At 38.4% G+C, this 144,179-nt stretch overlaps 1 protein-coding gene, 1 long non-coding RNA gene and 1 pseudogene across 2 annotated transcripts; 1 reads left to right on the top strand and 2 right to left on the bottom strand.

Annotated features, from left to right (window-relative positions):
- Nucleotides 1–29,631: 29,631 nt before the first annotated feature.
- LOC103093968 (uncharacterized) lies at nt 29,632–38,080 on the bottom strand. The gene is made up of 3 exons (XR_458686.3): nt 37,922–38,080; nt 37,185–37,560; nt 29,632–34,494 (listed from the first exon to the last, which is right to left on the bottom strand). It is a non-coding gene; the product is annotated as an uncharacterized LOC103093968 (long non-coding RNA).
- A 42-nt stretch (nt 38,081–38,122) lies between these two features.
- On the top strand, nt 38,123–109,868 carry XDH (xanthine dehydrogenase). Its single transcript, XM_056813231.1, has 36 exons — nt 38,123–38,472; nt 47,518–47,575; nt 49,337–49,433; nt 50,315–50,423; nt 55,491–55,617; nt 56,511–56,572; nt 61,518–61,586; nt 62,115–62,201; nt 64,634–64,775; nt 66,453–66,545; nt 68,121–68,272; nt 69,455–69,548; nt 70,511–70,620; nt 73,696–73,880; nt 73,990–74,161; nt 76,544–76,627; nt 77,842–78,011; nt 79,153–79,276; nt 81,944–82,063; nt 82,387–82,483; nt 85,985–86,109; nt 88,726–88,859; nt 88,996–89,083; nt 90,680–90,766; nt 91,942–92,133; nt 92,282–92,427; nt 92,749–92,830; nt 94,204–94,299; nt 95,679–95,807; nt 96,776–96,850; nt 98,222–98,274; nt 101,288–101,402; nt 102,722–102,787; nt 105,551–105,739; nt 107,202–107,378; nt 109,199–109,868. The coding sequence occupies exons 1-36, from the start codon at nt 38,431–38,433 to the stop codon at nt 109,247–109,249; spliced, it is 3,999 nt and encodes a 1,332-aa protein (XP_056669209.1). The 5' UTR covers nt 38,123–38,430; the 3' UTR covers nt 109,250–109,868.
- Nucleotides 109,869–137,545: 27,677 nt separating this feature from the next.
- Nucleotides 137,546–138,180, bottom strand: LOC130457273 (HCLS1-associated protein X-1-like; annotated as a pseudogene).
- Between the last annotated feature and the right edge of the window lie 5,999 nt (nt 138,181–144,179).

Here is a 144,179-nt window from a genome sequence, read left to right as displayed (position 1 = left end):
TCAAGCAAGAAAAACAGGAAGAAGGGACTGACCCTGGAAAATTTTTTACAGAGGAAAAACCCAGGCTACAGAAGAAATAGAAGAGGAAATTCAAATAAATGCACCAAAACCTTCCAAAAATGGAAATTGTCCACAAGCTCTTGAAGAATTTATATAGGAGCTTATCAAAAAGATGGAAGCCTTCTGGCAAGAAAAGTGGGAAATAGTTCAAAGAGAAAGTAACAGTTTAAAGGACAAGAACTCTCAATTGGAGAAACAGCTGTAAGCCATGAAAAGCAGGATAGACCAAACCAAAAAGGAAATTCAAAAGATGATAGCAGAAAATCAAAAGATTAAAGCAGAAAACCAAAAGATTATAACAGAAAACCAGGCCTTAAGGACCAGAATTGGGCAACTGGAAACCAATGATCTTGCAAAACAGCAAGAATTAATAAAGCAAAGTCAAAAGACTGAAAAAATAGAAGAAAACATAAAATATCTTACTGAAAAGATGACGGATCAAGAAAACAGCATGAAGAGACAATTTGAGAATCATTGATCTACCTGAAAACCCAGAAATAAACAGAAATCTTGACATCAGACTACAAGAAATTATCCAAGAAAACTGCCCTGATGTTCCCTAACAAGGGGGCAAAATAGACATTGAAAGAGTTCATAGAACACCCTCTACATTAAATACTGAAAAGAGAACTCCCAGGAAGGTAATTGCCAAATTCAGTAGCTTCCAAGCTAAGGAGAAAATTTTACAAGAAGCCAAAGAGACAATTAAGATATCAAGGAGCACCAATCAGGAATACACAAGATCTGGCAGCTTCCACACTAAAGGACCACAAGGCTTGGAATATTATATCCAGAAAGGCAAGAGAATTGGGTCTTCAACCAAGAATTACCTATCCATCAAAACTGACTATGTATTTCCAGGGGAAAGTATAGGCATTCAAGAAAATAGAAGATTTCCAAGCATTTGTAAAGAAATGACCAGAACTAAGTGGAAAGTTTGATATCCAAACACAAAGATCAAGAGAAACATGAAAAGGTAAATAAGAAAGAGAGGGAAAAGGGAAATTTTTTTTAATTCAAACTTCCTTCCTTAAGAGCGACAATAAGATCAAATTATTTATATTAATATATGAGGAAAATGTTATTTGTAACTCTCAAAAATTATATTCACTATTAGAGTAATTAGAAGAATCATTCATAGGAATAGATTGGGGTATTACGTGCTATAAGATGATATACAAAAAAAAAACAAACAAAGGGGAGGAGGGAATTGAAGATGGCACCAAGATATACTTGAAGAAATTAAATAAATAGGATAATCTTTATCACACAAAGATACATATGGGAAGAGGAGGGGAAGAACACTTATAAGAAGGAGAGGAAGGGAGTGCTAATAGGTAATACTTAAGCCTACTCTCAGTGAAATCAATTCTGAGAAGGAAGAGCATCTCAATCCTTTGGGAGTATTGAATTCTATTTGACCCTACAGGGAAAGTGAGAAGGGAAAACTAAGGGGGGTAGGGGGAGGAAACACAAAAAGGGAGGGAAAGAGAAGGGGGAGGGATCTTAACAGTCCCTAAAAAAATAAGAAGAGAACAAAAAGGGAGGGGCCATAAAGGGAAGCATATTAAGGGAGAGGATTAGTGGGATTGGTTTAAAAAATAATACTGGTTTAAAAGGATATAGCAAAAGAAGAAAGGACAGAACTAGGAGAAGATATCAAAATGCTGGGGAATACACAAGTGACAATCATAACTTTGAATGTGAATGGGATGAACTCACCCATAAAATGAAAACAAATAGGAGAGTGGATTAGAATAAAAAATCCTAACATATGTTGTTTACAAGAAACACACATGAGGCAGGTAGATACTCACAAGGTCAGAATTAAATGTTGGAGCAAAACCTATTGGGCCTCAACTGATAGAAAAGAGGCAGGAGTTGCAATCATGATATCTGACAAAGTCAAAGTAAAAATAGACCTGATTAAAAGGGATAGGGAAGGTAAATACATCCTGATAAAACGGAGTATAGACAATGAGGAAATACAATAATCAATATGTATGCACTAAATGGTATAACATCCAAATTTCTAGGATTTTCTCCTTTACTTGGAAGCTCTTGAATTTGGCAATTACATTCCTAGGGGTTGTCTTTTGGGGATTTAGTATAGAAGGTGTTCTATGAATCCTTTCTATTTCTATTTTTCCCCCTTGCTCCAGAACGTGAGGGAAATTTTCTTTTATAATCTCCTGTAGAATAATATCGAGTTTATTGTTTATCTCTGGTTTTTCTGGGAGACCAATAATTCGGAGATTTTCTCTTCTCCCTCTGTTTTCCAGATCTGTGACCTTCTCAGTGAGATATTTTATGTTTTCTTCTAATTCATTAATTTTTTGGGTTTGCTTTATTGATTCTTGCTGTTTTATCATCTCACTTTCTTCGAGGTGCTTAATTCTGGTCGTTAGGGACTGGTTTTGCTTTTCAGCCTTGTCTGCCCTTCTATTGGATGCTTCAAGTTCTTTTTCCAATTGAGCATTCTTATCTTCAGACAGCTGATCTCTTTCTCCCATTTTTCTTTCCAGGTTTCCATCTTTTGGATAAGTTCCAGTTTGAGATCTTCCAGAGCTTGTTGATAGTTTCCAGGCGTGTTCTGAATTTTTTTGGATTTCCTCCTCATTCTCCTCTTTTCCTTGGGTACTTCCACCATAAAAGTTTTCAATAGTCACTTTTTTCCCTTTCTTCCTGGAGGCTTGATTTTGGGCCATGTGAGCCATCCCTTTGGTGGTTTTATTCCCCTTTCCTTTTTGGTCTGGGATCTGGGTTATATGGGCAGTTTTTCTGTGAATTTAGGTTGCTTCAGACTAGTTCTTCCCAGCCTCCGAGGTTTATTAGAGTGCTGGGTCCCTGATCACAGCCACACTGCCCAGGTGTTCAGCTCCGCCCAGATAATCAACGCTTGGTCTGCCCCTGGTGTTTAGCTCCGCGGAGATGTTCAGCACAGCCACCCCAAGTACAGCTCCACTGAAGTGCTGGATTCTCCAGTGAAACCGCCCTGAGACATTTTTTCCTGGCAGTCCCAAGATCCCAAGGACCCTGGAGTGCCCCCCCCTACAGAGACGTTCCCCACTCACTCACTGTCCCTGTGAGCACTCAGGTAGCTCACTCTGGTTTAGTGGGGGAGGTGGGGTGGGGGAAGGGCAGCTCAGTTCACTTTTCTGTGCAAGCTTTTCCTCCTTATTATAGTGTGGAAATGTTCAAACCCCACGTACCTTCGCCTCAGTGGAGTACTGGGAGTACTGGGGTGTCCTTCTGTTCCTCCAAAGGTGATTTTTATGCTCCTTTGATGTAGACTATTTTGTTCGGTGCCGGGGAGAGGAAGCGTGTGGTATCTAGATTTCAGCCATGATTACCTGGAAGTCAACATCCAAATTTCTAAAGGAGAAACTAGGAGAATTGAAGGAGGAAATAGACAGTAAAGCTATATTAGTGGGAGACCTGAACCAACCACAATCAAATTTAGATAAATCAAATCAAAAATAAATGAGAAGGAGGTAAAAGATGTGAATGAAATCTTAGAAAAATTAGAGTTAATAGATATATGGAAAAAAATAAATAGGGACAAAAAGGAATACACCTTCTTTTCAGCAGCACATGGTACATTCACAAAGATTGACCATGTACTAGGTCATAAAACATGTCAAACAAAAGCAGAAAAGCAGAAATAATAAATGCAACCTTTTCATATCATAATGCAATAAAATAATGATCAGTAAGTGTACATGGAGAGCCAAATAAAAAATTAATTGGAAATTATATAATATGATTCTCCAAAATCAGGTAGAGAACAAATCATAGAAAAAATTAATAATTTAATTGAAGGAAATGACAATGATGAGACATCCTTTCAAAATCTATGGGATGCAGACAAAGCAGTACTCAAGGTAAAATTTATATTCTTGAGTTTATATATTAACAAATTAGGGAGAGCAGAGGTCAATGAATTGGACATGAAAATCAAAAAAAAACTTGAAAGTGAACAAATTAAAAATCCCCAGAAGAAAAATCCTAAAAATTAATGGAGAAATTAATAAAATTAAAAATGAAAGAACTATTGAAGTAATAAATAAAACTAGAAGCTGGTATTTTTTTAAAAACAAACAAAATAGACAAAGTAATGGTCAATATAATTAAAAAAAGGAAAAAAGAAAACCAAATTAGCAGTATCAAAGATGAAAAGGGAGAACTCACCTCCAATGAAGAAGAAATAAAGGTAATCATTAAAAACTATTTTGCCCAATTATATGGCATTAAATATGCCAATCTAGGTGATATATATATTGCCTAGATTAACAGAAGAAGAAATAGATTTCTAAAATAATCCCATATCAGAAAAAGAAATTGAACAATCCATCAAAGAACTCCCTAAGAAAAAAACCCCAGGGCCTGATGGATTCAAAAGTGAATTCTACCAAACATTCAAATAACAGCTAATCTCAATACTATACAAACTATTTAAGCAAAGAGGGAGTTCTAACAATTTCCTTTTATGACACAAATATGGTACTGATTTCAAAGTTAGGCAGGTCAAAAACAGAGAAAGAAAACTATAGACCAATCTCCTTAATGAATAAAGATGTAAAAATTTAAAATAGGATTCTAGCAAAAAGACTCCAGCAATTGATCGTGAGGGTTATTCCCTATGAGCAGGTAGGATATAAATCCAGAAATGCAAGGATGGTTCAATATTAGGAAAACCATCCACATAATTGATCACATTAACAAGCAAACCAACAAAAATCACAAGATTATCTCAATAGATGCAGAAAAAGCCTTTGACAAAATACAACATTTGTTCCTGTTGAAAATACTACAGAGCATAGGGCCTTTCCTAAAAATAATAAACAGTATATATCTAAAACAATCAGCAAACATCATTTACAATGGGGATGAGTTAGAAGCATTCCAAATAATATCAGTAGTGATTTTTGTAACCAAGGAATAATGTTTGAAATTGACCAAGTTAAAATAAAGTAAAATATTAAAAAAAGAAAAGAACTTAGAGCCTAAAATGAAAAAAAAGAGATAGTATGTCATCAGAAATAAAATTCTGACAATACAAACATTTTATGTCAATACATAAATGTGTCATGTTTGGGCAATGTCCAAGATTAACTAGAGATACTAATGCCAAGAGAAAAAAAAATTACTGTATAGATATCACTGAGATGTGGTAGAGTGAGGTATGGGTTTTGGGTAGGAATAAGAGAATAAGATTGAATATAAAGACAGTGAGCTGGTATGGTCTATAGAGTGCTATATCTGGAGTCATATCTGGGGTTCACATACTTACTAGCTATGTGATTTTGGACGTCACTTAACCTTTGTCTCCCTCCGTATCTTCATCTGTAAGTGAGGGATAATCATGGTAACTATATCCCAGGGTTGTTGTGAAGTTCTAAAGATTTAATGTTTGTAAAGCACTTAGCTAGGTATCTGGCACATAGTAGGTTCTATTATGCCTAGGTCCTATGTTAACTTATTATTAGTATATTCATGTAAAGAAATCCAGGAATCAGAAGAAGGAAGCATGATGGGGACATCTGAATGGAAGTCAATTGTGGTAGATACAGAAGTGATTTTGTAGCTTTTTTTGAAGCTATTTTTATAGAAAAGAAATAAATGAATTCAGGGAATGGATTGTAAGCCTCACCCTCCAAAATTTACTAATTGTAACACATATTTTAGGTGGGGTATAAGGAACTTCAATTATTTATACTTCTCTCTTGGCCAAAAGTAGAGTAGCTAATAATACTTTAACAGTAATTTCATCCTTTGATAGATAAAGAATAAAAGGGAAATTTTGCTTTGTGTCTGATTCTCACTGATTTAGGGAGAAACTAGTTACAGAAATAATGGGAAGCCTGGGTAGAAATGATCATTTCCTTATCTAGTTTTTGATAGAGAAGAGGAAAGTGAGACTTAGTCTGAAAAGCATCCTAGATTTTTAGAAGTGCCGAATTCAAAGGTTCACAGGAAGGTTAGGTCATATTCCATGGGCTAAATTCTACAAGGAAAATCAACCTAGGAATGATGGAAAACTCTGAAGAGTTAAAATCTGTAGAATCAGAGGGAAACAACCCCTATAAATGGAAAAATGGGAATTTTCTGAAGAGTTTGGTATGGATACACAAAGAATCCACCAGAGCTTGTAGATGTCTAAAAGATAATCCCAGAAGATGGAAGCAAGTCAGAGAACAAGATGAATACAAAAGGCCTTTAGGCCTGCTAAAGCTCAGAATGAACTTAGATGAGAAAACCAAAGAATTGTACAAGATATTTATTTAAAATTTTTTTTTAAACCCTTACCTTCCATCTTGGAGTCAATAATGTGTAATGACTGTAAGGCAGAAGGGCAGTAAGGGGTAGGCAATTGGGGTTATGTGACTTGCCCAGGGTCACATAGCTAGGAAGTTTCTGAGGTCAGATTTGAACCCAGGACCTCCCATCTCTAGACCTGGCTATCAATACACTGAGTCACCCAACTGACCCCACAAGATCTTTATTAAAGCTTTATTGGGGAAAATAAAATGAAAGAAGAGCTAGAAAGAAAAGAAAGAGTTGTATAAAAGGGCAGTCTGACTTTCAGTGTCCTTATCAGCTCCTTCAGATTTTTAAAAGACAGCCACATTAAGATAGGAACAAGAAAAAGTAACTGAAGAGGAATAGAAAGGAGTGACAGAATCTTGTAAAAATGTCAGGAACACCAAAGCCCAGAATGAGCTAAGGTTTAGATTGAATATTAGCATTCCACAGGAAAAAAAGAGAAGGGATAAGATCACTTCTTTGGTTACATGGAGCACTGATAATGGGTGAAAAAAGGCAGAATGACTCAACGTTTATTCTGCATGTTTTCACTATTAAGCAAAATCATCCTCAGATCATAAAATATAGAATAAAAATGGTCAACAGGAATCGATACTAAAGATAAGTGAGGAGACAGTAAGAGAATACAGCTTTTTTTTCAATGAGTTTAAATCACTGATTAAACAATATTGTAGGGTGCTGAATGGAGTTGTTGACTGGTTGCAGCTGTTGGAAATCTTTGGAAAGTCATGGAAAATGGAAAGGTGCCATCTGGCTGCAAATGGGCAGCTTCAGACTCAACTTTCAAAAACAGGAAGAAAATGGATTCATATTACATTCTAGAAAGTTTAAGTTTTGTTTCAGGCAGAATTCTTACCTCATTCTCAAAACTATGATTTGTGAGCAATTAGAAAGGGATACAGAGATTTCTGGGAGCACTCTAGTCATCCAGACTAGTCATGTCAAATGAAGTGAATTTCTTTTGTGATGGGATTACTAGTTTGGCAGAAAAAGGAAATATTGGAGATGCAGTTTGTCTGGATCTCAGTCAAGTATTTGACATCCTCATGAATGATAGAGATATACAGACTAGATGATAATAGTTAAGGACCAATTGAATGAGCAGATTCAGTGTTGATTAATAATTAATATCGACCTGGATGCCAGGAGGAAGGCCATAAATTCTCTCCTGGTTTATAATAATAATACTAATATTTAATATGGTTTATCTTTTTTACAGATAAATAAACCAATACAAAAAGAAGTTAAATGACTAATTCAGGGTCACACATCTAATAAGTGTTTGAGGTTTGAGGCTAGATTATGAACTCAGGTTTTCCTGACTCTAGACTCAGTGTTCTATACACTATTCCATCTGTTCAGCATAGGAATTAGAGAGGAATGGTAGCTTTGAAATCACTTCTGCCACTTAGTTGGATAAGTCACTTAACCCTGTTTGCCTCAGTTACCTCACCTGTAAAATGAGCTGGTGAAGGAAATGGCCAACTACTCCAGTATCTTTGCCAAGAAAATCCCAACTGGGTCCATGATTAAACAACAATAATAACAAAATGAAGATGAGGATGGAGAAATAACTTTTCTCAATACAGCCACTCATATCAGAGGCAGAATTAAAATGTAGATAATTTAAATTGAGTGATCACTTCCTTATGATATACTGCCTTAGTAAAGATCTTTATCAATAATTTGACTGATGGTGTAAATGTCATGTGGATCAAATTCTGAGGATAATGTACAGTGTGGATCTTTAGTAAAATATGTAAGATGATCGAATTAAAAATCAAAAAGACCTTGAAAGACTGGAACATCGAGATGAATTTGATCAGATGAAATTTGGCAGTAATAATTGCAAAAGCCTACATTTGGATTAAAAAATAATTCTTTCAAGTACAAAATAGATGATGGCATGGGAATTGACAACGGTTGGAGTGAAACGTATACCTGGTATAGTTAGAGGAGCAGCTAGGTGGCGCAGTTGATACATTGCCAGATCTGCAGTCAAGAAGACTCATCTTAGTTCAAATCTGGCCTCAGATACTTACCACCTGGGTGACCTGAGCAAATTACTTAACTCCATTTGCCTCAGTTTGCTTGTCTGTAAAATGAACTCAAGAAAGAAATGGTAAGCCACTTTATCATTGCCAAAATCACTTCATCATTGCCTAAATGGCATCATGAAGAGTCAGACTTGATTAGAAGGTCTAAATAAATTTTTTGGTTCACAGTCTCACACTAGCTACTGCATCACCTTACCTACTTGTCTCGTGAAAGAGCCTGGGTTCTGCTAATATAACCTTTGAGACCTCAGAGACACTCTAACCCTTCAGGATGCATCATCATAAAACTTCTGAAGACTTTCACCTATAAAATGAGGATGATCAGGCTTATAATCCCTACCTCGAAGGGGTCTTGTGTAGATCAGAAAGGATATCTGTGCTTGAAAAAAACAACCACAATAAAAACCAAGTGAATTAATAATAGCCAACACTTACAGAATGCTTAAAGGTTTGTGAAGCACGTTTACAAATGCTGCCTTATTTGGTCTTTTCAACGATTCTGTGAGGGAGAAGCTATTTATTGTATTTTACAGATAAACAAATTGAGGCTAAGGGACTCACACAGAGTCATACTGAGACAGATAGAGATTAAGTGACCACAGCTAGGAAGTATCTGAAGCAGTCTTCAAATTCAGGTCTTCTTCATTCTAAGTCCAAACTTCCATCTACTACTGTACCTTAAATTTTACACACACACACACACACACACACACACACACATGTACATACATGTACACATATATGCACATACATATTTATATAGGCATGTATATATGTATGAATATATATTCCTAGATCTATGATGAACCCTGGTGATGCATATTCCTGATAATGGATGTTTCCAGTTGGGTTTCCAATTGGTTGAGAGATTAGTTTCCCTGAAGCTGGTGGCTGGTATAGTTACCTGTCCAGGTCTTTGTAAATAACTGTTGGAATAAGCAAATAAAGGTCTCTGGATGGTCAGGGGATGTTTAGTCAAAAGAATACGTGAGGTATGTGTGGTGTAGTGCAGTGGTCAGTATACTGGGTCTGGAATCAGGAGATAGCTAGATTTAAAATCCAGCTTCACACACTTCCCAGCTGCTGTCACTTAATCTCTATTTGTAATTATTGTAAAATATATATAACTGTAGCACCTACCTCAATATGACAGTTGTGAGGCTCAGCTGATGTACTGTTTTTAAAGGGTTTAGCACAGTGTATGGCACATAGTAGGTGCTTAGTAAACGTTGATTCTTTCCCCTTCCTCTTCAAATATTTGAAGGGCTGTCAAATGGAAGAGAGGTTCAACTTGTGTTCAGCTCTACAGACAGAATAAAAGAGAATTTATTGAGTGAGATTTTGGCACTATTACAAAAGAACTTCCTGACAATTAGAGCCACTCCCTTCCTTTAGCTTTTCCAGATTATAAGGATAGCCTTTAGAGGCTAAAGTCAGAAAAATCTGAAGAGGCAGAAGCATTTGTTTCTTCTCTGGCTATAGAATCCTCTCTCTAGTTGTGATAAATAGTGCTGTCTCCAGGGAAGGGAAGAGTCAGAGTTCTTTAAACCTTTGCAATGCCATAAAAAAGTGATGAAAAATTGTTTCTGAGCATTGCCAATAGGATTGCTTTAAAAGAGGTTTCTTTATAGGAAGTATTGGCCAACACAATTGCACGGACCAAGCAAACCATGTGCAACTGTAAGAATCTCCTTCTCAGGCACATTTTGAATAATGTAAATAAGAAGCTATCTGGAATATGTTTAGCTTTTTAAATTATCTCACTTATTTTATTTTATTTTTAAATGTATACTCTGTTTTGACAACAATTATTTTTCTATTTGTCACACCTACCCTTATTCCAGAGGCCTTCCTTATAACAAGAACAAAACATAGTTTTATGTAAAATTTGGTATTGATGCATTAAATTTACCATAAGGATAGACAGTAGATTTATGACTTCTTTGGTATAGAGAGCTCCCAGATGAGGAAATCCCTTCTATTGATAGATTGGCATCTCCTCTGGAACTCAGAGGCTTGCAGACTTGCTCAGAGCACTGATATAAAGGCCCAGGTCCCATAACAAGTATGTGTCAGAAGTGGGACTTCTCTGGCTCGGGGACCATCTCTCTATCCACTATGCTAAATTGCCTCTGTATGTGTACTAAATTTACTATAAACTTAAAAACAAACAAGCAACTATACTTAAAAGAAGTTCATAATTTCATATACAATTAATTTTTTTAATTATGCATATTGAAATGTTCATGTTTATTGGAACCTGAGTTTATGATAAAAAGTAATATTTAAAAAACAAACAAAACAACTGGTATATAAGCCATGCTTTCCAGTATATATTACATTCTGTTCCCATAGTCCTTCTCTCCATCTTCATCTCCATGTTTCATTATCTGCTCTCTGAGAATGACTGGTAATTCAGTTCATTTGCCTTTTTTAAACACTTATCTTTTGTCTTAGAGTCACTGCTAAGTATTGGTTTTAAGGCAGAGGAGTAGTAAAGGCAAGGCAATTGGGGTTACTTGCCTAGGTTATACAACTAGGAAGTATCTGATGCCAGATTTGAAGCCAGGACCTTTAGTCTCCAGGCCTGACTCTTAATCCACGGAGCCCCTTAGCTACTCATTTAATTGCCTTCTGAGTATCATTTTTGCTTATTTTAGTAATTGTATATTTTGGTTTCTTGCTATGAATCCATTCACATTCAAATTCTGTTTCTTTGAAATCTTTTTATGTATTATTATTATTTTTAATCCTTAACTTCTGTCTTAGAATCAACTATGTATCAGTTCCAAGACAGAAGAGCAGTAAGGGCTAGGCAATTGGGGTTAAGTGACTTGCTCAGGGTCACACAGCTAGAAAATGTCTGGAGCTAGATTTGAATCTTTCATCTCCACATCTAGCTCTCCAGCCACTGAGCTATCTGCCTGCCCCAATATATGTTATTTTAAAGGGACTGCAATATCCCACTGCATTCATATACTGCATCTCATACATTTCTTTGATGATATCTTTTACTCTGGTTCTCCAAGTCGCAGTCTACCCTGTTGCTCCATTATCTTCTCCATTGTCTTCAGCATGATAATAAATGTTATGTTTTCATTGACTACCCTGTTTCTTGATTTATAGCCATACAACTAGACTGGTTAAATATTGGCAATGTAAAAGTGAGTCTTCAATTTTAGGGAAAATGTTTTTCTTGTTTATTTGTTTCAGACTCCCATGATCCCATTTGGTATTTTCTTGGCAAAGATACTAGAGTGGTTTGCCATTTCCTTCTCCAGCTTATTTTACAGATGAAGAAACTGAGGCAAACAGAGTTAAGTGGCTTGTGTAAGATCTCACTGATAGCACTTGAGGACAGATTCAAACTTAGGAAGTTGAGTATTCCTGACTCCAGGCCTGACACTCTATCCACTGTGCCCCTTAGCTGCTCAGGGAGAAGGATCACTTAAAAAGCCTTTGTCATTTTCCAGTTAGTCTGTCAACATGCCTTTATTGAGCAGTTATTATGTGCCAGGAACTGTACCAAGAGCTGGGGATATAAAAGGCAAAAATATGATTCTTGCTCTCAGGGACCTCACATTCCAAAGAAGCAGACAACATACAAACAATCAGGTACATAGAAAATATATACAGGGTAAAAGGAAGGTAATCTCTGAAAGAAGGCACTAGGCGTGGACAGGGAGGCTGAAAGGAGAGAAAAAACACCATTAGAACCCTCTTTCAGTAGAGTTGGAAAGAAGCCAGGGAAGTCAGGAGGAGGAGGTGAGGAGAGAGCACATCACAGACAAATGGAATAGACAATGAATTGTAACTGAGTTGGGAGTTGGAGGTATTGAGCAAGAAACAGAAAAAGGAGAGGGTCACTGGATGACAGAGTACATGGAGGGGAGTAAGGTATAAGACTGGAAAGGTAGGAGGGGGTCAGCATGTAAAGGGCTTTAAAAGCCAAATGGAATTTTATATTTGATCTTGGAAGGAAGAAGGAGTCTCTCGAGTAGGGCCATGCCGTAGACCTGTGCTTTAGAAAGATCATTTTGAAAGTTGAGAAGGGGATGGACTTGAAAAGACACTTGGAGCAGAGAGACCAACCAGGATGCCATTGCCCAGTTCAGGCAGGAGGTGAAGAGAGCCCGGATTAGAGAGCTGACTGTGTGAGTGAAGAAAATGGACCATCTAGCAGAGATGTTGCAAAGACAGAAATGACAAGATGTGGCAAAAGACTGGCTATGTAGGGTGAATGTGAATGTCTAGGATGACCTCAAGGACTTGAGCTGGGACTGGTGGAAGGATGGTGGTGACCCCCAATAATGACAGAAAAATTAGAAGAGAGTAGAGTTTGGGGAAAATGTTTTGAATTGTTTTAGACATGTTGAATTGGAGATTTAAGTGGAATCTTGAAGGAAGTCAAAAGAAGTCTGAAAGTGAACGTGAGGAGGGAGTGTTCTGGGCATGGAAAACAGCCAGTGAGAAAGCATGAAATATCTTGTGGGAGGAACAGCTGGTAGACTTGTCTCAATAGAATAAAAATATGTGAAGGGGTATAAAGTATAAGGGACATCTAGGAAGCTCAGTGGATAGAGTACTGAACCTGGGGGTGGGGGTCAGGAAGATTTGAGTTCAAATCCAGCCTCATATACTTACTAGCTATGAGACCCTGGGCAAGTCACTTAACTGTTTGCTTCAGTTTCCTCAACTGTAAATGAGCTGGAGAAGGACATGGGAAATCATTTTAGTAACTTTGCCAAGAAAACCCCAAATGGGGTCACAGAGAGTTGTATATGACTAAAAACAACTGAACAACATAAAGCATAAAAAACATGGAAAGGTGGTAAAGAATTTTATAACCCAACAGGGGATTTTACATTATATTCTGTAAGTAATAGGGAACCACGAAAGTTTATTGAACAGGGAGATGACATGGACAAACCTGTTCCCTTTGGTAGTGAGATAATCATCAGTCTATTGCAATAGTCTAGGTAGAAGTGATGAGGGCCTGTTCTTCCTCAGTAAAATGCTTGTATTCACTACCTACCTCTTAGAGATGTTGTGAAGATGAAATAAACCCTCCTGTAAACCCTAAGATGCTGTAGAATTATTGTAAGCTATTATTATAATGATGTTAAAACAATTAATAGCATTATAGGTTGCATACAACAATAAAATAATGATATAATTAAATAATAATGATGGCATTTAAAATGAGAGGCAGCATTGTATGGTGGAGGAAGAGCTGGCTTCAGACTTCCACTCCTGCCTCTGACATAGATGGGCTGTGTGTCCCTTGTTGAACCGACTGAGCTCTCAGTGCCCCAGGCCACTTTGTAAGATAATACATTTTCATTCAATAATAATAATAGCAATACCAATATTGCTCTGCATAGTGAAGTTCTACTCTGAGCTCTCTTTGGAGCCCCAAGTGCTTGAAGTCAATGCCAGGGGAGCACAAGCCCCAGCAGTCTCTGGCTTGCCCAAACTGGAAAGATTTATTTTGCTGGGATTCAGGCTGCCAAAGAGAGATCCCTGGGGTTGGAGTCATGAAGCAATCAAGTTTGGTCCCTGACTATAAGATATCAGTGAGGTCTCTTTTGTTTTCTTTGGCTAGAATACTGGAACTGAAAGGAAGATCTGAGTTCCAATCCAGCCTCAGAGATGTGTCAGCTGTGTGACTCTGGAGAAGTCACTTCATTGCTATTGACCTCAAGTTTCCTCATCTGTAGAATGGGGATAATAAATAGCCCCTACCTCCATGGGTTGTTGTAAGGATAAAATGAGAAAATATTTGTAAAGACCTTTGCAAACCTTTAAGCACCATAAAAATGCTAGGTATTAGTATCACCAGTATATTATTATGATTAATTTAATTTAACAAGCATTTAGTAAGCACCTACTATTGGTCAGACCCTGTGCTGAATTCAAAGTCAAACAGAAACTGTTTTTACCCTTAAAGAGCTAACAATTTTTTTTAGGGGCAGTAACATGTACACATACAAATAAATATAGTGGGACAGATAGGTAACAGTGGATGGAGAATCAGGTTTGGAGATGGGAAGTCCTGGGTTCCAATTTGGCCTCAGATACTTCCTAGCTGTGTGACCCTGGGTAAGTCACTTAATCCCAATTACCTAGCCCTTACTACTTTTAGTAAGATACTTAGTATTGATTCTATGACAGAAGGTAAGGTCTGAAAAATAAATAAGTATAACATATAATAGTCATTTTAGAGTAGAATCTATAGTCAAATGTGACTATTATTTCATTTAAAACAGGTCTAATCAGAATTATATTTCAAGAATAATGCCTCAAGAGTACTTCTGAATTTATACATTAGTATTTGGATCTGACCAATATATGCACCATCATCACCAATCAATCAATAAACATTTGGTCATTACTTATGTTAGGATGGAGCAAGGAGGATTTTGGAATTCTATGGTTGACTGGCAGGACTGGAATGACAGTTGGAAGAGCAAGGGCTTCTGGGAGAAAAATGGGGGGGGCAGAATAATGGGGTAGGGGCTGGCCCACAGCCCCTCCCACGAAAGGAAAGATAGAAGGTTGGCCTTGAGGGAAGGATTGAAGCCAAGGAGATGGATAAGAAAGCAGGCACACATGCAATACTTATATATCAAGCTCCACAGAATAAGCTCAGCTACTTAGCTTTCACTAGGACCTGAACCAGTTAAGTAGCTATAAACTAACATATGGGAGTAAGCAATGAACATAGAGACTAGCTGAAAGAAAAGCCAAGATCCCTTACAGCCTGGGCTGCAGGTACCAATCAGTCTGGCTTGAGGAGAGGAGATCAAGAAAGAAATCACATGTTCCTTAGAGCTGGTACTCTAAGCAGGAACCACTTGAGGATAAGAGATTGAGGAGAAAAGGTCTTTCAGGAAGAGAGAGAGATAGAGAGGAAGTTAAAGTTAAGCTTGGCCAGAGGCCAAGCCCCAGGAAAGATAGAGACAGGTGAGAGATGATAAGGTAAAGAGAGCTGGCTCTCTGTGGAGCTCCACTTTATTATTATTGAGATGCAAATGTACACAATACATAGGGATGAGTACACAGTGGATTGCCATTGGGTAATTGTAAATTACAAGTTATAGGTGTGGTTTGTCTCAGCCAGGTGAGCACAAAGAAACCTAATTTCCACCTAAAGCTGGGGGATGCTGGGATCAAGGGTCAAAGGCTTTACTTGCCATGCACAGGACTGAGCATGCGTTCTCCTAAGACAATCTTTGCATTTTAACTATTTCCCTTGTCCATAGATAGGTGTGGACTGCTACAGGTGGGAAGGGCTGAGGGGATTCTGAAGAACCCTTTGGGTCTTCTCCTCAGGACTGAGAGCTGAAAGGTCTGGTTTCTGGGTGGCTGAAGATCTTCTGAAGCTATCAGTGAAGGCTTTTGTTTCTTGCCTTGAATCAGTAGCTGCTTTCTCTCCAGAAATCCTACTACTGCTTCCTCCACCTGCTTCAAACATCTCAGACCCCCGAGGGGGTCCTGGTTTGAACTCTCAAGCCAGAGCCCAGCCCTCTTGGATCCTCCTTGCTTCCCCAAAAAAACAGTTTCTAGATTGTTCCTTGAGGATATAATAGTATTAGACTATAGAAAGGGCATTTAGTTGGGAAAGGGGCAGAGACGTTCATGGCCCTTGAACCAATGAGTGCATAGATGATCCTTCAGGGCTACCTTCTATCCTCTTCCTCTCAACCCATTTACCTTATCTCCTTAATCAATCCCTTATTTTAGCAGTCAGATTCAGTTTGGTCTAACTCATAAAATGAAGGGGGTTTAAGTAACTGGAAACAGACCTCTAGCCAGAGATTTGTCCCTCTGTGGCCAGGTCAGACAAACCCTGCCACATATCTCCTTAGGGGAAAGGTAATATAGAAACCTTCCTCTAAAGCTGCTGACTGGGGAGACTAACATCTCATCCCCTCAGCCATCATATCAAAAGGGGTTCAAATGACATAGAAGTGCTAGTTATCACTTGATAAGGAGAGAGGAATTGCCTTCCCCTCTCTCATAGATTTTTCTTCAATTCCTGATCTTGCTCACTTCAGAGTGAGAGAGGGATGCTGCCATTTCCTCTTTCATAGCTTTCACCTTAGCCCCTGTTCCTGATCACTTGATCCTCCCAACACCTCACTGGTGTAACATCTCAACCAGTGAGGGTAACCATCCAGTATTATTATAAGAAGAATCCCCTTTTTTTACACTTACTGCCTATGAAACACTAAGTACTATAGCCACAGATATGAACACTGACATAATCCAACTCTCAAAATAACTTAAATTCTGATGGTGGAGGTTCATGCCTAAGGATACATAAAATAAAGAGATACAAATAAAAACAAAACAGTTTTTTAAAATGGTGGTTCTGGAGGAAGGCTTAGAATGGAAGTCAACATGAGCTTGAAGGAAGAATGGATTATATAAAATAGAGAAAAAGCATGGGGAACAACCAGTACAAGGCATGGAACTCATGAAGTCCTTGACTGGAATGGACAACGGCCTTGCAGGTTAGGGGCCTCTCTGGTATAAACTTAATTTTAACCAAAGGCTTTGGCTATTCTCTGTTCTTCAGAAGTTCCCATCATCTGGAGCTGAAACAGTAAGGATTTACGATGTCTTGATTATACTATCTCTCAGGGTTCTGGTGTGCTAGGAAGTAGATCCCTGGGGACCTAGTCTAGTCTGAGAATGAGAAGACAACTGATAGGACCTGTTCCCAGGAGTGTACAGGAAAAGCAGGGGATGAAACTCTGATTATAAAGACTTGCACTTTCAAAAAATAAAATAGCTACTCCTGGGGGGAATGGGAATCATTGGTCACAGGTGGTTTTTCTGGACTAGGACATATCTTGTCCTTGATCTTTGTTTTATGGATGAGGACACTGAGGCAGACAGAGTTTAAATGACTTGCCCAGAGTCACACAGATAGTAAGTATCTGTGGTCATATTTGAATTCAGGTTTTCCTAATTGCAGGCCCACCAATCTATTGATTGTGGTACTTACCTACCCCATCTCTTTTACTGAGAATTTCTATCTGGCTACCAAGGAATAGGGCTGTGGGCAAACTACCTGATTGCATGAAACTGGAAAGATTTTTTTTCCTTCCTAAATTTTTCCTAGGTGGTATAGTAGATTGAACACTGAGTCTGCAATCAGGAAGACTTGAGCTCAAATCTGGCCTCAGATACTTATTAGCTGTGTGATCCTGAATTAGTCACTCGACCCTGCTTGCCTCCATTTTCTTATCTGTAAAAATTATCTGGAAAAGGAAATGGCAAACTACTCCAGTATCATTGCCAAGAGAACTCCAAATAGGGTCATGATGCGCCATATACAGTTGAAAAATGACTAAATAAAATTTTCCTCCTAGATGTATTCTTACAAGATTCCCTTTTAGCCACAGGGCAGGATGTCCTAAGGAGACATTTAGAAAGCTGCCTCTTTGGATCCCCATATGTGACTATTGATCTCTCTGACTCACCTAACCAAGGTTGTGCCCAGATCCTTGTCAGTCCTGTACTCTGCTTCCATGTGGTTTTCTCAGAATGATAGCAATGATAATCGAGAGAAGATGAATAAGGGCAGATGACCATGGGCTCTAGGAAAGATAGTGATCAAACCTAGAAAAATTATAGACTCCGTGTTGTCAATGATGACTATTATTCCAGTCTGACCCAGGAGGTGGAAAATAATAACTTCTGTTTCTATAGCATTCTGACATGTTTGGAAAGTTCTCTTCTCCATAGCTCTGCTGTGTACAGAGAACTGTGGTGGAATCTAGAAAATGTTTCATTTAGGTAAGATAGAATCCTTACTATCATGTACATGATCAGATATAACACAAATAACTTTAATATACAGCACTGCATGATAATAACTTTCATTATCCTTGCATCATTTATAGTATGCTTTGGGTCTGTAAAGAAATTTTTATTTTATCTCATTTGATTCTCCTAACTCTGGAATGTGGGTATTATTATCCCTATTTTACAAATGGGTAAAGGTGGAAGGTTTAAATAACTTGTTCTCAATCACACACCTAGTAATTGTCAGAAGTAGGATTTAAACTCAGGTCTCCAAGTCCAGTACTTTATGTTTGTTCTCATTCAGGTGGTGACAAAGTCTAGGTGAGACGGGAAGGGCAAAGTTATCACTGTTTGGGGGGAAATCAAAGAACATAGCAAAGGAAGAGGTAGCATTTGGGTTGGGTTTTTTAAAGGATGCTTAGGAATTCATCAAGTAAAGAAAAGGGGGGAGAACAATGCAAGACCAGGGAACAGGGTGAGCAAAGGAATAGAAACAAAAGCAAAGGGTGAGTGTGTATGTATAGCCTGAGTTCATGTACATGATCCTCTGAACTTCATTATCCCTCCTACCCTCAGCCCTCCCAATCTCAACTTCCTGCAAGACCATATCAATCCTGGAAACCCTCAGGGGTTTTGTTGTTGTTTAATAACTTTTTTGTTAGTGCTTAGTCATTATAGTCATGTTCAACTCGTGACCCCATTTGAGGTTTTCCTAGTAAACATACTGGAGAAGTTTGCCATTTCCTTCTCTTACAGAAGAGGAATTGAGGTAAATAGGACTAAATCACTTGCCTTGGGTCACACAGTTAGTAAGTATCTCAGATCAGATTTGAACACTTGAAGATGAGTCTTCCTAACTCCAGGCACTGCACTCTATCTACTGGGCCACCTAGCTGTCCTGTTTAATCCTGGGTGGCCTGGGAAGAGTCTCTGCCCCTGCCCCTGGGACTCTTCCCTTATAATTAATGACAGCAAAGAGGGGATGGAGAGTGGAGACATCTTCTTAGACCCTTCTTTTAAGGAAGGTGGGCCATAGGAAGGCTTCTCTTTATTTCCCATTCCACTGTGCTCCTCTGGACTTTTTTAGCCCATCTCCTAGCCCCTTGCTCCTTCATTTTTTTCAGCTTCTTTTTATATATTGTCCTCTCCTATTAGATTGTGAGCTCCTTGAGGAGAGGGCCTGTCTTTTGCCTTTTTCTGTGCCTTCAATTATTAGGATAGCTCTTAGCACATAATAGTCACTGTGTAAATGCTATCTACTATTATTCTCTTGTCCCCTGGTTTCTCAGAAAACCCTGTATTCAGATGTGTATTCTGTGGTTATTTCTTGAAATTCTTTTCTATTTCTTGCCTGTGGCTCAGCTGTTCCTACTTCCCTTCTCTCTTTTTCTCTCATACTTTGAAAACATTCTGATACCTAGATAAGCTATTGTCCCATGCATTCGCCAAAGAGGGAAGTCAGTTGGTATAGTGGACAGGATTCCCATTCAGGAGTCAAGAAGCCTCATATGAGGGGGCAGCTGGGTAGCTCAGTGGATTGAGAGCCAGGCCTGGAGACGGGAGGTCCTAGGTTCAAATTTGGCCTCAGACACTTCCCAGCTGTGTGACCCTGGGCAAGTCACTCGACCCCCATTGCCTAGCCCTTTCCACTCTTCTGCCTTGGAATCAATTCACAATATTGACTCCAAGACAGAAGGTAAGGGTTTATAAAAAAAGAAGCCTCATATGCCTCAGTTCAAATCTGACCTTAGATACTTAGCTAGCTGTGTGACCCTGGACAAGTCACTTCATTCTGTTTACCTCAGTTTCCTCACCTGTAAAACAAACTGAAGAAGCAAATGGCAAATCACTCCAGCATCTTTGCCAAGAAAACCCCACAAGGGGTCAAGGAGAGATAGACATGATTGAAATGCCTGAATAATAGTAACTTTGCATAGATGTCCTACATTTGGAACATTGCATTTAGTTCTGGGCACCACATTTTAAGACAGGTATTGATAAGTTGTGGTACATCCAGAGGAAAAAGACCAGGATGGTGAATGGTCCAGAGATTATGTTGTATGAACAGTGTTTGGAGAAAAGAAGGCTTGGGGAAGAAGAGAAACATATGATAATTCTCTGAGTATTTGAAGAGCTATTATCTGTTCCTAAAAAAATACATGTTTTATAGATGCTCTTTTAAATTTGCATTACTGTCCTTTCCTAATAGCTTCTTCCTACTCTCATGACAACAAATAGTATGCTTAAGCAGTCAGTCAGTCAGCATTTAATAGGCATTTCCTATGTGTTAAGCCCAGTGGCAGGTGTTAAAGATAAAAAGAACTAAGCAAAGACAGTTCAAGCTCTCAAGATCTCTCTCTAATAGGTGAGACAACGTGTAAATAACTATGTGCATACATGCCATATACCACAGAAAGGAATATACAAAATTGAAGGGGAGGCACTAGGAGCTGGGAAATCAGGAATAGTATGTTAACGAGTTGGGTTATGAGCTGAGCTGTGAAATAAGCCATGGGGCAGAGATGAGGAGGGATTCTAAGATGGAAGGTAAAAGATTAAATAAAATGAATCTATTTGTGCTCAATAGTTTGTTAATTCCTTAATAACTATATATTGAATTGAATAGAATGAACATCTGAGCAAAATAATCTATAATACAAATTATAATAGTTAAAACAATGCTATGATTTTTAAAAACCAATTTCCTAAATCTGTGTTTAGTCCAGTTTTTAAAAAATTTCCTTTCTAGTCCTAAGGACGATATTTAGGCAACAGTAATAAAATCTGCTATTATTCTTTAGCACTGACTGAAGACATTTTATATTTTTAAAAATTAAATATGCTTTAAAAGGAAAATATAATGTTTTCATTCATTCATTCTTTCTTTCCTTCTTTCTTTCTCTCTTTGTTTGTTTCTTCCTTTCCTTTCTATTTGCCTCTCTGTCTCTGGCTCTGTCTCTGGCTCTTTCTCTAGTTATAGCCTCCTGGTCAGTCCCAAATCAATGTATGAAAATATATGCCTCATTCATCACTAATAAAGACCCCATCTTTTTTTTTTTTTGCTAAGGTCAGATATCACTATCAACCAGTCCCCTGAAGTTATAATTGGATACTGCATTGACAGGAATTCAAATGAATGACCATTGTGGTCATCTCCAGCTGCATTTCACTACTGCGTAGATGGATCTGCAATGCAACACATGGGGGAGATGTTTGGGGAAGAAACCTAAGGTAATTAGTATAACACTACCTGGCTTCTCAGGGAGAAGAGGACTGGGATAATTGGGAAGAGTGGGTGCTCCTCCATCTCAAAGCAGGAAATATCAATGCAGGCGAAAGACATTTCACATGAACCCTGGGTAAGAAAGGACAAAAACTAATGAACAATGCTGAGCCAACGGGAAATTGGCTAGAGAATCATGCTTATATGGGCAAAAAAGAACATTTCCTTTTGCCCTTGGGAAACATCTTTTGTAGGATGCCTAGGGCACTGGCAATCAACTTTATGAAGGCACCGAAAACAGGAGAGGATTTTCCTTTTTCAAACTGTAAATACATTTGTCTAGGCAAAGATTTCTAGTATCTTCTGCTTGAGGCTAAGGAGAATTATATTGGGAGAAGTTACAAGGAGGAGATTGCAGTGGAGAACAGTCTGACTGTTATTTGCTAGAGGCTGAGGAAAACTGCAGTGAGAGAGAGCTGGAAAGGAGAAAAGGGGTTTAGTAACTGCTGAGAAAGCTCAGAGTTTTGCTGAATCTAATAAAAGGAAATTTATTATGGGGAAATATGAAGCCATATACTAGGGTTCAAAAGATCAATTTAATAAGTAAAAGATTAATTAGATATGGTTAGAATATAGTTTCTCTGAAAATGGTGATTTTGGTGGATGTCAGGATGAATATGAATCAAAAATGGAAACAATATTGATTTTGGAGTCAGAAGACTGAGGTTAAATTTCCATTTTGTGTGTTTACTACCTGTGTGACCTTGAGTGAGTCATATAAACACCCTGGCCTCAGTTTCTCATCTGTAAAATATGTTGGACTAGATGGTCACAGACTTCTTTTCCAGTTATAGATCTTGAACTGAAGAATAGTAAAAAAAACGAATATGATCTTGGGCTATATTAAGATAGGCTATAGCTTCCAGGAATAAAGAGGTGATAGACCTATAGTACTCTGGCTTTGTTAGACTCCTCTATGTGTCAGAAGACATTATGTCTAGTTATGGGCACAACTCTTTAAAAGGGACATTGATAAGTTGAACCATCCAGAGGAAGGCAAACAGGATTGTGAAGGGCCTCTAGTCCAGGCCATATGAACATGGGATAAGAAAGAAGTAGAGGTTCAGTTTATCTTTGGATAGGAAAGAGCAATATAGCATAGTGGATAGAACATTGGGCCTTGAATCAGAAAGACCTGAGTTCAAATCCAGCCTTAGATACTTTCTAGCTATAGGATCCTGGGCAAGTCATTTAACCTCTGCCTCCTTCAGTTATCTCAACTACAAAATGGAGATAATAACAATACCATCTCCTAGAGTTGTTGTGAATATGAAGTGATGAGATAATATATGTAAAGCACTCAGCATGGTCATTGACACATAATAGGCATATGCTAAATTCCTGTTTACTTCTTTCATTCCTGATGGAGAATATTCAAAGGAAAGAGGACTTTATTCCTCTGCTCTGGCAGGAAGAGGCCTGAATCCTTTCAGACTATGCCTTTCTCTGTGTACTGCACCTGTCTCATTGTGGAGCCTTCTAGCGGGTCACTTCCTGCTCCTTTGATTCCTCTTTTCCCTTTAGGAAAGGGTAGAGAACTTTTTCTTCAGTGATCCACACATCACACTCTCTTCATTTTCCTCTCTTTGTTTAGAGTTGGAGTTGGAGGTTTTCACTGAAGCCATAACTGGATTCAATTATCAATGGACTTTTTTATGTTTATAGGCAATGGTTTGGATCTATATGGAATACTTCAGGGTTTTTTGAAAAACTTATAGAGTTATTAATAAAAAAGAAAAATAAATAGCTGTCTGCTCACTAAGAACACAGTCAAAAATTATTTAACAATTTACCAGAAACTCTGATATATTCTCTGTACAAGGAAGTGTTATGTTCAGTGGCATTAAGCAACCATAACCACAACTCTTGTTGTAGTTCCAGACTGCAGTTAAGGCTTACACAGGGAATGCTCATTTCTGCATCAACCACAGATGCTTTTACATGAAGAGAAAGAGAATCAGTTAGGACAAATCATAGCAGATGCCTGTAAACCAATAAATAGAAAAGGAAGTTCGAGAAGCTTCCTCCAAGTTTTCAAACAGGGCTGGTTATGCCTCTTCACAAGCACAGTCATCATTCCTTATCATCAGGCTGGATCTGGGGCCCATTGCTGTCACCTTCTACTTTCAGTCCACAGTCCCAACTGCCCTCTTTTGCCCTCATGCCCAGCTGCCAGAAGGCATAGTGAAGCTGTTGCCACTACTCAGATGTGTGTATGGGGTGCTCAGGGAGGAGTAATATCTCTGGTATGGAGGGCTTGTCGTGCCCTCCTAGGGCAGCTCTCCAGCCTCTGACCCCCACCTGACACCCAGCTCTCACTTGTGGCTCCCAGTAGCTGCTAGCATGTGGCAGCGGCCACACCCCAGGAAATGGCTTCGACATGCTGGCTAAACCTTGTGAGGGTAGCCATCGGGTCATAGACCCCTGGTGAACCAGGGCTTTGCTCACCCAGCATGTGAAGACTGCTTTGGCTGAACAGATGGAAGAAACCAATAAGAAGGTTCAATGGCTGAGAGGGCGATGCAGCAGAGCACTGTGGAGTGCTTAGGGAGTGTTGGAGCACAAAAGACAACACGGCCATCCAATGCAGCTGAGGAAGTCTCCAGGTGTAACGACTTTTCATGCCAATGGACCCAGGCTTCCAATGCCGAGAGAGTGGGGCTGTCTCTGTGCACCGACTTTTCCCACTTAAATCTCTTTCATGCACAAGTGTCTTTGTGCAGACATGCGCAAAGACAATGGTCATTCTCGGCTTCCGAGAGACTACTACCATACCACTCAGATGTGATAAAATTGGTAAAAGCTCTTTGCAAACCTTAAATCGTTTTATAAAAATACAAATATACACATACACACATACAACTATGCAAAAGATAAATATGTATGTACGCACTCACACATATTGCTTGTCCTTTGTCTCAAAGAAAACCAAGATATCATAGGGTGACATCTTGATTTGCATGTGAATTGGATTTAATTGAGGCAGTATTGCACAGTTGTGTGTCTCACTCTCTCTTCTAGAGTCCTCAAAGTTCAGTGGCAAGACAAAATTCAGAAAAACTGTCCATAGCCTGGGTTGTTGTGAATGACCTTGATATCTTTAAAGTCTGACCATGCTCTAAACACTCCATCACACCTGCTGCAGTCACCATTTGGCACAAATAGTTCTCATCTGTTATTCCTCCAGTGGAAGTCTTCACATTCTTGGGGGAAACATCCCTCTAACTCACTGATGGGTTTGAGATCTGTTAGTTATCTTCAATCTGGTAAACCAGATTGCTGAGATGGGTTATTGGGGTGTGGCAGCTGTGCATGCTACAGGTTGTTGGGGCCAAAGGTGAGAGTTGGGTGGCAGGTGGACACCCAAGGAAGAAGGTAGCCCTGAAAAGGGCTCAGCAGCCCTCACCCCAAAAGTTCTAGTTCTCTGTGAATACTCCACACACTCCCCCCATATCAGTGATGGCAAACCTTTTAGAGACTGCTTGCCATACCCCACCCCAGGGTGTGCTGTGCCTCCTCCTTACCCCACACAGGGAAAGGAGAAAGCACTTCTATTGGGCTGCTGGGTGGAGGAGCCAGTGAAGTGAGGAATGCCCTCAGCAAGTGTAGAGAGGGGTAGGGGAGTGTCTGAGCACTTTGCTCCCCTCCAGCTTGACTTCCTGTGAGTCGTTCACCTTACCCCTTGTGTGTTCCCATTGACTGCTGGGTGGAGGGGTGAGATGTGAAAAAATGTCATCTGATTGGTGGAGAGGAGGGGAGCATCTTCCCCTTGAGTCCCTCTGCCTTTCCAGTAACCAACTCTGGTGGCTTGGGGGGAGGAGAGTGACTTCGTGTCCACAGAGAGCACTCTGTGGGCCATCTTTGGCACCCATGTCATAGGTTTACTATCACTGCCCTATATAGACAGACACACACACACACACACACACACACACACACACACACACACACCCCTCGATTCCTTCTCAATGGAGACCTTCTAACAAAGGCTGAATGATCACTTATTCAGGCATGCTGTAAAGGCAATCCATTCTTTACATTTCTAAGATTTTGTGAAAACAAAAGAAAAGAACAATGTTGCACAGACTGAATATGGAGACACACACACACACACACACACACACATACAAATCCTCAGAGTACAAGGCCACAGTGAAAGTGAAAATTTATCATATTTATTTTCCCTATGTACAGTGTCTCAAACGTTTTAATGTAATTAAAAGCTTAAAACTCTACTAAGATTTTTGGGATACTATTTTGTACATGTTTATTTATGTGCATGTTAGCTGTGAGGTCAAGGATTGTTTCATTTTTGAGCTCCTAGAACTGGGCACAGTACCTGGCCCCCAACAGTGCTTCATAATTGTTTGGTTGATTGGTTTGCTGTAAGAACTGTTTACTCATAGGTAGCCTTATTTTCTGTGAGCTTTCATAGGAATCATTTAAAAAACCTTTCTTTCAGCTTGTAAAAAATGTTTTGTGTTTATGAGCCTTGAGAGCCTGAGGTGGAAAGTGGAGAGTTGGATATTTGAGTTTCTAGATAATCTCCTTGGGGACAAACAGCAAGAGGAGTGAAAGTTCTCCAAAGTGACTGTTGAACCATCCTGTCATGAAGGAGTCTCTGACACAAGGGTTACATAAAAGGCCTGGCCCTGGATTGTAGACCAGGCAGATTGCATCAGCTTCTTTGCCTTGCAGTTCTTCTTGGAAATGATCTAAGTAAACTTGACCTCAGTCCAAGGTTTTCAATTTTCACTACTTCCTAAATATTTTGGATCTCTAAGGAGCTTGCTTACTTAATTAACATACTTTCCTTAAGGAGGGGAGATGCTGTTGGTTGAAAGAAGCTGATGGTAGGGCCAATGTGGCAAGTGAAAGAAGGTGAAGTATTGGGACTTGAGGTGTCAGAGTTGAATTATGGCTGGGGACTTTTCTAAAATGATTTTGAGAGAGAGAGCGAGAGTTTAGAGAGAGAAACAAGAGAAAGGTTTCAGGGTAGAGGTTTTTCCAAGGTAGTATTGAGGGAGGAGAAAAGTAGAAAGAGTCTAGAAAGAGAATCCAAGTTCAAGTGAGGGAAAGACTGGCTGGGCTCCTTCTTACAATGTGTGTATGTATGTATGCACTCTTGTATATGCATATACACATGTATATATTACACACAAGGAAACATTTCTGCACAATACAAATATTGTGCATGTGTATTTATAAGCACATATGTAAAGATATACACACGAGCATATACAAGATATGGTTATATACATAAATATGCACATATAGACAGATTTATAGTATATATATATATATATATATATATATATACTTATAAATGTGGTATTAATTGTTATTTGTTTATATTCCTATACAAATCAGGTAGACCCTGGGAAATTTTGGAAAAGAAATTTTTCAGATTGGGATGTAATTGAGGGATACAAATGAGATCATTCTGCCTTTTTCTTAACTGTTGCTCCTCTTATTTGATGCTTTATTAATGCTTATTTAATGTTTATAGTTGAGGTGCTAATGTGGGTCAGGCATCAACAAAATGCAAATGGGAATATTTTAGTTACCCTGGCAGGTGACTGTCTCCCTTTAAGGCTTCTTTCCTTGTCACTGGGATATAAGGAAATGACACCTTTCCACCCAAGGGTTGGCAGACAGGATTGATCTTGGCAAGATGTAGTTTCCTGCTGGGTGTGGGACCTGATTTTCTAGCTGTTGCTTTTGTCAGTATCTTTCAGTTTGAGAATGTTAAGCCTGGGATGCTGTAGCAGAGTTATATTGTGTCAAGAAGGCTGACTAGGCCATTTTGTTATTAGTTAGTAAATTGCTTCTCTTTTGTCTTCCTGTGAGTCATTTAGGTGAGGACTTCAGACCCTGGATCAAGAGCAGGCTTTATCTTCCATGAGGTAGGGAAGGAGGATCTGCTAAAGACCAAGGAGGCTGGATATGCTTTCCTGATTTCTAAAAAAATAATCATTATTTCATTCAACAAACATGTTTTAAGCACCTACTATCTGCTAGGCACTGCTCTATAATTAGGACTAAAAGAAAAAAATAGAATACCACTTGTCATCGAGGAGTTTACACACTATTGTGGGAAAATAACATGTGTACAAAAAAAAGCAAATATATAAAATATATTCAAAATAGATAAGAAGTAGGGGGCAGCTGGGTGGCTCAGTGGATACAGTGCCAGACCTGGTGTGGGGAGGACCTGGGTTCAAAAATGGCCACAGACATGACCTAGCTGTGTGACCATGATAATTCATTTAACCCTCCTTGCCTGGCCTTTACCACTCTTTTGCTTTGAAACTAATACACAATTTTGGTTCTAAGATGGAAGATAAGGACTAAAAAATAGATACAAAGTATTTTCCATGGAAAGACAATAACAAGTAGGGAGATCACAACACACTTCCTGTAGGAGGCAGAACTTGAGCTGATCTTTGCAGAAAGTTAGGGATTCCAAGAGCCAGAAGGGATGAGAGAGTTCATTCTAGACTTGGAGGAAGATGGTCTGTGCAAAGACCTGGAGATTAGACTTAGAGGTTGTAAAGAGCATCAAGAAGGCTAGTGTGGGAGGATGTGCAGTTAGCCTGAAAAGGTAGGTCAGAGTCAGACTTTGAAGGGCTTTAAAAGCTAAAAGAAGAATTTTTCTTTTATCTCAGAGATAAAAGGATGCTGTTGCAGAAATCTTGATCAGAAGAGTGACAAAGCCAGACCTGTACTGTTAGTTGTGATCAAGCTTAGTCCATGATCTCTTGAATACCTTCTACTAACAAGTTACAAAAATTATCAGGCACCAACTCCTACTTTTTGGTCTGTTTTGTTTTTGAGTCTTTGGTCTTCTAAGGAAATGACAGCTGATCAGCCCTTGTGAACATAACTCAGATGTAGAGAAACATTGGATTTCTGATTGTATTGGATTCTGAACCAGAGAATTGTCCCACCAACCTAGGAAAGTGCTTGATCTTAGAGGGTGTGGTGCTTTAAGTGTTTTTGCTGCTAGCAAAATTATCATGAAATCCAGAAACTTTTAGTACCAGATTGTTGCCACAAATACTTTCAATCTCAAGAGACCTGCCCTGTTGTGTAAGACTTTAATGATCTTCCCATTCCAAATTATTCTGGCTTCTCTTTATCTCCAGCTAGGATGTTGTGTTGTGGAGTTGAGGTGGGAAATGGAGGAAGAGTCAGAACCTGCCCTTTTACTTAACCTTTCTGTTCTCAGTCTTTAGATGTTATTAAAACGTGTTCTGAGCTGGCACTTTCTCTGTAGGATCTTCCTAAACCTTTTACTTAGGAACCTAGTGTGAGTCCAAATGTCTTCTGTGCTTGAAGATGTTCCTTCTTTTCACTTATTTACATTCTTTATACTTTTCATAGCTGGGATAATCTTTTTGGCCTGGTTACCTCTATGTCTGAAAAGTAAATCCTGAACAACTTCTTAAACTGGTCTACATCTTTTCCCCTTCTCCTACCTACCTTTATGATAATTTGGGAGATCTGGGAACTTTCCCCATAGAACTGCAGATTTTTCCTAAAGTTCCTGTAATTCTTGTATTCTATCAGCATCCTACAAGACTTGCAGAGCCAATGTTTTTTGTTTTTTGTTTTCCTGGAGTTTTGTTCCCCTCTGCCCATTTGGTAAATTCTGTATTTGAGAACTATAATTATAATTCTTGATTCTTCACATGAATACTATAAGGTATTTCTTAACTCATACATCTCATTACTCAGATCTTTATATGTTCCCCATACCATCTGAAATTGTTTTCCTAAAGTCCTCTCCTCCAAGTTTCCTTGTCTTGGACATATTGAGCAGTTAAGAGGAGAGAGATAGTATATTGGAAAAGAATGTTGGATTAGGAGTCAGAAGATCTGGGTTCTGTATTTAAGCATATCACTAACTAGTAGTGTGATCTTAGGTAATTTATTTAACTTTCCTGAGCCAGTTCCCTTATGGATAAACTAAGAAGATATGACTAAATGACCCCTGAGTTCCATAACAACTTAATAAAATTCCATGATTTAAAAATTAAATGTCACATTTAGAAAAAAAAATCTCATTCAGTTCAACCTGTGTCTTTGTTTCTTTTCTTTCTTTTAATGTTTTAATACGCTGATATAATTTTTAAAACCATTTTTATTCTAAATGTTTCAAATCCAAACAAGTATTTCCATATATAACAAAAGAAGATACTATACAAATGAAATCACAGATCTCCTATATGTTTATCTTATTTTTCTTTACATCCACATAACAGATCCCATTTAGTGTCCCAATCTCTCTCCACCTTCCCTAACATCACAAAGCATATCATCATGGAGGCCAACATATTCCTATAAATCAAGTCTTTTGTGTTTTATCTTTCTGTTCATGTTCTATGAGTATCTAATACAAGTTTTGTATTATGTATAAAATATGTATGTATAAAATAATTTTCTGACATTTTGCAATTCATGTTATTTCTCTTTTCCTACTCCTCCCCACTGAGATGACAGGAAATATGATATTGATCAGTGATGGCAAACCTATGGCATGAATGCCAAAGATCACATATAGAGTGCTCTCTGTGGGCACTCAGTCACCCCATCCAAATTTGTTACTAGAAAGGCAGAGGGATGCAGGCAGAGTTGCTCCCTTCCCCCTCTCCACTAGGCCTAATGATATTTTTTCATAGCCTCTTCCCCTCTGCTCAGTAGCCCAGTGGGAGCGCATAGGAAATAAGGCTTTCGGTTTACAGAAGGCAGAACTGGAGGGGAGCTGAATGTTTGGGCTACTCCCTTCCCCCTCTCAACACTTGCTGAGGACATTTTCACTTCATCCAACTCTCTGTTGTAAACCTCAAAATTTCTTAGACTTATAAATGTTGGAAATTTCACCATTGGGAAATTTCATACTTGAAAAATTTCCTATTGATAGTGGGTCTTGACTATTGGAATGTGAACCCCATTGGCATGGGAGGTTCCTTCTCTTCCCTTCTTAAGATTACTTTAGGACAGAAACCTTTTGCTGAACAATGGAAAGGACTTTGACCTATGCTTAAGCATAGAACAGGAATTTCTTTGAGTCATGATTGATTTTAGAATTGATACAATGGAGATACTTGGAATCAATCTCCACCCTATTCAGTCCTAACAGGATTGAGTAAAGGCTGCAGCCTAGATCAAAATTTAATTATTCCAATCTCTACCCTACTCAGGTTAACAGGATTTAGAAAGGGCTGTAACAAAGGATCAAAGATTTAATTATTTGAAAATATGACCTTCAACAGACATGTGCAAAGCCAGAGACCTCTGGGCGGTCCTGGGTTAAGCTAGAGCCTCCATTAGCACAGGGAAATTGATGGACAGGTGATTGGTAGATGTGAGGACTGAGGGGAGGCAACTTGGATGGTTTCCTTAAGGATAGGGGGGTCTGAAGACTGGAGGGGGTGGAGGAGTTTGGTCGGAGTGGTTGCGGTGTGCTCTGAGAAGCTTGCGCTGAAGGAAGCTGAAGGTGGGGGCCCCAGAGACTCTTTCTCCATTTTTGGTCACGTGAGTAATAGGGACTGATCTCCTTTCATTTCCCCAGCTATCTAAGGGCTTGGGCCTTTTGGCCCAGCCTACACAGAAGGGGTATTTAAGCCCTATTCCCTTCTCTCCCCTTTCTCTCTCCCTCTATCTCTCTATCTCTAATTCCTTTCTTCCTCCTGTTTGTAATTAAAACTCCATAAAAGGTTGACGGCTGACTTGAGTTTTCATTAAGGAATTACATAGCTGAATTCCTTGGCGACCTTAAATTAATATATATCAGTCTTTTAAAAGTGATTTCCTTGTCACACTGTCTAGCAACCCATTGGTAGTACTTTCTCCCTCTCCTGTGTGGGGTAAGGAGGGGGCAGGGAATACCCAGCATGTGGGGGGAGGGGGAGGAGCATGGTACTAGGTCTGGGGTGTGTGGTAGGGACAGGGCCAGACACTCTGTCTCTAAAAGGTTTGCCATCACTGATATAGGTTGTATGTATCTTATCCTACAATTTTTCCATGTTCATCATATTGTAAAAGAAGTTACATGTCATTTGGAGGAAATAAAGTGAAGAATGGTAAAATTCATTCTGTTCTCAAACTCCATTAGTTCTTTCTTGCCCAGGGTCACATAGCTAGTAAGTATCTGAGGCTGGATTTGAATTCAGATCTTCCTGACTCCAGGACTAGGCAATCTATCCATTGTATTACCTTATAAATGTTAGCTATTATTATTATATTTAGTATAAAAGGGGCTTATTTGTTCAATTCTACTGGGATAACAGCAGCAGGGGTGTCTTGAAAGAGCCAGTTTGAGGGGAAGCTAGGTGGTTCAATGGATTGAGAGCCAGGACTAGAGACAAGAGGTTCTGGGTTCAAAGCTGGGCTTACACACTTCCTAGATGTATGATCCTGGGCAAGTCACTTGACCTCCATTGCATACTGCTCTTCTGCCTTTTTTTGGAAACAATACATAGGATTGATTCTAAGATGGAAGGTAAGGGGTTAAGGTATTAAAAAAATAGTTAAAAAGAAAGAGCCAGTTTCCTCACCTGTATGATCCAAGACAATTTTGAGGGACTTAAGAGAAAGAATGCTATCCACATTCAGAGAAAGAACTGTGGGAGTAGAAACACAGAAGAAAAACAATTGCTTGATCACATGAGTTGATGGGGATATGATTGAGGATATAGACTCTAAATGATTACTCTATTGCAAATATCAATAATATGGAAATAGGTCTAATCAATGACACATGTGAAACTCAGTGGAATTGTGTGTCGGCTATGGGAGGGGATTGGAGAGGAGAGGGAAAGAACATGGATCTTGTAACCATGGAAAAACATTCTAAATTAATTACTTAAATACAAATTTTCAAAAGTAAAAGAATAAAAAATAAAAACAAAAACAAAAAACAAACAAAAAATAGTTTCCTCACCTGTAAAATAAAGATAATTAGATTAGTAATATACCTCTTTCAGGGTTGTAATGAGACTAAAATGAGATATTGCATGCAAACCACTTTGTAATCCCTGAAGATCTATATAAATGTCAGTAACTATAACTGGAATTATTAGTATTATAGGTGAAAGATTCCATGGTCAAACCATGTATATCCTCAAGGTCATTTACTACAGATTTAGCATAATATGACTGTGCTTAAATATTTTTTTTTGTCTGTGGAAAAGTACCACGGACCATTCCTAGGACTAGTTGCATGAAGCAGACTTGTAGCTAGGTGTGGAAGAGAGACAGAGACATTGGGATATCAGTGGGAAATGGGATGGGAGAGCTGAAATGCCCATAGAGGAGTAGCATAGGAACAAGGGAAGTGCATCCTAGACAACCATTTGATAGCTTCCTATTTTAGTGAATTATTCTCACTAACTAGGTACTAAAATCTTTTGTATCTAATGATGCTAAAGGAATACCAATACTATTAGCACACTTTTTTGATTCAGCATCCTTGAGAAAAGTTCTATATACTCCAAGTTATTATTATCAATTTTCATGATTAATTTACTTTAAAAAATGAATAAGCATTACTTTTTTCATCCTCTCACTTTTCCCAATTCCACATTGAGGAAAAAAAAAGAACAAAACACCTTGTAATAAATATGCACAGTCAAACAAAATACATTTGCTCATTGGTTTTGTCCAAATAATGCATCTTGCATTCTGTCAGGATGTGGGTATCATACTTTATCTTTAGTCATCTGGAATCATAGTTGGTCATTGCATTGATCAGAGATCTTAAGCCTTTCAAAGTTGTTTGTCTTTAAATTTCTGTGGTTATTGTCTGACAATTTACTTTACTAAAAGGTACTTATGGGTTGCTTGGAAAATAACCAAGTGGAGAAACCTTGAAGTCTAGGGACTCCAAGTTTATCTACCCATTGTTCTTTCTGGCTTCCAGTGCCTTTCAAGGACAGGGCATCATTGTACTTGAAGTAGCCCCTTCTTGTCTTGCAAATTTCAACAGTCAGGTCAGTGAAAAAATACACACAGAAAGGAAACAGGCCCTTATCGCTCAACCCTTGTTCCCTAGAACTGCTGTCATTGAGTGGAATTGGACTCATGGAGAGATTAGCAACTCAGATAACATAGGCAATGGAGAGAATACCAAATACCCCCCCACACACACACAGACACACCTGCCTGAGGTGAAGGGTCAACAAAGTGGCTAAAGAATTAAATGACAGATACAATTTTTAAAAAGCCTGTGCTTCATCCTCTCTACCTGTCATGCTCCTTAGACCAAATCCATCCCTTGCCCAAACACTGTGAAACATAATTTTAGTTAAGCATATACAATGTTAGAAGTGAGGAGAGGGCAAAATTCTAAGCAATGTGCCAAATGTTGGAAGTCAAAGGAGGGGTGAAATTTCTTCCATTCAATTCATCAGTCAATTCATCAATGAGCAGTATGTACCTACTATTAATTAATACTAATTAAACACTGGCTATACAAACACAAAAGGAAACTAGTCCTTTCCCTGTCTAGAAGCATACATTCTAATAAGAGAGATAATAGGCAGGGATATATATATATATATATGTAATTTGTTCATTCAATAAACATTTAAGTGCTTACTATAGGCCAGACATTGCAGTAAGCACCAAGGAATAGATGTTTCTTGCCCTCAAGCTTACCATCTAATAGAGAAGACAATACACAAACAAATAGAAACAAATTTAGCTATACACAGGAATGAAGGCTTTAGGAAAGGCTTCCCGAAGTAAATGAAATTGTATTTGGGACTTAAAGGAAGCCAGGAAAGTAAATTGTCAGAGTGTGCAGATGAGAGAGTTCTAGGCATGGGGGATAGCCAGGCTGAGATGGAGAGGCTTGTTAGTGAGACGGCCAGGATTCAGTCCAGTGTCAGTCCAGTGCCAATGGATTGAAGAGTACTGGTCCAGAAGTACAATGTCAGAAGCCTGGAAAAGGAAAAAGCCTGGGAGTTATGAAGATCTTTGAATGCCAAACAGAGCATTTTGTATTTGTACCTGGGGGCCATAGGAAGCCACTCAAGTTCACTGAGTTGGCACATGTGTGTGTGGTGGGGGGTAGGGAATTCCATGACATGATCAGACAGACCTACATTTTAGGATAATTACTTAAGTGTATGATTGGAGAATGGTTTAGAGTGGGCAGAGACTTTGTATATCTGGAACATATACAAAGAATATACATGATTATTTTTGGAATAAGGACAGTATTACAAAGGCAATATGAAAAAAATTTCCAGTTCTCCTGGAGCCTACATTCTTATAGGAGAGCTAAGGAAGGTGAGAAAACATTTACCTAGGTTTGACAGTACTCCTACTGGGTAGTGCTAGGACTTGGATTTGAAGGAAGGTGAGAATTCTAAGAGGTAGAGGTGAGATGGGGAATAGCTGATGCACATTCTGGGACATGGGACATGGGAGTTGGGCTGTCAACTTTGGGGAACATCAAATCAAGTAGGACAGTTTGCTAGAATAGAAATTTTGTAAACGGGACTAATGTGAAACCAATATGGACTAGTTAGGCTGGCCAGATCATGAAAAACTTTAACTACCAAAATGAGAGAAAAAGAAACAAAAATGATAAATGCCTCCTATTCTACAAATCCACTTTCTATTTCCTGCTATGGACTTTCTTCATTTGAATGCACATATAGATTCATAGTGTGGCAACATGCCTTTATTATTTGCAAAGAAGATACATGTGAATAAGAACACTTTGGGCCATCAGTGTGTCCAAGGGTGAACCAATCAGAGATGAAAAAACGTCTGTAGTGTAGAACATTCCCTTTATCTTTTCTTTCACTCTCTGCTTGGTATTGCTAACATCCAAGCAGCTCCAGGTAGTAGAGCCATCAGGCTTCTAGGCTGTGTGCAGCTATAGTCCAAGCATTTTGAAAGATGGACAAATTTCATTTCAGCACACATTTATTTAATTCAATTCAAGTATTTATCATGAGAATCTACTATGTGTAAGGCACTAATGATGCAAACACAAAACCAAAACACTCCCAGTTCTCAAGGAATTTGACTTGCAGGTAAATTGGATTTAAGTGAGGCAGAGTTGCACAAAGTCTTCAGCCTCACTCTCTCTTCCACTGCTACTGGAGTCCTGTGGTTAGCCAAAAGTCAAGAAGCCTAGGAATGGCTAGGGGGTGCAGTGGATGATTTTGGAGTTTTTGATGTCTGAACCAAACTCTAAGCCCTCTGCAGTGTGTGCTTTGGCACTTCAGAACAAATTGTTCATGTCTGTTTCTTCTAATGAGGAAATCTTCACATACTTGAAGTAGAGACCCCAATAAATCACTGAGGGATCTGAGGCCCTTTGATGATCCTCAAGGAGTTTACATTCTACAGGTCACATCATTACACTGTTTTGTTCAATAAAAAAAAAATGTAGTCTTTGTCAATTCCCAGGTATTAATATGCCAATTATTGATCATCTGTGAGTAAATATGAGTGAACCCTAATTGAAAGTTTAATCAACATTCAATTACCCCCAATTATATAGGGTTCTATAGTTTTGTGGTCCTTTACCTAGTGTCAAGTCAAGTGTTAGTGAAAACCTTAAAAAGTTGGAACGAGAGAGTGACAACATCCCAGAGAAATGTGGAAGTTAAAGTCTCTTAACCTTTCATTTCCCCATCTATGAAAGGGGGATAATAATGTTGATTCCTCTCCCTACCCCAAAAGATTATTGAGTAGATCACATGAAATAACACAGTGAATGAATTTAGGAAACTACAAAGTTCTATAGAAAGGAAAGGTCCTGGCTTGTTGTGATGATGATAATGATGATAAGGCACTATATCATGTTTCATTCTCACTTGAATCTGAGCTTAAATTCCTAAAAGCTAAGCCAGTGGAAAACAAGTTTGGGTAGGTTGTAAAAAATTGGAAAGGCTTCAAATATAGGTTAGTTCATGGATGATCACTTGGCTAGCATATGAGGATAGGCCCAGCTAAATTCAGAAAGACTCATTAGTAGAATGTTAGTCAGCAATGAGTTATTAGCCACAGAAATTTAGTGAGACCTTACGAGGGCTCCTTTGTGACTAATCTTTCTCTACTGTCCTCCTTAGATGGTTCATGAGCATATGCATATAATAATTATATTACATAAGTATATAATATTAATAACAAAAATAATAACAATACCAGCTAGTGTCAGTGCACATATAGAGTCTATTGCCAGAGGTATGGTCATAATAATTCTTTCCTCTTTTCCTCAACTTGATATTGAAAGCTTTTCACAATCTGGCGCCAGCCTACCTTGTCCATATTGATTTCCCATTAGTCCCCTTCATAGACTTTATGTTCCAGTCAAACTTGTCTATTTGATGCTTCCCAGCAGTGGATAGAGAACTTGCTTCAGAACAGGAGCCAATCTGCACTGGTAGAGGGAGTTAAGCTCCCTTCACAAATGAAATCTTAGGTTTATATCCAATTATAATAACAATAACAACAGCAACAATTCTGATCATGATAAATTACAAAATGGAGTTTTATGTGCATAGGGAGATCTCCGTAAGGAAACTCATCACTGCCAATAAAGATTGCTAGTCCAGTTCTCTATTCCCTGTTCCATGTTCCTTCTATCTATGTACATATGTCTATATTACCTGGCTGCTGCCCAAGCAGGACAGGGGAAGAGGAGTCCTGTGCTGCATCTGGTGGGAGATGGAAGACTCAATTGGGTGAATTTCTCTTCAAACATGGTCTGGAAGCATGGCACAATAGATACTGAGCTAACCTTAGAGTCAAGAAGAATTAGGTTCATTTCCTGCCTTTGACACACACTTGTAAGCAAGATGCTCCAATTCTCAATGCCACATGATAAATTACAGACTGTAGCCAATGTGTATTGGTAGAAGGAGCTTCCACATGAAGGAGTTCCTGACATGGACAGAATTGTGGTTCCAGATGACAGGAGACAAGAGACAAAATAACATGTCAGCATTCATAGTTGAGATTTTTTTCTTTTAATTACTGTGTCACCTTGGGGAAAAAAATCAAAATAATATTTTACATGTAGGCTAAAAACAATCCATATATCTCAATTGATCTCATTTTCTGAGGTTTTTACTAGAAACATTTTTATGATCATTCCTGTTTAACAGATGAGGCAATGACTCAAGAGATATTAAATTATTTACCCAAGATTATGACAATTGGTAAATGACAGAACCGAGCTTTGAACCCAAATCTAGATTAGATTTAGAGTTAGAGGACTTTAGGACCTCTCTGTTTTCTCCTCCTCTCATGATACCCTTTAAGGGAACAACCAATTTAAAAAGGGTTAGATTCCCCTGTAACTCATTAATTTAGCAATCTCAGCATGCATTTAAAAATTACCTACCCCATGACTGAAAATAACAAGAAGAAGAAGCTCTATGGTTGATGTGAGAAGGGAGTTTGTGTTTCTTGGGGCTAGAGGAAGCCTGCAAGTGTGGGCAGTCCCATACTTGAATCTGCTTTATTTGTCAGGGGAGAGGCCTCTGTGGCCCCACCTTCAGTCCCGCCCTCCAAAAGTAGGAGGTGAAAAAGGCTAAAGCAGGCTCTGTGTGGCAGGAGTTGAGAAATTCAGCTGTCCTGGGGTTGCTGGGAACCTCTACATGTGATCTGGTCGGAGATCTGGTGTCTCAGAAGTGGGAGGGTCATTGACTATGTAGGGTTGGTGGACATTATGTAAGCAGTAGAAACTCTTGCCAAGGACTTTTTGTGCCTGTTTGCTACCGGATGATGTGGTTTCGTTTTTGAATTGAGTTATATCTGGAGACGAGATATTTCTCCTGGTGCACAGCAGAGACAGCTGGCAGGGGTGGTGGCTGAGGGCGAGGTGCAAGCAGCACAGGGTCTTCAACCAACATGGCATCTGATGAGTTGGTTTTCTTTGTCAATGGCAAAAAGGTAAGCGAGGGTCTGACCTTTGGCTCTGTTTTTCATCAGGAAATCATGTGTGAGTGTGTGTGTGTGTGTGTGTGTGTGTGTGTGTGTATCTGTGTGTGAATCTACTTGACTGCACTTTCTTTTCTCTCCTTGTGTGCTCACAGAACTCACGCCAAGTTTTTATAAGAAGTCTAGCTTTTTCTGGTCTAGAATATAGAATATAGGGAAAATATTCTGGGGGCAAAAGATACCTGGGGAAGGAAAAGCAAGACAAAGGCAAGAAATTGGTCTGGGTGGATGGATTACAAAGTCACCAAATCTGCTATAGAGACCTAAGTAGCGGAAAAGGACATTGAATCGAGACTCAGGATCCTAGTTCAAATCTTGGCTCAACCACTTATTGATGGTTTATCTTTGGGAAAATCTTATCTCCTGCTGAGGCCTTTGTATCTTCATCTGTAAAAGGAGAGATTTCAACAAGATAATCCTTAAGGCTCTTTCTCATTCTAAATCTGAAATTCCTGAGAAGTCCTGAACCTCTATACTACTGAGATTCTCTATATGTACACCTCTCTCTCCCTCTCTCTGTCTCTTTCACTCTCTCTCTCTCTCCACACATAAATATATATATATATATACACACCTTTATCCCTATATATACATATAATATGTGTATATATTTATATAAAGATTTTTATGCGTGTAATATGAATATATGTACATATATTTATATGTATAAATATACATGAAGGCATAAAATGAAGGAGAGCAGAGAAGGATCCCAAGATGAATTTGAGGACATTGTCCTTGCTTTCAAATAATAAAAGCAAAGGGCCTGGGCAGTGTCACATTCTATGGACCATTTAGGATGGATTCCAAGCCAACTCTTAATATTTCTTAGCTTATTGCTGGCCCATTTGGCTAGGAAACTTTCCTTTTTTGGAGTATCACCATCAGCTTCAAGCTTGTTGCTGCCCATTTAATTCAACCAATCAGAGAATGGTATATAATATGTAAATCCCACCTGTTCTCTCCCTTATTCTCTTCTTATTATGGAGAGAAAGGAAGGGATAAGAGAGCATCATTTTCTCTCTTGGTCTCCTCTCATCTCAATCCCCGTTGCTCCTAATGGGGTGCTTATTTGCCTACTTCATCCCAATATCGAATTGGCCTTAGCCACCAAATCTAAAGATTCAAGATCAGAATTAGACACTGACACAGGAAAACTAAAGGATTAGAGCTAGACTAGAATTCATAAAGTTGAAATGTCATTGACTATTTAATGCCTGAAACCTAATCTTCTCTTTTGGAGGGGAGAGAGATAGAAAGAAAAGGCTCATAGAATTTAAGAGAGCTACTAGCTCCCTTAGAAATCATCTGGGGGGTAAGTTGGGGGAGTTCATTGGATTGAGAGCTAGGCCTAGAGAGGGGAGGTCTTGGGTTCAAATCTGACCTCAGCCATTTCCTAGCTGTGCGACCCTGGGCAAGTCCCCCATTGCTTAGCCCTTACCACTCTTCTGCCTTGTAACCAATACATGATATTGATTCTAAGATGGAAGGTAAGGGTTTAAAAAAAAGTCATCTAGTTCCCCACCTTCATTTTATAGAAGTATCTTGCCCATGATCACCCAGGGGTAAAAGTGGAAACTGAAGTCAGTTCCCCTGACTCCAAATCCTGTGTTCATTCCATGACTTAACACCACCTTTCATAGAGTAGATATTTCTATTTTATTTTACTGAACAGATGGGAGCACCTGTCAGAAAATGTCTATTTTGTTGAAATAACTCTATATTTACATCTAGCTTTTTCAGGAGCATTACACACATAAAACCTTTGGGTACAGACTAAGTGTAGAGTTTATTTGAAAATTTTAAATTATGAAAGTGATTGGATAGAACTATGTGACTCTGGGCAAGTCACTTAACTTCTTTCTGCCTCAGTTTCCTCACTTGTAAATCAGGGATAATAACACCTGCTTCACAGAGTGACAAACATTTTTACAGCAAATATTTATTATAGTACCTACTATGTGCTACAAAGAAAAAGAATGGGAGAATCCTTGTCCTTAAGGGCCTTGTATCCCTATTAGAAAAGATACCACATACATACAAAGAATAAAAAGAATAATTACAAATTAAGTGTCAAGTTTTAGGAGTGAGAACAAGAGCATCTTTTGAGGTTGAAGGTGGTGCTTGTGCTGGATTGAGAAAGGAATGTAGGGTTCAGAGAGAGAGAAAGGGAAATGGAGTGGGGACAGTTTAAGCATGGGTGATTTCTATACTTGGCTGCCTTTGCTATTTCCAAGAAAAAAATGCCCTGTTTTGAATACATGCATTTATTTACTTATTTTATTATTATTTTAAAATAGTAAAACATCCATAGACGCCTTGGTTCTAATCAGATGCAAAAGTGAACAATGACTTCTAGCTCCTAGATGTGGGGAAGTGCTGCCCTCCTATGGCAAATGAAAATACAGGAGGGCAATGATGTTCCTGTTCTGCTATTCATCCTGAATCAGTAAGGATTGCAAGTGACAAAAGTGAAAGAGGGCTTTCAGTTGATTTAGTGACTCATCCTGGATCAGAAATCAGCCGAGAGATGAATCTCACAGGATAGAGAAGTTGCCAAAGAATTAGAATCTTTGGATTTTGTGGCAGTAACTACTCCGAGAGTAATTAGTAAGGGAGGTAAAAACACCCTTTGGATCAAGGGGAAGTGAGATGGAGAGTAGACTTAGAAAGAGAAAACTATGCTCTCTTGTCCTTTCCTCTCTAGCCAGGATCTACAACACTATAGACAAGTGATCTTTGTTTGAAAAGGCCTTCAGTAATTGGGGAATTTGCTGCAGCCCTCTCTTATTTGGGACATTGCTTGACATTTTTAGCTCATTTTTATCTCATATTGATCCCCAGATCCGTATCTCTGGTACTTCTATCCATCAGGCCCTCCCAGCTCTGTTTTTTAGATCCAAGTCAAAGAAGTTTAATCCACTTTCATAATAACTCTTGGGTTAATAAATTTAAAGCAGGAAATACCACTGAGATCCTCTGATTCAATACTCTTCTTTTTATAGATAGGAAAATGGAGGCATGGGAATCATTAAATAATTTACTCAAGGTTATCTTGTAAACTACAGAATTGAGATTTTGTTTTTCTGTCTTAGAGACCTCTCACTCTCAATCCAATATTTTTTCCACTGAGCTATGATGCTGGTCAGATAACTAGGTGTGCAAAGGATACAGTTTGCTGAACCTAGAGTCAGTATGACCTGAGTACAAATCTAACTTTAGACACTTATTACCAGTGTGACACTGGCCATGTCAATTTAACCTATGCCATCTGAGTTTCCTGAACTATCAAATGGAAATAATAATAGCACCTACCTCCCAGGGTGGTGATGAAAATAAATGGGATATTTGTAACGTGCTTAGCACAGTGTCTGGTACATAGTAGGCACTTAATAAGTGCTTGGTCTTTGCCCTTGCTGTACTGTCTTTTCCAGGACAGATTTTTCAAATACCTGTAGACAGCTATCATGTCTTCCCTTAAGTCTTTTCTTTTCTGGGTTAGAAACATTCAAAGATTTAATTAATTCTTGAAAGGACCAATTTCCTTTCCTCTGGTTATTCTCCTCTAAACATCTTCTAAGGTTGTCATTTAAAATATGGCCCCCAGAAAGGGACATAATATTCCAGGTATGGTTTGATATAATTTAAAAAATATTTTCTCCTCAGTTACATGTGAAAAACAATATAACATCTCAACATAGTCAACTCACATGTGAGTTCTTTGTCTATGTATACTCCTTCTAATTGCCCTAATATTGATTAACTTCTTAGAATTTACAAGTAGCATCTTCTCATACAGGAAAGCAAACAGTTTAATCTTATTTAATCCCTTATGATTTCTTTTTTCCTGTTTACCTTTTTAGGTTTCTCTTGAATCTTGTATTTAAAAGTCAAACATTATATTCAGCTCTGATCTTTTCATCAAGAATTTGTGAGGAACAACTAGGTAGCACAGTGGATAGAGTGCCAGGCCTGGAGTTAGGAGGATGTGGGTTCAAATTTGATATATTTCCTAGCTGTGTGACCCTGGGCAAGTCTCTTACTCTCAGTTGTCTAACACATACCATTCTTCTACCCTAGAACCAATACTTAGTCTCACTTCTTTTTTTTTTTAAACCCTTACCTTCTGTCTTGGAGCCAATATACTCTGTATTGGCTCCAAGGCAGAAGAGTGGTAAGGGATAGGCGATGGGGGTCAACTTAGTCTCACTTCTAAGACAGAAAGTAAGAGTTTAAAAATATGAATGTTTGGAAGTCCTCTATTTCATTAAATAACCATTTCCTCCCTGAAGAAGTATACTTAGATTTCTTTAGATAGATGATTCTTGATTGTATTCCTAACTTCCTTGCCTGCAGGAATATCATATTCTAAGCTCTTTAATACTTTAATGTAGAAGCTGCTAAATCTTGGGTTATCTTGACTCATATCTATGATATTGAATTGTTTCTTCTTGGCTTCTTAAAATATTTTTCTCTTTGACATAGGAGAAATTTGGATCTAATATTCCTGGGAATTTTCATTTTGGTATCTCTTTTAGGAAGCAATGTTTCTTTCAGGAAGCAAAGTGAATTATTTGAATTTCTGCTTTACCCTCTAGTTCTTAAGATATAAGAACAATTTTCTTTGATAACCTCTTACATTATGATGTTTAAATTTTTTTTAAATCATGACTTTCAGGTAGTCTAATAATTCTTAAATTACTTCTCTGGGATATATTTTCCAAGTCAGTTGTTTTTCCAGTATTTCACATTTTGCTTTCTTTATTTTTTTAAATGTTGTTTAATTGCTTCTTGATGTCTCATGGAGTTTTTAAGTTGCCACTTGCCTAATTTTTATTTTAGGGATTATTTTCTTCAATGAGCTTCTGTATTTCCTTTTTCATTTGGCCATTTCTACTTTTAAGTAGTTCTCTTCAGTGGATTTCTGTTTCTTTTTTTTTTGTCATTTGGCCTATTGTTTCTTTTAAGATGTTATTTTCTTCAATTATTTCTGTGTCTTCTTTATTAAGCTATGGACTCTTTTTTATTATTTTCTTGCATCAATGTAATTTCTTTCCCCAATTTTTCCTCACCTTCTCTTACTTGATTTTAAAATTCTTTTTTGAGCCCTTCCAGGAATTCTTTCTGGGCATGAGAACAAGTAACATTTTTTGAGGCTTTTCATTTAGCTTTTTTTGACATTGTTGTCTTCTTCTGAGTTTGGTTTTTGCTTATTTTTCACTATAGTAATTTCATATGGTCAGGTTCTTTTTTTTTTTTTTTGCTCCTTTCCTCAGCCTATTAATTGACTTTTATCTTTGTGTTAAAGTTGGGCTCTGTTCTTGGGATGGAAAGGGCATTGTTCCAAGCTTCAGGTTTTTCATGCTTATCTTTTCAGAGTGGATTCTTGGGGTGGGTAAATTTTCAGTTTATCCAAGGTGGTGTGCCCTAGGGATATATGTTGTCACCTCTCTCTTACACTGTGATTTTATTTATAAGTGACTATTTTCTACCCTGTAACTGTGTCCAAGGTACCTAGTTCTCCACCTATGGACAATGCAACAGGGTCCTGCACCCAGTGCCAGCAAAGGTTCCCTATATTCTCCTTCTGACCAGCTGTCTGACTCCATTATTGTCTGATTACCTCTGTATACTACTACAACTGATTCAGTCACCACTAAGGTCTGTTGCCAGCTTGCTGGGGCAAGGCCTGTGCTTGTATGGCTTGTGTTAGACCATGGTCCATTTTCACCCTAGTGAAACAGAACTTTCCTGCTATCCTTCTAAGTTGTATTAGGTATATATACTTCTAGTATTTCTCCTTACTGGAGATAGAGATCCCTGGAAGGATTCAAAGAGCTAGAAACTTTTTTTTATCATATCAGTTATAGTGTAGAGGAGTCAGATTGGCTGAGGGTCCCAAAGAGAGAAAATTCAGTGACTTGCCTAGGGTCATACAGCTAGTATCTGAGGCAGGATTTGAACTCTGGTTTATTCTTCATGAATTCACTAGCTAAGTATTCTGTGTGTAATACTGTGCTGGGTTTTGTGGAACCTAGAGAGATATAAAAGATATAAAGTTTCTAGTCTAATTGACAAAAATGAAGAGGGGCAGATCAATGCAATAAAAGCAGTGTGTGATGAATGTTACCAAGTGTACAGAAAATGGAGATTCTTTCAGAGGAGAAAGAGAGATTTTCTAGCTATATAAATTATTCAGGAAAGTTAAAAAAAGAAGAGAGTTTGAGTTGGATTTTGAACAAAGGGTAGGAATTCACTAGGTGGAGAAAGTGTCTCAAGAAGGGAAACTACATGAATAAAGGCATGGAGATAGGAAAGTATGAATTGCATTTGGGGAAGAATGGGCCAGTTAGTTTGGAATATAGCTTTTATATATAGGCAAGTAATGGAAAATGAGGTTGAAAGAGGTAGGTTGGAAATGGATTGTAGGGAGCTTTGAATATCAGGCTAGGGAATTTGACATTAACAGGCTAAATGGAGATCAATGAAAGGTTTTTGAGCAGGGAATGGTGAGCCAAATGATGCTTTAGGAAATTAATCCAAAAGTGGTGTAGAAGCTAGATAAGAGTAGGTATGGATGGGATGGGATGGGATGATTCAAGAGGGCATTGATACTGCCTAGGAGTCAGCTAAAACAGGATTATACATTAGACTTCCTGAGTTGCAGTCCAAGAAAATCCAGTTATTCCCTCAGAATCAACTAATTAAGCATACCTTCCACAAGGTCCTAGACTTGAAATTCCTTCCCTAAAATCTAATAAATTTTGATGCCTGACTAACATCTAAACATCAATAAAGTTGTACTTCTTCTGTAGGCCAGAAACCTATCTTATTTACTATACATATATATATATATTATATCACATAATATGGAGCATAACTAATAAAATACATACCATTTGTTATAATTATATGACATATGTTTATACAAGAGAAACAAATTTTCACATTACTAATATCCAAAAATCTGTTTTATTCTTTTTTTCTTTCCTCCCTCCCAATTCTCCCTCATCCTCAAGAAGGCAGGCAATATGATATGTGTCATACATATATTATCATATAATACATATTTTCCTGTTCATCATGTTGTGAAACAATACACATACTGCTTACACTAGAAAAAAATTCCTAAAGGAAATAAAGTGAAGAATGGGATATTTTAGTCTGCATTTAGACTCCATCTGCTTCTTCTATGGTGGCAGATATCATTTCTTATCCCGTGCCCCTTCCATGTTGTCCTGGATCCTTGCTTGGTTAATAATAGTTGTCATTCACAGTTGATCATTGGACATTATTGTTGTTACTATGTACAATGTTCTCCTGGTTCTTCTATGGATTCAGAAGTTATTAAACTGAAATTATGAGGGGTTGTCCTAGGTGATTCTTAAGGTCCTTTTTAGTTTTAAATCCATGATCTTATAATTGAGCCAGACTGGCATCTTCCCCAATGTCACCGCCTGACATCTTTGCAATTTATCAGTGTGGTTTAGTAGAGACTTTGATTTTAAGTAAAGTATCAGGTCTGGGTTGGTATGTGATCATTTTAAATGCTGCAGAAGGTTCAGCACCATGAGCCAATTTGACATTTAGAATTTAAGGCTGAGAATGCTTGCTTATATTTATTTAATATATTAATTCTTCTATGACCTTCAAGGATATTCACTTAGGCTTAACTTGACTTCTTGTGTCCCAGTGATCCTTGCAAACTCTTGTGAGAAATATCATGACTCTTTCCTCTCTCTCACTCTCACCTGCTCCACAGCCATTCAAATGCCAAGGCATCTCTCACATCAGCTCCTATAGTCTCCTTTTCTCTTCTCACGGGTGTACCACTAGAGTTAGCCCTCATCACCTCATACCTAGAGGTTGTTGCTATTATATTGGTTTCCCTGCATCCAGCCTCTCTCCTCTTTAGTCTCCTCTCCCTCCCCACAGTTATCCCATGCTGTTAAATGTTTAACAATGGACTCTCTGATACACTTTAAAAAACCCCAATATTACCTTCCATCTTAGAATCAACACTGTATATTGGTTCCAAATTAAAAGAGTGGCAAAGGAGGAAATGGGGGATTAGTCACTTGCTTAGGGTCACATAGTTTAGCATGTGTCTGAGGTCAGATTTGAACTCAGGATTTTTTGTCTCTTGGCTTGACTTTCAATCTATTGAACTACCTAACTGCCCACTCTCTGAAATACTTTTAAGTTTAATCTGGATTACTAATATCTTGTACATCACTTTCTTAAGCCTAGGCAAAAAAGAAAACAATAAATCAAGTCCTGATTTCTAGCATACATTCTCACACTAAAAATTTAACACTCAGTATAATCCCTCTGAGCTAGCTACTGCACACCCCTGACTGCTATCCCTATAATCTTCCTAAAGACACAGATCTAGGTCATTCTCTTCACTAAAAATTTCAGGGGACCTCCATTTGCTGTAGGCTTAAAATATACACTCAATCTGACATTTAAGATCCATCACATTCTATTTCCCACCTATATTTCCAGCCTTAATTCACATTAATCCATTTTTTTTGAACTTTGAATTATAATCAAACTGTATGACTAGCTGTTCCTCCAAATCAAAATCTTAAGCCTCTATGCTTCAGAAAAAGGTACATCCCCATGCCTGCAATGCTCTCCTCATCTTGCCCCTCAAAAATATTTGCTTTTTTTTCTTTTTTAAGGTTAAGTTCACTTTCTACCTCCCCCTTGAAGCCTTCCTTGATTCTCTCCCACCTCCCACTCTCACTGTGCTGCTAATATATTTACCCATTCAAATGTTCCTCTTAGAATAAATGTATTTTATGTCCTGCCAATAGAACATAAACTTTTTGGAGGTAAGAGTTATTTTATTTCTGCCATTCTGTTCCTAGTGACTGGTAACATTCCTTATACACAGTAGATTAAAAAATGGTGAATCGCTGATGAATTCAAAGAAAACATTACAAGTTGTCTGAGTGCTTGATATAATATTTTTCTTTCCCTCTTTTGTAGGTGGTGGAGAAGAATGCAGAACCAGAGATGACTCTGTTGTCATATCTGAGAAGAAAATGTATCCCTGAAGCTTGAGGAAGCAAAGACTTAGCCTTTAGAGAGTAACCAGTCACACTCCTGGGGGGAAGGTAGTATGGGGTATGGAGCGAGACCTGAACCCTAGTCCTTGCTCTACTATTGACTAGCTATGTGACCTTGAGCAAACCATAATCTCTTTGTTTCTGTCTTTTGGAAAAGGGTATGTCAAGGCGGTGAGAAGGCCAGGTTTGAGGAGAGTTAGTTAGGACTGGATGACCTCTAAAGTTCTTTTTAGTTCACATGTCCTATGATTCATGGGTGTAAAAATTTAAATTTGGGACCTTCAACCTAATAGATCAGAAAGTCTATCCCCCTTTAGCCGTTGTTCACTCTCTCCAGAAAAACCTTTTTTGTGAACATTGGTCTGGCAATAAGCACATCTCCCATCCTAATTCAGAATCATAGAAACATCACTGACTGAAATGGGGGCAGAGGGGCAACATTGAGCCTGTCAGATGTCTAGATGAGCAGATACTGGGAGGTCATAGAATTATTTTGCAGGTTTGGGCTACTCCACGAAACAACCCAAGTGGGGATGTGGGATAATCTATGATTTGGACTCTTAGAAATGAGGACAGTGAAGGAAGGAACAGGAGCAGTTTCAGTTCCCAGTCATGTAGTCATCTACCAATCTGGGGATTTGTTCTGATTTTATAGGCCTCCTCTAATGATTCCTGCCCCCCACCCCATAGCATGCCCAGGAGAATTCAAGGATCAAATAAAATAATAATTATAAAAAACCCTGAGCACAGTACCTGGCACATTTTTGGTTCTTTCACTTCCGTAGTGTCTGACCTGTCATGACCTCATTTGAAGTTTTCTTGGCAAAGATACTTTTCCGTTTCCTTTTCCAGCTCAATTTTCAGATGAGGAACTGAAGCAAACAGGGTAAAGTAATTTGCCCAGGGTTACACAGCTATTAAGTGCCTGAGGCCAGATTTGAACTCAGAAAAATGAGTCTTCCCGAATTCAGACCCAGCGTGGTAACCATTTTGTAATTCAGGCACATAGTAAGCACAATACAAAAATTAGTTATTATTATTATTATTATTATGTAAATTATGTACATATATACATATATATTTAGTAAGACCTAGAATTATATCAATATGAAGATCTCCATTTACACTTTCAGACCAGTCTCCTCTTAGAAGGACATTGGAAACTGGGCAGAGAGAGGATCAGCCTATACCGTTTTGTAAGCTAGGATTCAAGGACCATAACTGTAGGTCAGCCAGCCTCCTTATCTGTGTGTGCCTATGGGTATATTACCTTGGCTTTTGACTTGAGGTGGGCACATCTCAAAGATTTCCATGCTACTAAAGTCTCTTTTAGCTCCAAATCTATGAACCTATGATGATTATTTTGGGGATCATCCAAACTTCATGTGTAGGGATGCTAGAGAACTGGTAATGAGTCTGGAGAGAATGTGTCAGTGTCCCACAACACTGGTTGGGGAAATTTTCTCTTTCCATTTCCTTCTTTAGGAAAATAGGGATGGACCTTTCTCTGCACACTCCAGAAATAGTGAATCATCCCCAATTAACAATGAGAATAGGATCTTTGACTCTCTCCCTTGCATGTAAGAGGAAAGAGAGGGCACTTATGAAATAGCATCACAACCTTGTTACATGGGTGGAGGACTCTTCATGTGGCTATTCTGTTCAAGCATGTCCAGGGTTGAGTAACAAAAATCATTCCTTTGCATTGGATCCCTTTTCCTTAACTCTTGCACTTTCAGTGGGGTTAAGTGGGACCAAGCTTGGCTGTGGAGAAGGTGGCTGTGGGGCCTGCACAGTGATGCTATCCAAGTTTGATCGACTCCAGAAAAAAATTGTGTATCCTTTGTTGGTTCATATGAGTGCCAGGATCCAAGATATATGATCTCATGTATGATCTTGCTCATGATAGAAAAGGGAAACCAGAAGGATAAAGGGTCTCAAGATTGTGATATTACCCCTAAATGAGGCTTGATTCAAACTTGGGATGTTTAACTTTGAGAAGAGAATATGACGTGTGTGAAGGGGGAAGGTGGAGGAATATTTGAGAGTTATATTCAAACTTTTGAAAGATAGTCATAAGAAAGAGGACTTAGGCTTATTTTATTTTATTCTGAGGAAAGAAGGAGCAGTGGGTAGAAGTTACAAATAAACACACTTAGCTTTGATTTAAGGAAAAGCTTCCCAATTAAAAAAAAAATAGAGTGCTCCCAAAATGGAAGGAGTTGCCTCATGAGATACTAGGTTCTCTCTTTCTAGATGGTTGCTGAGCTCCTTCAAATTCTGAGATTCTGTGATTGTGATAGGCTATTTTTGGTTAAATCTGATCTTAATGAAAAAGCAAAAAAGAGGGATGGGGAAGAAAAAGGAAGGAGGAAGGGGAAATAAATGAAAATATGGAGGGGAGAGAGAAAGATGGAGAGAGCTATAGAGATATTGAGGAGAGATGGAGAAGGGAAAGAGAGAGAAAGACACACAGAGAGAGAATATATGATATGATGCCATGAAAAGAGCTTGGACTCTGAAATATGAGGATCTGTATGAGGATCTGTATTCTGTGTTCAGATCCTACCTCAGACTCATATTAATTTGTGTGATCTTGGGTAAGTTATATTGTCACTGGTCTCAGTTTCTTCATTTGTACAATGAAGTAAATGGACTAAACAGCCTTTGAGGTCCTTTCCAGGTCTAGATCTATTATCCTTTACTTGAGTTTCCAGCCACTTTTCTGTCAATGCCTGTCTGGCACCCATCTGCTCCCTACATCATGTTGCTGTGACAACTGTGGAAGGAATAGGAAGCACCAAGACCAGGTTGCATCCTGTGCAGGTGAGTGGAGCTGGTTCTGAGGCTGGTGAAGCAGAGGAGAGGAGTAGGGCTCTTTGCCCCCCGCATTTCTGTAGAGAGTCACACACTGGTCTCATGACTTCACATGACTTTTTAGAAGACAGTTGAGAGGTCCTCTACATGTCCTCCACACCATGTCTCTTCAAAAGGAAGTGTTCTTTATTAAGATCAAGGGTCTCTTCAAAAGGAAGTGTTCTTTATTAAGATCAAGGCTAACTGCTTTCCAAACATTGTAGTTTTGTATCTAATTCTGATTTCTGATGTTTATGCTACTGGAATGTTTACAAAATAGAGAAAAGTACTCTCTATTTCCTGTGGGGACTATGAGGCTGAAGGGAGTCATGCCTGAGTCCAGTTTTCCCTATGGAACAGATTATTGAAAAACCATGTAGGCCTAACATTTTGGTAGGAGGAAAAAACTAGAAATACTGAAAAGGGAAGACAATATTTATTGTTTACTATGTGCCAGGTACTGTGCTAAGCGCTGGAAACAATGTCTTTTTTCTCTTCTGTTCATGATAGCTATGGGCAGTGAGGCTTCCTGTTATGACTATTTTCTGAACTCCAAATCAGGATACATAGAAATCATAAGAATCAATATAAGGGAACTGTCAAGGTCTCACTGAAGAATTTTAGTACAGATTATCAAACATGGGAGAAAGTGGCACGGGACCATCCAGCATGGCATGCCCCTCATCAAAGAAAGTACTGGGCTCTATGAACAAAGCAGAATTGCAGTAGCTCAAAAGAAATGCAAGATGCACAAATTTAGAGACATCTCCATCCTAAATGTTCATGCTGACCTATAGTAGAGCCTTCTGAATTTGTATTGGTCTGAGCAGCCACAGACCAATATGCTATACATTGACCCAGACATAGTGATATAACTTTGGTCCTCTTTAGTATGAAGGACTACAACCAACCAACATGGAGGAGAAGAAAGTTTAAGAAGTCTGGAAAGGGTCTAGGATTTGAAGAGCTTTAAGATTTTGTATTTGAGATTTTGAGCTCAATGATTACATTTATACTTTAGAAGTATGACCTTGGCAGCATAAATTGGAGCATGAGGAAGGAGGAAAGCAAAGTACTTCTGATGAGTACCAAAAGAAGAAGGTTGCTAGCAGTCAGGATGATTGAGAAAGACTTTCTGGTTGAGGTGGCATTTGAAGTGGATTTTTAATAATAATGACTAGAATTTAGATAGTGCTTTAAGGTTTACAAAACACTATCTTGTTTGATCCTTATGACAACCTTAGGAGATAGGTGCTATTATTTTCTGCATTTTATAGAAGATGGAAGCAGACAAAAATTAAATGACTTTCTCCAGGGCTATGTAACTAGTATCCGAGGCCAGATCCTCCATCCATCTCTCCATCTCTCCATCTCTATCTATCTATCTATCTATCTATCTATCTATCTATCTATCTATCTATCTATCCGCCTGTCTGTCCATCTGTATGTCTGTCTACCTACCTATCTATCCTTCTAGTGTGCATCAAGTTGGAATGTATATGGTATTCAGGGAGGACTAGTATCTCTGGTATGAAGGCTTACTGAACCTTTATTAGAGCTCCTTATCCACTTTGGGTGTCAGGTACTTGTCACACAGCTCTTACCTGCATGTGCAGTGATATCATCCCAGTAAAACTATCTTGGCAGATGGGATAAATGAACCTGATTGAGGGGAACAAATGCACCACAAACCAGTTTGTGAGTTAGGGTCTATTCCAAGCATGTAAAGGTTTCCCCCAGCAGAATGAGTAGGTGAAAATGATTTATTCCAAAGGCCCTGAAGGCGGCTCCAGCATGCTGTGGAGTGCTTAGAGCTTGGTCAGACACTGAAGACACCAAGGTTATCCACTGCATCCCAGGCCATCACTAGTCATTTTGATTTTTTTCTTGCCACTGGACTTTGATAACTATGGAAGATAGAATGAGGCTGATGACTTCGTGCAATTCTGTCTCATTTAAAGAGACTACTACTACTACTAAATCAAATTCATGTGCAAGTCAAGACACCATCTGTGATATCACTGATTGTCTTTAAAAAATGAAGGATGAAAAACAGAGCATCTAGTTATTTACATGTTATTTACTTGATTAGAACTGTAGCTTTTTGAACTCAGGGACCTATTTTGTCTTTTTTTGCATTTCTAATAGTTATACAGATCCTGACACACAGTTAATGCTTAATAAATGCTTTTTAACTGCTTGACTACAGGCGGCTAATTAAGGCTTTTCCTCCAAGTGAAGTAGAAACTAACACTACCAATGGGGGGAAGGGTGCAAGGTGCATGATGGGGTATCTTGGATAGATATCTTTAACCAAAAGCAAAGAATAAATAGGATAGTAGAAATAAATTCCTCTTTGAAGTAAGGAGGTGCCAAACATTGTTCTATTTATCAGATAGGGAAATTGAAGGATTGAGTAATTAAATGATTTTTAAAAATATTAACATAAAGATGTCATACCTACATTGAGGATCTAGATATTCTGAGTCCCTCCACTACCCTTTACCCTCAGACTTTCATAACTCTTTTGTGATACAGGACCTGGATGCACCTTATTTAACCTATAATCCTCCATTTTCAGTTCTGTGGCCAATATCCTTCCAGAAGGCTTTATTCTTTGGGCCTGTCATGGACTCCCAGAATGGCCCTAAGGATATTGCTTCACTTCCTGAAATCTTGGTTTCTTTAGCAATGAAAACTGCACATCATTTACTTGCTTGACTTGTCAGAATGATGTAAGGATTAATGAATGTTTCTTCTTGCTTTGAAACCAAAGATGAAAGGTGGAATTAAAAGCCTTATCCTGATAATCTGCATAATAATCATTCTCAGAAAGCAAAACAGATCCTTATTCCTAGATGCCTGACAATTTCCGGTACTGAAATGAGCCCAAATACCACGTTTGGCTAAATTCCTCCTTTACTGATCCTTACCAATAATGTTGCTTCTCTTTGTAATAGGGGGCTAACTGAAATTTCCTAGAAATGAATTTTCAAAAAAAGTTGTAACTCTCTCATTCATGTACTATCAGGGTAAATATCCCCCTTTACAGCTTCCTCCATTTATTTACTTTAAGAGACAGGTTTCTACTGTGTTCAGAGAGGACTAGCACCTCTGGTATGAGGGTTTGTTGAGTACTTTTTAGAGCTCCTTATTCACCTTTAGTGTCTACTTGTCACCCAGTTCTCACCTGTGGCTCTAAGAAGCTGGGGCATATGTAGTGGCTACATCTTGATAAAAATATGTCTTGGCAGGTGGGATAAATAAATCAGGTTGAGGGTAACTGATGGGCCTCAAACTGGTCAGTGACTTAGAGGGATATCTACCCCAAGCATGTGAAGACTTCCTATGGCAGAATGGGTAGATGAGAATCAATTTGTTCCAATAGCCATGAAGATGATAAAAACAGGCATTATGGAGCATCTAGAGCTTAATCAGATGTCTCAAAGATACCAAGTTTATTCACTGCATTGTGGTTCATCACCAATCATCTTGACTTTTGTCTTGCCACTGGACTTTGATGACACTGGAAAAGAGAGTGAGACTGATGACTTTGTGCAATTCTGCCTCACTTCAATTCATGTATAAGTCAAGACTTCACCCAGTGATGTCACTGGTCCTCTTTGAAACAAATGAAGAACAATAATAGCTCTATAAGGGACCAGTAAAAGCATCCATTTCTTAGATATTACTACTATAAGATCATAGAAGGACAGTTAGGTGGCTCAGTGAATAGAGCACAAGACCAGGAAATTGGAGTTGGGTTCAAATGTGGCCTCAAACTCTTTCTAGCCATGTGACCCTGGGAAAGTCACTTTATCCCAATTGTCTAGCACTTACTGCTCTTCTGTCTTGGAATCAATAATTGTATCAATTCTAAGACAGAAGGTAAGGGTTAAAAGAAAGTTCATAGAATCATAGTTTTAGAACTAGAAGGGAACTATCAAATCCAACTTCTGTATTTCACAAATAAGGAACCTAAGACCAGATATGTCAAGCAATTTGTCTAAGGTCACTCATGAATTAAGGAAAAATGGGGACTCAAACTTGAATCCAACTCTAGGTTCTCTGAGTTCAAATCTAGTGGTTCTTTTACCTTGGATTAGAGATGTATATTGGAAAGATTCTCCCAAGTTAGGAAATATTTTCCTAATTTGACTGAAAAGGTAGGGTAGTTCATGTCACATAACAACTCCAGTTGACAAATATTCCCATTTCTCAACTCCCTTCTAGGTTTCTTGGGATCATTGCCCTTGTAAGGGTACCGTGGAAATAGAATTTGGGTAAACAATCAAATGCTATAGATCCTTAATATTTGGGTATGGTGACCATATTGTTTTGGGGGAAATTAATTTGGAAATGTGTTCTAATAATGGGAATTTCTTTTACAAAATCATGTCTTTTCTTACCAAGTATGTTTTCTTTCTTTCTTTCTTTCTTTCTTTCTTTCTTTCTTTCTTTCTTTCTTTCTTTCTTTCTTTCTTTCTTTCTTTCTTTCTTTCTTTCTTTCTTTCTTTCTTTCTTTCTTTCTTTCTTTCTTTCTTTCTTTCTTTCTTTCCTTCCATTGATTTCTGCCCTCCAAAACCCTTACCCTCTGTCTTTACCAACTCTAAGACAGAAGAGGAAGGGCTAGGCAAACAGGTTTAACTGACTTGCCCAGGCTCACACAGCTGGTAAGCCTCTGAGGTCAGATTTGAACCTAGGTCCTCCCAATTCTGGGCCTGGCTTTCTATCCACTGAACCACCTAGCTTCTCCTCTGTGATCTTGTATTAAGAAACTGGTGTTTTTACTAGTCCCTTAAAGCTATTATTATTCCAGTAGATGTGTGGATCTGGGTCTTATTCCCCTAATGGATTTCATATAATCTCCATGAAGTCAGGTATTCCATCTTATCTAAACATTGTACCTCCTCCAGTGCTCTGCCTATGGTACATACATAATAAATTCTGATGGATGAATGAATGGCTTTGCTTGAGTCCCTTGTGAAAGCCTTGGGATGGGGCAGCTGATTCAACAATTTGTGCCTTCTGTTTTAGGAAAGAATATCCAAAAGTCATGGCTCCCAGTGTGGCTTCTGCACTCCTGGCATTGTCATGAGCATGTACACTCTGCTCCGGAACAACCCTGAGCCCACGATGGAGGAGATTGAGAATGCTTTCCAAGGTTTGCCTTCCAACCCCATGCCTTCAGCAGTCCAGGGAAGTACCAGGGAGTTAGAGATTCTGCACACACACATACACACAAAATCCAGGGGTTGGGGGTAAGACCTAGGCTGATCTTTTAAAATGAGTACATGCTGGGAGAAGAAAAATAGGAAATGAGGCCATTTGGAAGAAGGAGAAAATTTAGGCAAAATGTAGAGCTTTCTTCAGTGGAGATTAGCCTCATTCTGCTTGGCCTCATAGGAATAGTGTGTGGAAGCTGTAAGAAAGGAACATTTAAGCTTGATATAGTGAAGTCATGGGGAACTTGGTAAGAATTGTTGTTGTTGACTCTTTGAGATTTCACTTGGGGGTTTCTTGGCAAAGATATTTGAGTGGTTTGCATTTCTTTCTCCAGCTCATTGTAAAGATGAGGAAACTAAGGCAAACTGGGTTAAATGACTTGCCCAGGGTCACACAGCTACTAAATGTCTGATGCCAGATTTGAATTCAGGAAGATGAGTCTTCCTGACTGCAGGCCCAGCACTATCCAGTATATACCAGCTAATTGCCCCTGATACAGTTAGCCAGAAGTGGAATGAACAGCCTCAGGAAGTGGGAGGTTCCCTCTGATTTGGAGATCCTCAGACAAAGGCTGATTGGTTTGTTTTTACTTATTTATTCCTCTTAATGACCTCTATGGTCTTTTGACTCTGAGTCCTATGATAGAGACTCTGAGGTTTATCATTTGTCAGATTTAGTATTTCTTCTATTTCTAAATTTGGGATCAGATGATATCAACCAGAGCAATGAAAAAAAAAAACAAATCCTCAAATCCACTCTCTTTATGATTCTTCACATTGCTTGGTATTATCACTGACACACATCTCTGCTTTTTTCCCTTTAACCCCACAGGGAACCTGTGCCGTTGTACAGGCTACAGACCCATTCTGCAGGGCTTCAGGACATTTGCCAAGGTGAGTGATGTTGGCCAGTTGCTACTCCAGTTCTTGGCATAGGAGGGGGACGACTGACACATATTCAAAGTAGCAACAGGTTTATCAGGTTCAATTAACTGACTGTCTCCCAAGCCTAGTTGGAATAATCTGAATTTCACACCCTCAGTTCCCTTCTAGTCTCAGTTCAAGTGCCACCTTTGACAAGAAGTCTTTTCTTTGATTCTCTGTTATGGGTGCTCTTCATCCCCTCAAATTCCTTTTTATTTATTTTTTACATACATACACACATGTTTTATTTACTTGCTTGTTTTCATATTGTTCCTCCCAAAATAGAAAGTAAGTTCTTTGAGGGCAGGGACTATACAAATTGTACTTTTTTCCCTTTTTATTCCTCGTGCTTACCATAGTGCCAAGTACCTAGTTTTGGTAGTTGCTATTTTGTCATTTGTCTGTGTTCAATTCTTTGTGACTCCATGGACCATCACTATCCATATAGATTTTTCTTAGGAAGGATACTAGGCTGGGTTTTGCCATTTCTTTCTTCTTCTGTGGGCCCATGTTTCAGACAATCAGAGATATTAAATGACTTGCCCAGGGTCACAGAGTTAGGAAGTATCTGAGGCTGCATTTGAACTCAGGTCTTCTTGACTGGGTCCAGTACTTTAACCACTGAGTCTGATGTCTGGTAGGCACTTAAAAATGCCTGTAGAATTGAATGGAATAGTTGACCATGGCCAAGTTACTTAATTTCCCTAAGTCTCAGTTTTCTCATCTGTAAAACTGAGATGAATAATACTTATACTCTATATGTCCCAGAGCTGTTGTGAGGGAAATATTTTAAAAATGTAACCCAATAGCAATGAGGTGTTAATTGTTGATTATGATAAACCTGACACCTGCTGAATTCAGTGCTATAACTAAGGTCTCTAGTGCTGGGGCAAATTCATCAATTGAATGAGGAGGAATGGGTGGATAGATAGAGGGGGTTTAATAAGCATTCCTGTATATGACTCAGATAGACTAGATGAGTAAATTTCTTCATCTTTGGTCGCCGGTAATATCGGTTTATCATTGCCTTGGACAGAGTTCTAAATCTTTTCAAGTTGTTTTTCTCTATAATGTTCTCATCTATAAATTATTCTCCCAGTTTGGCTCACTCATAAAGTATTTTTCCAATTCTACTGGAGTTTTTAGTTAGTCCAGGATCTTAGAATGAGGGTTGGGGAGCACCTTAGAGATCATCTAATTGACCCTTCCTGGTTTTCAGATGAGGAAACTAAGATTTTCAGTATTGGTTACAAAGGTGCCAAGTAACAGGTGACACTCAGGTTCTTGGGACTCCCAAAGCCCCGGGCTGTTTTCAGCCCATCACACTGAGCTGCTCTGTCACCAGTCCAATACAGGGAAGTGTTCCTGTTTGAGAACAGTGGAGTTTTTCCACCCACATGGGCCAATTAAGGTGTGTTCTGAGATGGTTCCTGGAAGAGGCAAAATGTCTAAGAAATGAATGCATGCTCTTCTTTTCCTTAGAACTCAACAAGACCAGCCAGGCTTCCAGGTGCTGTAAATAGCCCTGATTAATGATTCAACTAAACTCAGCATGTGTATGTGATTGGCCCTGTGTGAGATACATAAGACTATTCCCCCTTTCTCTAAATCAGTGACTCTTGTATCACTGTGGCAATATATACTGCTATTTAGAAACACAGATTATATGGATTATTTTCATAGAACCCCACCCCTCTCCAAAAAACAAACAACCCCCAAACTCTAGCATAAAGCAAAGATGGAGCTGAGCTGTAACTAGTCATTCTAGAAGCCAGGACAAATTGGTGATGAGGTGGGGAGATTCTGCACTCTGACATTAACTTGCCCTGATGGGGTGCAGGCAGTAGCACTGGGAAAGGGAGTTTTTTCCTCAGAAAATCCAGCCAGAAGAGGTGACTGGCAGTAACAGGCCACTGATATGTGTCTTTGAGTGGATATGGTAGAGGAAGGTGGGTCCTGGGCACATGGCATGACCATAAGAGTGACCTAAAATAGTGGATGGGGACAATGAACTTGGATATTCTCTCTACACAAGTTAATATCCGGGGGAGAAGCCCCCAATTGCTTAACCCTTTGATTGCTGTTCTTCTAAGGTCATACCAAACTTACCCTTGTACTAGAGATAAAGGCAATGTAATGGACATGGAATCAAATCCTGCTTCTGACATGTACTGACTTTGTGACGAGCATCAAGTTACTTGACTTCTCTGCTCTATAAAATTAGGGATGAGAACACTTCTCAACATTTACAGCATAAGATTATTGTACCACTCAAATGAGATTGTATGTCTATCAAGTGCTTCGTAAATAAATCATTATGTAAATGTCCAGTTAAGGCAGTAAGTTTGTATGCTATATACAGTGCTAAATCCAGAGTAAGGAAGTTTGAATCTAAGTTCAAATCTTGCCTCAGAAGTTACTAGCTGTATGATCCTGGGCATATCATTGAACTTTTTAGGAGCTAATAATAGCACCCACCTCCCATGGTTATTGTGAGGAACAACTGAGATAATGTTTGTAACATGCTTTGTAAACCTTTAATGTATTATATGCTACCTATTATATTATTATAAGCTGTCCGACTTAGTATTCAAAGTTTCTGGGTTCCATTCTTAGAGTCAATCATAGTGATCTGGATAGGAAAGACTAATAAATGGCAGGCAATAGGCATTTGTTAAACATTTTCTGTGTGCCCACCATTGTACTAAGAGATTGGCATAAAAATTAAATAAAAAGAGTTTCTACCTTCCAGGAGCTTACATTCTAATGGGTGAAGATAATACGTGTTGCTATAAAATGCAAATAAAAATATAATGCTTTGACTACATGCACAGTGCTTCCCACTACCCAGAAGCAGGATAGTAAAAGGAAAAATATATCTCCCCTAGAATCACAGATCTAGAGCTGCAAGGCCATCTACTGCACCCCTGCCCCATTTTACAAATGTGGAAATTGAGACAGTTAACTTGCCTAAGATCACCCAGGTATAAGTGTGAGAGATGGAATTTCAAACTACAACCTATGATTCCTGAGGCAGGACTCTTTCTAGCATTCTAAGGTACTTTGGTTCTGTTTCTTACTGGCCATATAATAATGGGCAATTCACTTCAGCTTTCTAAATCTAGTTTCCTCATCTGCAAAATGTCTACAGTCTGCCTCATGAGGCTGTTGCGAGAAAAACTCTAATCATCTCACTATACTTAAAATCCTTCAGTGATTCCTATTGCCTGAGAAAGGATAAACTCCTGATTCCTGACTTCAAGGTCCAGTCTTATTCTAATTTCCCTACCTAAATTTATCTCATGGTTTGATCTTCCCTTCATCCCAGAGTACTATAGTCAAATTGGACTCCTGTCTGTCCTTCCTTTCTCCTTTTCTCTCCCTGCCATTTTTCCTCTCTATGATTTTGTTCTGAACTATCCCCAGTGCTTGGACTAGAACAGTATCTCCTCTCCTCCTCCTCAGTCTCGGAGTGCTAGAGTCCCACCTTCTAACAAGTCCAATGCAAGTGACACCTCCTTCTTGAAGCCTTTCTTACCCCACTTCATTATCTAACAATGATTTCTCCCTCCCTCCCTTCTTAAATTCCTCATGACACTCTACTCTTCCCTTTACACTTATCTCCCTTTGTCCTGTATCAGAGCTGTTTGTTGAAGTATTTGTCCTCCATCAGATTGATGTTCTCTGAGAGCAGACCTGTGACATCCATTTTGTATCCTTCTACCTAGCCACATGTCTTTTCTGTAACAAGTAGTCATTAAGTGTTTGAGAATGTATTGAGTCCTTCAAACTCGACTATTAAAATGGCATCATTATTGTCATTGTCAAACTCTAATATCAATCAGTAGGTTAATTGATAAGCATCTGCTATGGGCTAAGTATTGGGAAGATAAAATCAGAAATAAAACACTCTGCCCTCAAAGAAGTAATATTTTGAGGGAAACAACATGTACACATATAAGTATATACAAAATATACATCCCCAAAAGCCAATTTGTTTTTTGTGGGGCTGGATCTGTGCTAGAAGCAGGAGAGATGTCATGTAGAAGGTGCATTTGAACTGAGCTTTGATGGGAACAAAGGATTCTAAGACATGTTGGTGAGAAGGAAACAAGATATTGTTTCTGAGGAGCAGCAAGGTCAGGTTGGCTATTTCATAGCTCAGATATGAGGGGGAGCAGTGCATGATGAGTCTGGAAAGGGAGGTTGGAACCAGGTTGTGAAATGCAAAAAAGAAGAGTCTTTATTTGAGGCTAGAGTTAATAGAGAGCCATAGGCAATTTCTTGAGTAAGGGAGTGGCGTGGTCCAATCTGGGCTTTAAGAGAATCACTTGTTGTCGGGCAGCTAGTTGACTCAGTGGATAAAGAGCCAGACCTAGAGATGGGAGGTCCCGGGTTCAAACATGGCCTCAGACACTTCCTAGCTTTGTGACTGTGGGCAAGTCACTTAATCCCCATGGCCTAGCCATTACTGCTCTTCTGCCTTACAACCAATACATGATATTGATTCCAAGATGGAAGCTTAAAAAAGGAAAGAAAATCACTTGGGCAGCTGTGTGGAGAAGAGGTTGGAGTAGGGAGAGTCTCAAGTTAAAGGGATGGATCTTCTAGGCAAGAGGCAAACCTTGTATGGGCTCTGCCTAGCTGTGTATTGTGCAAGGGGTCAAAACAAAGTTGTGTAGGCATGTCTTGTGATTATATTAGACCAAGCAATAGAAAAATTACCAGCTCTAGCTCTTGTTGAGGGTTGGGGGAAGATGAGATGGGAAACCTTTAAACTCATGGAATCCAGGAGAGGAAATTTGAACCTACAGTTTTCTGAAGAGAAACTTAGTTTAGGTTTGTTTGTTTGTTTGTTTGTTTTTTAGCCCTGAAAAGATTTCTGAGTAAAAGTGAATATTTCTTTTTCTCTTAGGATGGGGGATGCTGTGGAGGAACTGGGGAGAATCCAAACTGCTGTATGTATCAAAAAGAAAATAGCAAGGTAAGCCCTGCCTTCAACTCTTCCCTTTCCCCATCCTGACCAGAGTATTATTTATTGAAAGCTGATAAGAGAGTACCAGCTGGGCAAGGGAAGGAAAAAGCAGTGAAAGGTTGTGAGGTCATATCCTTGTTGTCTCTCATGGGCCACTGTCCTATATATACCTGGGTTTACTTCAAAGCTTACTGCAAAGTAATTTCTAATCTCTGCTCCATCTCAGTATATGAATGAAATGAATTCTGCAAGGCTTTCTCTTGTTAGATATTTTTAAAAGAGGCAGAGAATACAAGGTCCAATTCTTCTCCTCTTACTCCTTTTTCTTCTTTCTTCTCCTCTCCCTTCTCTTTCTTTCATATATTTCTCTCTTCTTTCTTATCCTCTCCTTCCTTCTCCTAATCCTTCTCCTCCCTTCCTCTCCTTCCTTCTCTACCCTTTCTTCTTCCTTCCTCCTTCCCCTCCTCCTTTTTTTCCTCTTCTTCCTCCTCTGGCTACTCCTTCCCATCTTATCATCCTCTCCTTTATTTTTTGCAGTTAAATCTCTCATCATCTTTATTCAATTCAGAGGAATTCCTGCCATTAGATCCTACCCAGGAGCCTATCTTCCCACCAGAGTTAATGGTAAGTGATACCCCAAAGAGGGGTCTGAACCTTTGCAACTTGAATGTTGACACTCACTGCTTTGGCTTCATTTTCCTTTGGATGTTTAGCCGAGATAACTATAATCATATAACCCATATAATTGTTTCTTCCAAGTACACAGAGTCACCTTGGAAGTGAGACTCTCGTAGTAAAAGAAAAAAAGTTATCTGATTATTCAGCCCAGTTTTATGATATCACATAAATCTATCCTTCCAGCTTGATCATCAAAGCAATTTCATTCTGTCAATTGTGACAGCAAGTACTGATTAAGATCAGAATGAAGTCACAGTCAGAGGAAGGAGCCAAATAGAGATTTTTCTACTACCTGTACCAGACTGGCTATAAGACAACTGGCCAGGATTCCTGGCCCAGGAGTCCTGGTTTTGAGTATCATTCTTGATATTTACTAAGTGTACAACAACAATACCTGGTATGCTGAACTCGGGCTGTTCAGGGGGTAATGTATGCAAAGCACTTTATAAATGTTAGCTCTTATCAATTGAGAAATAGCATAATATAGTACATCTGAAATCAGGAAGCCATGGGCCTAAATCTTGCCTCTCACACTTAACAAGCTGTGTAACTAAACCTGTCCCTTTGACTAAGACAGTCCCTTTGATGCTTGGTCTCATTTTTTTTTCTGTCAAATGGAGAGAATGATGCCTGTAGAAATTAAGTTAGGTGGTGGCATGAGAGTAATAGAGGGTATTATGAAGACTTGGCACTTGTATTTTGACTTGAAGGAAGCTGGGGATACTTTGGTAAAATCATAAGCCTTAACCAATAAGCATGCCGATTCTTCTTTTTGTACTTTCTAGACTTTGGATTTCCATCTCTCTCTGAAATTTTTTGTAATGCAGATGAGTTTCTGGAAAAATGTCCTTCCCCTCCCCTGTTTCTCCCTTCATTCTCTACTTTTAGGAAAATGTTAACCTTTCCCATTGACCATGAATTTCTTCATCAATTCCAGGGGCCCTCCATTTTTCTCTTCCCCTCCCACCCCAGAGTATGAGTGGAGAGAATGTGGAGTTGGGAGCTCAGTGGGGAAGCAGATGATGAATCTCATCTTTCCTTGTGATGTTCTCATTCATATGACTAATTCCCAAGACTATGTAAATCCATTTATATATTACCTTCTATCTGATTTGTACCAAGACTTTTTTAGCCTGAAGGTCTCAGCTCCAGATGTAGTCATATTTCTACCAGATTTCCACCAGATTTCTTCAAAATGATTGCAAAATTATTTGTGTTAATATGAAAAGTAGGAGGCCCATTCCCTTTGTTTTACAAAAGAAGTTTTTGCTTCATTAAAAAATCAGTTGGTTTCTGTTAAAACTTAATTCCCTTGGTTCAATAAAAGTAACTTGACTTTCAAAATTTGGTAGACTTCCAACTTTTCAGGAATATGTTTACAAAATAAAGAAACATTTATTCATATGTGATTTGAAGATTGCCCTTTGATCTTTAATTTTTTTGTCCCCTTACATAAAACATAATATGATATTCTATTGCTTCCCAATATCCCAAACATCTCTAGTCTATTTTTCTATCCAACCTGAAATTGAAATCATTTATTAATGGATTGTTTATCTCATTTTAATTCATAGTTATAGAATGCCAGACTTGGAAGGAAGTTTAGAACATAGAGTATAAAATACCAGGGCTAGAAGGAGCCACAGAACCATAGAATCCCAGAGCTGAGAGGAGTACTAGAATATAGAACAATATAACATTAAAGTTGGAAAGGAACTTAAAACAATTTGACTATAGACTTTCAGAGCTGAAAAGGATCTCAGATGTAACATCATAGCTAGGAGGGACCTTAGAATGCAGAATGAATTATGGAATATGAGATATGAGAGGGGCATACCAATGTAGAACCATAAATTTCAGAGATGAAAGGGAGTTTATAAACAAGAACCATAGGATACCAGAGCTAGGAGGGATTTGAGAATATAGAACCATTTAATATCATAGTTGGAAGATAACAATTTATATAGACTTATACAATAACAGATTTGAAAGGAGTCTTAGAACATTAAACTACAGTTTCATAAATAGAAGGAAAGTAGCAGCTTAAATGGGTAGAGATCTTTCCTCAAACCCCTCTAAGTCCTGGGTCCAGCTACCACTTCTGACACATAATGGTTATGAGATCCTGGGCAAGTTATTTAAATCTGGGTACTCTCGGTAGACCTTGTATTGGTAGAGGAGGTTGTCTCACCTGGAAATTCTCTACACAAGGGAAATGATGGGTCTAGTCTCTATCCCTAAGAAAACCTAGAACAATCAGCTAGCCACCTCAGTTGATTCAAGAATGACTTTTGCCAGGAAATAGGAAAAGGGAAGAGATGATGGGACAGTATGCTTACCCCAATCCAGGGAGAAACAATTGAACCATATATTCTTAGAGGCTGAAAGATGAGCCCCAGAAGCAGCTGTGTTTCCAAGGGGAGCGTGTGAAATGGATCCAGACTGCAACCCTGAAGGAACTGTTGGAGCTGAAGGCTGAACACCCAGATGCCAAGCTGGTGGTGGGAAACACTGAAATCGGTAAAAGGGCAATGCCATGGAAGGGCAGCCACAAGGTCAAAGTCCAAAACTGGTGTTTATTACTTCTGGTCTTGCCACAAGGCTCCCACAAGACATCTGTTGGATGCCTTAGAGTTGCCTTTGGTCTTCAATCTCTCAAGCTATTTCTTGGCTGAATCAAGAAGAACCATAGGTTGAGAGTGGTGGTGCCTTCTAGTATCTAAGATCTTGGGAGGTACTTTGATAAGAAGGAAGGGAGATGCCCAAGTGAGTCTCTAGCTTGCCTCGTTTGGTGCCTGAAATTTTGTGACCTTAGAAATAGGCTGCTCAAGGACTTGGGAAGCAGTACCTAGATTTGGGGTCAAAGGAACTGGCTTCAATCCCCACCCCACCCCTATTCCTATGAAAGTTATAGCCCATGTGAACTATGAAGCGCCCATAGAGTCCCACTTACCTCATCTGTAAAATGAAAGGTTTTGATTAGATGAAATCTAAGGACCCCCTTCTCACTTGTATCCCATGATCCCTCAGGTCCCTGGGATCTCGGATTTTTCAAGTGACCCTGATAGTGTCTGTTCAGATGCTTATGAGAGTCGTGGAGATGTCATGCACAGCCAGTACTCTTGCAGACCTTTTCAGTTTTTAAAAATCTAGAATTTGGATTGGAGAAATAAATGGCAAATGGTTTCAGAGAGCAGCCATCTGGGGAGGGAAATTATATATGATGTTCCCTTTCACCAGAACCATTTCACATACTGATGAAATGGCATATTGGCGAGCAACTACAAAGAATCACCACCCTGGCAAAAACTGTTTTTCAGATCTGGGCACTCTAGTCCTGACTGATCAGTGGTGATCAATAACTTTTCCTCATGTACAGATGCTGGAGAGGATCCCTGTTTGTGACAACCTCCTTCATTGCCACCCAGTCTTCTAAGAGAAATGGTTTTAAACTGAATGCTTAGGGCAAAACCTGCATTCAGCTTGCCAAGAGGAGTAATGTTTTACCTTCCCAAGGGAAACATAAACTTTCTGAGGACAGGAATAGCATCATTTTTGTAGTTGTGTCCCTAGCCCTTTTTCAGGGCTTGGTGCATAGTAGATGCCAATTTTTGTAGTATTGAAGCAAATTATTATTGCAAAACAGAATTTTATGGTGGCCAGAGGGTTGTCCTCACGACCAGAGCCTGGCATCAAGTCCTACCTCTGCAACCTGTGGGCAAGTCTCAACTTCTCAGTGCTCCAGGCAGCATTCTAATATTATAAATTGTAGCCACATTGATAGAGGGAATTCCTCACCTGGGAGTTCCCTAGACCAGTGAAAGCACAGGCCAAGCATCTATCTTTATCACTATGATACGTGCTTAATAAATGTCTATTGTGTCCATCTGAATTCTGTTGTCTCAGATCATGTCAGTGCCAAGTGAAGCATTTAATAAATATCTACTGTATATCAGGCACTTTCCTAGGCGTGGGGAAAACAAAAATGAGTTCATATTCCTTGGATGGAATGTAAAGATCCAAAACCTATCAAGGAGTGGTGGCCAGGAAGGCAATTTGGGGCTAATTAGCCATAGGTGTTGTGAGAAAAAGAGCAGGGCAGTTGTTTTTCCTGCTTTTTCTAGTAGTGATTATGATGATGATGATGATGATAAGAACAAAGATGATTGGATCTCTAACTCTTAATTTTTTTTTAAGGTATTGAGATGAAATTTAAGAATAAGCTCTTCCCTCTGATAGTCTGCCCAGCTTGGATCCCTGAGCTGAATTCTGTGAAGCGTGGCCCAGAGGGTAAGAGAGAGATGCTTAATGGAGTGTGGAGGAGTCAACATATCCCACATTTATGAAGCATTTATTATGTGACAATCACTATACTAAACACTTAAATACAAAGAAATTTGAATAAGGGAGACAACATGCAAAAAAAGGTGAATGGAAGGTAATCATAGAGGGAAGGACACAGCAGCAGGAGAGATGGGGAAAGCTTACATACCAAAGGTCTGATTTTATTTGAATGTTGAAGGAAGGGAAACTAGGAAGTGGTTAGAGGTGAGGAGGAAGATATTGTGGGCATGGTGGATAGCTAGTATGAGGAAAGAGAGTCAAGAAATGAAGTGTTGTGTATAAGAAATAAAATAAGTAGACTGGTATTGTTGGACTATAGAATGCATGGAGCAAAGTAAAGTTTAAAAAGACTGGACAGGTAGGAAGAGGTCACCTTGTTTAGTCTTTAAAAACTAAATGAGGACTTTCTAGGGAATAGAGGACTACTGGAGTTTATTGAATGGAGACAGGGATGGGAGACATGGTCAGAACTATGTTCTAAGCAAATCACTTCAGTAGCTGAGTAGAGGATGGATTGGAGTGGGAAGAGATTTGAGGCAGAGAGATCAATTAGGAGGCTATTGCAATAATATAAGAAAGAAGTGACGAGGACTTCCACTAGGGCAATAGAGAGAAAGGGTCATATGTGAGATAGATATATGTATCCCTTAACTGCTAACACTATCCCAAAATGGAAGGAGCTGCTTTAAGAAGTAATAAGTTTCTCGCCTCTCAGGTCTTCAAGCAAATTATGGGTGACCCTTGTCAGTTATGCATGTCATTAGGGATTTCCTGTCCAGGTACCATGCTTGGTTCTGACAAGAGAGCCTATAAGGTCTTGTCCCATTATTTAAAATAACCAAAAAAACTGGGCAGAATATAAGCATAATTAAAAATATACAAGATTAAGCTTTAGACATAGAAGTCAGAAAGCACATTTTGATTGAAAGAAACAGAAAAGAATTTGTAAAGAAATAGCATTTTACCTGGGCTTTGAAGGATTGGCAAGATTTTGACAAAGAACGGAGAGGATATTCTAAGGTGGAAGAAAGAGTAGAGCAGAGGTATAGACTGAAGAAGGTAGACTTTCTATAGACTATAAAAATAGTCTAAGTTGACTTTAGGAAAGTGGTAGAAGATAAGATTGGAAGAGTAGGCACAAGACAAATCATGGAAGGTCTTGAAGAGCACAGGAATTCAACAGCTAGTTAGGAACTGCCTATTGAATTTTGAGCAAGAACATGACTGGATCAATGTTGTACTTTCTGGTAGTAGTTTGGAAGAAGAAGAGCCTAGAGGTGGGCAGACCATTTAGGAGTTTGACTGAGGACCAGAACTAGAATTGTAGCAGTGGGAATGAAAAGAAGGGACATTATATATAGTCAGTACCTAATATTCTGAATAAGTAAATTAAATGGGGCACACTGCATAGGACTTGACCATTGTCTACAGCAAATAAATGAATGTGTTCAGTGTGAGTTGTTGAGGGGTGGGTGATATTGTCAAAGTTGATAGGAAGAATGACAGTGGCTTCCTTCTTAGGCATCTCCTTTGGGGCAGCCTGCCCTCTGAGTGAAATGGAGAAAGCCTTAGTGGCTGCCATAGCTGAGTTACCATCCTACCAGACTGAAGTCTTTAAAGGAGTCTTGGAGCAGCTGCGATGGTTTGCTGGAAAGCAGGTCAAATCTGTAGCGGTGAGTCTCTGTGTCAAGGATTCAGTCAAAAAGCAAAAATGATTGATTCGGTAGGAGAGGTCACTGTATGAGATGTTACAATAACTTTATTTTAGTCTTTGCAGCTGATTTGTTATGTGTCCTCCAGCCAAGTGCATCTCTTTCCCTCTGTGCCTCAGTTTTCTTAAGGCTTTGGAGTACAGCTGGAAAAAAAATAGATCTTGCAGTAAATCCCAGCTCTATCTCTTGCTACTTACATAATTTTGAGTTATTTATCCTTTTTGGGCCTTGGTTTATTTATCTGTAAAAGGAATTTTTTATTGACTTATAAGGTCCTTTCCAGTTCTAAATCTATGATCCTTTGGTCTCAAATAAGAAAAATAATTCTTTCCTACTCCTTCCCTTCATGAATGTAGAAAGGATTAACAAGAAAGCTAAGTATTCCACTAGAAGACCCATAGAGAATCATGATGGGATTGAATACTGGGATGAGTCTAGTAAGAATTAATATAACAGAGATAAATGTAAAGTCTTACACTTAGATTACCAACATAAAGACTTTGAGTCCATGCCATATGAAGATGGTTGAAGGAACTGAGGATACGTAGATAGGAGAAGAGACGATTTATGGAGGATAATGTATGTGTGATCAAGTATCTGAAGAGTTATCATGTGGAAGAGAAATTATACTAGTTCTGTTTAGACTTAGAGAGCAGAATTAGGAACAATGGATGGAAGTCACAAAGAAATAAATATAGGTTTGATATCAAGAAAATATTCCTAAAATTTTTTAACTATGCCATAAATGAAAAGGCCTATTTCTGCATCCAATTCCAAAACCTCTTGGAAGTCTATCAAACAGGGACTATATAAACATTTGTCAGATATTTTACGGCAGGCATCCTTTTGGTTTATGAGTTGGACCAGATGACCAGATGACCACTGGTCCAGCTCTCATATTCAGTCATTCAGAGTGGCTAGCACTCATGATTTAAATAAAGCTGATTGTCCTTTCTACCTTGCCCATTTTCAAATTTAGTGAGATACTCAATGATAGGACAGCCCAACAAATGGGGTAAGGTGCATCTATTGTAGACAGAAATTTTGTGAGACATAAGACCAGCTCTATTTTCAGAGATCAAGAATTAGTGAACAAATGTTTCCTGGGGGCAGGTCAGATCTAACCATATGTCTCTGTTTCAGTCGGTTGGGGGAAACATCATCAATGCCAGCCCAATTTCTGATCTCAACCCTGTGTTCATGGCCAGTGGAAGCAAACTTACTCTGGTATCTAAAGGTAAGTTGGTGTAGTTGTAGACAAAGCAGATAGAGGGTCTGGCGTGAGTCAGAAAGACTCAGTTTCAAATATTGCCTCTGATAATAACCAGCTGTCTGACATGAGTAAATCATGTTGCTTCCTAGACCTCAGTTTCTTTATTGGTTAGAAGGATATTATTTATATTTGCAGTGCCTCTCTCATTGGGTTATTGAATGGCAAGGACTCAAATATACCTCTTAAAGTACTATACAGATGTAAGCTGTCTCTACTATTATTATTAGAAAGAAGGCACTTGACAGGGATGCTTTGCCAGAAAGTCTATTTCCTAGGAAAATAGAATAGGAGATTGTTTGTTTGGTTTTTTTGGCCAGGGGTGGGAGTGGGGTGGGGAGCTCAATTGCCCTGATATCCAGTCTTGCTGGTCAGAGGAACTACTATGGTAAGGGATAATATTGGAAAGATGGTCAAGGGAATGGCACTCTTCTTATTCTGAAAAAGACATAATAAATAAACAAACAAGTAAATGGATGAATGAATGTATATATTTTTAAAAGACAGCATTGTATAGTAGAAAGAAAGCTGAATCTAGACTTACAGGACCTGGGTTCAAATCCCATTTGTATCACTTACCAGCTGTATGACTTGGGATGAATCATTTAACCTCTGATACTCATCTGAAAAATGGGGTTAGACTGCATGGTTTCTAGGACTCTTCTGGAACTAAGTCCATGATCCTAACTATGATTTCTTCCCAAATGAATGAGATATTTTGAGACAGAGTTTATAGGGCCAAATTCTCTCTGAGTCTTTCTCCATTCTCTATGGGACAGTTCTTTCCTGTGAATATAAGGTCTCATGATATTTCTGAACTGATGAAGAGAAAATCCAGTGCCCAGATGTTTCTGTGCTGGGTAGATGATGGTCTCTGACATAACTCCCTGAGTTTATTGCTCCAAAGTGTCTTTCTTCTCTGCAAACAGGGACAAAGAGGACTGTTCGGATGGACCATATGTTTTTTCCTAGCTATAGAAAGACACTCCTAAGTCCGGAGGAGGTACTGCTTTCCATTGAGATTCCATACAGCAGGAAGGTGAGATGTTGTCTGGGGCTGCCCTTGGAGCCTGGCCGAGATTCAAACTACTACCTACCCAGCCAAAACAAAAACAAAAACAAATCTGGATTTAGAATGCTGGATTTGGAATCATGAAGATCTGGGTTTGAACTCAGAGGTTTACTAGCAATATGACCCTGGACCAATCACTGAATTCTCTAAGCCTCAGTTTCTTCATCTTTTAAATGAAGACTTGATAACTTATAGGTTCCCTTCTAGTTCTAAATCTATGATTCTATGAAGCCGTAAAGAATTCCTGTCTTTAGAAATATTAATACTTTAAAAAGTGTGTAGAAACCCTTATTCCTTCCTCTACGTTTACTTTTAACCTAATCATCGAACCTCTCTCTATATACATGTATTCACACATATGCATACATGCATATATGTATACATATATATGTACACATGTGTATATATACACACACGTACATATACAAATATTTTCTCCTAATCGTTACCTTTAGATCCAATAAAAGAATTAAAGGAGACAATTAGACCTATTGTTTCCATGTAGTTTTAACTCACACTGATCTAAATGTGTTACATCAGCAGCAGAGATCTAGCAATCTTTCCAAGAATAGACTGAAGTCATCAGAGTTAGAAGGAGTCATTAATAGAAGCCCTCATTGTGTTGCTTTTCTGTGTCTGCCAGTAGCCTGGCTTCCTTACTCCTCCTGTGGTTTTGTTGTTTTTACTCAGAATCCGGTCTTTGGGAGGTGCCTGCACCAGTTCAGATCCACAATAGCCCTGTAGCATAGCATGGGCTTGAAGTCAGAAAGCTGATACCTGGAAAGCATCCTATCTTGTGTTATGGCCCCTGGGCTTGGCTGCCTAAAAGAAAGCCATTTTCAATGCACAAAAGTAGCTACTGTTTCAAAAGGGGGTCAACTTCCTTTATGAAAGTTGGCATTAAAGTGAGACTAGTGGATATATTTTTACTTTGACTGGGAATTCATCTCCCTTGTCCAGGTAGGCTTCTTTCCTCAAGTGATCTGCTGTCCAGCTTTTCTTTTTTAGGTTTTTTTTTTTTTGGTATTAGTTAATTTTTACATTTTTCTTCCTGAATATATCCTTCCCCCCCTCCCTAGGGCATCATCCCATGTTACAAAGATTTAAGAGGAAAAAGGAGAAAAGAGCAGATCATAAAACTCTCCCACATAGTAACTGGATCTGATAGTATATGCAAGACTCTACATCCAGAGTCTGGCCTCCAAAAAGAAGGGAAGGAGAGGCTTTTTGATGTATTGTTTTAGGTGGAAGGATCTCTAATCTCATGACTGAATTAGTGCTGACTGCCTGTACTGTATTTCCTTTCTCTCCTTTGACTCTCACCATTTAACTTGTTTCAAGGTCCAAGTTAGGTGGCTCCTCTTACAGGAAGCCTTCCCTGATGGCGCAAGTTTGTATTCTCTTCCATTTCTGATCATATTACGTTTATGGTGTGTGTGTGTGTGTGTGTGTGTGGTATTCCCTCCTCCCCTCTACAATATAAGACATGTTCTTCATTTTTGTTTTTCTACATAGTACCTAGTGCTGTATCTCTGCACTATAGTGGGAACTGAAAAAATGTTTGTTGAATTGAAAATCCTCATTAAAATGGTCCTGAGGGTTGGGAGAGTGAGGACAGGAGTATTAATTACTCAGTGGAGACCATCAATTGAGGGTTTTTTCAGTCTCTAGTTTGGCATGCCACTCTACATGATAGGAAGATATTTAAATTTGCATATTCACTGAGACATAGTAAATTTTAACCATTTAACTAAGATTAGAGTAGGGAAGAAAATGACCTTGTAAACTTATTTTTTAAAATTTAAGAACATTTTCTTCTTCAACTGGTTTATTGATTTGTTCTATGGGGACACTATAAGCTTGATCAGATTCTGTATTCCACTTCTCCTGTTTATAAAATAATAAATAACTTGACTCTTCTAACTCTCAATCAGTCAATCAATAAATTGTTTAATTACCTCATATGTACCAGGCATTATGAAGACCAAAATGAACCACTTATTGCCTTTAATGAAGTTACATTCTAGGGAACAAGGGGAGATCTTCATTGTAACACTGATGCCCATATCCTCACTCCTCCACCCCTCAGGATCATTTTAATGCAACTCTCAGACTAATTTAATTCAATTCAACAAGTATTTCCTATTTCCTACTGTGTACTAAAAGTACAAAGTTAAGCACTGGGAATATAATGACAAAAATGAAACATTTTCTGTCCTCAGTGAAGTGGGAGTGGGAGGGAAAAGTGTGTGTGTGTGTGTGTGTGTGTGTGTGTGTGTGTGTGTGTGTGTGTGTATTCCAACTCTTCATTACCTTATTTGGAGTTTTTTTTTGGCAAAAATACTGGAGTGATTTGTCATTTCCTTCTTCAACTCATTTTAGAGATAAGGAAACTGAGGTAAACAGAGTTAGTTAAGTGACTTGCTTAGGGTCACATAGCTAGTAAGTTTCTGAGGCCAGTTTTGAACTCTAGAAAATGAGTATTCCTGACTCCACGCCTGGTGCTCTATCCACTATACTGTTTGCCCATATATGTTATAATAAATTAAATATTTAATTATATTATTTTATAACTATATTAAATATTAAATTAAATTAAATATATTAAAAAATACAACACTATTTTGGTGGGGAGTCACTAACAGCTAAGAGTGGGAGTAGTTAGAATAGACCTTGTGTTCAAGAAAGTGGTGCTTGAGCTGAACTTTGAAGGAAATTAGGGATTTCTAAAAGGTGTTCCAGTCATAAGAGATTGTCCGTACAAAGCCATAGAGGCAGAAGTTGTAATGTCTTGAAGACTAGCAGAGGATGTCATTCAGACTTCACAAAAAGGAAATAGAAATTCTGTGCTAGTCTACTGAGTTCTTATATCACTGCTTCCCTGCATATTCCCTTCTGAGCTAATCACCTTGCTTCCCCTTTTTGTGACTCAGTTGCTCTGTCTATAAAATAGAGCTAATAATCCTAATCTAGCTCACTCCCAGAACTAGGGTCTTTGCAAAGTTCAGTGATCATTATACGTCTACCCTGTGCATTTTTCAGGGAGAATATTTCTCAGCCTTCAAACAAGCTTCTCGAAGGGAAGATGACATCGCCAAGGTGACCTGTGGAATGAGGGTCTTATTCAAACCAGAAAGTGACCAAGTCCAAGAGTTGGATATCAGTTTTGGAGGCATGGCTGACAAAACTATCCCAGCCCTGAAAACCACCAGGAAGCAGCAGGGGAGGTGAGAGAATACAGATAGAATGACCTCAATGGACTGGGCAGGGATGGGATGGGGCAGAGAGGGCAGCTCTCGTCCCAGGTTCTCAGGTTTGTTCTTCCTTTCTGGCCAGAGCCTGGAATGAGGAACTGCTTCAGGAAGTTTGTGCCAGCCTAGCAGAGGAGTTGAGCTTGGAGCCAGACGCCCCTGGTGGGATGGTAGAGTTCCGACGTACGCTCACCCTCAGCTTCTTCTTTAAGTTTTACCTGACCGTGCTTCAGAAACTGGGCAAAGACAGTACAGATGTGAGTGAGGGCAGAGCTGGGTTGGTGGTGGTGGTGGTGGTGGGGTAGGACACAGAGGTAGGCTGCATGACCTACCTCCATTTGATGTGACCAAAGAAGAGTGGTCTGGGGCAGTGGCATCAAACTCGAATAGAATCAGGGGCTATAAAACCATACATAAGGATCCCTGCCAGCTACATATTGTCTTAGAAAACCACATATTGGCATGATCTGAGTTTGATTGTATTTTAATTTATTTTGCTAAATATTTCCCACCTATGTGGTAATCTCATTCTGAACCTGGGAGTATTGTGAGCTGCTTGGCAGCAAAAGGACTCTGTTTCTGGGATTCTATGTCACATGTCTCTGTCAATCAAAATGCAGTCTTTTCTCTTCCTTAATACAACATGTATGGTCTGGGGGCAGATCTGTCTTCAATGCTCTGTTCCATGCATTCTAAGGGGTGTGAATATTGCAAAGACCAATGAGGAAGAGTACATTAGCACAGCATTGTGAAACTATGTGAGAAGCTGCATCAGATAACAGACAGCTGGCCACAGTCAGAAGGACCTAGGTTCAAATTCTACCCATGATATGTGTGTGACCCTAGGCAAGTCACAATTCCCAATGCTTCAGTCAACTGTCCAAGATCCTAAAATGCTGAACAATTACAAATTTGCATAGGTAGGGGTTAATCACAAGATTAGGTGGGTGGGTAGGGAGAATGAACTCTATAGATATGTGTAGTTTTAGATTATGTACCACAATCTAAAATTACACAAGCACGTATAGACAGACCTGAATAGTTTTAGATTGTCTTGTCCTGCCAAATGGGTCATTGTAGCCAACATGACATAGTGACTAGAGTGCTGAGTTTCAAGTCAGGGAGGGCTGGACCCAAATCCTGCCCAGTTATATAGCCTTGGGCAAAGCACACTATCTTTCTAAGTCTCATTATTTAATCAATGTCCATTTGTTATGTTAGGCAAGTGCTAGGCACTGTCTTGTCTTTTCATCTGGAAAATGGGGATCATGATAGAAACTCCTATGAAGATTCAATGAGATAACATGCCAAGAACTTGGCAGACCATTAGAATGCTGTATAAATATCAATTATTGGAAGGGACAAGAGTTGGTAGAGACCATAGGAGATCATTTAGTGTTTTGAAACAGAGAATAACTAGATAAAGAATTTGTTATTCAATCATTTTTCCGTTGTATCTGATTCTTTATGACCCCATTTGGAGTTTTCTTGGCAAAGATACTGGAGTAGTCACCATTTCCTTCTCCAGTTTATTTTACAGACGAAAAAACTAAGACAAACAGGGTTAAGTGACTTGCCCAGAATCACTTAGCTAGTAAATGTCTGAGGGTGGATTCAAACTCAGGAAGATGAGCCTTTCTGACTCCATGCCTGGCACTCTATTCACTGAGCCACCTAGTTGTCCAGGTATAGAATATAGGTCATCAATAATTTTTTTGGTGGTAGGGTAGAGATTTAATCTATGATTCCCTCAGGATAGGAAGCCCTTGGTGGTGAATTTCTTCTACCAAAGCAGACTGACTTTTTCTTTTGCAATTTAGAGTCTTAGGTAATTATCTTGAGTCACTGAGAAGTTAGATGACTTACACAAGGTCATACAGCCAGAATGTATCATAGGCAAAACTTGAACCCAGGTCTTTTTGGCCTCTGAGTGGGCCAGTTCTCTCTCTACCATGTTTTTCAGACTGCAGATATAATTAGTACATATATTAAAAATGTTCTCGAGTGGTTCCCCAAAGATCCTCCTAACTTTATGTCTTCTGGAATATTGTCCTATCAAAGAGATACTATTAAGGAGCAGCAAGGTATATAGAGTGCCAAGCTTAGGGTTGGGAGAACCTAGATACAAATATGCCCTCAGACACTTCCTACCTGTGGGACCCTGGCCCAGTCAATGTACCCAGTTTGCCTAGGCCTTGCCCTTTTAGACAGAAAGTATGAATTATTTTTAAAAAATAGGTTATGAAATAGTCTTTTTTCCATTAGTCATCACTGTTCAAGAATGTAACATCTATAACTGGGTGGCATATAGGACAATATAAAATGAGATGATCCCTTCCTTGGTTGAAAAATCTTCACTCAGCACCAGGTTAACCCTAACAATGGATATCCACTTGTTGGATATTCCTAGTAAGTCTCAGCTAAAATCCTGTCTTATAAGAAAACTTTCTCAATATCTCTTATTTGTCCTTGTTTGTACATATCTGTATGCTTCTTGTCTGCCCCATTAGATTGTGAGCTCGTTGAAGAATTGTCTTCTGGTTCTTTTTTGTATGCCCAGCCCTTAGCAGGTTAGTTGACTGACTGAAACACTATGAACACATACAGCCAGGCTCAGTCCGGTCTTCTTTCTTCCACAGAAATGTGATAAATTGGATCCAACCTATGCCAGCGCCACTTTACTCTTTCAAAAAGAGCCTCCCGCCAATGTTCAGCTCTTCCAAGTAAGTGGAAAGGCACCCAGAGCTAAGCTGGGAATCTCTCTTAGCTTTATCTTTCTCAACAGATGTGACCTCAAAATAGTGTTATGATTAATATTATTTTGAGAGACTGATTTGGGGTAAGAATATCAGTTTGTTGAAGCCAGGATCATAACCAATAAAGTGATACAGGTCACTGGCCCTTTTGGTGACCAAAGACCTCGAGGGTCCTGGATCAGGTACCTCTATATATACTTTGGAGAGCTCATTATTCACCTCCTCCCTTGATCATCCTAAGACATCTCTAATCGGTAAGCAGCTAATTAGGAGATGGTTCACCAAACGTTCAGCCCTTCCCCAAATGACAGGTAATGGCTGTCATAGTTGTCACATAGCAGGAAAAGAACTCTTGTCTTCATTTATTAACTAATTTCTGTTAAAAGGGATACTTTCCTGGGGAATCCTAAGAACAAAGGAAATGTAAAAGCCTATAGGCTGCATGGAACCTGTGTCTGTCACAGAAATCCCTTCTAATATACAGGGCCTGATATAGGAATTACTATAGTGTGTGAAAAATAAATTCTCACAATAGGAAGCTCACTGAGTATGCATTTAGAAGAATGATCTTTAGACACTTTTGAATAAAAATTCCAGAATTTTTCTTTGGTTAAAGAATCTCAGAATTATATTATATCAATATTGCATTTCCCCCCTTTTTTATTCCTTCTAATCTTGTCCCAGGAGCTTCAATTTCTATTTTTTATCTGTCATTTAAGACTGTCAAACTTTTCCCACTCTTGTCTTTTCTGTCTTTCTCCAGGGCTGGTGGACATCACTGGGATTAATCCTGCTCACCTTTGCTTTTCCTTCTCATCCAAACTACTTTCTCTACCTCCTTCTGTTTTGCACTCAGTCTTGAAGCCTCCCTTGTCTTCTTCAATCTTCTTAGTGGGTACTATTATAAAGTGGAAAAAACTTAGATTCAAAGCCTTCCTCTGATGCCTCATTGCTGGTAGGTGAGTTTTTTTTTTTTTCATATGAAAGGATGGGGTTGGATTAAATGGTCTCTGAAGTCTTCTTTAGATCTATGATGTTTTGATCCTATGCCTCTAGCCTCCTTTGCCTTCTCTCTCCTAGGCTTTCTCCTCCTGCTTCCTTTCCTCTTCTTTCCCTGAGTAGTTTGAGAGACATCCTCCCTTTCGGAGGCTTAGCTTGACTGGCCACTCCTGTTGTTCTAGGAAGTTCCCAAGGGACAAGCTGAAGATGACATGGTGGGCCGGCCCATTCCCCACTTTTCAGCTGCCATGCAAGCCTCTGGGGAGGCGGTGTACTGTGATGACATCCCCCCCTATTCCAATGAACTCTACCTTCGACTTGTCACCAGCACCAAGGCTCATGCCAGAATCAAGTGAGTTGTAGCTATAGATATGATGGAATGAAGTGACTCTTGAACCTAAAATTTAGGAGTTAGGTGGGATCTTCCAAGAACTGACCATCAAAGAATTTCTTATAAATACTCAGTTTTAGTTGTAAAATTCCCAAAGAACTCTGAATGATCAATTGAGAGAATTTAAATAATTCACAGATTATGTTTTTGGGTTCAGCTCAGAGGACCCTATTCTCCCTCACAATCTAAAGGCATGAGAGGTTTGTTAATTGGTTGATTGTCTTATCTCCATCTCTATCCACTCACCTCTCTACCTAAACATAGGGAAAAGCTAAAAAACTTAGCAAACATTTTCAGGAAATGATATGAAGTTATATGAAGCATTATTTGTATTTAATCCCAGACTGAAATAACTTCAATAACATAGGAGTCATGGGGACACTTTGTCAATGTCATATCAAGCATTCTTTCCTTTTAGCCAAATGACATCTAGATGGAAGGGAATGTCAATGGCAAAGTACCTTATACATGTTCCCATTTTCCATGGAAGAGGTGGTCAAAAAGATCAGGGAATTTCTGCAGCTGGGTTACATCTGGCTTCCCTCTCATAGTATGAGACCCAACACTGTGACTTTTTTAGTATAGCGATACTGTGGAGAATGGGTGAGCAGCTTTTTGTCTGTGTATCTTGCATTATGTGAGGAGCAATAATAAAAAATCACTTTTACATAGCACCTTATAAAGCACTTTATAAACATTAGCTATTACAATAATCCTATAAGAAAGGCAATTTAAGTATTGTTATCTCAGTTTTATGAATGATCTAATTGAACCTCAGAGAGGAGATGGGACAGGTCACAAGTGACAGAACTGTCTTCAAATTCCAAGTCTGGGGACTTTTTATTAATCTATGATATGTCTTTGTGTTTTTCCATCCCCCTGATTTAGGGGTTGGGGTGAGGGGCAGAATTGGGCCAGTAATTACACTGCAAAGTATAAAGTAGAAAACCAGATAAAAATAAGTCTTGAAATGGCGGAAAACAGTGTGATTACACTCAATGGATAATTACTTCCCCCTTTCAGCTTACCTATGGAAACAGCCTGAGTAACAGAACTTGCCTTAGTTTCTTTGCTTTCTCACTCCTGATTCTCATTCTTTTAGGTCCATAGATATTTCAGAAGCCCAGAAAGTACCTGGATTTATTCATTTCCTCTCAGCTGATGATATTCCTGGGAGTAATGAAACTGGATTATTTAATGATGAAACTGTCTTTGCTAAACATAAGGTATGACGTTCCCTACCAAGTAAGTGGAGACGATTTTTCTATCTTTAATCTTTGGTCATTTCTTCTCAAATGTCCAGGTTTCCATACTTTCTATGCTTGCATGAGCAACCAACCTCCATTTGACTGATATGTCACCAGAAAGCAGGAATTAGTTATGTGTAGGTCTACCTTCCTTATACTTTGCTCACCCTGTTGTTGCTTTAGTTCAGGAATGACTGATGTCCTCAGTAGGTAAGAATTCCACTTCAAAATGATGTTCAGTAAGTTTGACAGATTGGTTGTGCTTATACTTGTCCTTTAGTTCCTAGATATTGTAGTGGGATTTAAAAAACTACCTCCTTTGGTATTCTGAGTTTTTCTGTTTAGAACAGAGCTACCAGATAAGTGATAATAAAGTTGTCAGTGAAAATAATAAGAGCTTACACAGTGTTTTAAAATTTGTAAAATGCTTATGAACATTATCTTCATTTTATCCTCACAACAGTTTTAGAAGATAGCTGTTATTATTATCCCCACTTTATAGATGAAGAAACTGAGGCCAAAAATAATGAAATGACTTGTCAGCAATACAAAGAGAGTGAGTGTGTGAGGCTGGATTTGAATTCAAGTCTTCCTGACTGAGGTCTAGTGTTTTATCCACTGTGCCACCTACTTGTCTCAATTTTAAATACATACACTAACTCCTTGTTTAATAAAAGAATTGTAAATCAACATAAACACAATTTGTGATAATATCTTATATATTCCAGTGACTTCAACTAGGCAGAGATTTAACTTTGGAGAAAGTACAAGGCTATCTGAACAGCTATAAAAGCAGTCACTCAGTTATATACATTCTAGCAATTCAACATTCAAGAAATATTTTCTACAGTGTATGAAACATAGTATTAATAGAAAATTGATTGTGGAAAAAAAAGAAACAGTATTTATTAAGCACCTACTACATGCCAAGAATTGTGTGGAATGCTTTACAAATATCTCCTTTAAACATCACAACACTGGGCTATAGGTACTCTTATTCCCATTTTATAGATAAGGAAACAGAGACAGATAGCTATTAAATGACTTGCAGAAAGTCAAACAGTAAGTGTTTAGGTCATATTTGAACTCAGGTCTTCCTGACTCTAGGTCAAATGCTGTATCCACTGAGCCACCTAACTGTCTCTGGCATCAAGGATACAAAAATAACTCTAAAAGTAATCTCTGGCATTTATGCAATATTTTAAAGGTTAACAAGGTTCAATTATCTGGAAATTTCAGTTCTGTAGAATACTCCCCCCCCCCACTGATGCTAAATGAAACACTACTGAACTACAGTGGAACCTCATAGTTTTATTAGTGCTGAGTGTAATAAGAATGAAAAGGCAACCATGGTGATGCTGGATAGAGGACTGGAACTAGAGTCAGGAAGACCTGAGTTCAAATCCCCCTTGGACACTTCCTAGCTATTTGACTTTAGGGAAATCATTTAACCTTTGTTTACCAAGGAAGGAAGCAGCTAGGAAGGAGCTTAGTGGGTAGAATGATGAGCCTAGAGTCAGGAAGCCCTCAGTTCAAGTCTGGTCTCAGACACTTCCTAGCTTTGTGACCCTGGACAATCACATAACCTTTGACTACCTGCCAAAAGGAAGTGGAGAAGTGAGTGGCAAACCACTCTATTCTTACCAAGAAAATCCCATGGACAGCTAGCATCCGTGGGGTCAGTGGACATTACTGAATGACAAAAACAACACCATAATAATGAGATGAGAAAGATCTAACAAGATAACATTTGTAAAGCACTTAGCTAAGTAGGTACTCTGTATGCTCCTTCCTTTCTTTTCTCCTTCTCTCTGAGAGACAGGGACCAGAGACCTGTGATTTTGTTGGCACAGGGATATCCCCAGGGAGGAAGCACTTAAGAATGCATGTCAACATCTTTCTGCTTACAGCCGTAGAGTGCCTAGAGAAATATAAGATTAAAAAGGAATATCCAATACTTCAAGTATTATATTTTAGAAGATTTATTAATAATCACTTGAAGTAGAGGAAAGAAAAAAAAAACTTCAGTAAAAAGAAGCTTACCCAAAATGCTAAGGCTGGAGAAGAGAGAGGGCAGAGTTACACACAACTTTATTGATACAATGTAAGAATATATGTGGGGATGAAGGGAAAGGGATTCTGGGAAATGAAGTCCATGGGTACAAGATTCTAATTACATGGCACTGAAGGCAACTAGGTGGACTAGTGAATATAATGATGAACCTAGAGTTAGGAAGACTTAGCTTCATTAGGTCAAATTTGCTCTTAGTACTTACTAGCTATGTGACCTGAGTTTCCTCATCTATAAAATGAGCTGGAGAAAGAAATGGTAAACCATTGTAGCACCTTTACCAAGGAAATACCAAATGGACTCACAAAAAGTTGGATAGGACTGGAAAACCACTGAACGGCAGCAACTAAGCATTGAGATGTTAGATTAATTTGTCTTAAGGTCACAAAATCTCAGGGCTTTGTAGCTCCAGAGCCATCTCTCTATCTTCTATACTGATCAGTCCCTCTGTCTTTGATGGGGGACAGGTGATTTAGGGAAAGGAATTGGGACATAGAAAGCTCAAAAAATAGTTGAGCAGGGCTAATGATTTGCTGAGACCATCTAGGTTCAACAATAGTGTTCCTTCCTTCTAGGTCACTTGTGTGGGACACATCATTGGGGCTGTGGTCACAGATACTCCAGAACATGCACAGAGGGCAGCTCAAGCTGTGAAAATCGAATATGAGGAACTTCCAGCTATTATCACAATTGAGGTGACTGATGCTAGACCCTAGCCTTCTCACTTCTACCCCGACACTCTCCTTCATGCTGCCCAAGCCTTCATTAATCACAGCTGTAGTCAGCTCTGATTGTATTGCAGTAGGGTTATTTGCTAACCTTGGTATTCAATGTTTAAACATAGTCCCCCTGCCATGTCGTATAGCTTGCTTGGAAGAAATACAATTCCTGGACCCTCTTCTGATATTTATGGTGACATATCTTGCCCCTCCTCAAGTCAGAAATACTTTCTTCTCTCTTCTCTGTCTGTTAACTATCTGAAGATTTGGATACCATGCATTATGTTTGTGTTATTCAGGACGCGATAAAAAACAACTCCTTCTATGGTTCAGAGCTCAAGATCGAGAAAGGAGACCTCAAAAAGGGGTTTGCTGAGGCTGATAATGTTGTTTCAGGTATAGTGATCTATTTTTCCCTTCATGCTAGTTGGAGAGGGTTGAGTGGCAGTTCTCATTTTGGAAGAAGCCATTGACAATTTTGCGTAAAAAACCCCACAATTTTTTGTATTATTTTTAAATATTAGAGACATTGATACCTTGAATAGAGTTGATTGACTAGTCCAAATCTGTCATTATAAAGCTGTATATTTTATATAAATATACATATATGCATATATAAGGCAGGAGTTGGGAAAAGAAGGGAATAAGCATTTATTAAATGCCTTCTATATATCAGACACTTTGCCAAGCATTTCATGAATCCTCAACACATCTTTGTGAGGTAGCTGCTATCATTATCTCCATTTTACAGTTGAGGAAACTGAAGCAGACAGAGTTTAAGTGACTTGTCCAGGATCATATAGATGCTAGGTGTTTGGGACTAGATTCAAACTCAAGTCTTCCTGACTTCCAGTCTAGCTCTACCACTCTCCCATCCAGTTGCTTCTAGATTTTTCAGATGTTCTGTTTAAATCCAACAGCATGATCTATAATGTTCAGAATTCCAATTCTGAGATAATGTTAAATTTGCTTTAGTCTTGACCCATAACCATAAAGGATGCTGTTGATAAAAAAAAATTAAGCTACATCCATTATTATGGCTAGCATTTGCAAAGAGCTTTACAGTATTAATTATTTTATTTTTGCAACTCTGGGAGGTAGGTACTAATATTATCCCATTTTACAAATGAGGAAAATGAGGCAGACAAAAGTTGTTTGACTTGTCCAGGATCCCTCAACTGGTGTCTGAGGCAGTGCCCTTTCCACTGTTCCATTCAGTTATTTTTGGCAGAACCTGCATGACATTGACCCCAAGGAATCAAGAAAGCTAACATTATGTGAAGCTTCACTAAGAAAGGCATGATGTCCCCCCAAATAAGGCAATGCTAATCTTGCTGGTCAACCAATCAGACTTTCATTCATTTCATGGGTATCAATTTTTAGGATAGGTATGAGAATTTGAGAGTTTCTGGGGTAAAGAATAAATTCACCCTGAAACTTTCAAAAGCAGAAAAAATCAAATCTTTCTTCCATACAGTAGCTTTTCAAATATTTGAGCACAGTTAGCACATCTTTCCCAAATAGACCTTTCTCTTGGATGAATGCTCCCCAGTAACTTCAATCCATCCTCATAGGGTATTGTGTAGTGAATATTGGTCAAATTGATTTTAATCTTGTCCCAATTTCTCACTAGTTAAGTATGACATTTCTCTTTGAATCTCAGGTTCCTTCTCTATAAACTGAGTATCAAAAAACTAACATTTGCCTCACAGTTTGTTATAGAAATTGCTCGATAAGCCTTAAAGAGACATATCAATATGAACACTAAGGATTCCCAGTTTGGTAAGCCTTTTTAAAAGTAAATAAGATTACTCTGACCTCACCTATTATTAAGTTATGGATTAAGAGACAAGAAGACCTGGGTTCAATCCTACCTCAAAAGCTTACTAACTGTATGATCCTGGGCAAGTCAGTTAAAATCTCTCAGCCGGAGGCTCCCCATCTGTAAGATGGGAATAATAATAGCATCTATTTCACAAGGGTTTTGCAGGACTCAAATGAGATAATATTTGGAAAGTGCTTTGGCAACCATAAAGGGTTACATGTGTGTGATGAAGCCGTATGGACACTTTGTGAACATTGCTTGCTTTCCTATGCATTCACTAACCATCTCTTTAGTGACATGCTCTAGAATTTCTCTCCCTCCTTGGGGTGGCTTAAAGTCTTGGGCATGCTGTAGGTTAATTTGATATTCATTATCCTACCTTGGGCATATATTACAATGAGTTACTATTCTTATAATGACTCAGATTTTCACTACATTTAACCTAAATCTTTCCTAATGCAGTTAGAGTTCATTTCTCCCAACTAATAACCAATAAAATTTTATAAAATGTTTAACTTCTTTGAAAACCAGTTCATAAATCTTCCTGGAACCACCCAAAAGACATATAGCATAAAGAGGAGATTATGATCCTCATTCTATAAATTTAGTGAAGGTCACAGACAGAGTTTGTAGTAGACTAGAGGGTAGAATATAAAACCCTTTACATTTGGACAATGCTGCTTTCTTTTCAAATTCTGATGGCATCATGGTACAGTGAGAAAAAATGCTAACTCTGAGTACAAGATCCAATATTCAAATTCTTCTTCTGATGGTTTCTCCCTCAACAACCTTGTTTAAATCACTTAACCTCCCTGGGCCTCTATTTCTCAAATGTAAAATGAAGGGATTTGGATTAGATGGCCTCTGAGGTGCCTTTCTATTTGAGATCTTATTCCACTTGTTTTCTAGATCTGTCATACTAGTATAAATGACTAAGTATCCATTAGTTTTCACTTTTTTCAAGCTCTATAATCTCATTTTTTTAAAAAGGAGAAAAGCCACTTTCTTCATATGTCATGGGATTGCTGAATGTTGCAGATAAAGGGGATTTTCCTTCTTTTGATAAGGATAAGGAGGGAAAAAGATTCTGAAAGAGGAAACATTTGGGCCAAGTTTACATAGCTATATTTGGTGTAGGAAGTAGAACTCGGGTCATTTGATGAATAGCTTTTAATAATTTTTGTTGATTTCCCTTCTGTTAGCAAAGGGGGCAGTTAGGTGGGGCAGTGGATAGAGTGCTGGGACTAGAAACAGGAAGACATCTTCCTGAGTTTAAATCTGGTCTCAGACAGTTCCTAGCTGTGTGAATCTGGGTAAGTCACTTAACTCTGTTGCTTCAGTTTTCTTTGTGAAAAGAGTTGGAGAAGGAGATGGTTAACCACTCCAGTGCCTTTACCAAGAAAACCCTGAATGGGGTCAGAAAGTGTCAAGTACAACTGAAGTGGCTGAACAACTATCAGCAATGACTGTAGTATCAGTATACACATTCTTTTTTATTTTTAAAATATTACTTTATGAGTCTATCTTCTACCCAGCTGGCAAATTGATTTTCCTAAAGAGGAAGGCTGACCATGTTACCTCCCTATTCAATCAACTCCAGAGGCTTGAGCAGTATGCTGGTAAATGTTTAAAAACCATCTCAACAGTGAAAAAAATACACCAACACATTTTTAAATTTTAATCTGCATTATTAATATTTTTCCATCACCTTCTTAGGTCTATACAAGAAAGAAAATAATAAATCAAGACCTGCTCACAGTGTAAATTTAACAACTGCCTCTTCAATTAGACTGGGAGCTCCTTGAAAGGAGGGATTCCTTTTCTGCCTTCTCTTATAGTATTTCTAGGTGCATAACACATCACCTGGCACATAGTAGAAGCTTACTAATACTTGTTAAATTGCCTTGACTTGAAATCATCACTGCTTCATTTTTAACTCTTGGTCTGCTTTGAACCCAAGATCTTTTTCTGATTTTCTTGTAGCCATTCTCCAAAAGGAATGTGTGAACCATACTTCCTCCTCCTATTATCCTTTGCAATTACTAACATTCAGTTTTCTGTGACTTTTCCAGGAGAGCTATATATTGGTGGACAAGAACACTTCTACTTAGAGACTCACTGCACCATTGCTGTCCCCAAGGGTGAAGAAGGAGAGATGGAGCTCTTTGTGTCTACCCAGAACACAATGAAGACTCAGGTAAACAGAGGACTCAACTTAATGGGCTAGAAAAGGAAATTCGACAGAAATACACAAGTTATAGAGAGGCAAAACTGAACTAAAAATCAGAGCACCAACAATTTAGAGATGAAAGGGACCTTGGAGGTCATCAAATCCTCTCTTCTCATTTTAATGAAGAGGAAAATGAAACACACAAATAGTGAAATGGCCTTGCCTTTGCTTTTTTATTGCTCAATTGCATCTTACTCTTCATGGCCCCATTTGGGGATTTCTTGACAAAGATAATGGAGTGGTTTGCCATTTTCTTCTCCAGCTCATTTTATAGATAAGAAAGTTGAGTTGAACAGAATTAAGTAAACTACCCAGGGTCACCAAGTTAGTATGTGTCTGAGGCTGGATTTGAATTCAGGAAGATAAGTCCACAGTACCTTCCCTTTACACTTAGGTTCTTGTCCTAGTTTTGCCATTTATTCTTTTTGTGCCTGTGGGGCAGATAATTTCTCCATCAGTTTCCATGTCTAAAAAATGAAATGTTGTGACTAGGTTATGTGCAAGGTTCCTCTAACATCTACTATCTCTGACACTTGGATGCTCTTCATTTTAATGTTTGTACTTCATCTTAAACAAATATCTCCTTTTTCTTTGGATAAAGTTTTTATATTGCATTGTGTCCAAGAATAATGAGGTGATTTCCCTCTGTGTTCTGTAAATTCGGGGTACCACATGTTAGGAAGACCATTATTAGCTGGAAAATATCAGCAGAGGGCAAGTAGGATAGTTGTGGTTCAATAATTTTCAGTTGCATCTGGTTCTTCCTGACCTCATTTGGAATTTTCTTATCAAAGATACTGGAGTAGTTTTCAAATTCCTTTTCCAGCTCATTTTAAAGAAGAGGAAACTGAGGCAAACAGGGTTAAGTAACTTGCCCAGGGTCACATAGCTAATGTCTTATGCCAGATTTGAACTCAGGAGTGCCACCTCCCTGCCAGGAAGAATAGTAAAAAAGATTTGAATTTGTGCCATCTAAGGATCAACTGAAAAAGCTGGGTCTGAGCAGAGTGAGATAGTGTTTAACTTATAGAAGAGAAGACTGCGGTGGGGAGAAGTTGGGGAGGCTGTGAATGGTGAATATTGTATCTTTAAATAATTGAAGGACTGCACTGGGGAAGGGAGATTCAATTTGTTTTAGTTGGCCCAGGGCAGAGCCAGGAACAATTGGTAGACATTACAATGAAGCCAATTTAGACTTGATGTCTGGACAGATTTCTTCGTAGCCAGAGCTATCTAAAAATAAAATGAACTTCCTTAGGTGCCAGTGAGCCTTTCTAATGGTGGCTTTCAAGTTGAATAACCACATGCTGACTCTGTTGTAGAGGGCAAAGGCGTTCCAGACTGTGATATTTTGAGTTCAATCTCTTTCTGGTGAATAGTAGCTATAGTGTGACCAGATTTAGGGATGAATACCCAGAGCTTTGCTGGTAAATATTTAACAACTGCCTTTCCAGATCAAAGAAAGGTACACCGGATACACTTTTACATTTAATCTGCATTATTAACATTTTCTCTATCACTTTCTTAGATCTTTACAAACAACAAAACAATAAATCAAGCTCTGATTTATAGCTTTTGGAATTTCTAAAAATGTAAAGGTTCATTCTGAAAGTTTAAAAGCTCTAGGACCTGGCCCCAACACACCCTAGTCAGACATATTGTACTTGCAAAGCAGGGCAGCTGAGGCTGGTGAGTTATTTGAGTTAGGGAGTTATGGACTACATAGGTTTAAAGCTGGTAGATCAAGTGCTGCCTCAAAGTTCAGCATCAATATGAGGGCAAAGAGTGGAGAGTCAGGCTACCATAGGGAGTGATAAACCAGTGTAAATCATAAACAGAACAGTTCAAAGTTTCCATGCTGATTGGCAAATGGGGTTAGGCCCATAAATGATTGCTGTACTTTCAGCCTGGGCAAGATCAGGAGATCCTGTTAGAGAAAGAGAGAAACAGAGACACTGACACAGAGACACAGATATAGAATAGAGAGAGAAAGAAAAGTAGAAAGAAAAAAGAAAGGAAGAATGGAAGGAAGGAAAAAGGGAAGGAAGGTGGAAAGAAAGGAAAAAAAGAAAGAAAGAATAAGAAAGAAAGAAAGAAGGAAAGAAAGAAGGAAAGAAAAAATGAGGGAGGAAGGAAAAAGGGAAGAAGGAAGCAGGGAAGGAAGGAAGGAACAAATGAATGAAAGAATAAACAAAAAGAAAGAAAAAAGAAAGTCCTATTTGAAATGAAGAAACATTTTTTTTTATTTCACTTATCTCTACATAAATAAACTCTTTGGCAGAATTCTCTGTCTGCAATTAGCGTGTGGCATATTAATTTGAAATAAATGCTCCCCTATGCTTGCTGAGATTTGCTGACATCCCATGAAGTACAAAACAGCTCAGGCTTGGTCTACTGCACTAGAGCTGGGTGCCAGTGCAAGGTGTGTTCAACTATAGAAATTTCTGAATTTCTTCCTACAGTCTTAACACTTTGTTATCACTGGAACTGCTGCAGGCGACACCATTAGAACTGACATAATCCTGAACATAGTGCCTTACATGGGGATGCTAACACTGAAGCATACTCTCATTTTCATTCTAGAGTTTTGTTGCCAAAGTCTTGGGCGTACCAGAAAATCGCATTGTTGTTCGAGTGAAGAGAATGGGAGGAGGTTTTGGAGGGAAGGAGACAAGAAGCACAGTACTGTCTACAGCAGTTGCTCTGGCTGCATACAAGTAAGTTCTAAAGTCAAGAGGTTGAATTTTGGGGCGGGTGAAAGGGAGGCTTCCTGCTGCTATTTGAAAGCTAATTTCTAGGATGTGTTCCTGGAAAGACTTGGTATGTCTATAAAGAAAATGATCTGTCTCCCAGGACTGGTCGCCCTGTTCGTTGCATGCTGGATCGAGATGAAGACATGTTGATAACTGGTGGAAGACATCCCTTTTTAGCCAGATATAAGGTATCAGATTTAAAGGAACAAAGTCATGTTCAGCCATGCTGACCAGTCATATAATTGGAAGAAAGAAGTTTAGATGTATGAATTAGATCAGGTTTTCCCCATATGAGAGTGAGGAAGCATGATGAACCATGAATTAGAACTGTAACTAGCCATTTTGGAGTCTAGAGCAAAACTTCACAAAACAATTCCATGGGGAGCCACAAGAACTATGTCCCGACTTTAACTTTTAAAGAAAAGTTCAGTTGGTAGGAAAAGATCCCTGGATAGTGTCATATAGCTGTGAATATCAGAGATCGAACCCCCTGTATATTGTATTGGTGATAGAGAATCAATAAAGATGTGGAGAGAGAGGATAACATGTCATTTGGTAGCTTTTTATCTTAATTATAATTGCTGATTAACTGCTAAGATGAGTTGTTTCTATGCTTTTAAGTAGGTGCTACTAGCAGCCTCTAAATTTTAGTGCCCTGGGGATAAGCCTAGATCATCTTGCCCTCCTTATAGTTCTAGTAGCTTTAGTTCTAGACTAGCAATGAGATGACTTGATTTTCAATCATCTCTCTTTCACAATCTACTTTAATTCAACTCAATAAACATTTATTAGGACCCTGCTAGGCATCAAGTGCCATGCCAGGTTGTGAGGACACAAAGGCAAAAATGAATTGGTCTATGCTGTCAAGGTGCTTACATGCCAGCTGCATGACCATAAGCACATACCATACCTTCGTTTCCTCATCTGAAAAATGGGGAGAATAATAACCACCTTAGAGAGTATTATAAGGTTAAAATACTGAAGGGTATGAATGTATTTGAAAAGGATAGAGCACCACATCCACAAAAAGTTTAGTTGTGGTTGCTTGGTGACTGAATGCCACAAAGACAGTGGTATGACATCAGATCCAATGTATCCTGCCATTACCATCCCTATTTCATTCATGTTTGTATGCTCAGAAGAGCATTTATCCATAGATTGAAACCTTTACCTAAATGCCACATACTGATGGAACTGGATTAGCATAGTGTATTCTTCTCTTATTAGTGGATTGAATTTGACACCCTTCTATTCTACTGAAATCTATTGTGAAGCATTAAATCATACTTTGATCGCTTTCTCTTCTCTCTTCTTTTTCCTAATCCTTCTTTCTTTATTTCACCATCTTTCTACTCTTCTGCTTCTCCTTTTCCCTCCCTTCCAAGTAAGAAACAATTCATTTCCACTCAATGAGTATATTTTATTGAGTGTCTACTATATGGAAATCACCATGCCAAGTGCTGAAGATTAAAAAAAAAAAGAGCAAACTAAAACAATCTCCTGGTCTCAACAAGTTTACTCATATTCTTCTGGAACAATGAATGAGTAGGGGTATATTCAGGATAGTGAAATCAAGGTTAGCTTCCTCCAGAACCCTAACTTTAAAAAAAGTGGTTTTTTTCTTCCTGAAGGAAGTACCTGCAATTAGGTTCCTTGTTATATCCTTCATACTTATTCCCTTTGTTTTTCTTCTGTGAGGCAAGAGAGAGGGGTGAGAAAGGAATGGATGGAGAGGTGGAGTATTGGAAAAGTACTCTGGCTAAAAAGGTCTTTTTTGCAATTAGGTTGGCTTCATGAAGACTGGGAAGATTGTGGCACTAGAGGTTGAACACTACAGCAATGCAGGAAATACTTTAGATCTCTCTCAGAGTGTAAGTAAGATCCTGGTATCCACAGGCCACCAACTTCTCCAAATCCCACCTCCCACTCCCTCCCAAATGCAAATTTAAAAGTGAATATTGCTTAGCAAAATGTTTCTGAGCATAAGAAGTATGGGAGTGGGCCTCCCACACTACATGGCTTGAACTGTAGAATTATCTGTCCTTGACTGATTCTAGAGACCTTGGGCATGACTTGGTTTTTGAGACACCAGCAAGTCAACATTGATAATATGGTGGCTAATTGACAACTGTTAAGTGAACTGAACTCAGAGGAAATAGTCCTGAGGGATATTATGTTTTTTTTTTTTATTCTTCCAACTTAGTTTGGAGGTTTATCTTATTATGACCACAGCATGAATAGATAGTAAGTAAGCATAGAGGCCATAGATCTGGCTGGAGAATTTAAGAATTAGTCAAAACCTTATGTCTGTGGGTGGGTGGATAAGTGGAGGAGCAGAGGATAGAGAAGAATAAGGAAATGAGCACTACTGTTAAATATTTGCATGTAAGACTAGTTGGCGCCAGATGAAATTGGGCAGTTTTTTTTAAGAAGTTGAATGGGCACAGATAGGATGATGTAACTCTGTTCAGGTTCTACTAAAATCCCTCAACCTAAAATGCAAATGACTAAAGGTTCTTGAAGGCTGTCCCTGGAGAACACAAGTTGGGACAAGCTTAATGAGCTGTAAAGGCTTTAATTATTGACCTTGAGACAGACAGAATGTCTGTTGAATACCAGCTAGTTAAACTTAGGTTACCAGGTTGGCCATGGGGTGATTATTTTTTAGCCACATTAATTCTCCATATATCATCTACTAAGATGAAGTAGATAGAGGCTTTGACCTTGAGTCATGAAATACAGAATTCAAATCCTTCCTCAGTACCAGCCATATAATCTGAGGCAAATCACTTAACTTTTGTCAGTCTCAATTTCCTCATCTGTAAAATGAAGGAGTTGGACTTGATGGCCTCTAAGATTGCTTTGAGCTCTTGATCTATCATCCTATAATTTCATGATCAGTAAACTGAAAGCCATTGAAGAAATTAGAATTCCTCATATCTAAAGCCTGGGATATTTGTCTTGAAACTAGAGAGGATAAATCTTTTGAGACAGCCAAGTGAAAATGATGGATTATTTGTTCCTTTTTGGACCTCCTTTTCTTTAGATCATGGAGAGGGCTTTATTTCATATGGACAACTGCTATAAGATCCCCAACATCCGGGGTATTGGCCGACTCTGCAAGACCAACCTGTCTTCCAACACAGCCTTCAGGGGCTTTGGAGGGCCCCAGGGAATGCTCATTGCTGAATATTGGATGAGTGAAGTTGCCCTGACTTGTAGACTTCCAGCAGAAGAAGTAAGAACCAAAATTAGCGGCACTGTCTAAAGTGTTGGGTTGACCTTCTCAGGATACATTAACCTGCCTCTATGAACAGTTTTAGGGTTGGGTTGGAGGCTCTGAGTGCCTCCTCACCATACAGAAGCTCTCTACTTTTGTGGGATAGGTTCGAAGGCTGAACATGTACAAGGAAGGAGACCTGACTCACTTTAATCAGAAGCTGGAGGGATTCACTTTGCCCAGGTGCTGGGATGAATGCCTGGAAAGCTCAAAGTACCATGCCAGGAGGAATGAGATCGAGACGTTTAACAAGTAAGATCTGGGAAAGACAGGATGAGAAAACAAGAACCTGCTACATAGAGAAGCTGGAGTTGGAGAAAAGACAGTGATTGAGTTCTTCCATTTCTGTCAAGTTAACCTTTGAAATTTTCTATACTAATTTGAATTTTTAACAACAAAATATATTTCATACCAAGTCTTGGGGAGATACAATGAGAAAATGAAAATGTGGTTGAGGGAGAACACAACCCCTGCCCTCAAGGAACTTATAATCTAATAAGGGAGATATATAAAGAGTTAAGGCCCACACAAGTAGATAGGGTCTTTGGAGAAATGTCACTCTCTTTTTTTCAGGGAGAATTGTTGGAAGAAGAGAGGGTTGTGTATAATCCCTACCAAGTTTGGAATCAGCTTCACAGTTCCCTTTCTGAATCAGGTAATTAAATACCCTGTCTCTCCTCTTTCATTTCCATTGACCAAGATCCCTGCATTTTTATTGTTCTAGAAGCTGTTTCAGGAGAGATATCTATTTTTGTCAGTGGTAGAGATCATTGGAGAGAGCAGTCTATGATTGATGAGCTGGGTTTTAGTACCTCTTTTTCAGCTGGTGATACCATCAACATTTATCAAGTGTCTGTTATGCCAACAGCATTGTGCAAGATATTGGAGATACCATGATGAAAATTGTAAATAAGGTACAAAGCAGAATAGCAAAGGCAATGTAATGACCAAGACCAAGGACTCTTAAGAAATATGAGGAAGTAGAGTTTTATTTTATCTAAGGGACAAAGGGTGGATTTCCAGATGACAGAGGCCTTGAACTGAACCTTGGAAGCACAGAAGATTTTCAATAGGGAGAGATGTGAAGGAAGTGGTAGGATGGCATGAAGAAATGGGGAACAGAAATGAACAGGGGCCTGAATGGGCAGGACAGAACTGGGGAATGTCTGGTGGTCCAGTCTGGCTGAAAGTTAGATAAAATGAAAGGAGAAGATGACTAAGCCTGGAAAAGTGGATTAGAAGTCAGATTTTCAAAGATCCTAAATTTCAGGGTAAGGATTTTATCCTGAATGCCAAGGGGAGCCAGTGAAGATTTTTGAGATGAATAACTTGGTCAGTCCTGTTCATTAGGTAGATTATTTTCTGGCTGTGTGAAAGATTTGAGAGGGAAAAAACTAAAGGCTTGGAGACCACTTAGGAGCTTATCACTTAGACCAAGATAAAGATGATGAGAGAGAGCCCAAACAAGGATGATGACAATGTAAGGGAAGAAGAAGGGACAAATATGAGATGTTGTGGGGATAAATTGTCAAGACTTGGAGACATTAGCTATAGATAATGAAGGAGAGGGAAGAATCAAAATTAAAAGTTTTTTAACACAAGGAACTTGGAGAATGATATTGATGATAGTTGGGAAGTTTGGAGGCAGGGAAGATGAGAGAAGGAGCAGTAGATAGATTCAGTCTGGGTTATTTTGAGTTTGAAGTTCCAGCAGGATATCAAGGTAGAGATGTCCAGTAGGGTGTTGGAGATGCTGAAATGGAGGTCAGGGAAGAAACTGGACCTGGATATGGGGTCATCTGCACTGATAGCTGGAACCATGAGGAAGAATGGGATTAATAAGAAAGAAGTTGTAAAAATTGAAGAAAAGAAGGCTCAGGACATAGTATTTAACCTTCTAGTGCTTATGGGTGCTCTGCAGAAAATGTTTTGTTGGGCACCACTACCTTCAGCCCAAGAGTAAAGAAAACTGGAATCTGAGTAGGTCCTATGTAGTGATCCTGATGTGGTCTTGCCTTCTTCCCACAGGCTGGAGCTCTGGTACATGTGTACACAGATGGCTCTGTTCTTCTCACCCACGGTGGTACTGAGATGGGCCAAGGCCTTCACACCAAGATGATCCAAGTAAGCAGCCCAAGGGAGCACAACAATAACAGAAGAATACTTTGTGGGGGAAATCGTAGCACAAGTTCCCTCTAGAAAGGCAACATCATATAATAGATTGCCTGACTGAGCATTCCAGAAGACTTGGGTTCAAATCCCACCTCTGATGTTAACTAGCTGTACGACCTTGGGAAAGTCATTTCAAATCTTTGACTCAGTTTCCTCATCTGTAAAATGGGGATCATAATATTCGTACTGAGAGATAGTGATGTATAGTGTCATAGTAGAGGGTCAGAATACCTACATTTAAATTACAGCTCTGACACATACTATAACTGTGATCCATGGCAACCTCTCACTGCATCCAGGTAATTATTTAACACTATAAGCTGCAGACAGATTTTAGGTTTTCATAGAGAAAGTATCCTCCCTGTTGGTTTTCCTCACTGATCAAATCACAAGTGCCGACATTTCCCTCTTCCCTTCCCCCTCCATACAGAAAAATATGTAGCATCTAACTCAAGGGGTTATTTTAAGGCTTTAATGGGAGTGGGGAGGGCAGGAATCTCTTTACAACATCTTATTTTGTTATATGAATTTCAGTTACTCTCCTGGTGAGAATGAGTGGATGTACAAGGGGTATACTTTAACAGATTATCAGAGAATTTAGAGCTAGAAAGGATTTTAGGCATCATTTAATCCATCTCCTTAATTTTGCAGATGAGTAAATAGAAGCCCAGTGACTGAACAAATCATCTTACTTTTCTAGGTCTCAGTTTTGTCATCTGAATAAACAAAGGGGTTGGATTAAATAATTTCTATGGACTTTTAAGACTCAGTAAAGTACAAATGAATAGAGAGCTAGCCTGAATGTCAGGAAGACCTTGTTTCAAATCTAGACTCTTACACCTATTGTCTATGCAACTCTAGTCATCACACTTATTGTTTGTGTGATCATGGCTGCTAAGTAATTTAAACTACCAGTACCCTAATTTTCTACAAGTCTGCAGTTTGCTACAACTCTGAGATATAGAGGAGGCAAGTGTCTCTTTGTATTTAGAGAAGGTGCTTCATCATTGGATATTCTTTAATTCCAACAAAGTCATGAATCCAGTCTAAAAAAGGTCTTTTCCAACTCTTAAGATCTAATGACCCATTTATAAGACCTAGTGATGGTGGCTTTTTTATGGGGACAGATTTATGGGGAGGGATGAATTCTAAGGAGGCAACATCAGTAAAATGAACCCCAGAGGTGTCAGAGGTATGGGATGGGCAACTGGACTAGGTTATTTTTAAATTCTTTCACCATGCCAATAAAATTAGATGATTCTATGATTTTAGGCATCGTTAGCAATGCTTTCTAAAAATAAATATATAGCCATGTACTCTTCATTTTACAGGTGGCCAGCAAAGCCTTGAAGATTCCCACCTCTAAGATTTACATCAGTGAAACAAGCACCAGTACGGTGCCCAACACCTCTCCAACAGCTGCCTCTGTCAGTGCTGACATCAATGGACAGGCTGTCTATGTAAGGATCATATGGGACCCTAGAGGTCTCTGGGCTGGCTTATTGATCCAGTCTAGAGCAGTCTTCCTGGGATGTCTGTGGCAGTGTTCTGCTAAGGCTATTTGGTCACCCACTATTCCTGTTTCTCTGGAGGATCCTTTTCTTCCAGACTCAAGGGCATGGGAAGAACCACAAGGCACATAATTGCTTCCATGACCATTTCAGCATTTAGCTGGCAAGGCTAAAGATAGGGAAGTGGCAGGACAGGATAGTGGAGAGAAAGTGAGATGGTCAGGTCAAGAGAGGTGATGTCAGTTCTTAGAGAACTGACTGAAATGAGGAGCTAATATATAGTCTTAACTGTCTCCTTGCATAGACAGCAATGAAATCTGTATTTTTGAAAATATACCAAAGGTTCCTCTGGCAATAATTGAAGAATCAAAATGACACATTTCTGAGTAATACCCACTCTCTTAGCCTCTCTTCTGTGTAGTGTCCCCTTCAGCTAAGGTCCTTATAGTACAGATATTTAACTAGAGAGAGTCAGTGATCGCCTCAATTCTTCAGGCAACCTCAGCCTGAATCCCAGGATTTTGGGGCATTTCTGTATCTTCTGGGAAGTGGTACAGGAGAAGGGGCAGAAAGTGATGCTTATTTACCATTATGGAGACAGGGTTGATCAAAGATCATTTTCTGATTTTCTTTTGATGGCCCAAACTAACATTTCAGAAGACTATGGGGATAGTTGAAGAGGAGCTAGACTTGGAGTCAGGATGACTCAAGTTCAAATGTAGGCTCAGACACTAGCTAACTGGGGGACCCTAGGTAAATCACTTTGCCTCTGTTTGCCTCAGATTCCTCAATGTAAAATGAAGGGGTCTAATCTGGAGACCTTTAAGGTCCTTTCAAGCCATAAGCTTATGGTCCTGGAATCAATGATCAATATGTTTGTGGGGCATGGTTTCCATGTGTTTTTTTTTTTCTTTTAGGAAGCTTGTAAAACCATTTTACAAAGACTGGAGCCCTTCAAAAAGAAAAACCCCAATGGTTCCTGGAAAGATTGGGTAAGTCTGCATTTATTAAAGATAAACAAAGTGAAATTTAGGGCCTGCCCATTTTTATAGTACAAAATACTCAGCACCAGTGATTTCCTGGGTTTGGGAGCTCTATCCACTGGTGCAGATTATACCTTTCTCTTTGCCTTTATAGACAGACTTTGTGAGTTTTGTTGCCCCCCCCCCAAATCATCCCTTGGACCAGTTCTTCAGTGAGGAGCTTTGATACATTGACCAAGATTAGCTCTATACTGATGCAGATACACCCAGTTCAACACTATGTATATCTGCATTGATATGGGATTATTAATAAGCATTATTATCTGTAAATAAATCACTTAATCCCTAGTCTCCATTTTCCTCATTTGTCAAAGGAAGAGTTTGGTCTAGATGGAACTCTGAGATCTCTTCCAGCTATGGATCTCCTATTTTCATTGTTTATCTTTATTAAGTTAATAAGCTAATTCCTTATGAGAAATATAATTGACAGCAATCTGCGACACAGATAGGGTTCTGGGAGGGAGTAGGAGGGTTTAAGGAGTGAGGCTACATGACCTTGGGCAAGTCACTTCACTTTCAGTGTCCTTGTCTTTTCCCTAAGACTATACACATGAGAGAAGTTTCTGATCTGCATTGGTAAAAAGAGTTTCCTCACGAGGAATTCCCTTCCTCAGTGAGTTGCACCCAAGGCTACCCCCAATAACAAAGGCAACAAATTGGTGACCAAAATTGTGTAAGGGCACTGAGGATCATGCCACATTGAGGGAACTGAATAGTTTTAGTTTGGAGAAGAGAAGACTTGGATATGGGCTTCAGGGAGGGGAGATACAATGAAATTTCTCCAGCATTTGAAAGACCGTCTCATAGCAAAAATTTTACTTTGTTCTGCTGAGGCCTAAGGGTAGAATTGGGAGCAATGGAGGGCATCCAGAGAGAGACAGATTTAGGTTTGAGGTGATGATAACCTGAATTAGACTGGTGGTTGCAAAACTGGAAAGAATAATTGTAGCTCCAGAGAAAGAACTGATAAATTGGAGAAAGCAAGACAAATAGTTTATACATACACATATCTTTTTGTCAAATGATGCCTTTCTCTAGTGCAGGGATAGGTAGGAGGAAGAGAGTTACCTGAGAACTTTAATGTAACAAACAAAATTTTTTTTTAAGAAAAGAAACATTATAAAGGAAAACTCAGCAGGACTTGGTGACATGAAGAGAGAAGAAGCAATGATGATTGAGGTTTGAAGCTCCAGTGACTGGGAGAATAGCCAATTATAGCTTAGAATAGCAGATCTAGCTGTCTTTCAAGAATTCTCTCCAAAGTTAGAAGTAGGGTAGGTAATATCCCCATAACTGTCTTCATCATTTCCTCCCCCTCAGGTCAATGCTGCCTACCAGGCACCAGTGAGTCTGTCTGCCACAGGATTTTATAGGTAACTGTTAATTCTTTTCTAATTCATCACATTGAGTTATTAAGGGACTGTTGGGGGAAAAAAAATCACTATCAGGAATTCTGATTCCGTGTCCAGGCACAGAAAGAGAGTGCCAACCTCTCTCTTCATCTGTGTTTTTCATGAACATCATAGACATGTTGTACAATGGTGGGAGTAGGTTAGTTACCTAGTATTCCTGGGTATTTTCATTTGAGAGTAGATAAATAGATCCAACATGTTCCTCATGAACCATTGGACCGTATTACCAAGAGCTAAACTCAAAGGAGATATCAAATCTAGATTTACAAGAGGATCAAATTACTTTTCTAGCTTTCTAAATAATAATAATAAAAATAAATTGCTTCCCTTTTTTTAGATCAAGACTGTGATTCTACAGGTTTAGAGAACTTGTAAGAATTTCCTTCTCATTCAGATTCAGATTGACTAGAATGATTTACTTAATCATTGAAACATTTAAATGCCTGCTATGTGCCAGGCACTGTGCTAAGTGCTTTACAAATACTATCTCATTTGATCTTCACAACAACTCTGATAGATAAGTACTATTATTATTCTTGTTTTATGGTTGTGGAAACAGGTAAACAGAGGTTCAGCATGCTTTTGCAATTTTATAGCCATAGATAGATAACTGCCTGGGGCCATCAAAAGGTTAAGCCATTTGCTCAGTCAGGAGGCTTTTATAGGTTTTAAACTTTGCAAAGTACTTTATAATACATCACACTATTTGTACCCTACAACCATTCTGTGAAGTAGGCACTATAGGCATTTACAGTTGAAGAACCTAAGGCTCAGAGAGGTTAAAAGACTGGTCCACAAAGTAAGGAGTATCAGAAGTGGTTTTTGAACCCAGGGTTTCCTGACTCTTGAGTCCAGAACATTACTCATTTTACCACACTGCCTCTTTGAAATATATTAGCAACCAAGACCCTTAAGGACAGAAAGCCTGCCCACCAGACTTAAAAGCTCAGAAATGGATGAACACGCATTCATTCACCCTTGGGCTCATTTTGATCTCATCTCTTCCTGTGTAGTTTGGACTGGGGAAATTTCATTTTCCCATTCACAAAGAATTTAGATTTGGGTAATACTATTTCATTTGCTTTTAATGGACTTTTTGGATATGAAATCTATCTGTGTGTGTTGGTGTGTATGTATGTGTATTTTTTTTGGCTAAGTTCAAAAATATATTAGCAGAAGAGAGCAAAACAAAGTAGTTTATACTAGAATTTGTTTCTAGACCAGTGATAGTGAACTTTTTAGAGACTGAGTGCCAGGTTCTGCTCCCACCCTGCCCCCAGACTGAGTGCTGTGCCTGGCCCTCCCCCCAGAGATGGTATGTAGTGCCTCTCCCCCTCATCGAGTGCCAGACATACCCCTGCTCCCCCTCCCTTAACCCACACAAGGGAGGGAGGAAGTGCTCCCATTGGGCTTCTGGTCAGAGGAGTGGGTGATGTAAGGAATATTCTCAGCCAGTATAGAGAAAGGGAGGGGAGTGACCTGAGCACTCTGCTCCCTTCCAGCTCTGCCTCCATTAACTACCCACTTTACCCATTGTGTGCTCCCATTGGGTTTATGGGCAGAGGGGCAGGGGATGTGAAAAAAATGTCATCAGGCAAGGTGGAGAGGGTGAGGGGAGAGCTCTGCCCAAGTCCCTCTGCCTTTCTAGTAATGAATTCTGGGGCCGGGGGAGCATGGCCACATGCCCATAGAGAGTACTCTACATGCCATCTTTGTCACCTGTGTCATAGGTTCACCATCACTGATCTAGACTGTTTGAATAACTGTCTGAGTAATCAATTTTTCACAGAGATTATTAAAGACATGTATGAGGCTCTATCTAATTTTTTCAGGTAATCAAATATTCAACAATCATTTACTAAGTTCCTATTTTGTGCTTTACCCTAGGGATAAAATGTAAGGGGCAGCTGGGTAGCTCAGTGGATTGAGAGCCAGGCCTAGAGACGGGAGGTCCTAGGTTCAAATCTGGCCTCAGACACTTCCCAGCTGTGTGACCCTGGGCTAGTCACTTGACCCCCATTGCCTAACCCTTACCACTCTTCTGCCTTGGAGCCAATACACAGTATTGACTCCAAGACAGAAGGTAAGGGTTTAAAAAAAATGTAAAAGTAAGACAGCCCATGCTTTTAAATAGCTTACATTTTACTACTATTTTAGGAGTAAGGTAAACTTGGCAATAATATGGTTCCAAAAATTCCTTGAAGGCAGATCCTTCTAATTGAGAAGACTGGATTAGAATGTAACCACAGTTTTATTTTAACTCTGTGAACTTATACATGTCTACATCCTTTCTGAAGCTCTCATTACCCTCCCAGAAAACAGGGATGGAATTCTGATGTATAAAATGACTTGACTCATTAATATACCCTGATTAATAGTAATATACTCATAAAAATAAATGATTATAATAGCAAGGAGCAGAGATCATATATTATGAAATACTTAGGTTTTCTTGCCAGGCAATATGTTCTATGTTAATGACACTTGGACTTTGTTGGTGAATAGTTGGAAAATGAAAATGAAAACATTTCTGATCTCAAGGAGAAAGGTTACATTTCTTTGAAAGGCAGTGTGATGCAACTGAGAAGTCAATGATTTTGGCATCAGAGGACTTAGGTTTCCATACCAGCCTTACCAGTTACTACCTGAGTGACTTTAGGAAGCCCTCTTTACCTCTCTGGGGTGACATATCAGCTCTATAATTTCTCTGGGTCTGAGATTCCTTCTCTGTAAATGAAGTTTGGCTTAGATATCTAATTATGACACTCCTAGTTCTCTATCTGTGGTCCTATGACCTTTCCTAAACTCAATTTCCTCATCTTTAAAACAAGAATAATAGTTCTTGAGAAGGAACTGCTCTGTGAACCTTATAAGTGTATTTATTAGCTATTGATTCCCATTGTAGGGGAGGCCCATTTTATTTCTGCTAATCATCTTTGTGGCTTTTGAAATGCATGATGTCTTTTCTCCTCAGAACACCTAACCTTGGCTATAGCTTTGAAACCAATTCTGGAAATCCTTTCCACTACTTCTCCTATGGTGTGGCTTGCTCTGAGGTCGAGATTGATTGCTTAACAGGGGATCATAAGGTAAAAAACTTGAAACTCTCTTATACTGGAGTTAACCAGTTACATAGTGAGTTATTGGAAGGAAAATCCTTGGTTTAAGAAAATTATAGTGTCCTATAATTGAAAGCTTTAAAGTGTCACAGACACCATAAATGACAGAATCATACACCAAGAAGTGGAAAGGACCTTTAGTGTAAAGTTTAAAACCTTGTTCTTCTTACTATTGACCTTGAATGAATTACTTTACTTTTTGGTTTCATTTCTGTTATTTGCAAAAGGAGGAGGTTGGATTAGTTGATCTGGAGGACTCGTTTCAGTTCTAAATCTTAGGATCTCAAAAAAATACAACTTAATCATCACAAATGTACTATTTATTTCATAATTCTAAATTTGTCATCTTATAAAAACTTCTACCTTGCTCTAAATCTACAAGGCGCAAATTATCTATTAATTAATTTAAAATTATTCAGCATCTACTGTGGGCCAACTAGGCATCATGCAAGTCATCAGAGATACAAAAGTAGAGAGAATAACCTGTAGATTGGAGTAACGAAGATCTGATTTCTAGTCTTGACTCTGACTAGCCATGTGATGATCTAAGTAGGCAAATAACATTAGGCTATTGTGACTGGTTTTTCAGTTACATTTTTCTTATCCCTCTATTCACATGCTTCTCAGTGAACATGTACATGTGTCCACACATTGGGGCTGAAAGTTTAAACTGCCCAAGAAATCTCTTTGGGCTCATAGGTTTCAATCACTGTGCACCAACTTTGGAGGGAAACTGGTTTTCAGAGATTCATCTCATAGATCTGAAAGGCAATGACACATGCATTATTTACACGTAAATTTAGCAACAATCAAGTTCAGAGGACAGAAAACTACCTCTCTGACATGTTTTTCCCCCAGGCAACTCCCTTGGTTCCCTATTACGGTATTTTGATGGTACCATTCTGTAAGACTATGTATATTTATTTGTGGGAATTCTTTTTGACTTCTTCAATCTTTTCATTGAGAAAATAGTATTGGTGGCTATTGATACTATAGATTGTAAATACAGCTGATCTTTCTGAAGAGGATGAGAAGGGACAGGCAGTGGTCCCTGATTCCTACAGCTTGGTGATGATTGCAACAGGCTGACTTGAGCCAGGACAGAAGAATCCAGAGATCATTTAGTCGTGTGGATCAAATGGGTCTGGGACACCCTGTGTACAGCAGTGAAACTGTGGAAAGGCAGTGTTCACTATGGCACACCCAGAGTCTAACCTAGTCAAGGTCCTGGTTGTTATTTCTGATATTTCTCTATATTCAACGTGCTCCAACTTTCCCTTTCTTTGTAGAACATCCGCACAGACATTGTCATGGATGTTGGCTCCAGCCTGAATCCAGCTATAGATATTGGACAGGTAAGGATCCCCTAGAAAATGAGGGTTGAAACAGATTTGGATGCCGGTGTGTCCATTTTGGTCTTCTGGTTCAATTGCTATATGCTGTTATTACCTTTAAACACCTTCATCTTGATGGATAGATGATGGACGAATTTGGGGTATAGAATGAGAAAGATAGTTATAGGATATAGTCAATTCAGTAATTATTTGACTATGCATATATTTTTAAAGGTTTTGTTTTGTTTTTCTTTTTCTCTTTGGGGAGAAAAATATATTTTTGTCATTTGGAAAAAAAATTGATTAAAAAACTTTCTTAGTAAGTGCATTTGCCTATAGTGTTGTTTGAGGAACTATAAAGAAATGTTTTAGATCAAACGGGGCCCTGTTGAATGGGCATTCATAATTTAAGAAAAAAATACTAACATGAACTACCTTTAAAAGGTGGCACAAACTACTAAATAGTAAAAATATTAGATGAGAAGTAACATGGCCTAGTGAATTAAGAGCTGGACTCAGAGTCAGGAAGACAAGGCTTAAATATTCCCTCTGGCGTATATTGGCTATTAGATGCTCAACAGGTTATTTAAAGTGCCTCAGGCATTTCTCTATGACTGTAAGTTGGAGAAGAATTGTTGATTTGCGTGGGTAGAGCAAGTTTTCTCACAAGAAGTTTCTTACATTAATGGAGTCATAGGTCAAGACCAACATTTCTTTCCCTTCCCCCAATAAAGCAGTATTGTATATACCCAGTTTGTCAAGAATCAAGGCTTTTTGGAGTAGATAGTGTAGACAAGTCATCAGATCTATTGCAACAAAGAGTGGGAGATTAGAAGTTATCATAGCTCCCCTCCTCCCTCAAGAGTGCTAAAAGATTTTATGGTAGAGATAAGAAATGAAGAATTGGCAGTTGTATCAGAGATCATTGATGGGGGGGGGGGGCTGGGTATGGAGGTGGAATGTAATTGGGAAGGGAAACTGTCCAGACTGATAAAATTTAGGAGATGCCTATTCAGAATGAAAGAGATAAGCAAAATATATGAACAATATATATGTATAGAAGGGATAAACATGGGATTTGAGGAAAGACAAAGGAAGTCACTGAATGGAAATACTGGGCAATCAGTACAGAAAAGAAATCCTATTTCTTATAACAGGAGTAATAATAACACACTATGTAGAGAGCCAACATTCTAAGAAGCAGGTAATTTCTTCTTAAGATGTTGTGGATTCATTAAATCCATAGGGGCTCTTTGTGTATTAGCAGGGCAGTAGTGATAAAAGGACCTTGGAACACATCTAGGTCAGTCCTCCATCTGTGATATCACAGCCAGTTAGCAGAAATTCCACACATGGGAGAGAGCTTGCTTTTCCTCTATGTGATACCACCAGGAACTACAAGCTGAGAGAACTATTTCTCTCCCTTATATCTCAGATTCCTCAGAGATAAAAGGAAGGTCCCCTTTTTCCTTCCTATCAGGATTTTTTTTTATGAAGACTAACATAGATGCAGTATTGTGAGGTTCAATGGTGTCAAGCTCAAATAGAAATGCAGAAATTTAAACTGTATATAAGGATTTCTGTGGGTCATATGTTCATTTAGAAAACCACATATTAACATTATCTATGTTCATTTGTATTTTTGCTTATTATGTTAGATATTTCCCTGCTGGGTAGCTCAGTGGATAGAGTGCTTGACTGGGAGTCAGGAAGATACAAATTGAAATCCAGCGTCAGACACTTACTGTAGTTGTGTCTGGACAAGTCATTTAATCCCTATTTACTTTAGTTCTTCATCTGTAAAATGAGGTTACACTGGAGAAAGAAATGGCACACCACTCTAAACATCTTTGCCAAGAAAATCATAATGTCCAGGAGGTCACAGAGAGTTAACGTGACTGAATGACTAAACAACAATGATTTAAATATGGCTCTGCAGCTACCAAGAGCATTTAGGCAAGGAGGGGACTACATATGTGATATCTATTGTAGCTGATCACAAACTGGCCTCAGAGTCAGCAAGACCTAGGTTCTGAGAAACTGAACCCAGCTATTGGCTGTGTGAATCCTGGGCAAATCATTTAAAATCTGACTTCCCCTAGCAACTCTCTTCAGATTAAAAGATGGGAAATGAAAAAAAAAAGGTCTGATTCCTGCAAAAAAAAATGTTGATCAACATTGGAATCTCCTTATCCATCAAAGCTTTTATTACTAGCAACATGGCTAATAACTGGGGATCTTCCATACCATCACTGGCAAAGGTTTTCAAGTTCAAATGCCCAAACTCCAATTTCAACCTGCCTGTGAGCGCCCCCCCCCCTCCCAAATTACCCCAGAGAGTAGAAGGAGGAAGTGCTAGATTTGGGCAGCTGTATAGAACAGTGGGGCATGTGAAAATGTCCTTGAGTGCTAGGGAGAGGGGGAACCAAGCAGTTCCACCCATCCACCTCCTGCTGGCACATGCCAATACTTTGCCAAACCCTTTGTTTGGGTCAAACTCTTGCTGGAAGTGCCAACAACTAGTGGAGAAGTCACCATAAGGGCAGGAAGTGGGACTTTAATGAGGAGTAATGAAATGGCATATAGCCACCATTGTTTAGGCTCTGAATACTTTAGATATTCTAGAGAAATGATACAATGACCTACCCATCACTTCCTTCATCTGTTATTTCTCAGGTCTCATTAGATTTGGGTTCTCTGTTTATGGGGGAAAAAAAAAACCTTTGAGAAATTCCAATACTTGGTGTTGAAGGCCAGAGTAATGAATGGATCTTTGTCTTGCAGGTAGAAGGGGCATTTGTTCAAGGTCTCGGTCTCTTTACTCTGGAGGAGCTGCATTACTCTCCTGAGGGGACCCTGCATACTCGGGGACCCAGCACTTACAAGATCCCTGCCTTTGGAAATATCCCTATTGATTTTAGGGTGTCCCTTCTCCGGGATTGTCCTAACAAAAAAGCCATCTATGCTTCTAAGGTATCACTATGGGGTCTACATATTTGGGTTTACTAAATGTGTTTTTCAGAGTTAGCATTAAAGTCTTTTCATCTACCCATTGTCTAGGTCTAAAATGGTTTTGCTCTCTTGGAAACAAGTGGAGCTGGGTGCTAGCTCTGGGGTGTCCTGGCCAAATTCTGAAGCATCCAGTTGAGTCTGAATTTGGAGGGATGCCTTAAAGGAATATCTGTTTCATCTAGAATAAGATTAGGAAGATTTCTACATTAGTATATTTGAGTTGGTCCAGCTCCATAAGTATTAAACAAAGAAAGACTCAGCTTTTCCAAGGATTATCTTAGATCTCAGGCAGGTCTCAATCTACACTTTTATGAATGCTATGACTAATAATCTGTGGGAGTATTCTCCTAGTGGTGTTGTAAAGATTGGCTAGGATATGAGAAAAGAGCCAGCATAAGATTCGGAAAAGTATGGTTTCCAATGCAGCCTCAGATGCCCACTATGATCATGAGTAAGTTCCTCAATCTCTTTGTACTTTACTTTTGCATCTGTGAAATGGAACAAATATTACTTCCCTTTTATTACAGGATTATTGTGTGGATGAAATGAGCTAATGGATGTAAAGTGATATATAAGTATGAGCTATTGTTTCACTATATTGCTTTAATTTGCTTTTCATGCTTTCTTCGCTCCCTTCTCAGAGAGTCAGCTCTTATATGAAATATTTTTAAAAGAAAAATATGAAGAGAAGAAATATGACAAAACCAGTCAGGGCAACATATTGAATGTTTCACACTTGTGAATTACCCTGCTTTATGCAAAGAATGGGGAAAGTTGTCTTCCCATATCTTGTCTTTGGGATCAAGTTTTGTTTTTTGTAATTTTGTTAAGTCATTTTTGATTGCTTTGCAGTTGTTGTTCTTCCTATTTACATGGTTGCAGTTATTGTGTATATGGTTTTCCTGATTCTGCTTACTTTACTTTGCATCAGTTCATATCTTTCAATGCTTTATTGTTTTCATCGTATCCATTGTTTCTTTTAGCACAGTATTATTCTAATATATTCACAGATCACAATTTGTTTAGCCATTCCCCAAACTATTTCATCTTTAATACGATTTGACTTCACCTGTATTTCCTCAACCATTGGGAATTGGGAATGTTTTCTATAGCATATAGACCTTTTCAAAGGGAGACAGTTGATTTCAAAACTATCAGGAAGAGGTAATAGATAAGTGAAGAACTGGGTCATCTCCAAAGGCAAATAAAGATTCTGTTTCATTCTTTGTCCATTTTTCTTATAATGTTCTAGTGATGATGAGATCCAAGTTCCAGGGTTAGCTCTCATTTTTGCCTCATTGAGAAAGGTCCCCATTTATAGATCATATTCTATTCCTATATACCCATGGGATCCGAGCTCCTGTCCAATAAATAAAGCATTGGGCTCAGTTTAACTCCTTTACTCTACTTTCTGTTTGCATAGGCTGTTGGAGAGCCCCCCCTCTTTCTAGCATCCTCCATCTTCTTTGCCATCAAGGATGCTATCTGTGCAGCTCGTGCTCAGCATGCAGATTTTAAGATGAAAGAACTTTTCCAGTTGGATAGCCCTGCCACCCCAGAGAAGATTCGCAATGCCTGTGTGGACAAATTCACCACTCTGGTATGATTCCCATCATCATAATGACAACCCTGATCAAATGTAAAGGGTTTAGAAAGCAATCTTACTGTGAATGAATTGTTGTGAAACCTAGGGCTGGGGAACCAAGGAGAGGGCCTATCAGGCTTCTTCTCAGGTGGACAACATAGGTTCGATGAGTAACTTTTAGCTATATAACAAATTATGACCAATGGGGTAGCCATAGGAAATCAGCATTAGACTTGACATAAAGAACTAATGAGAGTTGTCTTATAATAGGGGACAATGTCATTGGATAGGAGGTTCCCTACCACTAGAAGTCATCTAATTGAGATTAGATAACTACTCGGGGAGACAATAGAAGGAATTTCTACACTGACCTGAAATCCTTTATAGCTCTAAGATTCTATATTTATAGAGTTCCAAAGAGAGCCATAACTAGCAATATTTTCACCTAGGCTAAGGTTAGAGGTGGCAAAAAGACTTACCAACATTGTAGTTTTGAGGAAGGAAGTATACCTTGGGACATCTTGCAGTTTAAAAGAGCACACAGGCTTTAGTTGAAATCCTACTTCTGATATGATACTTATATGATTTTGTGAAAGTCACTTGATTTCTTTGGGCCTTATTTTCTTCCTTTCCAAGGAGGTTAAAATAATAGATGACTCTGAAGCGCCTTCCCACTTTAGAACTATAGCTACTGTAGGGGCAAAGCCTGAAACACCAACTGCTGGAGGCAGTGCTTTTCAGAGAAGGAAATATTCTCCAGAAGTGAGCACTATCTCAATTTCCCTACCCTGAAGCAAAGGTTTACATACCCCACCCTAGTTCTACCTCCAATGGCTCAGACTCTTCAAAGAAGTAATAAAATTATAAGAAAAACTTTCAGAACAGTAGTTTTATAGCAGGGTCATATGTTAGGTTGACTCTTTAAGAGCTAAAAAACAAGTCCAAATGGATAGTTGTTATTTATGCTGTTCATAGATATGAATAAAGGAGATATATAATATGCAGAAAATTCACATCTGCAAAATTGGTTACTAACATTTCTAGAAACCCTAATGTATTATGGCTCTGTAAGAATAGACAAATGATGATTAAGAAGATTCTTTTTAATGACACCCCTTTGATTCTACATGTGTGTTGGTATATTTGAAAGGGAACCTGCAAAAACTGCTTGGGGGAGGGCTTCTTCCTTGGTCTAAACTTCAGGACTAGTGTCATGCCTCAGGGTGTATCTGGAATTGAATGAATATATGGTCCTTTGATTCCCTTTCTAAGTCCTAAATACATTTCATCAATAATAACATTTAGCAGAAAATGGGCTTATATCACAATTCTTTATTCATTTAGAAAGCACAGTAAGTTTATCTCCTGGCACAATAGTGCTTAAATATTACATATAAAGGAATAATAGGAATATATTGACATGGGCCATTACCATTTCTATCTGAAATCCATCAAAAAGATAAAGAAAGAAAAATCATGGCAATGATGATGATAACAAGAATCCCTCCACTGATAAGAGATTCTAACATCTCCCCAATTTTCCAATTTGTCTTACTTTCATCTGTGGTCTGCCATAAATTCTCTTCAAGGCTCCATTTTCATATGTCAGTGGAGGAAGCCAGACAACACAACGTAGGTTTTCCCATTCTGATTTAAATTAATACCTGTTGCTTATTAGCCAGAAATTCTGTGAAGGTCACTGTTCTAGAGGCTGCAGCCAATGTGAAATGCTGTGCTCCAAAAGGGATGTGTTTAATTGTGGAGTGGGTGAGTGTAAGTGTAAGGAGGTATCACAAGGAGCCTATTAGTCAACCACTGTTTTCTTTCCTCTGCAGTGTGTTACAGAAGTGTCTGCAAATTGCAAGCCATGGTCTATAAGAGTCTGAGAAGAAAGTCCACAGATCAAATTCTCTACTGAGCAGATGGTGCCTCTAAGAGAAAAGGAAAACACCTGTCATGGGACCAAAGATTATAAATGCACAAAATAAAACCATTTCTGGGTCATTACCCCTTTTCTGTATTAAGGAAATTGAACACTTAGGAAGATTTCAATCTTAAATGCGATTTTCAATAGAGATGATGAGCAAATTCACAACTTCAAGATTTCAATAGTAGTAATTACATAGTTACTAATATTAATTTACAACTGATTTAATTTTAAAAATCCATAGCTCCCTTTAAAAAAATTGACTACAGATTTAGCACTATTGCTTAGAATAGCATCAGAGCAAAAATCAAACTATTTGAGATAACCTCACAAGCTGGAGCCTGTCAGCCTGGGATTTTTTCATCCTCTGAGAACTCAAACCAAAATTCTTTGGAATTCACTCATATTCCTTTCAGGGACTCTCCCAACACAACCAAAACTTGAAACTCAAAGCTTTCCACTTTGTTTAAGGGCAATAGAAAATAGATGTTTTAAATTTTGTAAGAGAAAAAAAAAACATTCCCAAACCTGTTTGTTGATTAAAAAAAGAAAATAAATAAACTTAAAAGTTAATTTGACTTTATTTTGTATAGCTACATGGGTCAAGAAAGGAAGTATAGTTTGGTTGATAAATACTGGACTTCAAATCCCATCTCTGATTCTTACTAGTTATGGGTCCCTGGGCAAATCATTTAAAGTCTAGGTATCTCAGGTAACTCCCTATGTCTTGGTTTACTGAGTTAGGTTAGTAGATAAAACTCATAAATCTAACTGAGAAAATCAAAGATGCTTTGCATAAATTAAACAAGCCAACTAACAAATCTTTAATGATTCCCTACCAGGTTCTACCAAGCTAAAGAGGTTATGAATCTATGTGAGAGGCTGTATTACCTGAGGAATAGCCTGGACACATTCTAAGAGGTTCCACAAAAGACTAGCCAAAAGGAGATAACTTTGTCAGCCATACCCCTCCTGAAGACTTGACACTAGTTGTAGAAGGAATGTGACTTGTGTTAATTACACAGATCTCTTAAGCAGTGAATCCTCAAAATAACCTCAGCATGGTCTTAGCCATCTCCCTGCTAATTAATTAGTTTATTATTTATAATATATATATATATATTCCCTGCTATATATGTATATATATATATAATATATGTAATCACTACTAATTAAGTTAAAATAATTAACTGTTAATTTTCAGTATGGCCTGTTTTAAATAGAAAGTATTTAGTGGGATTTGGAAGCCTCTAGTCATACTTGTTAGTGTTGAGAAAGTTACAAATTAGGCATAATGATGACCAAGAGTCAAAACTCAGGCTTACAAATTCTCAGTTCAATGGCCCCACCAAAGGATGTAGGAAGGAGATCTTGGCCAAGGTTTTCCCAGAATGATGATAGTGGGTAAATTCCTGGACTACGTTTTGAACATGAAACTTTGCTGTCTTGGTTTGCTTAGGCAGAAATGGAGAAGGTAGCAGGATTCTTTATGGAAGTGATAATATTGACTAATAAGACTTAGTCTTCAGATTCATCATTGGGGCAAGCTCATAACGTTCTGTCCTTTTCTTGTGAAAATGCTTTAAAAATGATAAGCACTATGTAAATGTAAGATGTAATCATCATGATCATTATCATTGTAATGGAAGAAATTCCATTTAGTTTTTTAAAAAATACACACATATTAGATCACCCCTAACTGGATTTCATGTAAGAATGTAAGTTCCTTGAGGGAAGACTCATTTTTATTTTATATCCCTAATAGCATAGGACCTGGCACATTTGTTGTTATTGTTCAGTCATATGTCCAACTTTTTGTGACTCTGTGGTTTTCTTGGCAAGAATACTTGGAATGGTTTGCCATTCCCCCTTCCAGTTCATTTTACATATGGGGAAACTGAGGCAAATAGGGTCAAGTGGCCTTCTATACAGCAAATAAGTGTCTGAGACAGGATTTAACTTATGAAAAGGAATCTTCCTGATTTCAATCCCAGTGCTCTATCTTTTGTGCCACCTACCTATTCCCCTGGTACATAGCAAACTCTTAATGAATGCTTATTGATCAATTGATTCATAGAGAGTAAAAAGAGGAACAAAGAGGCTGTGACGTGGTTCACTACATATAGAGTCAGGCCTGGAGATGGGAAGTCCTGGGTTAAAATTTGACTCCTGATACTTTCTAGCTTCTTGATCCTGGGCAAGTCACTTAACCATAATTGTCTACCCCTTACAACATTATTGCCTTGAAACCAATATTTAGTATTTATTCTAAGATGGAGCATTTATTCTCAATGGCATCTATGAGATAAAGAATGATACTGTCTTTAGGTCAGCTAGGATGGCACAGTAGATAGAGAGCCAGGGCTGGAACTGGGAGGACCTGAGTTCAAATCTGTTCTCAGAAATGTCCTAGATGTGTGACCCTGACAAGTTAGCCCTGTTTGCCTAGTCCTTTCCCTTCTCTCTTAAGGGCTGTTGGAGGACAAAAAGTAATATTTCGTTTTGTTTTTTTATAAAAAGAATGATGCTATCTCTTCCCCATCCTAGGACTTGGGGAAGGTTTTCTTCCTTTGACTAGCCATCATCATTGAGCATGCTCAAACACAGACTGGTTGTGGGGAAAAGAAGTTCCTGAGAGATGTCTTGGTCAATTAGTATGTTTAATGTAAAAAATAAATGAAGCTGTCAGCTGTTCTAGGGAAGGAGTTTCAGAAGGGTCAGATTTCCCATTGGCATATGATAAATGCTGGTAAATCATCATAATCACCCTTAATAGCAGTGATGATGCTGACAGGGTTATAGTCTGCTTTCTTTTATACAACATGAATAAATAAAAATCTATTAAGTGCTTACTATGTGCATTGCACTGTGATACAAATAGAAAAGTAACTGACCTTTGCTCTCAAGAAACTCACATTCTAATTATGAAGATAATACATATTAAAAATTTTAGGTGCAATCACATGAAAAGTTCCAAAATCCTTAAGGTGTAGAAGCAAAGCAGATAGCAATATATTCTCCTTAATGATATTTTTGATGATAAAATCCCAGAACTCACAAAATTTTCTTTTTTAAGGGTACAGGGTAAATTCTGATTTATTTACAACAATGTTTAAGGCTAGAGATCATCAAAACTTGTATTCAATTTCACCTGGAGATCATCGTGGAAAAGTTACAGCCTTGAGGGCAATTTTCTTAGAAATTTACAAGATAAAATTCTTGACCCTTGAACAAGCAATGGCTTAGAGTTCCATTTATTTGAGTTATGTTTTAGGATCATAACTGAACAGATTCTTCATTGTAAGGGTATGCTAAAGGCAGAAAAAGAAGAAGGTTTTTCTAGTGGAATTAAAGGCATTGGTCCCTTTCTGAAACATAGGCTAGAGCAGTGATGGTGAACTTTTTAGAGACCAAGTGCCCAAACTGCAACTCTTATGTAGCATGTAAGCCCCCTGCCTTACCCCAGACAGGGGAAGGAGTAAGCTCTTTTGTTGGGCTGCTAGGCAGGGGGTGGGTAATGAGAGAAATGTCCTCAGGCATGGTGGAGAGGGGAAAGAGAGAATCCCTCTCTGACATGTATGCTATAGGTTTGCCCATACAGGGCTAGGGGGTCTGCTTCTGTCCCAGATTGGGACATTGTGATCTTGCAGTATAAATGGGGGGCATGCCTTCAAAAGGGGAGGGATTTTTTTTGCTTTTTTTTGTTTACTTAAATTTAATCATGCCTTTCACTGTCGTTTCAAATAGGCTGGATAAATAAATCCAGGATGAGGTATAATATCATGGTTTCTGAAGTCCTTTCCTCTCCTAGGCCTATAATCTTATAACCACAAGGTTTTGAGGCAGAAATATTTCAGAAATAAACTTCAATTTGACTTCCCCACTTTTGTGCTCAGACCTATTCCATGCCTTTCATTTCTCAAGCTAATCAGAGCTGAACATGATTTTTATTCATATTGACAAGGAAAGACAATATGTACCCAACTATTAGTTGATTTGATTAATTCAGATAAAAATTATATTTTTTCCTCTTATGGGAAGAAAGATGATTTAATATAAAGTTTTCTAATCATTTGTATTGTTTCCACCATGAAAAATTCTAGGCATTTTAATTTAAATCTAGGCATTAAAATAAAAAATTTAGGCATATTAATTAAAATTAAAATATTCATTTTTTAATCTTGCGTTGTCACTTAAGAAAAAAAAAACTAGCCAAAGGAAGCAATTCTGGCACCTGTTTTTCCTTTCACCTTCCCTTCCCCTCCCTATTTTAAGAAGGGAGTAGGGAGTGATTATGTAACCTAATGCCCCTCTCTTCCAAATGGGGTTTACATGTTGATGATGGGGGAATCTCCCATAAGCATTAGGCAGAATCAGATATCACAATACGGTGCAGATTCTATTAAAACTAATTGAATGGATTATTCAATAACTAAACCTGTTGGCTAGAGCTTAAAGTGTGAGTTTTATGAATGTGCCCACTATAATTTCAGCCCTTTTTCCTTTTTATGAGGGGCTAAAGAAAGACTCCTTTGCTTATTTTGCGGTAGAGTATGATAAGAGAGATTTGAAAAAATATGCTGGGGAGGCAAAGGACACAGAATAGGAGAGAGAATGGTGGCAAAAACAATTATGAGGCACTCATTAGTTCAGTGTGGGAAAATGTGAGCACTGATGGTGTCACTGGAGTTTTCACAACGGAGTTTCATGACCTTCATGTAGAGAATAACTTCATTGCATCATGAAGGCTAAGGAAGGACAATTCCTAATGCAGTTTGATTATATGACTGACCCTGCTTTGTGATTCTGGGGCAGAACTGGCTTTTCAGCAAAAAGAAAAACCTAGCCAGAAAGTTTAAGGAAGAGTGTGGCTGCAATTGTATAGGTATTCCAGATAGTCTCCTTTTAGAAGCTCTTTTTCTGTAGGGTTCTCCAGGGCCACTGATCCAGAAGTAGAGTCAGAAAAGTAGCACTAATTCTCTCCATCCCTATTGGTGGTTCAAATCCCTGGCTTTGAGTCAGGAACACCTAAGTTCAATTCTGACTTCAGACACTTACTATTTGAGTGACCCTGGACAAGTCACTTAAATTCTGTTTACCTTGGTGTCCAGATGAGGACCATTATAGCATCCACCTACCAGGATTTTTAGGATCAAATGAGAACATAAAGTGTTTAGCACATAGGAGGTGCTACATACAAGTTACCTTGGAAAATGTTTGTTTTGTATTTACATTGTGTTTGGTTACTTTGCCCAAGGGCAAGTTTGGGATAACACACTATTCAGCTAGATCCCAGCTTCATTTCTAATAAAACTATTGTCTGACACTCAGCTCCATCACCTTAGACTGTTTTGAGAGACCAAGATTTAACATAAGTAAAGCAAAAAAAAGAAAAGAAAAGAAAAAGACAGTTCATCATGGTAGCAGACAAAAGGCAGAAGATAAGACAATGAAGGTGGATACAGGCAAAGTACATGAAAGTATCATAAGATGCCAGTCATACCTTCTAGGAGTTTACTAAAGGAAGATAACAGAGAAGAGAGATAAAAAATAGAAAGTGAATAGTTTGGCTAGGTCTGAAGAGTCAGAAGCACAGCTGGGAGGGGAAGGAATGAAATTTGGTTGACTTGGCCCCATTTCAAAATGGAGACCCAGAAGAAACTTACCAATGGGAGACAAGGGCCAAATGGCAAGGCATGTTCCATGGACCTGAGGAAAAGTTCAGAGGGGAGAAGAGAGCTGAGAAATGGTTGTGAGTCACAAACACAAGCACAATTTGGAGAGTAATGAAGCCCAATCAGTTTGTGCTAATTCCTCTAAAGGAGGTTCCAAAAGGAATTCACCAATAGGAGAAGGGAGCCAGTCTGGTGGAGGGATGTGCCAGGATGAGGAAGCCTCAGGCACTCAGGGAAGTTCCACAGTAGTACATATTCTTTAAGTTCCAAGTTTTAAGATTTTGTGCCTTTCTTCCTTTATAAAATTAAGAAAGCTTTGAAATTTGCTCAAAGTAATCCAGTCTACTCCCTCCTGTTCAATATCAGTCCTAAATTATTATCTATTCATTCTGTCTGTCCTGTATACATATACTTCTAAATGCACTCTATAGAAAGTTTGCTCAAATGATTGCCATAATCTGATCAATAAGAATTTTTCACCCACGTGGGCTTTCTTGTGTAGACAGTGTGGAAGTGAGAAATTAGCAATGGGTTGCAACAGGAGCTGGAGTAGCTGGAACTGCTGACCTGTCATTCAAACGAGAACATTCTGTTTGGAATGTGACCAGGAGAAACTGTTAGAAGAAGGGGATCAGACCAACTAAAGTCTGACGTCTTTGGCTTTGAATACAGAAAAGTCAGGACTCTCTTTGGCTTTTGGAGACAGAAAGGACAGAAGTCTCTTGGCTTGGAGACAGAAACAAAGGAGGACAAAAGTCCAGCTCTCTCTGATTTCTCTGCTGTGACATAGTGACTGAACTTCCAGACTTATTAGCCCATTTTCCTAAATTAAGCTATATTCCACCATTCTCTAACCTAAGACTTATTCTAGTATTAGGGAAACTCCAAACCCTCTTTCCCTCCATTTCTTATCTTTCCTTTCTTTCCCCAATAAACCCCTTACTTAATCTTAAAGAAGAGAAAGAGCATTTTATTTGAGACATCATAAAACTCACCCTGAGCTGATTAATAAAAACCAACAAAAGAAGCAATTATAAAGGGAGGGAGAAAGGGGTGAGGAAGGGAGGAGAGGGAGGAAGGGACAATCCCTGATTTTTGGTTATCATTTATTATTCAAATAATTCCTTATCATAATTGTTAGGCTTTCAAACTCTTTTGAATGGTTCCATCTCTAGTAGTAGTTAGTTATTTCAGTAGTAGTAACTACATATCTCTTCAGATAGCAACACAGGTAAGACCTCACTATCCACAAAGAAATTCTCTCAGACTATTTGGTAGAATTCCTCTATCAAAGTATTTAATAACATCCATAAGTATACATTTCTCTACTTTGTGATTTGCCAAATATTTATGAACTTAGGGGTTTTAAAGAGTTAAATGACTTGTCTAGGGTCATACAGCTAGCAAGTATATGAGGTGGGATTAAAATCCATGTCTTCTTAACTTCAAATATGGTGTATCTCCTGCATCATTCTGATTCTGCTTAGGAGATAAAAAACATGAAGTGGCTATTGAAAGACAACCAGTAAGATTCATTTTTTTTAACACAAACATTCTGTTGGAGTCATTATATAGCAATGAGACATGGACTTCAACAGACAACAACCCAAAAAAATTAAATTGTGTATCACACAGAAATAGAGAGATGCATTGTGGGCAGAAGAAGTCTACAACATATAGCCAATGAAGAACTTGGAAGAACAAAAGTAAAAGATATTGTTGAGGAAATTTAGGTTAGGAAGAGAAGATGGGTTGGTCATGTAGTGAGGTTGAGGGATTCCAGGAAAACTGCCAGAGTGCTCTTTTGTTGCCCTCTTGATTTCTGGAGAAATTGAGGAAGGCACAGTATACCCCCATGGTAAAGCTGTGGGAAAATGAGCAAGAGTCACACAAGATAGGCAGACATGGATGAGTTATGATCTCTAACAGAGGGAACTATATAATCTATAAGGTCATAGAGACTTTTATATAATGGGCAAAGATGAAGATATTAATGCCACATTACCAACCTCACAGAGCTGATGTGAGTAAAGCCTATTGAACTCCTCAAAGTACTAGATAAATGTGTGCTTATAATAATAGGTGAGGAAAGTGGAAGGAATTGCAGGAGATTAGGACAGCAAGTGGTTAATTGTAGGAATTGAGTGAACCACACTGACTCGATCTTGTGATTCAATTCTGGAACTACCTTAGTTTCTATTCAATTAGGGTTAGTCCAATTTCTGTCTCCAAAGAAAACTTTATTCAATTGTGAAAATCAGGAGAAAATCTTATTGTCTTGTTTTAACCTAGTCTTGCATTGGATGGGAAACTGGACCACCTCTCCCTGCTCAGAGACCCTTAACTAAGGACCTAGGACTAGTTTATGCTGACCAGAGACCCAGACGGATCTGAAGATTAAAGCAAGGAATTTTCTCACAATTAAACATCTTAAGCATCCTATATGTTTGAAAACTGACCTCATGCTAATTGATCTGTTATTGTTTCTATGTTCTTTTGATTGTTTACAAACACTTGGAGTTAATGGGAAACCTCTTTTTCTGAATTCAGGGAATTAAACCTTTTCGTTTTCCCCTTCCCAACTTGGAAAGTCTCAAATCTTTCATCCAATTACAAATCAGATTACCTAATATTTCATTGTTTCCTTTGAATTAATTGGCAATACTTGATGAATTGTTTTTAATGTATAAAAGTCTGTCTCCCCTGTATTTGAAGTCCAGCCCTAAACTGAGGAAGGGGCCTAGTCCTTAATTTGTTGAACAATTTCTATGCATTGCTTAATAAATCAATATGCTTGGAATATCAAAATATTGTTTCCTCAGTCATTTCATTTTTGCCCACCCCATAGTCAAGGAATTGACTCTGAAATCCAAGTCAACAGGGAAAAGTCAGATGATTGCGAGATCTAAAGTCTCAGTGAAGAGGGAAATAAGGATCCTACAAACAAAAACAGAAAGATGAGTAGCTTTATGGGAGAAATTAATGGGGCTATGGAGTTTATGCTGTTTTTGGAGGTTTTGGAATTTATGGTATAGTTCATGGGGGAAACAAGCAGTTTAGTTTGGGACACATTAAACTCAAGATGACAGCGAGACATACAGGTAAGTCTATTCAGTAGGAGATCAGTATTCTGTCAATAGAGCTCAGTGAAATAGTGAATGGAATTTTGGAACTGAGGTCAGATTCTTTCTTAGGTGCTTACTAGCTATGTGACCCTGGACAAGTCCCTTAACTTCTAGAGGTTTTAGTTTTCTTACCTATAATAATAAGGATAATAATAATACCTACCTCCCAGAGTTTTGACAATCAAAAGAGGTAATATTTATAAAGTGCTTTGCAAACCTTAAAATGCTATATAAATGTGAGGTATTATTATTGTCATCATTGTGGGAGACAGACAGACATTTTTGGCATCAGACTCTTAGCTGTGTGGCCTCAGGAAAACCACTTAACTCACTGGGTTTCCTCATCTTTAGAATGGGGATAATAATAATAACACCCGACTCAAAAGGATTATTATGAGGATCAAATAAGATAATATATTGAAAGTGCTTCGTAAACTTCAAAGCTCTCTATCTGTGCTAGTCATAATCATCATCGTTATTATTAGAGTACTACCCTGGGCATCCAGAGGTCCAGATTCCAGTTCCCCACTGTCTAGCCAAGTGACCTCCAGCAAGTCACCCTGAGCCTCATTTGTCTGATCTGGAAGTTAAAAGGATTGGACTAGAGACTCTATAAGGTCCCTTCTAGCTCTGAAAAATCTATGAATATATGAAGGAAGTCGATTTTAGGGGGTATGAGTTTGAGGGTTAGGTGCCTAAAGGTGACCATTAAAACCATGAGAATGGATGAGTGTATGGGGGAAGAGAGGATGGAAAGGAAAGGGTCAGTTAGGAAGGGGAATCTATACGGCACAGGGAGGTTCTAAAGCCATCTCCAACTGGTTCTGGAGCCAATTGTTAAATCTTCAATGCGAGCATTTACACCTCAGAAATCCGCCAATTCTATAAATCAAAGTTTGAGTTATTGTTTTACTGACTGCCTAGACTTAAAGAGATGGAGAAACTGTTAATGAAGATTAAACAATATGTCTTGGGCTACTTGCCACCTTCAGAGCCCGTGGGTAAACACTCACCATTCCATCCCTGCCTGGATACATCCCTGCCCGGAGTTCTTTCAGGTGAATTTGACATTCCCTGACGATCTACCTTTACGACACTAGGGGGCACCAGGAGATCGAATTTGATACATCTGCGCTATTTCACTTGGAGAGTGGTTTGTCCCCAGTGACTAGAGCATCCCGACCACATTGAAATCGACAAAGAGGGAATGACTACATTAATAGAAAAGTGTCCTGGGAAGTTATTGATCAACAGACCTAAAGGGGACGCTGGCCTGAGGATCATTTCCTGGCCCTTGCTTGCTTTGTGTGTGACTGAGCCAAGCATTTAAGTTGCCCAAATCGTATTTTCCTCATCTGTAAAATAAAGGGGCTGAACTAGATAATGTCTAAGGTTCCCTCGACCCGCATCTGTCAAGCTTTAATATTCTATGAGTCTATAAGCTCCGACTGAGGAGGGAGCAGGTAAACGCTTGATTAGGACATTGTTGTTGTTGCTGCTGTTTTGCTTTTAAATGATAAGTTAAAATATATATAGGGCAGCTAGATGGCATGATGGAGAGAGTGCCAGGCTTGGAGTCAGGAAGAGTCATCTTCCTGAGTTCAAATCTGGCTTTAGAGACTAAGTGTGTGACCTTGGGCAAGTCAAATAACCCCCTTTGCCTTGGTTTCTTCATCTGAAAAATGAGCTGGAAAGGGAAATGGCAAACCACTTCAATATCTCTGCCAAGAAAACCCAAAATGGGGTCACAAAGAATTGGACATGACTGTATTTCAAATCATATCCAAGACCATTCAGAATAATAATTACTGTGCTAGGCTGGCTCATCATTTACAATATTCATTACAAAATGCTTCTGAACAGGTGGCTTGGTGGATTGAGAGCCAGCCCTAGAGACAAGAGGTCCTGGGTTCAAATCCAGACTTTAGATACTTCCTATTTGTGGGACCCTTATTGCTCTTCTGCCTGGAACCATACTTAAAATGCCTCTGAAGAGTAGTAAAAGATTGTCTAAATTGTAACAGCTTTATAGTAAATGTACATTTATAAATAAAATACTCAAAGAACTGTAAAAAAAAAAGACTGCAAAATGATTGCACAACAAAGAAAATATATCATAAGGGGCAACATGGCATGGTGGATAGAGAGGGCCAGATTTGGAGTCCAGAAGACTTAGGTTCATGTCCTGCTTCTGGGACATACCAACTGTGATGTTGGGCAAGTCTCTTTGCCTTTGAATGCTGCAGGTGACTCTTTTAGACTATAAATTGCAGATGAGTTGCTCTTCTACAACTCCATTCTGGGAACTCCCAACATCTACATCAATGGAAAGAATACCCATACTGGGAATTCCATATCCCCTTTATATATTTCCTGCCAAACTTCTCAAGTTGATTGCCCACTATTCAATCCAAACAAACAAGCAAGCACTTATTTAACACCGAGTAAGTGCCAGACATTGTATTAGGCACAGCATTTACAAAGATAAAAATTAATCAAGGAGCCTTTATTAGAAAGAAATGATACATATATAGATACAAAACAGATATCTTGCCTCCAAAAACTTCCCCAAAAACAAATTCCAAGAGGAAAGTTTTAGCAAAAAGTTTAAGAGTTTAGAGAAAGCTTAGAGGAAGAGAGAATAGCAGGGCAGGATTCCTGAAGGGCGTAGCAATGGAGTTGAGCTTTGAAAGAAAATAGGTATTTTGCTAAGCAGAGGGCATTCCCACATATGGGCAACAGCCTTCGAAATAGAACAGAGAAAGATGTGTGAGTATAAAAGATAGTCATTATGTAGGCTAGTTTGCTAGAATGTGGAGTTGAGGGGGAAGGAGTGATCTGTATAAGTCTGGAAAAGCAATCCAGATTGTGAAAGATTACAGAAGCTAAACAAACTGGATTTTATCCTAGCAGTAAGAGGGAGTCACCAGATCTTGAATGGAAGAGTAACATAGTCAAACCTATGCTTTAGGAATCTCACTTTGGTAGTTCTCTAAAAGGATGGTTTGGGGGATGATTAGCACTTTATGGTATAGTTTGAGATCTGGTACAAGAAGGCCTCCTTCCTTCACATTTTTCTTTTCATTGGTTGCATTGATATTCTTGACATTTTGTTATTTTTTAAACAAACCCTTAACTTCTGTCTTAGAATCCAGACTAAATATCTATTTTAAGGAAGAAGAGTGGTAAGGGTAGGCACATGGGGTTAAGTGACTTGCTCAGGGTCACTCAGCTAGGAAATATCTTGAAGATAGATTTGAACCCAGGTCCTACTAACTCCAGGCTTGGCATTCTATCCACTGTGCCTACCTAGCTGCTGCTGTTACATATCTATGTCTATATCCATATCTATCTATACATATCTAATAAGTTATATATAATAATATAATAAGCTCTAATAATAATTCTTTGCTACTTTTATTGTATGACACTAGACAAGTAGATTAATTTAGGTAGCATTGTCACTTTTATTATATTGACTCAGCCTACCCATCAGCAATTAGTATATTTCCACTTCTTTAAATCTGTCTTTATTTGTGTGAAAAAGGTTTTTTATTGTGTTCATATAGTTCTTGTGTCCTCTGTCTTGGCAGAAAAAAACCCCCAGTATTCTAGATTGTCTACATTTATTTTAAATTGAACTTCATTTTCTAACTCTTCTTACTGGGTTTTGTTAGTAATATATAGAAAGGCTTTGATTTCTGTGAGTTTATCTTTTATCCTGTATCATATGGATGGGGAGAGAGGCTGAGGCAGAGAGACAAATTAGGGGGTATTAAAATGGCCCAATAAAGAAGTAATGAGGGCCTAAATTAAGCTGGAGTGGAGAGAAGGGGATGGAGGCAAGACATATCATGGAGGAAGAATCCACTAGCCTCATAGCTATTGAGATGGGAGGGGCGAGAGAGAGAGGCATGAGGAAAGAATGACTTCTAGGTTATGCCTGGAAGGGGGCCAGTGTTGTCATGAAAAATAGTGAAGTCAGGAAGAAGGTAAGGATTTGGTGGGAAGTAGAATGAGTTCCATTTTGGCTATGTTGAGTTAATAGCACCTATAGTACCTACTTGGAGCCAATCAGGTAGGTATACTCTATGGATTCACTTTATGTATGTGTGTGAATATAAATTATTTATCTGTATACATGCCATGTTCCTCCTACTGCATTAGAAATTAAAGCTTTATGAGGACTGGAATTTGTTTCCTCTTTGTATCCCCAACACAAAGACCAGTGCCTAAGATGTATTTGTTGACATTATTTCAATTCAATAAATATTTGTTAAATATTTACCATGTGTCCTGCAGTGCGCTAAATGCTAGTGATGTGGATTGGCAGTGAGCAGAAGGGGGTAATAATAGGAAAGGGATCCTCACACTCTAAAATCTTACATTTCTCACTAGTTAGCTCTAGTTAATCATCAACTGCAATGCCTGCAGTTTCAGCATTAAAAAAATAAATTGTAGATTGTTTAGTTATTCACTCTGTGGACCAGATCAGCTTTGTGTCCATTTTTTTTATTCATTGCTTATATTGTTCTTAGAAATAATTAATTCCCTATAGTGGTCCTCCAATGTACTGTATCCCCTCCCCATGCTCCCACTCTGGAAGGGCATCAAGACCTCTCCCTGACAAATGATGACAAGGGAGACAATGGAGGAACATGGAACCTGTGCACTGAGGCCTCCAATCTTGTGCATGCTCCTTGTTCCCTATGACATATCTCCATCTGAGTTTGGAAAGGGAGATGCTAAGACACCAGACCCCAATAAATATACCCACTCTGGTCCATAGGGTGTGGAAGCTGCCATGCCATGGTGGAAGCTCCACTCTTTGGAGTCTACTAGCCCCTGTGTTTGTCCATCAGCCATAAGGCTACCTGATTAGCACCCAGCCTATTCCACTAGCTATTAGGCTATTATACCACCCTAAACCACTTCTTCAAATAAAACTTTTTCTGTTTTCTGAACTAACCAGAGTTTGAGTCTCCCATTCTTGTTATTCATATTTGCAATGAGTGAACTTTTAACATAAAAATACCAATCACATCCCCATCAAACCATGTGATTGATCATATGTTTTTCTTTGGGGTTTCTTCTCCCACAGTTCTTTCTCTGGATGTGGATAGCATTCTTTCTCATAAGTTCCTAGGTGTTTCCTGGACCATTGCATTGCTGCTAGTAGAGAAGTCTGTTACATTTGATTGCACCACAATGTTTCAGTCTTTGTGTACAATGTTTTCCTGGTTCTTCTCCTTTTGCTCTGCATCAGTTCATGGAGATCTTTCCAGTTCATATAGAAATCCTCCAGTCCATCATTCCTTTCAGCACAATAGTATTTAATCACCATCATATACCACAATTTGTTCAGTCATTCCCCAATCAATGGACATCCCCTCATTTTCCAATTTTTGGCCACCACAAAGAGTGCAGTTATAAATATTTTTGTACAAACATTTTTCTTTATTTTGTCTTTGGGGTACAAACTCAGCAGTGGTATGACTGGATCAAAGGGCAGGCATTCTTTTAAAGCCCTTTGCACATAATTCTATATTGCCTTTCAGAATGGCTAGATTGATTCACAAATACACCAGTAGTGTATTAGTGTCCCAATTTTGCCACATCCCCTCCAACATTCATCACTTTCCCTTGCTGTCATATTGGCCAATCTGCTAGGTGTGAGGTGGTACCTCAAAGTTGTTTTGATTTGCATCTCTCTAATCAGGAGGGATTTAGAACGCTTTTTCATGTGCTTATTGATAGTTTTGATTTTTTCATCGGAGAACTGCCTATTCATATCCCTTGACTACTTGTTGATTAGGGAATGGTTTGATTTTTTTGTAAATTTGACTTAGTTACTTATATATTTGGGAAATTAAATATTTGTCAGAGAGTTTCATTATAAATTTTCCCCTAGTTTGTTGCTTTCCTTTTAATCTTGGTTGCATTGGTTTTGTTTGTACAAAACCTTTTTAATTTGATGTAATCAAAATCATTCATTTTACATTTTGTAATATTCTCTTTCTCTTGCTTGGTGTTAAATTCCTTCCTTTCCCACAGATGTGACAGGTACGCTATTCTATGTTCACCTAATTTATTTATGATTTTATTCTTTATATTTAAGTCATTTACCCATTTTGAATTTCTTTAGTATAGAGTGTGACATGTTTATCTAAACCTGATTTTTCCCATAGTGTTTTCCAATTTTCTGAGCATTTTTTTTTGTCAAATAGTGAATTCTTGTTCCAAAAGCTGGGATCTTTGGGTATATTGAACACTAGCTTGCTGCGGTTATTAACCCCTATTGTATCATTCTTAAACAGCAAATATCACTGCTCTATTTTCGGCCAAGAAGTTGAGGGGCTGAAGGGATCACTGTGGGGTCTATGATATTATAGAAAGTGCTGGAGACAACTTGGGGGCTTTCCTTTATGGTTTCTGGGCATGTCCCTGGTCCTGCTCCAAATTTTTTTAGTCTATGGACTCTTTGCTGATAACCTTTTTAGGGACCAGAGAAGTCACATTGTCTAATCTGCTGTTTCACCACTAGCCAGAAAGAGGGTAGCATCAGGAGCCGAGTGGGGGAGGGAAGGGAAGGAAAAGGAAAGAAGGCTGTGGGAAGGAGCCAGAGTTTAGGAAGAGAATCAAAATAATCTCACATAATGGATGGCAAGCAATACCCACTTCCCCTTATCTCCTGATATTTTTATCCCCATCTGAGGAGGAGCCCGGAAATAGCCTGATCACTGGTTGGTTAGATCCCACTATGAGACTATTCAGAACAAAAGAAGTCCTTGGACTTCTGGATCAGAAGATGACCTTGAGGCCCACAGGTCCTGTGACCTGCCCTTTTGTTCAGTCTCTTTCCCAGATGGGGGAGTATATGGCTGTCTGGTGAGAGTATTGGTTTCTGTGATACCACAATCCTCTGGAACAAAATGAACTTATATCGGGGAGAAGGCCAGCTTATGGCATAGAGAATACTGGGAAGGTTCCCCCCTCCCTCAGTTGGGTTCCCCAAGTTGAAGCCTCATCCCCAGCTCCATCAGTGAGAGGAAGCCTTGGTTATAGAACTCTAATGTCATTGGAGTCTGATGTATACAGACGTATTTTTCTCCTTGGTTTTTATTTTCAGATGGGAAATGAGGAAAATCATTTCCCCTCCCAGATAGCCTAGTAGGGTGACAAGAACTTCTCTGCCTAAAAGTGTATTTGCCACAATAGAGCAGAATGAAATTTCACTTTTTAAAATTTAACAAGTGGAAAGAACACATGGTTGGGAGTGAGGAGACTTTGGCGCTAGTCTTGGATTAATACTACTTACTAACTGTGTGACCTATGTATGGCAAATTACTTAACTTTGGTTCATTTTCTTTTTCTATAAAATAAAGCAATGGGACTAGATAACTTCTAAGATTCTGTGCAGTGCTTTTTCTATTGTTTCATTCTAAATAAAGGCAGTATGCCAACAGGTAAATTATAGTAGGCTCAAGGACTATGGTGTTGCATGGAGGAGCTGACCAAAGAGGGGAAGTGAGAAGCCCATCAAAGAGAGAAGGGGTGGCTGGCTCTGAGTTTGGGTAGGAGTTGACCATTCCTGGATTTGTCAGCCAGGTGAAGCTGGGGTCAGAGTGCCAAGCCTGAAGTCAGTAAGATTCATCTTCTTGAGTTCAAATCTGGCCTCATACATTTAACAGCTATGTGATCCTCAGTACAAAATTCAACCCTGTTTGCCTCAGTTTCCTCATTTGTAAAATGATCTGAAAAAGGAAATGGCAAATCACTCTAGTATCTTTAACAAGAAAACCTCAAAAGGAGTCATGAAGACTCAGAAACAACTGAACAACATTCTTGAGTGCTTTACTGTGTACATTCAAGTTGTAGAATGTAAGCTTTTTGAAGGTTGAATGATGGTTTCATTTTTTAGAATCTAGCACTGGGCCTGACAGACAGTAGGGGCTTAATAAATGCTTGCTGATTGATTTTTCTTTCAGTTCCTCAAGATCTCTTCTTTGTTTCTATTCTTACAAATGGATGAGAAGAAACTAAACACTTACCTTCTAGTTTAGAATCAATACTGTGTATTGGTTTCAAGGCATTAGACTAGTAAGGGCTAGGCAATGGAGGTCAAGTTCTTTGCCCAGGGTCACACAGCTGGGAATTGTCTGACAATAGATTTGAACTCAGGACCTTCCATCTCTAGGAACAAATGCATTTTGAAGAGAACATTAAGGGAAAGCATTGTAGAAGGCTCCATTTTAGGTTGATAAGCATTTCTTTGAAATGTTTTCCCCCTTTCCTTTCCAGTTCAAAGTCTTATGATGCTCTATAATTCTATTTCATGGAAAGGGCCACCATACATTCCTTAACCTTCACTTGTTGATCTGTTTCAGCACAGAATGCCACATTTCCTCCTGCTGGTCTATCTTGTCCCTAAGTTGATGAGATATCCTGATTATTCCTCTAATTCAGGTTCTGAGGTCTTGACAGTCCATCCATTGAAATATTATCTTAAACCCTGCATCACATGCAGCCCAAAGGTCTAAAGAAATCTCATCTAGTCAGTTTATTCTAAACACATTTCCTTGGAATATGCGTCCTGAAGGTCTGCTTTCAGTTTTCTTACAAGATGGAAGAGCACTTACTCTTGACTGTTATCTTGTGACCTCATAACTTTTGGATAGTGTTTTATAGTTTCCATATAACTCTTATATCCGAGTTCTCATATGATCCTCATACCAACTCCAGCAGGTAGGCAAGAGAAATCCTGTTGCCCTCATTTTGTAGATGCAGAGATGAGAGGTGATTTGTCCAGCCATCCCCCTAATAAATGGTGGAGCCCAAAATAGGATCCTTAAACAGCTGCCCCATTTCTCTATTCTTTCTTTGACTAATGTATTTACTATATGGAAAATTCAAGCCATCTTTTAACTGATAGTTCAATTACAGAACAGCTTGCTTTATTCATCCATTCATTATTCCACAAGCATATATTAAGCAGCTGCTGTGTGCTAGGCACTTTGTGAGATGTGGGGTGAACAAAAGACAAACCAAAATAGTCCTTCTCTCAGGGAGATTACAGTCTCCTGGAGTTCAGTATATGGTTGCTCTGTCTTCATCCTCCTCTTGCCATTATTTCAGTTCCCTTAGCCCTGTCTGCCTGGGAATTCCCAGTGAAAAAACTCTACCAATGCCAATTAGTAGCTGTTTTACAATTTATAATAATCTTAGAGTTACCTAAGACTGCATAGACAGTTTCGGTGACAGAGATTGGGCTTGAACTCACTTGACTCCAGGGTTATATGCATGAATTTTTTTTTTCTTTGTGTCTGTCTCTATCTCTGAGCCTGTCTCTGAGTATCTCTGTCTCTTTCTGTGTCTACTCCATCCTTTATCTCTTTCTGTTTCTGTTTTGCTATCCCTGTCTCTGTATCTCTCTATGTCTCTCTCTTTTTCCATTTGCATCTTTCTCTATCTGTCTCTCTTACACTGTTTTTCTCTCTCTATCTGTCCCTTCTTCCCTCTCTCCCTTCAGAAGATATTATCTTTATTTCTATGCAAATATAAATGTAAGATAGAACTTTTCATATAAATGTGATTATCATGTTACAATGTAAAAGCACAAGAGCCTCCCCATCAATGAGAGGTGTAGCAATAAAATTATGAAAAGGATCATAACTGATTAGCTCAATTCAGTCACTTTAATGGGCCTTTCTTAAGAATTCAAGCAAGAAAAAAAGTCATTTAATTCTGTACCTAACATGTACTAGAATTTGGAGACAATCAAGTCCAGTGGTTCTCAATGGAGCAGAGTTTCTGCTGGTGTGCCAGGATTACATGGAACTTATCTAGGTGAATGGAAGTATCTTCTGACTCTCCGGGAATGAACCATCCCTTCTCTCTAATCCATTCCCCATTCTTCATGGCCAAGAATAATACCATCCTGTGAGCCCTCATTTTTCCAAGTGGGAAATGGAGGACCAGATTGACTACAGGACTTTGCCTATGTCACACAGCTATTAAGCTACAAAGCCAGAATTTGAAGTTAGGTCATTCACTTTTTACACCACCTCTTCCCCATCTGACTGCTTCTTTTCAATTAGAATCTTACCCAATTGACCCCTTTTCCTTTCTAGCTATTTGGTCTCATCTGTTCAGAGCTGGAGGTTGCTCAGTTGCTACATGGGAGCTAATCATACTGACCATACCATACTGGCTTCAGTGGCCAGCCACTCTATGAGGACAGAAAAAACCTCAAGACCTGAAAGCAGCACTAAAAGTTCATGGGTCACTTTGGCTGCCCCCTCAAAAGCTAATTCAGTATTAGGTTGCACTATTGAGAGCTAAGGGTTTAGAACAAGGGAGAGTATTAGTCTGTTGTACTTGAGACTGTTCAGACCACACCTGGAGTACTCCCAATCCTTTCTGGGCACCATATTAGAAAGGACATCCACATCCTAGGATATGAATAGAGGAGGATGACCGTGTCAATAAAGGCACTTTAAGTCATGCCATGGAGTATGAATTAAAGAAAACCAGGAGGTTCTGGCTTACGGAAGAAAAAACTTCAGGAAGTTTCCAGCATCAAAATCCTTTTCAAATATTTGAAAATCTATCATATGAAGAGGATTCGGCTTACTTCAGGTGGCTCCCAAGAAAATTTTCAGGGCAAAAGGAAGCAGATTTTAGGTCAATACAGTCTTACCTCCCCTTACCAATGTAATTTATTGCTGAAAATTTCATTCTCAGAGGGTAAATTCTAAGTCAAAAATGAAATTACAATTCATTTAAATAGAACATATTTTGTGCATTAATGAAACTTGAAATTCATTCTCATTTAATTTTCATTTAAGACATTTGATGTCTGTGTGATTACATTTTTTAAAACTCTTCCCTTTCATCTTGGAATCATTTGTGTATTGGTTCTAAGGCAACAAGGGCTAAGCAATGGGGGTTAAGTCACTTGCCCAGAATTACACATCTAGGAGGTGTCTGAGTCTAGATTTGAACCAAGACCCCCTGTCTTTCAGCCTGGCTCTCAATCCACTGAGTCACCCAGCTGTCCCCTGCCATTACATTTTAACTATAGTAGTGACAATAATCAAAGTAGGATATGTTTAGTTGAACCAACATGCAAATTGCTAGTCAATGATTCATCCAATTTCTACATCATCCTCTTTCCCTCCAATTAGAATGCAGGATCCATCCCCACCCTGCAAAGGTTCAGACTATATCCTTTCCAGTTGGACATGACTAATGGTTAAAAAAAGATCATGTCATAGTTCCTCTTAATATCTTATTTTTGTGTTCATTCTCAATCTCATACCAGTTGAGCTATTTTAAATTTCAGATATTATAGATCAATTTTGTAGCTATTTTTATTTTAGCTTTATTTTATTGCTCTCTAATGTCTATTCCTTTGATGAGAAGCTTTTTGGTCCAAAGAAATGGCCCTCAAATCCCCTTATATATTTCCCTTCCCTCTTCGCTCCTCCCCCATTTGCTACCTTCTCTTACCTGAATCCAGCAGTCTATCCTGTTAACCTCCGCTAATACTAAGTCTTGGAATAAAGCCTAATTTCCTGCAGGTCTCATATGGAGCTAAATATATGCCTGTACTCTGCACACAATAATTTATAATAATGATAATCATAAACTCAAGTGCAGTACGGTTCTAACATATTCATTTGCTCAAATAAAATGGCCCACTACCTGCCTAGTAGTTCTCTGTAAAATCAATCCTGTGATATTATAACTAGAAGCTACTATTTCTTGAATATTGCCTTCTTTTGTTTCTGCTGATCTTTTCCATCTCTTAGCCTCTGACTTTGTGATTTGACTTTGTGTGTGTGTATGCAGTTCATATGTGTATATTTTTGTTATTCTTATTGATATGTACTCCATCCATCAACAAGAACCCATTGTTTCTATATTTTAATCTAAGTTTCTGAAAAATAAATTATATTCTTAAATATCATCTTCTTTCTTCAAACAGATTTCCATTGATATTGTTTTGATTGTCTAGATATCCCCCTCTGTTGTTTCCAAATTCCCCTTCAGAAAGCTTTTTTTATAATAAAGAAACTTTAAAAAAAGAAAAGAGAAAAAGGGGCAATCAACATAGTGAAAAAAATCTGATGTTATATGCAATGCCCCACTCCCATCATGGACCTTGACCTCTGCAAAAGACGAGAGGGAGGTGGAGGAAGCTTGGGGTCATAGAGAGAAACTTTTCATATCTCTCTTTTGAGATCAAGTTTGTTCTTATCATTTCACAACTATTTCAATTGTTTTGCTGTTAAGTCTTTCTCCCTTTGCTTTTTTCCCTCTACTTTATGTTCCAGCCCCCAGGACTCTGATGAAATGGGAGTTAAGCCATTCTATTCCTTTATATAAGATGGAGAACCACCAGGATTTGCCATCTGCACTGCGGCTGATTCCCAAAGCCCTCAGGGGCTTACTACCTGCTTTATTTCTCTTCTCTGCTACCTGGTTTAAGGACCTTGCCATGTACCCCACTGCAGCCCTCTAAAGACTTCTAGGATTTTCAATCTGCATTACAGCTGATCTTTTCCATTGCTTCACTTAATTATCGTATGTACTTCCTGAGAACAGACCTATCTTTCTTTTTTTTTCTTGTATCCCTAGTGCATAGTACAATGTTTTGTATGCAGTAAGTGTCTAATAAATGCTTTAACATCTATCCACTCATTCTTTCCATTTATACTGTAGTCATTGTTTTTCTAGCTCTACTTCACTTTCTATTAGTTTGGGTAATTACTTCCATGATTTTCTATTTTCATCATTTTGTTCATCTTAAAACACAATAATATTCCATTACTTTCATATTCTACAATTTGTTTAGCCATTTCACAATTGATGGTGTGTCAAGGAAGCTTATCCCTTCCCCCTTCTGAGTAACTTTACCTGTCTATCAAACATTCTTGACATACTACAGTTGCGCCAGGGTTGAGTTGGTGTATGTTCTGTAGGTCAATAAAAGTTAAGGTTTGGGGAGAACCAGAGGAGACCGACTAAGAGTACCAAGGGGGAACCATGAGAAGAGACAGAGCCAGCAGGTGAGTGGTAATGAGGAAGAGACTGGCAAGCTAGGCACCACGTGGCCAGGGTACTTATAGGAATGTTGTCTACCCTTCCAATAAACTTTATAAAAAAATATATATGTGGGTAGGAAATATTATTTTAATTACTATAATGGGTATCTTTTTCCAAGTCTTATTATCACAAAAAGCTATGCTATAAATATTTTGGTAAACACAGAGTCTTTATTTTTTATCAAGAACCTTCTTGGAATATGGGTCTAACAGAGAGCTCTCTAGATCAAAGGATAGGGAGTATTAGCCACTTTATTTGCATAATTTTAAATGGCTTTCCAGAATGTTTGAATGGGTAAGTAATAGAAAAGGACAAACAAAAGCTCTTTTGGAGGGATCCTTGATAATTTTTTAAAAAATGCATTGTCTTTCCACAACCTCTACCAAGTTTAACTATTACTGCCAATATAATCATTGCCAATTTGCTGGGGGTAAGATGAAAACAAAGGGTTGTTTTAATTCACTTTTCTGTTATCATTAATAAATTTGAACTTTTTTTCATATGGCTTTTAATAGTGTGCAATTCTTTGGAGAATTGTTTGGCTATTTCTTTACTGGAGATTGGCTTTTTATATATTCTTGCCAATTGCCTATACATCTTATTATTATTTAGATATTTTTTATTTATTTAGATCTTATTCTAGATATTTGATACAAAGATCTGCTCCCCTTGACCATATCCTTTTTTATCCTAGATGCAATTCAATTTCATATAATCAAAATTCTTTGTATCTTGTAATTGCTTCTTGGTTGGTTGAGAATTCATCTTCTCTCTATGGCCTCTAATTCTATGTAATATATTTCTTTTCTTATTTTTCACAGTATGACATTTAATAATTGTCACATATCTATTTTGAATTTATTTTGGCATATAATATAAAATGTTGGTCTAAGCCCAATTTCTGCCAGACTACTTTCTAATTTTCCCAGTAGTTGTTTTTTTGGTTTGTTTGTTTGTTTGTTTTTGTCAAATGGGAGTTGTTTTCTAGGTAATTTATATTTTCAAGTTTATCAAACACTGGTTTACTGAATTCAGTGGTTTCTGATTCTTCCCTGGTTAGTCTGTTCCATAGATTTAGTTTCCTATTTTTAACCAGTGCCAAATGGCTTTGATGATTGCTGCTTTATGATATAGACCAGTGGTTATCAAAGTATGGTTCAGTGACCCTTGGATCCTAGAGACTCTTTCAGTCGTTCCATAAGTCAAAACTGTTTTCATCATAATACTCAGGTATTTAAATTTTTTAATATAGTAAAATAGTTATAGATACACCTCACATAAGAAAAAGCTCTTTAATGGGGGGTCCTTGATAATTTTTTCAAAATTAAAGTCCTTTTTATTTTCTCACTATATATTTTTAATAACAAATTTCCATGCATGTTTTCAAAAGTTATATTATCTTTATTATTTTCCTCTCTTCCCTCCAGAAGTTGACAAGCAATTCAATCTGGGTTATACATGTATTATCACACAAAATAGATGTCCATATCATTTATTTTCACAATTGAATAATCTTATAAAACCAACTCCCCAATGTACCCAACTTCATCTCATTTCTACTCCAACAATTCCTTCTCTAGAGGTGGATTCTTTTTCATAAGTCCTCATAATTGTCCTGGATCACTGTATTGCTGTTAGGATTGTTCCATAATATTGCTATTACTGTGTACAGTGTTCTCCTGGTTCTGCTTGTTTCACTCTGTATCACTTCATGTAGGTTTTTCCAGTTCTGTCTGAAATTTTCCTGTTCATCACTCCTTATAGCACCACAGTATTTCATCACCATCATAGACCACATTTTCTTCAGTCATTCGTCAATTGAAGAACATCCCTTTAGTTTCCAATTCTTTGCCACCACAAAAAAACGCAGCTATAAATATTTTTGTACAAACAGGTCCTTTCCCATTTAAAAAAAAACTCTTGTGGATACAGATACTGAGTCAAAATGTATGAATTCTTTTATAGCCCCTTGGGCATAATTCCAAACTGCTCTCCAGAATGGTTGGATCAGTTCACACCTCCACTAGGAATTAAAGCCCTTATCTTCTGACTAAGAATCACTATTAAGCATCCATTCCAAGGCAGAAGAGTAGTAAGGGCTAGGCAATTAGGGTTATGACTTCTCTGGGTCATACTGGTAGGAAGTGTCCAAGGCCATATTTTAACCCAGGACCTCCCGCCTAGCTACCCAGGCTTTAATAATTTAAAAAAAAAAAAGTAAAAGAGTCCTAAGAACAAAAGTTTGAGAATCACCAATATAGAATGATCAAACTATCTTCTTATCAGTTATTCATTTCCCAAATCTTCCCTGTCTATCTGGCACTGGCAATTGTAATGAAAATAGCACCTATACTTCTAAGACCTCTAGTTTCTTTCCCAGGATTTAAGAACCCTTAGCAATTCCTGTTATCTTCCATCTGGCAGTATCATCCATCTCTATGCAAATCAACAAACTTAGACTCATGTTAGTTGTATAATACTGGACAAATCGTATAGTAGGAACCTTAATTTAGAGTCAGAGGAGCTGAGTTCAAATCCCAGCCTTGCTATTTAATACCTATATTGCATGATCTTTAAAAAGTCATTAAATGACTCTCTGGGCCTCAGTTTCCTAATATGCAAAATAAAAGAGTCCAAGCAGATTTTTAAAGAAAGGAAAAATACTCAGTTGTAACTTGCATTCAATAGTCTATCTTTTCACTGACCTCTTAGTGACTCCATTTCCCCAAATCATCAGAGCAATATCTACTCCAGACAACTAGAGTAACTTTTCCTCAAATAGTGTTGAAAACGTCCTTAAGACTAAAGGTTCAGGGGACCAATACTCCAACCATTAATACCTGATCACCCAAGTACAACGGTTACTACAGGAGTCAGTAGCTCCACATTGTCAGTTTTGACACAAGCTGATGCCAACATTGTCAGAGAAGAGGTCGAGAAGCTATAGTCATCTGAATAAATGATGCATTCTTGGTGAATATTCTTCTGTCCTTTCTAACAAAATTTCCTTTAGCTAGCTGCTCTATGGTTTTCAAGAGTCTTATAGGGATATCAACACTTATACTGTCTACCTCATAGGTGTTGTGAGAACAGCACTTTGTTTTCCATAGTGGTCATATAAGCATAATTACTCTATTACTAATTATAATAAACTAGAATAATCAAAAGAATGAATGGTTATTGCTTTATTTTCCCCTCAAGCCCAAATAGTTGTCCAATAGGAGAGGTAGACAACCTCTGACCAACAGTTCTGGTTACTCATTTTTGGTTCTAGGAATTCATAAGGTCAAAACTAAGTAATGAAGTATTGAAGGCATTGTTTCATTTAGGGACACCTTGCTCCTCACCGAGCAAGCAGTTTACATTGGTATGCTCCCCATAACTCTTTCTGAGGCACTGTAGGACTTGGAGCAAGGAACAATGGCTAGTTGTTGATGACTACTAAAGAACTAAGGTACATCCAAGACTAATAAGATGGAACAGTTTGATCCATAATAACTGAAGGAAATGTTACACATGGAGTGGAAGTTCTCCCTTAATGCATTATATAGGCAGGGGATGAGCCAGAATATAAGGTGCTATTATTTTGAAACCACTGAATTTTAAATGGATGTAAGAACAACCAACAGACCATTTACATTTGCTCACTAAGTATCCTAAAATGTCAGCCAAACTGAGGTCTCTATCTTGCATTCTTGATGGTCTACTTGCCAATCAATAGTAATATATCCTAACTGAGTGGTAGAAACTTCATGGGGTAGGGGATCAGGAGGAGAAAGGGGGAACATAAGATCCCTTCTCTATCCAGTATAGCATTCCTCATGTCACCCTTATTGGTTTTCTTGTGTCTTCTCCTTTTGTTGACTTCCTTCATTGCTTTACATACACTAGTTTCCTATTTCTTTTTCCCATTAACCTTTTTAAATCCAAGTTCAGAGATGGAACTTTTCAGACTTGGGGAATACTGGGTAAAATTCAACTCTGCCAAGAGGGGTAGGTATTTGAAACCCAAGTTTCTCAAGTTGCCCTCGCCCAGTGGGTGGGGCAACATGAATAATGAAACTATATATATTCATATACAATATGTACTATATTACTACATATGTAATAAGCATATTAGGAATACTTTTTCATTTATTCAATAAATACTTTTTGGATTAGATTAGATTGGGCCAGATTGGATTAAGTTAGAATGAGAGATCCATATGATCCTCAACTTGGTTGTGATGACAGAAAACCAGAGTAATTGAAAACCATTGATCCCCATAACCCTCTCTCCAATCAAAGGTGCAATGAAATATGGTATTTTCCCAAAACTCCTAGCCAGAGTAACTTGACTGAATCCTTGGAACTCCTTGGAATAATTCCTTGGAAAGAACCTGACTTAGAACATAGGAAATTGCTAGTACTCCAGAGAATGTTCAGAAACTTTTCAGAGGCACCATGTTATTTGTTGCTCTACCTCCTCCCAAGGAAACCAAGAAAAGAGTACCTTGTTTCATTCTTTACTACAGACATCCTGCTGCCTTGGTCCAACCCAATATTGCCTTCCTCACCGGATGAGAAGCATAATAATATGACAATCATAACCCTGGTGGAGGCTCAGAGGAAGTAGCTGAGTGAGAGGTCACTGCTTATAACCTCCACCTCACTTGTCTTCTCAAATGAACTGCAAACTTCCTTCCTTTTCTTGAGTGGTTGTTCCCACTTTGGAAATTCACTTCACATGAGGTTGCTTCCCTGTTGGCTACAACAGGTTTATTCCTCCTGGCAATAGACAAAGTCACTGCCCTCCTCCCTTAAGTGAGAGATTTGTAACCTTGGGTCTGTGAATTTGTTTTATTTCTTATATTTTGAAAACTGCTTTTTAATATAATTGGTTTCTGTTGTAATCCTATGCATTAAAAAATTCTTCTGAGAAGGAGTCTAGTGGCTTCACCAGATGGGCAAGGATATGATATAAAAAATAGTTAACAACTTTTAAACTAGGTGTTCTCAATTTGGATCAGCTCTTTTCCTATGAAATGGTTTCTATTTGCAGGTGCTTGAGGGCATTTGAAGTGTCACATGACTTATGAACCAAGAGTGCTGAATGTTTATCACACACTGTTTTTATTGGGTCCTTGATATTATCTTTTGTTTTTGAAGAGGACCATTGACATCATGGGGTGATGCTTTGACTTGAATGTAAATTGGATTTAAGTAAGACAGAGTTGCACAAAGTCTTCAATCTCATTCTCTCTTTCAGTCATAGAAATCTAGTGGCAAGACAAAAGTTAGGACAATTGGTGGTGGCTCAGGGAGCACTGGATGACTGTGGCATCTTTGATGTCTGTCCAAGCTTTAAGTGTTCTATGGCACCTACTTTGGCTATCTTAATAGCCATTGGGACAAATTGTTCTCCTCCACCCATTCAGCCAAAGGAAGTCTTCATATGTCTGGGGTAGACACCCCCAGTGATGGGTCTTATTGTCTGCTGAGACCATTTTTCTGGGGTGTGACCACAGTGCATGCTACAGTTTCTTGGAGTCAAAGGCGAGAGTTGGGTGAAAGGTGGACCACAAAGGTAGATGAGCAGCTTTGAAAAGGACTCTACAAACCCTCAAATCAAAGAAGCTAATCCTTCCTGAACATCTCTTACACCTCACCCGAGACATTATCTACTTAAAGACAGGAGACTAGACAAGATATTTGCTTGAGACCCATCTCAGCTTTATTATTCTTTGATTGATTCAATGGATCATAAATTTATAATTGAAAATCATTGTAGAGATTATCTAGTACAACCCCTTTATTTTATAGATGATAAGATTGAGATCTAAAGAAATAAAGGATCTTGCCCATGGTTACTCAACTAGTAAATTATGAGCATGATATGAGTTCAGTTCTGGTCTACTTCCTTCCTCAATGCTACCTTCCATCATTATGTCACCATAGAAAGATGATCCTTTTAGTGATCTTTGTGGGGTGCTAATAATCAGAGGCAGTAAAGTATAGGTGAAAGAACACTGGGCTTGGAAATAGAAGAATTCATTCTGACAATCACTAGCTGGGTGACCATAGGAAAGATCTTTAAACTCTTCCTCATCTGTAAAATATAGATAATAAAATGTATGTAGGCAATAAAACTTTTGTAGCATAAAGATTTTATTTGGGGAACAGTTAGGGTACTGGGGAGAGTGGATGGCAACTTTTCTTTTACTTGTCACATTCTTCAGCATCCTCAGGAATCCCCTTACAACACAGGAAGAGCCGCTGAGCCAGATAATGAGCTTCAGATGGTAATGTGCAGGATAGGAAGGGAAGGGATGGGGTTGTTTAAGGAATCATGTTGGGTTACCAAAATTAGAACCATTGTCCTAGGAATAAATCCAGGATGGAAGAACTGTCCCCTAAGTCTGGAGGCCATGGGATGCCTGAATCATCTCCAGAACTTCCATCTGCTTCTCAAGGAGTTCATGTGGTTTCTTTGTGACCCTCACAGTTGATAACAGTGAAATGCTCCTCCACCATCAGATCTGGCCCAGTTTTCTTGGTAACTGAGATGCTTCTGAAATATCACTTGGGCTGGGGCTGGAGGACTTGACCCAGGTCCTCCTGTGAGATCTGGAAATCAAATTCTTGTCCTCTCTGGTTCTAGCATCAGAGATCACTGGCCACCTGTCACCAAATCCATGAAAAGGCCTCTTAGGGTCCTAGTCTGAGACTACTTTGGCAAATAAGTGCCCCAGATCACTCTCTGAACTCCCACTAAAAATCCTAGGCTGGTGACTATCTGGATGCCGAGCATCAAATCCCAGATAATCTCCCCTTCCCTCAGTGTCTCATTTGGGGCTTCTGGCTCTAAGCCTAGGAGCACAGGGGAAGGGGTGGGTGGGTGGGAGGGGGTAGCAGGGCAAGATCTAGGCCCCCATGTCTCTGAAAATATGGTTGAAATCCCAAATCAATCTGTCAAAGCCAAAGTCATCATGGAATCGCATCTCATCTTTGGAGCCAAAACTCAAGTCAAAAGTAAACTCCTTGGGGGACCATAATATTGTTAGGAAAATGCTTTGCAAACTTTAGAACATTACACTAAATTAATTCAAGAAATTAACAACATTTGTTCAGTACCTACCACATGATGTGATCTTCCTTGGGGATAAAAAGACAAAAACTATGAAGGCCTAGTCCTAGGAATATGCACAGGGACCCACTTAGATACTTGGTGAGGAGGCTGCTTCTGGAAATCTGCAATGACATGGGATGGAATGGCCACACTTGGCACTTAAAAGTACACATAGATAATCATTCTGTGGCTCTTTCCAGTCTGATTACTATAAAGTAAAGAAAAGGATTTTTATTATCTTTTTGTATTCACTTCCAGTGCCAAAGGACCTTTTCTTTACCGCCTAGTAATTGAATTAGACAGTGACAGTATACTTGGGCTTCCTCTGAATTGAAGCTCAGGCTGCTCCATTCCATCATCTATAAATGCTGTCACTATTTGGTCCTCATTTGTAAGTCCTACATGACAAAAATATGATACAACCTGTCTTGGCAGTGACCTCAAATGAAACATAGCAGTTATAGCTGAAAAGCAGAGGTTTCCTAAGCAGGGTGGGGGCCTGAGGCCATGAGATTTGACTGACTAATACGGACCTCACCTCAAGTAAGAATTCAGTCACAAAGGTAGGGAGTCAAGGGTAGAGGTTTAAAGAATGAAATAGAGAAAGTAGGGTCAAATAGACTTGAGCGACAACCACAGGTCTAGGGTCCTGACTTCTGACAAGGAGGAAACACTGGTCCCATTACCTTTGCCCAGCAGATGTGGGCCATTGCTAAATACTTGAAGAGGAAGAGTTCAGAGAGCCCACCCATTCTCCTTTCTCCATAAAAAAATACATTGCTTTCTGAAACACTTAAAAACAAATACACATCTTTTTCTTTCCTTACTGAGCAAGGTGTCACTCAGGGTGACCTTTTCACCTAGTCTCTCATTTGTTCTCAAAAGAAATTTTCCCATTTCACAACTTGTACGTAGGATCCTTGGCCCTCAATGACCTTCTTGAGAGGGAAACACAACTAATAAACTGTTTTGACTGAGTAATGCTGAGAAGAATGTTGCTCTATTTGCAAATAGAGTACAACCTGTGAACTCAAAGGAAGTAGGAAAAGAGAGTGAGAAAAGATACATATTCATCCTCTCCCTGTTGGTTAATGGTCATAGTAGTCAACTAGGGACTGAGTAGTAGAACCATTTGCCTTAAATACAATCTGGGGAGGGAAAGAGATGCAGGAGTGAAATTTGAGGTCAGAGGCCAGGAATGTGCTGGAATGATATTTCCTGAAGAACAAAGAAATAGTCATGGGTGGATACTGATATCATGAAACTGATTCATCCAACCTAGACTCAGTGTTCAAATATTTTGGATATTGTTCTTCTGATCCTCCTTACCTAACTTTACATGATGGACCAAGGATCTTGAAACCCTAAGTGCAATACTTGCACCTTCTCTCTTTATTAGTCCTTTATGCCTTCCTCCCATTTCATATCATTATGTCCTCTGGGATCAAACAGAAAAAAATCATATAAACAATCAATAATTTCATTAACTGTAATGGCAACAATGAGGCAACATACTAAAATTTGTGAAATACAGCCAAATTATTATCCAGAATTAAATTCACATCTCCTAAATGCTTTTGTTAATTAAAAAAATAGAGAAAGAGCAAATGAGTCAATTGTGCATGCAATTAAAAAATAGAAAAAGAACAAACTAAAATCCCCAACTAAACACCAAAATAAAGATCCTAAAAATCAAAGGAGAGATTAATAACATAGAAAGTAAAAAAGAATATACTGAATCGCTCAAAAATTAATAAAAATAAAACTATGAGTTTGTTGCTTTAAAACCAACAACACAGATAAAGCATTGGTTAATTTGATTAAAGAAAAGATAAAGCCAAATTGCCAGTATCAAAAATGAAAAGGGTGAATATGCATCATCAATTAAAATAAAACAAAGCAATTCTTTATTTTGCCCAATTATATGCCAATAAATCTGATAATCTAAGTGAAAGAGATAAAACTTTATGAAAACATAAATTGCCCAGATTAACAGAAAAGGAAATAGAATAACTCTATGTTAGAAAAAGAAATTGAAACAACTCATAAATAAATGCCCTAAAGAAAAAATTCCCAGTACCAGAAAGATCTACAGGTGAATTCTACCAAACATTTAATCCAAACATTCTACCAAAAAAAAAATTCTAATTGCACATATATTATTTGGAAAATTAGGCAAGAAAAGGAGATCTATTAAATTCTTTTTATGATACAAAACATGGTTGTGATACCTAAACCAGGAATAGTCAAAACAGAAAAGAAAAATCATAGACCAGTTTCCCTAATGGGTGTTGAAGTCAAATTTTTAAATAAAATACTAGTAAGGAGAATATAGCAATATATTACAAAGATCATGCATTATGACCAGGTGGGATTTATACTAGGAATGCCAGGTTGATTCAATATTAGGAAAACAATTAGTATGCTTGACCATGTTGATGACAAAAACAACAAAAATCATGACTATCTCAATAGATGCAGAAAAAAGGTTTTCAAAAATACAATACTCATTCCTATTAATAATTCTAGAAAGCATAGGAACCAATGGAGTTTTCCTTAAAATGATAAGTAATATCTATCTAACATAATTACAAGCATCATCTATACTGGAGATCAGCTAGAAGCTTTCCCAGTAATATCAGGGGTGAAGAAAAGATGTCCATTTTCACCTCGATTTTTAAATCTTGTATTCAAAATTTTGGACATAGTAATAAGAAAAGAAAAAGAAATTTAAAAAATAGAATAGGCAATAAGGAAATAAAACTCTCTCTTTATAGATGATATGATTTTGTACTTAGAGAATCCTTAAGAGTCAGTTAAAAAATAGTTGAAATAATGAGCAACTTTAGCAAATCAACAGGATATAAAGTGAACCCACATAAATCACCAGAATTTCTATATACTACCAACAAAGTCCAGCAAGAAGAAATAGGAAGAGAAATTTAATTTTGAAATAACTAAAGAAAATATGAAATATTTGGTAGTCTACCTGCCAAGACAAACCCAGGAACTATGTGAACACACCTGCAAAACACTTTTAACTCAAATAAAGACAGTTCTAAACCATTCAAGACTAGTTACTCATGGATAGGCTGAGCCAATACAATAAAAATGACATTTCAACCTAAATTAATTTACTTATTCATTGGCATACAAACTATTAAAATTATTTTATAGAGCTGGGAAATTTATAAAATTCATCTTAAAGAATAAAGACCAATATTAGGGAAATAGTGAAAAAAAATGTGATGGAAGGCAGCCTAGCAGTACCAGATTTCAAACTTTTTACAAAATTGTAATCAAGAAAACAAGTACTGGTACTAAGAAATAGAGTGGTGGATAAGTGGAATAGATGGGTGCACAATACACAGTAGGAAATGACCACAGTAATTTAGTATTTGATAAACCCAAAGATCCAAGTTTTGGTGATTAGAACTCACAAAAATCACGGGAAAAACTGGAAAGCAATTAGATATAAACTATATAGACCAACATCTTTTACTGTATAACAAGATAAGGTCAAAACGGGTAATGATTTAGACATAAAGGGTAATATCATAAGTAAAGTAAGGGAGCATGGAAAATTTTATCTTTCAGATCTATAGATAAGGGAAGAATTGTTAAGAGCTAGTAAAGATCACAGTAAGAAAAATATATAATTAAATTAAATTTTAAAAATTAAATTTAATTACACAGTTTTTGCTTGGACAACACTAATGCAGCCAACATGAGAAGGGAAGCTGAAAAATGGGAAACATCATAGTATTTCTCTAATAAAGACCTCATTTCTCAATTATGTAGGGAAGAGTCAAATTTGTTAAAAAAAATGTTATTCCACAATGGATAAATAGTTAAGGGGCATTATGAACAGGTAGTTTTTTCATAAGAAGAAATCAAAGCTATCTATACTCATAGGAGAACATGCTCTAAATCAAAATTATTAAAGAAATGCAAATTAAAACATTTCTGAGGCATCACCTCACATTTAAGATTAGCTAATATCATAACCAAAAAAGAAAACAATATATGTTGGAGGGGATGTGGAAAAACTTGGATTTTGTACTATTAGTGGAATTGTGAACTGGTCCAACCATTTTGGAGACAAATTTGAAACTATGCCTGAAATGTGATAAAAATGTATATATCCTTTGATTCAGCAATATAATTACTAGGTCTATATACCAAAGAGATCAGAGAACAGGGGAAAAGACCTCTTTGTACAAAAAGATATCTATAGGAGCTCTTTTTTTATGGTAGCAAAGAATTGGAAATTGAAGAATCATTCATCAATTGGGAAATGGATTGAACAAATTGTACTATATGATTGTGATGGAATATTATTGTACTAAAAGAAAGGTTGAGCAATGTGGTATATGATAGTGATGGAATAATATTGTGTTAAATAAATGATGAACAAGATGATTCAAGAAAGGCCTAGAATGACCTATATGAACTGATTCAGAGTGAAATAAGCAGAACCAGGGGAACATTAACCATAGTAACAGCAATATTGTGGAATGATTAACTGTGACAGACTTAACCTACTCTAAGCAATACAATCCAGGACAATTGTGAGGGACTTATGACAAAGAATGCTATCCACCTCCAGAGGAAGAATTATTGGAGTTGGAATTAATATTAAAGTAAATAATTTTTCACGTTAATTTATTTGGGTTTTTACTTTGGGGTTTTGATTTTACATGATTATTCTCTTACAAAATTAAGTAATATGGAGATATGTATAATTAAAAAAATGATGAGCAAGATGATTTCAGAAAACACTGGGAAAATGTATATGAAATTATTCAAAATAAAGTGAGCAGAACCAGGAGAACACTGTACAATATCATACACTGATCAACTGTGACTGACTTACTTCTTCTGATCAATATAGTGATCCAAGATCCAGATTCCAAAAGACTTGGGTTGAAAAATGCTATCTACCTTCAGAGAAAGAACTGATGGATTATGAGTTCAGTTTGAAGCATAATTTTTCTCACTTTATTTTTCTTGTTTTTTTTTTCAACATGGCTAATATGGAAATGTGTTTTGTGTGATTTCACATGTATAATTGCTAACACATTTCTTGTTTTCTCAGTGGGTAAGGGAGAGGTGAGAGGAGCAAAATATGTTTTGTGTGATTTCACAAGTATAGTTGCTAATATATTTCTTCCCTTCTCAATGGGTAGGAGACAGATGAGAAAATTTGGAACTTAGAATTTTAAGGTTAAAAACAAATAAATAATAAATTTAATTTTTAAAGAAGGATTTCCATTGTTGTCCATTACCCATCCTACCCCCTGGATCACTTCCTTTGTGGAATTCTAGTCTATGAGAATGGGAAGGGAAGAGAATAAGCATTTATATAGCATCTAATATATGCCAGGCATTGTGCTAGGCATTTCTTTAAGTATTATCAATTTATATGATCACAGGATCCTACCTGAATATCTGAAGACTATGCTCCTCACTTCTTGGGTGTGTATTGTAGTATTTATCTAGATCCTTTGATGGCAAGCCCAGGGCTCTTTTCACATGCTCTGTCCAATATGCCACCCAGTGTGCAAAAATCCCTTCTACACATCTCTGACAGATGCTTACCCAGATGATAGTATCCAGTATAAGGTGCCAGCAAAATCTTACTGACTAGCAATTGGCTTCTAGCCTGAAGATGATTCACTCCACCCACAGGGTTAGGAGAGATTCCCTCCTGTGACAAGGAAATCACTTTAAAAGACTGATATATATTAATTTAAGGTCGCCAAGGAATTCAGCTATGTAATTCCTTAATGAAAACTCAAGTCAGCAGTCAACCTTTTATGGAGTTTAATTACAAACAGGAGGAAGAAAGGTATTAGAGAGAGAGAGAGA

The sequence above is a fragment of the Monodelphis domestica genome, chromosome 1 (genome assembly GCF_027887165.1).
Source record: "Monodelphis domestica isolate mMonDom1 chromosome 1, mMonDom1.pri, whole genome shotgun sequence".
NCBI classification, from domain to species: domain Eukaryota; kingdom Metazoa; phylum Chordata; class Mammalia; order Didelphimorphia; family Didelphidae; genus Monodelphis; species Monodelphis domestica.
Note: the sequence above shows the minus strand (reverse complement) of the source record. Positions and strands in the feature narration are given on the sequence as shown.

What these genes read in the sequence shown, in the direction of transcription:
- XDH (XM_056813231.1), top strand. Translation starts at nt 38,431, where the DNA reads ATGGCATCTGATGAGTTGGTTTTCTTTGTCAATGGCAAAAAG. An exon ending in GTAGACTTCCAGCAGAAGAA is followed by an intron (nt 92,134 to 92,281) that starts GTAAGAACCAAA and finishes TTTGTGGGATAG; the next exon opens with GTTCGAAGGCTGAACATGTA. An exon ending in TCAATGGACAGGCTGTCTAT is followed by an intron (nt 95,808 to 96,775) that starts GTAAGGATCATA and finishes TTTTTCTTTTAG; the next exon opens with GAAGCTTGTAAAACCATTTT.